The following is a 121,896-nucleotide window of genomic DNA, read 5'->3' as shown; positions in this document are numbered from 1 at the left end:
TTTGTTAAATTGGAACTTAATTTCCTATTTTATTTGTGTTAATTTCCTCCACAGAAAATTATTGTGAATCATGATGTTTTCTTAAGACGTGAGTCCAATTCACGTGATGTATTGGATTCTGTGATCATTATGCAATCTCACTACAGAATAATAGTTCAGTTTTTAGTATGGTAATGCAACAATAGAACAGATTCTTCTCAACTTATTTTAATAGGAAGTTGCAACATTTTGCTTTGCTCTCTGGTTATCTTCTGTGGAAGAAAAAATTGGAGTTGTCCTGTGTAGAACATAAGCGAAAATTATGTTATTGGTATAAGATCACATTTATTGACAATGTAGAAAGAAAAAGCTAATTTTCGTGGGAAAAAAACTTTAAGCCGTATATGTGTGTGTATATATATATATATTTTTTTTTTTTTTTCATGTGCGTGTGTCGTTCGTGTCTTCGAATTCAGTTATGGATAAAGTGAAGGATAAAGATTTCCAAGTAAGTGTTAGTGATGTATACGATTTGGCAGCTGACATTGGACACGAATTTCAAAAAATTATAGAAATTCATGGTATTGATTTAGTTCATGAATTAATGACTAAAGTTATTGAAACTCTAGAGTGTTTAGAATCCAGTGCCTTGTTAAATGAAAATCTTAATTTGGAAGTGTCTGATTTTCAACTACGTATATCACAGCTTGAGTATGAAAAAATTGAGAAAGCAGAATTCCGACAGAAGCTTGATCTTGTAAGTATTATATTAAAACGGATTTTTTAAAAATATATATTTTTAAATAGTGTTTTTTTTCCCCACCATGTGACGGTACTGGTACCATATGCGTGGCACAGTTATGTCTGGCTGTCATTATTGGTCAAGGACCCCTCTACAGGTGTTCAGGATCATGGCTTTCTGGAGTTGCTTATTATGGGATGCCTATTACCATGCTGGTGGTTGACATGTGATTGGAAATGACTGTTATTTATACCATGTGCTACAACACTGACTTCCTGTTTAAGATCCGTGTACTTCCTGATCTTATGCTTATAGGTTTTCTGAAGGTTGCTGGTATTGGATACCACTATGTTGATTGGGTAGGTATCCTTTTCCTTCTGTCTGAGTGGGTTATGTCCAGTCTGTTGTGCAGAATCATCGTGTCCGTTCTTATTGCATGGTCCTGGGTTCTCATACTCTTTTCCTTGTGAATATTAATGATCTTCTTCAATTGACTAGAAACAAACAGTTTTAACTTCTCAAATATCCACTACCCAATTCCTTAAACTGATTTTCATATAATTCTCTAGTGGGGCAAAGATAATGTAGATGATTTTAATCCTTCTAAAACTGAGGCTTGTCTTATATCTCACAAAATGGATTTTTCTGCTCCTATGCTTATCTTCGATGATACTCTGATTTCTAGGGAAGATCATATATCTCTATTGGGGATTATAACCTGACTTCTAATCTCTCTTGGCATATGCAAATTACAAATACTGCAATAATTAAAGACCAACACCAGCCAGGAATTAAAAATTTTACTATAAAAATAAAATATACAGAATATAATGAAATACCGTGATACACTATCAGAAGACTAAAATATTATAATAAAATAAACTACGATAAAATGTTAAAATGTAGTTAGCAATAAAATTATCTAAAATAAACTGGATTAAAAGCGATAAAACCTGAAGCTTTTGGAGACTACTGTCTCCTTCTTCAACAGTATTTGTAATTCCTGTATTTGTAATTTGCCCCTGGCAGACATACCCTGGTCCTGTTCCACCTATCCTTTTTACATAGCATGTTCCCCGTTTCCCTGACAATAGAGTCACCAACAACTAATAGTTCCTGTGGGACCAGCGCATTCTGCCTTGGGGGTTGCCGCTGTGTTGCGTGATGACCAAGTGCAAGCTCTGGCGTTGATGTGGGCAGCTGAGAGCTTGATGGGCCCCTCAATTTATTTCCTTACAGGAAACAGTATTTGTAATTCACTTCAGTATTTGGGATTTACTCAAAGAGGTAACTACCGTCAGGGGTAAAGGAAAGGGTTTTTGCTTCCGTAAAGGGGAGTACAGTGGTCTCAGACAGTTTTTAAATTCTGTACAGTGGGATCGACTGACGATGTTACAAACAGTAAATTCTAAGTGGGAAGTATTCAAGGAATTAATCGTGGAAGCTACTAGACTTTTCATACCGAACTTTTCATATTAGTTCATCTACTAGACTTTTCATACCGAACTTTTCATATTAGTTCATTTGATAATTTTCAATTATCAAATGAACTAATGAGACTCGTGACAGAGAAGAAAAATGCATGGGATGCATATAAATTATCAGGCGACGCAGAAGCCTGTAGCAGATATAAGCTAGTCTGTAATCAGGTCACAAAGGAGGTTTGGCAGGCAAAGGTGGATTACGAGAAATCTTTGGCAAAAGATGCTAAGAAAAACAGCAAGGATTTCTTTACTTATATAAACTCTAAAAGGAAGGGGCTGAATATGATTGGTCCACTTGACATCGATGGTTCGACTGTTGATGATCCTGCTCAGATAGCAAACAAACTGAATGAGTATTTTGCATCTACATTCACACGTGAGGAATCATTACAGTTTGAAAATGGAAGAAGGTTATCAAATTGTAGCAGTGTGCTTAATGATTTTGTAATAACTGAGAGCAAAGTGGAGGAGAAATTGTTGAAGTTAAACATAAGAAAGGCACCTGGGGCGGATGGGATCTATCCAGTTATATTAAAGGAGGCGGCAAAGCAACTAAGCAAACCCTTAGCCATAATTATGAGAGCATCCTTGGATTCAGGGGAGGTTCCCACGGACTGGAGATGTGCAAATGTATCCCCAATTCACAAAGGAGGTTCGAAGGGTGACACGAATAATTACAGACCAGTTAGTTTAACTTCTGTTCCGGGTAAAATAATGGAGTCACTGGTTAAAGATGCATTGCAGGATCATCTAGACAAGACTGCAGCAATAATTCAGACACAGCATGGGTTTGTTAAGGGAAAGTCTTGTCTGACAAATTTGATTGGTTATTATGATGTGGTCACAAAGGAACTGGATGCAAAAAATAATTTTGATATCATATACTTGGATTTCAGGAAAGCTTTTGACACTGTTGCGCATGGAAGACTACTGTACAAATTGGAGCAGAATGGTATTAAGGGTAAGTTGCTACAATGGATAAAAGGATGGTTAAGTGGGAGAAGACAGAGGGTGGTAATCAATGGGTGCTGCTCTTCGTGGACTAATGTTATTAGTGGGGTCCCACAGGGTTCGGTGTTGGGTCCACTGTTGTTTTGTATATTTATCAATGATATTGATGAAGGTATATCAGGCTTAATGTCGAAGTTTGCAGATGACACGAAGGTTGGCAGGGTTTTTAATGACAGTAATGGCAGTGTGCTACTGCAACAGGATCTAGATAATTTGGGCAGATGGGCTAAGAAGTGGCAACTGAAGTTTAACCTTGACAAATGCAAAGTACTGCATATGGGTAGACGTAACCCCAGAGAAACGTACCAACTATGTGGTACTACACTTAAGGTGGTAGAAAATGAAAAAGACCTGGGAGTAATTGTGCAGTCAGATATGAAGTTTTCTGAGCAATGTAGACAGGCTGCTAGGGCAGGTCATGGGGTTTTGTCAATGATATATAGGAATTTTGCTAGCAGGGAAAAGGAGGTGATTGTCCCTCTGTATAAGGCAATGGTCAGGCCACGCCTTGAGTACTGCGTACAGGTCTGGAGGCCTCATTTTAGGAAGGATGTAGATTTGCTTGAGCGTGTACAGAGAAGAGCAACACGATTGGTGAGGGGAATGAAGGGATCCTCTTACCAAGAGAGGCTTAAGTTCTGCAAATTGCAGTGGCTGGAGACTAGGCACCTGCGCGGTGATCTGATTGAGGTCTATAAGGCCTTGAATGGGTTGAGCACGCTGAATTCTGATGGGATCCTCCCACTTGTTCAGAATACGAACCTACGGGGACATAAGTTCAAATTAAGAAAGGATAGATGTAGAATAGATGTGCGGAAATTTGCCTTTAGCCAGCGGGTGGTTAATTGCTGGAACAAACTTCCATCTGTCGTTGTGGAAGTTGATAGGTTAAATAAATTTAAGGAGGAACTGGACAGGCAATTGGAGGGTACGGTGTGATTTTTTTTTTTTTTTTTTTTGGCTGATGCTGCATAAGCTCCTACACTTGCTTTCTTGCATCAAGTGCCACTACTACTACTACTACTACTACTACTGTTCATCTAAAAAACTAGGTTTTCTCTTTTGCTCTTGGCATTATTTTTCTTCCAAACAGCTGTTCACTCTGTACAAATTGCAAATTCACTTTACCATGGAATATCATCCTGACATCTGGGGTGGTGCCCCAAAACCTCTCTCAGGCTTTTAGGTTCCATTGAAAAGAGGGCAGTTAGGTTAATTAATGACTCATCTCTAACAGAGTCTCTCCACTCTCTGTCTCATTGACATTCTGCACCAGTATTGAGCCTGCTGATCCCATTCAACGGTTCAGCAGGCTCAATACTGGTGGGATTCTTCCTCTTGCTCAGATTCTGAACATGAGAGGGCATAAATTCAAATTCAGGAAAGACAGTTGTAGAACAAATGTGTGGATATTTTCCTGTAGCCAGCGGGCAGTTGATTGCTGGAACAAACTTACTTCTGCCATTGTGGAAGTTGATAATTTAAATAAATTCAAGGAAGGAGTGGACAAACTTTTAGAGCAAATGGATGTGAAATGGGATTTTTTTTTGGCTGATGGTGTATAAGCTTGTTTTCTTGCGTCATATGCTGTATTAATGCTAATGCTAACTTCAAATTCACAGAACCAACTTTTCTTCTTCCTCATTTATTCATTCAACTTCCATTTTCTGGAACAGTCTTTCTCTATATGTATCCCCTGAAAAGGGAAGTTAAAGTGTAATGTCAACAAGTATCTTCTTTCATCTTCTCAATCTTCAACCCATGCATGGTATGACCCTCTTGTCATAAAAAAGAGAGAATATTATCAGAATCTGACCATGCCCAGTTAGATGTAGAAGCAGTGTGGTGTGTATTCTGGTAATAATATAAAGTTTATAGTTGTGGGATATGCTATTAATTTTGATAAATATGATAAAATCATATTTTAAAAACCATCTAATGATTATAGGAAATATGATAATCTCTTTAGTCAACATGAATATCCCAGCAAGGATATATGCTGCATTATTAGTGACTTTAATTTATCCCTTATTGATTGGAATATGTGGTCAAGCCGTATACCATGTAAGATCGTTTTTTTTTTTAAACTGTGAATAAGGCTCTTGTTAGTTATTTGCTGGCATACCACTGTATTTTGTAGCAGCTGACCAATGAGTTTTTATTTGATAATGGGTATTTGTGTATTTCGGGATTAGATATTATCACAGCTTTAACAAGAACCATTAGCAGGTATTGACTGTTATGTCATGAAATGGGTAGTGTCCATGGAAATTTCGGTCGAGATTCAGTATCGGGTACCCCTTCCAGACTGCTAGTGATACAGCCGTGATTGATGGGTGCTGACTCCATCTAGTGTCACGTGAGCTCCTGAACATCTCTATCAAATCACCCAGTAGAAGAGACACCTGCACTTAACCAAGGCAAAGCAAAAAGTAAATCACAAGCAGTCGAAAATTGCCGATCACCTCATCAATCGAATTATATTTTCTAAACGACCCAACATTTTCAAACTAATAATTCGCAGGAACAAATCACTCAACCAAGGGAAACCAAAAAGTAAATCACAAGAAATTAAATACACAAGTAGGGGGAACCCCCACTTCTGTGGGGGCTCCTTCCCCCCCCCACATCTCTGATATACGTATTATTCAGCCTTTTCCAAAACCAAACGACTTTTCTTTTTTTGTTTTTAATTATGTATCCAAAAAATCAAAAAATCGACATTTCGAGCAGCCAGCAAATTCATAACTTGAACATACGGTAACATCTGGCATGGGTGGCAAGCAGTGCATGTCACCCATGTCAGATGTTTTCGTGTGTTCAGGAGATCACGTGACACTGGACAGAGTCAGCACCCGTCAATCACGGCTGTATCGCTAGCAGTCTGGAAGGGGTACTTGATACTGAATCTCGACCAGGGAATTATTCTGGAAGTCAAATGCATTTGTTTCTAGTAGTATTGTAAATGGAGAATGCTAAAATTGATGGGAAGGAATGGATTGGCACATCTTACACAGCTAAAGAAGGAAAATGGGATAGTTACAGATTATCTAGTTATCTGTTGTATGTGTACAACTGTAGTCCTAGGTAGCATAGCAGTTTAATCTCCATGCTGGAGGGAAAAAAGCCCATTTTTGAATTCTATCAATGTAACAAGGATTCTTATGGGCGTTTTTCATAATGCAGTGAGCTAATCAGTCTCAGGCAAGGGTTGCATGTTTTTTTTTTGTTTCCCTATAGCAAACTGACCAAAGAACACACAATTACAAACATGATGTACTGAAACCTTATAACCTTAGTTGCTTTGATTCTTAACACATACCTCATGTAATGAGAACTATAAGCAGCTATGTAACAACACTATAGATTGGGTAAGGAAAGTAAAAGCCGAGTATGAGAGTTTGCTAGAAAAAAGAGATCAGAGAAGGGCCATGTTGCTGTAAGGTTAGTGATATAATGATATCCAAGAATCACCTATCAGAAAAATATTTCTCAGCCTGAGAGAGGGTAAGGCTCCTGGCAGGGATTGGGTGAATCCATTTATATTACAGAAACTGGAGATAAAATAAATTGGAGCATGGGGGGGGGGGAGTTACTAGTATGGATAAAGGGATGATTAAGTGGTAGGAGACAGTGGTTATAAAAGGCCACTGCTGTTCATGGACTACTGTGATGAGTGGAGTTCCACAGGGGTGTTGGGGTAGTTACTGTTTTTAATATTTATTAATCTAGGCATTTCAAGTTTGATATCTAAGTTTGTTGATGATACAAAGGTAGACAGAGTGGCTAATAATAGTAATCAGGGTATGCTATTTCAAGAGGATATAAATAAACTAAGCAGATGGGCTCTAAAATGACGATAACATACCATTTAGGTGGTAATAAAGTAGTGGAGTATGAAGAGATTTAGGGATAATTATAGAATCTAGCATGAAATTCTCTTAGCAGTGCAAACAAGTTCTAGAACTGCTTATGGAGTTCTGTCAGTGATGTGCAGGAACTTTTTCAGCAGGGACAAAGATGTAATTATTCTATTGTATAAGGCAATGATTAGGCTGCATCTAGAATACTGCATACAGGTGTGAAAACTCATTTTAGGAAGGATATAGATGTTGATGGCATTTTTACTCTTTCTCTGACAAGCTACATAAAGGGTTTTAAATTTAAATTGGAAAGGGATGGCTGCAGAAATTTTCTTTCAGCCAAAGAGTAACCAGTTATTGAAATAAATTTCCTCCACTTAGTGCTGTGTAGGCAGAGTGAATAAGTTTAAGGAAGGTGTGGACAAATTAGTGGTAGGAATGTAGGGGAGGTACCCATGGACTGGAGATGTGCAAATGTGACCCCAATCCACAAAGGAGGTTCAAAGGGAGGCACACCGGCAATTACAGACTTGTTAGTTTAACTTCTGTTCCAAGGAAATTAATGGAGGCACTGGTTAAAGAAGCATTGCAGGATCATCTAGACAAGACTTCAGTTATAGCTTGGACACAGCATGGGATTGTTAAGGAGAAGTCTTGTGTGACCAGTTTGATTGGATACTATGATGTGGTCACAAAGGAAATGGATGCAAAGAATAATTTTGATATTATATATTTGGATCTTAGAAAGGCTTTTGATACTGTTGTGCCTGGAAGACTGCTGCACAAATTGGAGCAATGTGGAATTGGGGGCAAATTGCTGCTATGGATAAAGGGCTGGTTGAGTGGGAGAAGGCAGAGAGTGGTAATCAATGGACATTGCTCTTTGTGGACTAATATTATTAGTGGATCCCCCAGAGTTCATTGTTGGGTCCGTTGTTGTTTTCTGTATTTGTTTATGATATTGATGATGGTATATCAGGCTTAATGTCCTAGTTTGCAGGCGATGTGAAAGTCATCAGGGTTGTTAATGACACTAATGACAGTATTCTGCTGCAACAGGATCTAGAAAAGTTGAGCAGGTGGGCTGAGAGGTGGCAGTTGAAGTTTAACATTGACAAATGTAAAGTACTGCATATGGGAAGCAGTAACCAAAGAGTAATGTATCAACTGTGTCGTACTACACTGACAGTGATAGAGAGTGAAAAGGATCTGGGGATAATTGTGCAGGCAGATATGAAGTTTTCTCAGCAGTGCAGACAGTCTGCAAGAGTAACTTATGGTGTCTTGTCAATGGTATACAGTAATTTTTCTAGCAGGGATAAGGTGATTATCCCCTTGTATAAGGCAATGGTCAGGCCACACCTTGAGTACTGTATACAGGTCTGGAGGCCTCATTTTAAGAAGGATGTAGAGCTGTTGGAACGAGTACAGAGAAGGCAACAGTGAATGGAACAAAGGGTTGCTCTTACGAAGAAAGGCTTAAGTTTTGCAAATTACAGTGTCTGGAGACTAGGCACCTGCAAGGTGATCTGATTGAGGTGTATAAAGCCTTGAATGGTTTGAGCATGCTCAATGCTGATGGGATTCTTCCTCTTGCTCAGAATAATCGCCTGAGAGGGCATAAATTCAAATTGAGGAAAGACAGGTGTAGGATAGATATGTGGAAGTTTGCCTTTAGCCCAATGGGTGATTGATTGCTGGAACAGACTTCCATCTGTCTTTGTAGAAGTTGATAGCTTAAATAGATTAAAGGAAGAACTGGACAAATTTTTGAAGTGACTGGATGGGTGAAATGGGAAGATTTTTTTTTTTGGCTGATGCTGTATAAGCTTGATTTCTTGCATCATATGCCTCTTCTAATGTTAATGTGCAAAGGAAGGTTTTTTTTTTGCTGGTGTAAGCCTTGCTTTCTTGCATCATATTGTCAGCACTAACACTAAGTGGTAGAAGAGTATATCATACCATTAGGAATACTGTTGAGATCATCACCGGGTTTTGGATTAATTCCTGTCGACTGGAGAAATGTGAATGTTTTGCTCATTCATAAGAAGGGGCTAAGGTGGAGGAGTTGAATAACTATGGACTTTTAAGTTTGTAATAGTCAAGATAATGCAATCCAGGGTTATGGATATAATACAGTAACAAAATCAAATATATATATTTAGCATGTTCCATTTTGGGACATGCTACGTATGAGCATTTAGCTCATACATCCATCATTTATTATATCTGTAAATTGCATTTGTTTTCTTGTTGTTTTTGCATGTTTGCCAGATGGCAAAATCCAAGTTTCTGGGAAGAGTTGAATAAGCTTTACTAGCTAATATGTGAAAAAACCCCCATAAAATTTCCTGTCATTGATGGGATTTGAACCTGGGCTTTGTCCACATGCTGTGGGAGGATGGTGATTGTAGCCACTTTGCTACCTATGTGGGCTTCAGCACAGGAATATCTCAATAAGAATGAAATCCTAATAGGATTAGCGCTTGTTATTGAAGGAGGAAGTCTTGCCTGGCAAATCTGGTTAACACACTTACTGTGACTTAATGCACATATATCAGTTGAGCTTTCATACAGCTAGATAAAAAAGAAGTTTTTTATTGTCCAGCAACCCACGTCAGAGTATAACTAATTTGTATATGGTGGGAAAAGCCTGTGAAATTCCCATCTGAACAAAACCCAAACCCAGGCCTTTTCCAAATGGTGTTGAAATGAAGGCAATCATATGCGGCCACAAACATTTACTTAGTAGTGTGAAATGATGCAAGAAAGCAAGCTCATACAACATTAGCAAAGAAATGAGTCAATACTTCTCATATCACCTTTCCATCCCTTCTAACAGTTTGTCTAGTTCTTCCTTGAACTCATTCATACTACCCACCTCTACAACACCAAATGGGAGTTTGTTCCAGTGAATCCTCAAATCCTCAGTTTGAATTTATGCCCCTCATGTGGGTAGTCTGAGCAAGATGATGGATTCTATTAGCTTTAGCTTTCTCAACCCATTCAAAGCCTTAAACACCGTATCTCCTTGCAGTTGCCTACTCTCCAGGTGCTGTAGTTTTCAGGACTGAAGCCGTTCCTGGTAAGAATACCCTTTTGTTCCTCTCACTGATCTTGTTGCTCTTCTCTGCACCAATTTCAGCAGATCCACATCCTTCTTAAAATGAGGCCTTCAGACTTGTATGCATTTCTCAATGTGTGGCCTGACCATTGCCTTTTACAATGGGATAATCATCTCCTCATTAGCATTAGTAGAGGCATATCATGCAAGAAAGCAAGCTTATGCAGCATCAGCCAAAAAAAAAAAAAAAAAAACTTCCACTTCACCCCTCTGTTCGTTCGAAATACCTGTCCAGCTGAGCCTTAAATTTATTTAGGCTATCAACCTCCACAACAAGGGATGGAAGTCTGTTCCGCCAACCAACTACCCGCTGGCTAAAGGCAAATTTACACACATCTATCCTACATCTGTCTTTTCTCAATTTGAATTTATGCCCTCCCAGGTGATTATTCTGAGCAAGAGGAAGAATCCCATCAGCATTGAGCATGCTCAAACCATTCAAGGCTTTATACACCTCTATCAGATCACCTCGCCGGTGCCTAGTCTCCAGACACTGTAATTTGCAAAACTTAAGCCTTTCTTCGTAATAGCAACAATTTGTTCCATTCACTAACCTTGTTGCCCTTCTCTGTACTAGTTCCAGCAGCTCTACATCCTTCTTGAAATGAGGCCTCCAGACCTGTATACAGTACTCAAGATGTGGCCTAACCATTGCCTTATATAAGGGGATAATCACCTCCTTATCCCTGCTAGAAACATTCCTGTATATCATTGACAAGATACTATGAGCTACTCTTGCAGACCGTCTGCACTGCTCAGAAAACTTCATATCTGCCTGCACAATTACCCCCAGGTCCTTTTTATTCTCTACTACTGTTAGTGTAGTACCACAGAGTTGATACGTTGCTGTTTCCCATATGTAGTACTTTACATTTTTCAATGTTAAACTTCATTTGCCACCTCTCAGCCCATCTGCTCAACCTTTCCAGATCCTGTTGCAGCAGCAGCATAGCATCAGTATTGTCCTTAACAACCCTGCCAACCTTTGTATTGTCTGCAACTTGGACATTAAGCTTGATATACCATCATCAATATTATTTATAAATACAGAAAACAATAATGGACCCAACACTGAACGCTGAGGGGCTCCACTAATAACATTAGTCCATGATGAGCAGTGTCCATTGATTACCACTCTCTGTCTTCTCCCCCTCAACCACCCCTTTATCCATAGCAGCAATTTACCTCTAATGTAATGCCACACTGCTCCAATTTGTGCAGCAGTCTTCCATGTGCAACAGTATCAAAAAACCTTTCTAAGATCCAAGTATATAATATCAAAGTTATTCCCTGCATTCAGTTCTTTTGTGACTGCATCATAGTATCCAATCAAATTGTCAGGCAAGACGTCCTCTTAACAAAACCATGCTATGTCCGAGCTATAGCTGAAGTCTTGTGTAGATGATCCTGCAGTGCTTCTTTAACCAGTGCCTCCATTAATTTTCCTGGAACAGAAGTTAAGTTAAACTCACAGGTCTATAATTACTCGTGTCAGCTTTTGATCCTCCTTTGTGAATTGGGGTCTTTTTTTTTTTTTTTTTTTTGTTGTTGTTGTGTTTTTTTTTTTTTTTTTTTTTTTTTTATGTTAATTGTTGGTGCATCGGCTTCTGTGGCCATAATGCACCTCCCAAAGTTTTTGCATTTACTCTGATCCAAGCCTGAGGTGGGATTCGAACCCGCGACCTTTGGGTTGCCAGGCATACCCACCCGACTAGCCCGGTCGGCAAATTAGGGTCACACTTGCACATCTCCAGTCTATGGGTACCTCCCCTGAGTCCAAGGAAGCTCTCATAATTATGGCTAAGGGTTTGCTTACTTCCTTTGCTGCCTCCTTTAATATAACTGGGTAGATCCCATCCACCCCAGGTGCCTTTCTTGTGTTTATCTTCAACAATTTCTCTTCCACTTTACTCTCAGTTATTACAAGATTATCTAGCTTACTTCCAGAGTTGAATACACCTCTGGCATTCCCCTCGCTGAATAGCTCCTCATGGGTGAATGTCGATGCAAAATATTTATTTAGTTTGTTAGCTACCTGAGCAGGATCATCAACAGTTGAACCATCGATATCAAGTGGACCGATCTGATTCATCCCATTCCTTCTAGAGTTTACATGTTATTCATTTTTTCAGTCAGTAAACTCCTACAAAAACCACTTCAGTTATTATCTATGGATAACTTAAGTAATATGTATAAAAAAATTGTTGCTGTATTTTTGTGAAAGGAAATTTGGTAAGAATCAACAAATATTTTTAATAGATTCAAATATAAAATTTTGCAAAAAATTGTCCCCTGGGAGTTTGATTTATTTCCTCTGATTGTACAGACATGGGGATGACAATAGGCATTTTATGCATTTTGTGAACGTGCTGAGACAGGTTAAATTTAAAACCTTGTTAATTTCAATTTTATTTTTGTGAATAATATAAATGAAAAAGGTAAAAAAAAAAAAAGGTATCATAGTTGAATCATATTCACCATAGAGGATAACAAGCCTTCTGCTCCATTGACATGTCCAGCAGAAATGTTATTAATCTTTATTTCTTGCCTGTGACTTTTTGACTATGTTTTAAAACTTTTACATTTACGTGGTCTTAACAGGAGCTGGAAGAAATAGAAGAAAACTGGAGGGCAGAAACTAATCAGTTGAGAGAACTCATTAGCAGGCTGCAAGATGAGAATGTACGCCTTAATAATTCTCTTGCTGAGAAGGAAAGTTCCATAACGCAAAAGTGCCAAAGTATGTATATATGTTTTATGTAGAAGTATTTATACACATGTTTAGAAAAAAAAATTCAAAATTTGATAATGTATTGCGCACTTTTACTTCTGCATTAAATTGTTCCTATTTCAGAACTTAAAAATTTTATTTGTTTCAACATGCTTGAGATTTTTTAATTCTGTTACAAAAATATGACCTGCTTTTAAAATATCAGACCAATTAGATTCTTAGAACCTGTGGGACTGAGATCGTGCAATTTTTTTATGATGATTTTTGCTTTACATGCAATCAGATTTTTATTTTATGCAGTACTATTTTTTTTCCTGGCCAAATATACAGATGAATATAGTGTTAGTGTTGTTCATAAACATGAAAATCTAAACGGCATACATTATTTAGCTTATTGCTTTTCATTGAATGCGTTGAGCACGCTGAATTCTGATGAGATCCTTCCACTTGTTCAGATTATGAACCTGAGGGGGCATAAATTCAAATTAAGAAAAGACAGATGTAGAACAGATGTGCAGAAATTTGCCTTTAGCCAGTGTGTGGTTAATTTCTGGAGGAGCAGACTTCCATCTGTCATTGTGGAAGTTGATAGGTTAAATAAATTTAAGGAGGAACTGGACAGGCATTTGGAGGGAATGGTGTGATTTTTTTTTTTTTTTTTTGGCTGATGCTGCATAAGCTCATACACTTGCTTTCTTACATCACATGCCACTACTACTACTACTATTGCTAATTACCAATGACTCAATGATTAACCTTGCTTTCCAGCTGCAACAGACAATCCATCAACCTGAAAAACTTTGCCCCCGTGCCATAAATCCATCAGATCTGCCCAAAATAGATTTCTAAATTCTAATGCAACTTTATTATTATTTAATATGCACTCACTTCAAAATGGTTACAGTATGCTGAATATTTTTAGGGCTTTGAGGTGAACTCTCCACTCTACAGTCAGCAGAGGTGGAATATTTGTTGTTATCAGGTGTAGTGAATGAGTTGAAGCAGAGGTTTAAGTTTGGGAGAAAAATTTAGTGATATGCAAAAGAAAAGAAAAGGTTGCTGTTTGCTACAAGTTTTATTTGATCACCTCAGCAGCTCATACAGTTTTGAAAAATAGATACAGCTTGAGTTCATTGGGAAGATTATCTTTTTTGATTGAATAATCACTGAGTTACAGAATTTTTTTTATTAATTTAAGTTTTATTACAGAGTTTACATTTGTTGCTTATGCATCTTGTAAGTTACAATATTTGTATTGTTTCTATGGGAAATTGTGTCCCAAGATATGAACAGGTGTTTTAGGAACAACCCCCACATAAATTGCAATTCCAGTATATAGTAGTGTGGAAAGTTAATGATTTACTTGCACTTTTTTGGACTCATTTTTATTCTGCTTTCATTTTATATATATATATATATATATATATATATATATATATATATATATATATTATATAATTAATAAAAATAATAGGATATAGTGATAAAACAGAACGTTTAAAAGAACAAACAAATATATTATAATGGTTTATGGATCCAGGAAACTGCTAGTAATAGTAGAAATGCCCAGCAGCCATAATGAAATATAGACAAATAGGTTAGATTGGTGTATAGGTAGTGGTGCTGACCTGTCAGGTGTAGCTGCAATGGAAAAATTAAAAAGTGCCTGAAAAATAAAAGCAGATTATATAAAATTTAAATAAAGTTAAATGAAAATATATAAAAAAGAACAGTGTGTGTACCCTGTATGCACGAAAGATGTTTTATTTTATGTGAAAACAGCTATGGTGGCACTAGAGTAAAACCATTTAAATTTTTGAACGGTTTGATCAAAACTTGCTTACTTACACTACTTAGAAGGTTGATGTTGATCAAAATCTCGAGAAGCAGATTTTATTATTAAAGTCTGCATTTTATTCTTGCATAATATTATTACTCGCTGCTTACTCTAATGAATCAACTTTAGTGACTGAGTTGCAGTAATTTAGGAAGTGACGTCATTTCTATATTTTAGTATGAACTTACTCTATGGCACCGGTTCCCAACCTTTTTTGACTTGCTAACCCCTTTCAACGTAATATTTTTAATGCGAATCACTAAGCCTATATTCTCTGAAATCGTATCATATTTTTCAATTTTTATTATAAAATATTCCCAGTACTATGTTTTTATAAGCGACATTGTGTAATAATAAAAATTATTATTATTAAGTATTATTTATACTTTGTAAAGCAGTTATTAATCAGTCCAAACTAGATTTCGAACAGGCTAAGAATAGAAAACTTGCTTCTTCTCCAAATGATAGCTTAGCATTCTTGTCTCTTGCTGAAGCTATTGGCTGCAATTTTTGCCCATCTCTGTTCCCACCTCTGACAAAACCAGATGGTTCTGTTGCCACATCAGCAAAGATAAAGTTGACCTGCTAGAATCCTATTTTTCTTCCAACTCATGTATTGAAGATCTTGGTAAATCACCTTAAACCATTTCCATTCAATGCTTCCTGTGGTCTTCTCTCAAAAGGATGTCAGAAGGATTTTCATGAATATGATGCTAAGAAAGCTCCAGCTCCCGATGGTATTTGTTCTCCACTTGTTCTCAAAACCTGTGCCTCCTGAACTTGCTCCTGTTTTGTGTTGTCTTTTTTCACTTTCTTATTTCAAAGGTGTTTTTCTTTCAGCTTGGAAATTTGCTCACATCTAGACAGTTCATAAAAAGTGTGACAAATCCCTTACATCCAGTTATCGTCCCATTTCACCCCTCCATTTGTTCCAAATGCCAGTGCAGCCCAGCCTTAAATTTATTTAGGCTATCAACTTCCATAACAAAAGATGGAAGTCTGTTCCACCAATCAACTACCCACTGGCTAAAGGCATATTTCTGCACATCTATTCTACAATTGTCTTTCCTCAATTTGAATCTGTGCTCCCTCAGGTTCTTAATCTGAGCAAGACGAAGAATCCCATCAGCATTCAGTTTGCACAACCCATTCAAGGCCTTATACCCCTCAATCAGATCACAGCGCATATGCCTACTCTCCAGGTGCTGCAATTTGCAGAGCTTAAGCCTTTCTTGGTAAGAGCACCCCTTTGTTCCCCTCACCAATCTTGTTGCCCTTCTTTGTACTCATTCTAGCAACTCTACATCCTTCTTAAAATGATTCCTCCAGACCTGCATATAGTAGTCTAGGTGTGGCCTGACCATTACCATATATAACGGGATAATCACCTCCCTGTTCCTGCTAGCAAAATTCCTATATATCATTGACAAGACTCCATGACCTGCCCTGGAAGTCCCTCTGCACTGCTTATCGAACTTCATATTTGAATGCACAATTACCTCCAGGTCTTTTCCACTTCCCTGAGTGTAGTACCACACAGTTGGTAATTTTCTCTTGAGTTATTGCTACCCATATGCAGTACTATGCATTTGTCAATGTTAAACTTCAGTTGCCACTTTTCAGCCCATTTGCTCAACTTATCTAGATCCAGTTGGAGTAGCATACTGTCTTTACTGTCGTTAACAACCCTGCCAACCTTTGTATCATCTGCAAACTTGGACATTAAATGTGATATACCTTCATCAATGTAATTGATAAATACAGTATACAAAACAATGGGTCCAACACTGAACCCTGAGGAACTCCACTAATAACATTTGTCCACGAAGAGCAGTGTCCATTGATTACCACTCTCTGTCGTCTCCCACTCAATCATGCCTTTATCCATTGTAGCAACTTACCCTTAATGCCATACCTCTCCAATTTGTACAGCAGTCTTCCATGTGCAACAGTATCAAAAGCTTTCCTGAAATCCAAGTATATCATATCAAAATTATTTTTTGCATCCAGTTACTGTGTGACCACATTGTAGTATCCAATAAAATTGGTCAGACAAGACCTCCCTTTAGCAAACAACCGCTGTGTCTTAACTGTCACTGCAGACTTCTCTAGATGATCCTGCAATGCTTCTTTAACCAGTGATTTCATTATTTTCCCTGGAACACAAATTAAACTAACAGGTCTATAGTTTTCTGGGTCACCTTTTGAACCCCCCTTTGCTAATTGGTGATACATTTGCACACCTGCAGTCCATGGGGACCTTCCCTGAGTCCAAGGAAGCTCTCATAATTATGGCTAAGGGTTTGCTTACTTCCTTTGCTGCCTCCTTTAATATAACTGGATAGATCCCGTCCATCCCAGGTGCCTTTTTTATGTTTAACTTCAACAATTTCTCCTCCACTTTTCTCTCAGTTATTACCAAATCACTTTGCTCCCTATTAGAATTTGATAAATGTCTGGCACTTCCCTCATTGAATAACTCCTCATGTGTGAATGTTGATGCAAAATACTCATTCAGTTTATCAGCTATCTGAGCATGATTATTAATAGTCAGCCCATCTATGTTAAGTGGTCCTTTCTGATTCATCCCTTTCCTTCTAGAGTTTACATAAATAAACAACTCTTTGCTGTTTTTCTTTGCATCCTTTGCCAAGGATTTCTCGTAATCTGCCTTCACTTGCCCAACCTCCATCGGGACTTGATTACAGACTACCTTATATCTGCCATCGGATTTTGTGTCACCTGATACTTTATATGCATCCCATACATTTTTCTTCTCTGCCACGAGACTCATTAATTCATCTGATATCCATTGAGGCCTAAACCTTGAACATATTTCACCTTTCCAACCTTCAACCCATACACTGTACTAAGTACTATAGGTTCTAAAAAAAGGTACCTATACATAACAATGATCCTTGAGAATGAAAAAAAAATATAGTATGGAAAACATATTTAATATGATATACTGTAAGATAGTAAACTAATTATAAGGAATTGTGGGAGATGTGGGAAGGGTTTCTTTCTTTGGCAATTCTTCACTTTTTATTTAATTTTATTTTTCGTTATTGTTTATTATTAGTTATATTTTGTAGTTTACAAAAATATACCTATGTAAATCTAAGCAGAAGCCATTACAGAATTTTAGGGGGAACCCCCTGGAACACTTCTGCGAACTCCCAAGGGTTTGCGAACCACTGGTTGGGTACCGCTGCTCTACTGAATCAACTACTTACTCTGCTGATTCAATATTAGCGACTGAGTTGGCATCGTTAGTGCCATTTAGGAAGTGATGTAATTTGTGGCATTTAAAAATCTAACAGCCACCTAATAGGAAGTGACACCAATTGCGTCATTTCCGTAAAAAAATTTCGTGAACAATCAGTTGCATTATTTTTGTTACCAGTTGATTTTATTCTCGTGCTACCATAGATGTTTTCACATCAAAAATGGTACTTAATGCTGTAGGTCGTAAGATTTTAACTATGTCATCAAGGGCCAGTTGCCAAAACCAAAGGAAACACCTGCAATAAGCAAGGCCTCTGTTTCTGTTATGATGTATACGGAGCAGACAGCAAAGCGAGCGTACATATACATAACAGCTGACCTGACAGAGACCAAAAAGAAAAGGAATACAATATACTAAAATAAACAAAAAGTAAAATTAAAATTAAAACCAATTAATTCAGTTAAAGAAAAATTGAATGAATAACAAACAGACCTATTTGAATTTTTACAAAGAAAGTGTAATTTCAAGATGAAAGAATATAGTCAGGATATGACAGCTTACTGACGAGCTGGCAGGAGACGGTGAGGGAAACGAACACAAGGCTGTGACCTAGACCAAAGAAGTTAGCCGAAAGTTCCCAGAGAATTTATAACAGTTAAAGCAACTCTGCGTATGGGGGAGAAGGTGTGAATTAAACCATACCCATGTGACGAGGAAGACAGCAATTAAACAAATGAGGCAAATGGACCAGCAAAGGGGAGAAAACAAGATCTAACAAAGTAGCATTGAAAAGACTCTAAACTTTGTTGTAGAAGAAAAATGGTGGAATAGCAGAAAAATAGTATCTCGAATATTGCTTTTGGCCAGCCTAATCGTGCATGAGATATAAGGGGTAGTGTTTAAGAACAGCAAAAATTAATTGGAAGAAGGGGAATATAGCAGTGCTTGGGCAGTGCAGGGTTGGGTAACCCGTACCTAAAGTAGTTCTCTGGACATGTGCCCTATGTTTAAGTCAGTAATGGTATTGTTTTTACAAATATGAGAATGAACAATGTCAAAAAAGATAAAAATAAAGACGTCACAACAGTTAGCAAGATATGACAAGCAACACATAACAAAACATAATACCCCCAAAGTTAGCCAATCCGTGGGCACAGGCTTTCTACGCTGTAAGACACTATAGAGGCTAGGGAATATATGACTATACATTATGTACAAGCCTGAATTTAGATTGCCATCAGCCTAATTTCCAACCTTTTGTTGATACACACTTTGGTCATATCATATCATAACAGGCAATTTAAATATTATACCAAATGAAGAACTAAGAGGCATCTTGTCTTATGGCTTCGAATCACTTCTCACTTTTCAAAAAACAGTTATATTAAGATTTGCTTAACTTCTGTTTTAAGCTTTCTTACCATCATAACATCTCCATTGAAGTCTTCCAATTATGGATTAATTCTGTACTAGCTAATATATAACATCAATATATGACATCTATGCCACATGTGAAACCATCTAGTAGATTGAAATTCCATTTTTCCATATTAAAACAACAACTGGCAGATCCACACAAACATTTTGTCATCACTCCTGTGGATAAAACCTCCTGCAACTATGCCAGGCGCCTCCGTAGCCAGGTGGGAAGGAGTAGCAGCGTGTAGCACACGCTTCTTGATTAGACCGGGGTTCGAGCCCGTCACCACCAAATATGGAGGATGCGGAAAGGTCAGGGAATGACCGCCGCATATCCCGGAGCAATATGGCCTTAGTTGCTAATGCTCCTAAAATCCTAATAACAAACAACAAGCAACTATGCCATTATCTGTAAAGCTTTTTATTTCCAAACATTAAATGCAGAACTAAATTCCAATGCCACCTACAAGTCCATCACCAATAACAGCAATATAATTACTAAGATATTAATTGCTTTCAGCAAGTAATTAAAAATTAGTATTAATAAATTACTAATTTCCTTATACTTACTTCATATTTAAGTTCCACAAAAGCCCCACAGGTTTCAGGTTCAGCACTTCTTGTAAGTACACTTACACTCATAAGCCTGGCAAAACTTTAGAACTGTTACTTAAACCTATTATTTGTAAAATAATAAGAGAAGTTTACCTCAATATATTACGTAGAACACTTCCGTATGATACTCTAATTAATTTAATTAATTTTCTTATTTTTAATTGCGTTAAATTGAGTTTTGTGTTAAATTGATTTTTAATTATTTTTTAATTATTTGTTACTGTAATGTAAGTTTTTCGATTTTTTTTTCGTTTTAATTTCTGGAGAGTATCATACGGAAGTGTTCTACATACTATATTGAGGTAAATTTCTCTTATTATTTTACAAATATTGATATCAACGTAGAGCGTATTTAGCATTACAGCTCTGGTTTGTACTATTTAAACCCATTATGGACATCCTGACAGCAGAATAATTAATAAAAATATACCAGTTATTAATGCTCTAAATAATGGCAACATAACTCTTGTTCAAACATTTGACTTTAATGTCAAATGTTTGTCAAATTTTATTGTCATGAATGAATTTATAAAAAACTATAAATACATTATTAGTTGTCAGTGTATTGGAACAACTTCATAATACTTACAAACAAAAGGTATCCCCCTCCTTATGGATAGCTCTGCTAGCTGTTTTAGCTAACCTGTACTGGTCTGAGACCCCCCCTACCCTCAGACATAAAGATTTATAGATGACTTATTAGTATTCAACTACTCTACATTTATACAGGTCTGAGCTGGTATTTATCCTCCAGAACTTACTCTGGAGAGAACTAATAACAATTACTTTTCAGCTAATTAATTATACCTGGACATTAATATCAGCGGCCCTCAAACTGCAGTTAACATATACAATAAAAGAAATGCTTTTAACTTCAATGTAGTCAGCTTCACTCATTGGCAGTCCCACATTTACAACAAAAGGCATTCAAATATAATACTCTCTCAATGCATCAGAATTGCCACTACATGTAATAACAATCTATTTTTATACCAAATTACTCCATAATAAACTGCTTGATAATAGTTTCCCTTCAGCCTTCCTTTGCCATCATTTTAGGAAAGCACTGAATATTACGAAATTTAATAAACTTACTGACAACGATATTGATATTAACAATGTAATTGCCGGTTGATCTCTATCTAAATTCAGGCTTGTACATAATGTATAGTCATATATCCCCTAGCCTCTGTCATGTCTCAAGGTGTAGAAAGCCTGTGTTCACGGATTGGCTAACTTTGGGGGTATTATGTTTTATGGCCGACCGGGCTAGCCGAGTGGGTAAAGTACCTGCCCGGCAACCCAAAGGTCGCGGGTTCGAGTCCCGCCTCGGGCTTGGATCAAAGTACTGCAAAAACCTTGGGAGGTGCAATATGGCCACAGAAACCGATGCGCCAACAACTACCAAATCAAAAAAAAAAAAAAAAAAAAAAATTGTTTTATGTTTTGCTTATGTCTTGCTAACTGTTTTGATGTCTTTATTTTTAGTTTTATCCTTTTTGACATTGTTCATTTTCATATTTGTAAAAACAATACCATTACTGACTTAAAAATGTATTAGCATTAGTTGAGGCATATGATGCAAGAAAGCAAGCTTATATAGCATCAGCAAAAAAAAAAAAAAAAAAAACCTTTCCCATTTCACCTATTCATTTGCTCCAAAAGTTTGTCCAGTTCTTCCTTGAATTTATTTAAGCAATCAACTTCCAGTATGACAGATGGAAATTTGTTCCAGCAATCAGCCACCTGCTGGCTAAAGGCAAATTTCTGCACATCAATTTTACAGCTGTCTTTCCTCAATTTAAATTTATGTCCCCTCAAGCGCATAATCTGAGCAAGAGAAAGAATACTATCAGCATTGAACTTGCTCAAACCATTTAACACCTTATAAACCCAATCAGATCACCTTGCAGGTGCCTAGTCTCCAGACACTGCAATTTGCAGGTTAATTTTCTCTTGGTAAGAGCACCCCTTTGTTCCTCTCACTAATCTCGTTGCCCTTCTCTGTAATCATTCTAGCAACTCTACATCCTTCCTAAAATGAGGCCACCAGACCTTGTACAGCAGTATTCAAGCTGTGGCCGGACCTTTGCCTTATACAAAGGGATAATCACCTCCTTGTCTCTGCTAACAAAATTCCTATACAGGAACTCCCCGACTTATGTAATACTTGACTTATGGAAATTTGACTTTATGTAAGTTTTTGCAAGTACAAACTTAAAAAAATTGTGGAAACATATTTTGCATCCTGTAGGAATAAATGGTAAATAGATATAATAAATATAATATCTAGGAATAAATAGATATCCTGAAAATACCGTAATGTTGAACCTAATAACACATTGTGTTTTTTTTTTTTTTTTTTTGTAATTTGTTCTAAGTCCTTGGAAGTTAAATTTCGCTGCATTACTAAGCTGTTTATCTCTCTCTAAAAGGTTATGTTTATAATGGAAATTGCGCTACCCTTTATCATATGTTCCCATTATAAGAATCAATTTTGAATGCCTTTGTGATATTTTTCTAAAGCATGTTTCTGGAGGTCACAACCATAAAACAATAAAAACAATTTTCACTTTCCGGTTTATTCGGCTTTTCTGTTAGTGCATCTAATTATAAACGGTTAGTAAAATCGATCTTATTGCATTTGCGATAATACCGATAACTGCAATTGTGTGGGTTTTATTGCTATTATGGTGAAATGTGTTCCCCTTCACTGAAATCTTCAGTCATATAAAAAACAAATTTTCAGAAACTTCTCTTCATTCCTATTTACGTATTACAATGATGAAGGGAAAGCGACCAATGGAAAGTGCAAGTGGTAGTAGTGCCAGGAAACAAAACAAAATTGATTTAGAAATGAAGATGAAATTGATTAAGAAGTACGAAGCAGGACAAAATTTGTCATCTATTGCAAGGGAATTAGTTCTCGCTGCTTCAACAATGAATACTGTTTTAAAGGACAGTGTGCATATAAAAGAACATGTCAAAGGATCAACACACCTAAGATCAACAGTGATCACAAAACAGTGTTCAGGTGCTATATCAAAGATGGAATAGCTGTTAATAATATGGATGGAAAATCAGATTCAGGAGCTAGTGCCCCTGAGTCTAATGACCAAGCAAAAGCATCAAATATTTATAAAGATATTAAGGATAAGTACGACGCTCCCCCAACCCAGGTTCATGGAAAGCAACGGGTGGTTTAATAGGTTCAAGCATCGTGCTGGTTTCCACAACATTAAAGTATATGGTGAAGTCGTCAGTGCCGATTCTGCAGCTGCAGAGAAATTTTGTGATGTGTTGGAAAAAATTATTGATGAAGGCAGCTATTCAATGCAGCAAATTTTTAACGTTGATGAGACTGCTCTGTATTGGAAAAAAAATGCTGGATCGAACATACATTGCCAAAGATAAAAGTACAATGTCAGGTTTCAAGGTGTTGAAAGATAGGGCCACGCTTTGCTTGGGGCTAATGCAGCAGGAGATTACAGATTAAAACCACTGCTTGTATACCATTCTGGAAATCCTTGTGCATTTAAGGGCATCAATAAAGCCACCCCTACTCATGCATTTCTGATCGAACCAGAGAGCATGGATAACAATATCTCTCTTTGAGGATTGGTTTAAATGCTGCTTCATTCCCAAGGTTGAAAACTATTGTAAAGACAACGACATTCCTTTCAAGATTTTGCTTTTATTAGATAATGTTCCTGGACATCCTGCACATCTAGATGATTTCAATTCAAACGTGAGAGTCATATTTCTTCCGCCAAACACGACTTCACTCATCCAACCTATGGAACAGGGTGTTATTTTGAATTTAACAGCATGCTATTTACGCACAACATTTGCTCAGGCATTGTCTGCAGTAGACGATGAGAAAAATTTTATGTTAAGAGACTTTTGGAAATCTTACAATATTTACCATGCCATCTTAAACATTAATAAGGCCTGTGCGGAAATTACTAAAAGTTGTTTAAATGGCGCATGGAAGTAAGTATGCCCACGGCACGTAAAAGGCTTCGAAGGATTTGAAAAAGATGAATCATATGAACAGGTTACAGACAAGATTGCAAAGGTTGCAGAGCTACTCCAGTTGGAGGTTGATGCCAAAGACGTGGAGGAATTAATAGAGGAAGAAGAGAAGGAATTACCTAATGAAGAACTTATTGACTTGCAGGCAGCAATAGTGAAAGAAGAAAATGCTGATAAGTTCAAGATGAACCAAATCAGGAGCCGAGACACTTCATCACCCGAGAGATGGCATTTCGTGAAATTGCATCGGCAATGGCGAGGTTCGAGAAGATGGATCCTGACAACGAACGATTCTTAAAAGTTAACAGAGGGCGAATGATATGCTTGCTTGCTACAAAGAAATCTATGATGAAAAGAAAAAAGCCACCATCCAGTCATCCATTAATATGTTCTCTCATAAGGTTGAGCGGCCGACCCTGTCTAAATCTCCACAATCCCCCAACTTCTGCAGGGACATACTTATCAGTTGAAGACGTCGATTCTGGCAATGATGCTCGAGAGGTAAAACTTACTGACTTTGTGCCTGTCGCCTCTCTCTTTTTTTGTAATTTTATAATTTTGAAATTTTTTTAAATTGCATGCGTTTGCGATTTTTCCTGCGAATGAGATAAAAAAATTGAATAAATACAATAAATAATTCTATTCACGTGTTCGTCGAATATTTCTTTTTTGATTAAATAAATTCAGTGAGCACGTACTGCGCAAGCATAGGGGAAATCCGACTTACGTAGCGTTCTGCCCAACACAGCCCTTACGTAAGTTGGGGAGTTCTTATATATCATTGACAAAACACCATGACCTGCTCTGGCAGCCCATCTGCACAGTTCACAGAACTTCATATTTGAAAGCCTACTACAGGCCTACTTTAGCCTGTAGTAGGCTTTCAAGAGATAGTAGTAAACTACATGTGCTGTCTTCACTCTAACATTAATTCTGACATTAAAAAAAATTATGCCATTGAGCCATTCTTTGGCCAGTTTCTGAAGTATCACTACTGTTTGGCAACTGGCCAGTGAGAGCTTTACCCAATGGTGTATATTTGTTTTTGTAAGTATTAAAGTTTGTAAACAGAATTATAATAAAATAGTATCAGTTAAAGTAAAATAATATGAAAATTTAAAGGTCACTGTCACACTTTTTATCTAATCCAAATTAGTAATTTTGAATAAATCAGTTTTCATTTATCTTCCTTAGTTTCATATAATTTCCCAGAATTAGCTCTTTATGTAAACAGTTTTGAATTAATTTACAGTGAACATTGGGAAGGTAGTTTATTGAAGCTTGTTGTGTAATAATAATATTTATCCTGAAAAAGGCCTCTGAGGTCGGGTAAATTCATGTCCTGACGATAAATAAGCTCATACACCAACCATTAATTGAAATAGCTCTTTACTTTGACTAGAATTTACAAATTAAAATAACATATTTACAATAAAATTTAATGTATAACTACTATGATGCACTATACAAGCATTAAAACTGTAATAAAATCATTGTGATAAAATTAAAATTACCTAAAATAAACTGGATTAAAAGCAGCGATAAAACCTGTAGCGTTCGGAAGCATCAGCTTCCTTCCTCAACAGTAATAAATCTTCTGGCAACACATCCTTATATATAAAACAGGCTCACGGTATTTCACCACGTGGTTCCATCGGCGCATGGTCAGAACTGGAAGCGGAAATAGCTCGGGAACGTGCAAAGCAAAACCGTTCATCCGTACTTAGGACAATAGTTTCAAATAGGGGATGCAAACGCATACCCCTTTCCCTATTCATGGTATTGTTTTCGGATGAACAGATTTGCAGGCTCTCGAGCCATGGTGTTATGCTGTTAATTAAGAAAAACATAAAATCAAAGGAAGTGCACCCAGTTAATATAGATGAACAGTGCTCTGTTGAGTCAGTTTGGTGTGAGATAAGCACTGCGAAAGGAAAAATAAGAGTAGGAGTGTGTTATAGGCCTAATGACTTGAATGAGTACAAAGAACAATTGTACAGAGAAATAGAGTGGGCCAGTAAATCAGAATGTCTTATAATGGGGGATTTTAACTTCCCAGATATTGACTGGAACTTGTGGGTTGGTCACTCACACACTAGTCAGACTTTTGTGGAGTTATTGGATGATTGTTTTCTGCAGCAGCATGTTCGAGAGGCAACCAGAGAAAGTAACACTCTTGATCTGGTTATCAGCAGTGATCATTCGTGTATTAAGAATTTGCAGATAAAGGAACCACTAGGTGGCAGTGATCACAGTGTGCTGAAGTGGGATTTACTCAAAGAGGTAACTACCGTCAGGGGTAAAGGAAAGGGTTTTAGCTTCCGTAAAGGGGAGTACAGTGGTCTCAGACAGTTTTTAAATTCTGTACAGTGGGATCAACTGACGATGTTACAAACAGTAAATTCTAAGTGGGAAGCATTCAAAGAATTAATCGTGGAAGCTACTAGTCTTTATATACCGATTAAGAAATATCGTTCAAGGTTTAGGCCTAAATGGTTATCAAATGAACTAATGAGACTCGTGACAGAGAAGAAAAATGCATGGGATGCATATAAATTATCAGGTGACGCAGAAGCCTGTGGCAGATATAAGCTAGTCTGTAATCAGGTCACAAAGGAGATTCGGCAGGCGAAGGCGGATTACGAGAAATCTTTGGCAAAAGATGCTAAGAAAAACAGCAAGGATTTCTTTACTTATATAAACTCTAAAAGGAAGGGGATGAATATGATTGGTCCACTTGACATCGATGGTTCGACTGTTGATGATCCTGCTCAGATAGCAAACAAACTGAATGAGTATTTTGCATCTACATTCACACGTGAGGAATTATTACAATTTGAAAATGGAAGAAGGTTATCAAATTGTAGCAGTGTGCTTAATGATTTTGTAATAACTGAGAGCAAAGTGGAGGAGAAATTGTTGAAGTTAAACATAAGAAAGGCACCTGGGGTGGATGGGATCTATCCAGTTATTTTAAAGGAGGCGGCAAAGCAACTAAGCAAACCCTTAGCCATAATTATGAGAGCATCCTTGGACTCAGGGGAGGTTCCCACGGACTGGCGATGTGCAAATGTGTCCCCAATTCACAAAGGTGGATCGAAGGGTGACACGAGTAATTACAGACCAGTTAGTTTAACTTCTGTTCCGGGTAAAATAATGGAGTCGCTGGTTAAAGATGCATTGCAGGATCATCTAGACAAGACTGCAGCAATAATTCAAACACAGCACGGGTTTGTTAAGGGAAAGTCTTGTCTGACAAATTTGATTGGTTATTATGATGTGGTCACAAAGGAACTGGATGCAAAAATAATTTTGATATCATATACTTGGATTTCAGGAAAGCTTTTGACACTGTTGCGCATGGAAGACTACTGTACAAATTGGAGCAGAATGGTATTAAGGGTAAGTTGCTACAATGGATAAAAGGATGGTTAAGTGGGAGAAGACAGAGGGTGGTAATCAATGGGTGCTGCTCTTCGTGGACTAATGTTATTAGTGGAGTCCCACAGGGTTCGGTGTTGGGTCCACTATTGTTTTGTGTATTTATCAATGATATTGATGAAGGTATATCAGGCTTAATGTCGAAGTTTGCAGATGACACAAAGGTTGGCAGGGTTGTAAATGACAGTAATGGCAGTGTGCTACTGCAACAGGATCTAGATAATTTGGGCAGATGGGCTAAGAAGTGGCAACTGAAGTTCAACCTTGACAAATGCAAAGTACTGCATATGGGTAGAAGTAACCCCAGAGAAACGTACCAACTGTGTGGTACTACACTTAAGGTGGTAGAAAATGAAAAAGACCTGGGAGTAATTGTGCAGTCAGATATGAAGTTTTCTGAGCAGTGCAGACAGGCTGCTAGGGCGGGTCATGGGGTTTTGTCAATGATATATAGGAATTTTGCTAGCAGGGAAAAGGAGGTGATTGTCCCTCTGTATAAGGCAATGGTCAGGCCACGCCTTGAGTACTGCGTACAGGTCTGGAGGCCTCATTTTAGGAAGGATGTAGATTTGCTTGAGCTTGTGCAGAGAAGGGCAACAAGATTGGTGAGGGGAATGAAGGGATTCTCTTACAAGAGAGGCTTAAGTTCTGCAAATTGCAGTGGCTTGAGACTAGGCACCTGCGCGGTGATCTGATTGAGGTCTATAAGGCCTTGAATGGGTTGAGCACGCTGAATTCTGATGGGATCCTTCCACTTGTTCAGATTACCAACCTACGGGGACATAAGTTCAAATTAAGAAAGGACAGATGTAGAATAGATGTGCGGAAATTTGCCTTTAGCCAGCGGGTGGTTAATTGCTGGAACAAACTTCCATCTGTCGTTGTAGAAGTTGATAGGTTAAATAAATTTAAGGAGGAACTGGACAGGCATTTGGAGGGAATGGTGTGATTTTTTTTTTTTTTTTTTTGGCTGATGCTGCATAAGCTCCTACACTTGCTTTCTTGCATCATGTGCCATTACTACTACTACTACAATTTACGGCCCAGAATCGATGCACTCGATCCACAATAACTGCATCCTCTGGGGAGATTTGATGTTAATCCTTGTATAGTGTATCATAGTAGTTATACATTAAATTTTATTGTAAATATGTTATTTTAATTTGTAAATTCTAGTCACAGTATAGAGCTATTTCAATTAATGGTTGGTGTATGAGCTTATTTATCGTCAAGAAATAATAATATTCCTGTTTATACTCCAGCATGACCACCAGGTCAGTGGAGTTTACAATAAATCAATCAATACAAATGTTAACTGTATTTAGTGCTCACTGGCTTGAAACCTGGTCCATTTAAAGAGCGGGTGCTACTGCACTCATTCTCCTGACCACTCAGCTATGACAGTGTAGGAGGGTAGTATTGGATATTGATGGGAAGACATCACAGTAGTTACTTTCTGACATTGCAGGATGAGTGGATTAATGGTTTTTTCATATGTCAAAATTAAAGTTAGGTGTTCTACAAAAATTGCAGTGAGCATCTTGTTAAAAAAAAAATATATATATATATATACAATAACAAATAATTCCCGATGATAGCTAAGAAACTACATTAGACTCGATTTTCCGGAATAGATGGTAAAAATAAAATCCTGGATAATCGATTTTCTTTTTAATCCAAAAATATCGAAAAATGTTCAGCAGCATACTTAAAAAATATGGCGATTGATAAAAAAACTTACCATGCACTATCATGTGTCCAATACGATTCTTGCATAGGTATAAAAACATATCAAATTCAAAACTTGTGTCAGCTGCTAAAGGCTGCTGACTGAGGTACACAATAATTTTGACAATATATATATATATATATTTTTTATAAGTTTTGTTTTTACTTAAAAAGTTTATTGACATCTTTAAAACATTTTTTTTAACATATTTTATTTTTTTAATTTTATGAAAAATAGGAGAGAAAAAAGCGAAAATCAATTCACTTAGTGTCTTGGAACATAATAGCCTTAAACACTAATGGACTAATAAAATCAAATTCCAATTATTTCGTAAAAAATACAAAAGTATAGAAGATTGTTTTTTCCCTTTTTCAACTTTTTGATGAATGGTGCTTCGAATGTTTCTTAAAACCATTTTTTCTGACAGAACACTATTGTCTTGCTGCTCGAGGTAGTCTAGAAGTGCTTCTATGTGGTTTAAAGCAACACTGGCTAATTTTTTGTGACATTATCAACTCTTTTTCAGGTTCACCAACATTATTTAGTGGTGGCATAGTAATTGTTACCTGATGTAAAATTTCTTTATCATATAGTACTTTATGGCCAGCTATATCTTTGTCACATTTAAGCCAATCATGAATTGATTGCTCATCGACATCCATGTAAACCCAATTTGTTGCAAATTTCCTAACATTTCTGGTACCAGACCTTCGCAATTTTCTTCAAATCCTAGGAATCCATCATTTTTCTGTAAAATTTTTTGCCAAGATCTGTTTATGGTTATGCTTTTTTATTGATTTCCATGCTGCTGAAACTTCTTAAATCGTATTCAGTACAGTCAGGTTTTTCCAAAATGTCAATAAATCACCACCATTTTCTTCTGCTAACTTGAGAGATAAATTTCTGTGATAAATTGCTTTCATTTGTTGGATGACATTTTGATCCATAGGTTGTATTAATCACAGCTGTCACATTAGGGAGTAAATATTTCCACCTTCTGAATTTTGAATTTCCTCATTAGGATGACTTGATGCATTGTCTAATAGCAGGACAGCTTTCTATGGCTAGTCCAGTGACGGCAGATGTTGGCGCACTGAAGGCACAAATTTGGTTCTAAACCAACTGGAAAATATCTCCATGTCTATCCAGGCTGACTTATTATTGTAATAATCAACAGGTAAATTTGATATTGAACTACTCGAGAAAGTCCATGGTTTTTTTGTCGTTCCAATTATGCAGAGTTTCAAAGAATGAGACCTGGCAGAATTAGCACAGTAAATAACTGTCAATCTTTGCTTTTGCATTTTATGTACTGGAGCTTGTACCCCGGTTTCATAAGCCAAAGCTTTTGACAGACGACATTTCCAGTACAATCTTGTTTCATTGGCATTGTAAATTTGCTCCAGCACAAGTTCATTGGTTTCAATAATTTTTTTGAAACTCACTGGTGAATTCTGGGCAGCTGGTGCATCACTACTTAGTTTTTCACCTTGAATGGCAATCTGATGAATGCCGTGCTTCTGTTTAACCCTGTCAACTACCCATAATGTGCGTTAAAATCACCCTGCAATTTTAATTCATTGAAAAAATATTTTGCCTTGGCAAAACTGTCCCAGAGACTGGAATGCCTTCTGTTCTTTTTTGGCTAAACCACAACACCATTGCCTTGTTGAGGTCTTCGTATGTAGACCGTTTCATTTTTTTTTTTGATAGTCGTCATGCCTTTAATGCTATCAGATAGGCGTCTCCGTAGCCAGGTGGGAAGGAGCAGCAGTGCATAGCACACGCTTCGTGATTAGACCGGGGTTCGAGCCCGTCACCACCAAATACGGAATATGCGGAAAGGTCAGGGAATGACCACCGCATATCCCAGAGCAATATGGCCTTAGTTGCTAATGCTCCTAAAAACCAAATAACAAACAAACAAGCTATCAGATATATCTGCAAAATCTAATATCTTCCCTTTATTTTTTATGATGTCATGTATGGTTTGGTCACCAAAATTATAAATGAGACAACTGCAACATGCCATTGACTACCTGAGCTCATGGGCAATGAATAATGGCTTCAGGTTCTCTTTCTCTGCAAAAGACCATTTGCGTCCACTTTTACCACAAGTGTAATCTTCATTCTGAACTGAGACTAGGGAAAAATGCTGTTCCAGTAGTACCTGAGGCCAGATTTTTGAAGCTCTTATTTAACACAAAGTTGACCTGTCAACTATGTGCAAAATGTATGAGAGGCTTAAACCTCCTACGTGCTATCTCATGTATCTCCTGGGGTGCTGACCGATCCACTTTATTATGCCTCCATCGTGCATTCATGCAATCTAAGTTGGACTATGGGTCCCAGGTATATGCATCTGCTAGACTCAGATGGTTGGATTCCATACACCATCATGCGATTCATATTGCCACTGGAGCATTTTGAACATCTCCAGTCCATGGTCTCTATGGCGAAGCATATGAGCCACCACTATCACTTCTTATAAAACAATTTTCAAACTAAAATCCCTGCCAGACCATTCCACGTGGACATCCGTTTTTGAGTCACGTTGGGAAAATCTCTATAACACCCATCGGACTGCCAACTGTCCCTTTGGTATTTGTGTCCAGGAGCTACTCAGAGAGATTAACATAACCATAGAGAATGTTGCCATATCCGCAAGGCAACCAACTCCACCCTGGCATGCTCGAACACCACCGTGCAATTTCTCTATTAATAAGTGGGGAAAGGCCACCACTTCAAACTTTGTCTATCAAAATCTCTATGCTGCTCACTGAGCCAAATACTCTGACTTCTTGCCTGTCTTCACTGATGGCTCAAGGTCAGAGTTATCTGGTGGGTCTGCCGCCATCTTCCCAAATAACATTATATCTGAGAAAATACCAACGAATGCAGCATATACTCAGCAGAGTTGAGTTAGCTTTGGGCCACATTAAAACCCACAGTTACCAAAGGTGTATGGTATACACAGACTCTTTAAGTGTACTACAGGTTTTATCAGGGATGAAATATAATCTTCATCCATTTGTGACCCCAGTTCAGCAGGTGTTACATTCTCTCTTTGAACGTTCTTTTGACATCCGTTTCTGTTGGATCCCTAGCCACACTGGGATCAGGGTAATGAACTGGCTAATGTCACAGCTAGGTTACCACAACCCCAGAACAACCATAGCCTGTTAGTCCTCTGTACAGACTACAGGCAATTAATACGCAAAAGATTACTCTCCCAGTGGCAACAAACTTGGCATGGACAGGTCACGAACAAGCTCTATCAGATAAAGCCAGTAATTAAACCATGGCAGTCGAGTCTGCACAGGAACCGCCCCGAGGAAGTTATTCTAATTTGCCTCTGTATAGGACACAGTCATCGTACTCATTCATTCCTGCTGAGGGTGGATGACCATATGACATATTTTATCCGAGTGCCCACTTTAAAAGCACGAATGTCGTTTATATTTTACTTCTTTTAGCCATCTGACTAAGCTTTATACGCTCAGTAAGATGTTATCCAACAACGTTAATTTGTTAGCTGTTTTTAGTTATTTAAAATGTTTAAATATTTTTACACATACAGGCAACCCCCACATAACACGGTACTTCTACAATACAGTTTCACTCTAACACTATTGATAAATTGTGGCAATCCTCCCAACATGGTACTTAATATAATATGGTTTTGCTCTAACGTGGTTAGAGAATTGCAGAAAACCTCGCATAACATGGTATTTTTGAGCTTTTGTGTGAGCTAAACCGTGCTGTTATGTTGGATGTAATTTTTCAACATTTCAATTCTTTTTGTGAATCCCCACTGTTGATTCGCTAGTCGTTATATAAAAAAGAAAAGAAGAGGGAAGTCCCTGTATTTTATTTTGTTGGAAAATCCTCGTGTTAGGTTCTGTGCTATTCAACTTGTGCTTGTTTGAGACCATAAAAATTTGACTTTTAAGGTTTTTGTAAGGTTATTTTGGTTTTTATTTGATCGTTTATAAAATTTTCCGGGTATGTATTACTAACTTTGTTCTTAAGAACCGTATTGGAATAATTTCTTTATTGTGAATTAAATTGCAGCCCTTAATTATTCCTAAGGAAAGTAAAAAAGCACCGCTTAAAAGAAACCTAAAAAAAAACTAAACATTTGTTCTCTTTCTATTGGTTATAACATCACTTCTTGTTGCTTATTTACTTTGGAGTCTGGAAGTGTCCCGGTAAATCAAGGGTCTACTGTATTATTTAATATAATCGGTGCCATTTTCTTCAGTATTCATTATACTGTATTTCTTACTTGGCTTGGGAAATTGAGGAAACAATAAAAATGAGGATCAAAGTGGAAAAGAATTCTGTGGCCATTGTTCAGTGATGCCATTGATATAAAAATGACATAACTGCTGTTTATTATTCTTTTATATAATTCTGTCGGAGTGAGTTTAACCGTATAAAGGGGCACACACAGCGATAATGTGCTATGGCATTCACTAAATGTAAATAAAACTATCTGCCAGAATGACATTAATGTCAGTTTTAGTATTCCTCAGTTATTGCAATTCCTTTTGATCTACATCATTAATTTTTTTGTTAATGAAGTGGTTTGGCCACAAACTAATAAAATAACATGTTTTCATTAGACCTGATGTATGTGGTCATTAAAAATATGAACTTAAAATTAGCATGGTCTTCTGTTCAGTTCTGACAGTGCATCATGACTTTAGGAGCAGCTTGAATAGTTGATGTGTTCCAACTAATGTAAAAATTTTGAATGGCAATAACAACAATATAGGGGTTTCGTCCTCACCTTTGTAGAAATGAAATCTACTATTCTTAGCAGGGCAACAATTAGCAATGCATACTAATTCCCCATAGCAACAAATTATGTCATGCTTAAAGAAGGGTGGTCAATTTGAACATGAACAAATGTATGTGTCCCAGTGAAAAATATATATTTTTTAATGAAATTCCCAAACATGAAAGGTTTTGGAATCTATAGTACTTAGTACTGTGTATGGGTTGATGCTTGAGAAGACAGAAGATGCTTATTAACATTAGAATTGAATTTATGTTAATTGTAATTTTCAGGAAATACATGAGAGGGGAGATTGTTCTAGAAAACTGAAGTACAAACAATAAATGAGAAAAAAGAAAAGTTGGTTCTCTGAGTTTGAATTTGGAGAGTAAATGGATGCTGACTGGTTGTGACACATGTTCAGATTGGCTTGGAAGAGATAGTGTGTGTGTGTGTGGGGGGGGGGGGTTATAGAAGTCAATTCAGAAGAGCAGTGCCATGGAAATATCTCTAGAAAAGGCATGCAGCAGAAACAGAATGTCTGTGAGAGAGTACAGAGAATTTGTAAGAGGTGGGTCATTAATTAATCTGACTACCCTCTTTTGAATGGGGTTTGGAAGACTGAGAGAGGTTTTGGATGCATCTCACCAGATGGAACAATATTCCATCGTAGGATGGATTTGAGATTTGTACAAATTGATTAGTTGCTTAGAAGAAATGTAATATCAAGAGCAAAAAGAGAAACCCAGTTTTGTAGATGCAGAGGAAGTAATATTTGTGATGTGCTTTTGCCGAGAGAGAGAGAGAGAGAGAGAGAGAGAGAGAGAGAGAAAATAGGATTCAGGGTAATCCCTAATAGAGATAAGCGTAGCTACCCAAATGTTCCCAAAATTTGAATGTTCGTGGGAACTATACCTAGTACGGACTTGTGGCACCAGGTAACACTGCATGCATCCTTTGTGAATCAGTGGGCCCTGTGGCATCGGGTTGGATAGAGTCATTGAATATTTATGTGCAGTTCTTTGGTGGTGTAGTTTGCGATTGTTGCGATGGCTGATGTGAGAGAGCAATGTGCTTACATCAAGTTTTGTTTCCTTCTTAACAATACAGCAGCAGAAACCCATAAAAAATTGAAATAGACTTTTGGTGACAATGCTTTAGGCTAAATGCAGACCTGCTACTGGTTTAACCATTTTAAAAACATTAGAATTTCAGTTGATGACGACAATTGCTCTGGGCGTCCATCATTGAGCACCACTCCAGAAAATGTCACAGAAGTTTGAGCGGTGATCCATAAAGACCGCAGGCAGACCATCCATGACATTTGTGACATTGTAGGACTATCGTATGGCATGTGTCAGCAGATTTTGTCAGACGAGTTGAACATGAGAAGGATTGCGGCCAAGTTCATGCCACGGTTACTGAGTGAAGACCAAAAGCAGCATCGCATGAAAGTTAGCAGAGATCTTCAAGAATGGGCCAGGGGTGATCAAAACTTCCTTTCTACTGTCATCACTGGTGATGAGAGTTGGATATTACCCAGAAATCAAACAACAATTATCCCAGTGGAAGAGCTCATCTTCGCCCCTACTGAAGAACACCTGACAAGTGAGGAGCAATGTGAAGTCCATGCTGATCTGTTTTTTGGACATTGATGGGATTATCCATAAAGAATTCGTTGCTCCTGGCCAGACCCTCAACGCAAAGTTCTACTGCACCATCTTGAGGTGGTTATGGGAAGCCATCAGGAGGAAATGTCCAGAGATGTGGCACACAAAGAACTGGGTCCTTCATCATGGCAATATGCTGGCCCACACATCTCTCACTGTGGTGCAGTTTTTGGCATCCAACAACGTGACAATCGACCCCGGTCCCTGTGACTTCTTCCTCTTCCCAAGAATGGTGTAGCTTACCCAATACACACACACACAAATTTGAAAATATTTGCATTTGGACTTCTCTCAGTTTTCGGTTCGATGAATTTCTGCTGGCAAATGTTTTCGAACATGAACTATATTAAAAATAAATCAAGACACCGTCTGAACAATGCCAGTCTCTCAGCATGCTTAAAGATGAAAATTACAGCATACTTCCGTGATGTTGAGAGACTCGATCAAGAAATTCAGTAGCAAAAGTCATTAATTAGAAATATTATTAATAAATAATATTTCAAAAAATATATATTTTTTTTATAAAACACCTTCCCACTCTATTCCATTTCTTAAAAAACTCCCCCTCCCCTCCCCCCAGCTTGAGCTGAAGTGCAGCTCTTTGGATTCTCTCTTTTTTTTTTTATTAGATCAAAAATGGCTCTTCACTCAAAAAGGTTGCCAATCCCTGACCTATTCAGTCCACTGTGGGATTTGTAACAGAGATGTACTGTGCACCTGTAGTGCTGTCTTCTCTCCACATGGGGGTACTCTGAACCTGACTTTAATCCCTTTTTGGAACCTGTTTCCCCTACCCCATCTCCCATGTAAACCTTTTCTCCTGGTGGACTCTACCACCACAAAACTTTTTGTGACAGTTTTTATGTTATTTGTAATGTGGGAAATACTTCATGTTAATTTTTATTCGCATTATTAAAATTTTAACACGAAAAAAATGTATCCATTATATTTCCCTAGTTTCCCTTCTCTTAACAGTCACCCATCTTCCCCTCTTCAGGATGGGCTCCTACCACAGAGGTGCCCCTTTTTCCATTTAACTTTTTTTCCAAGTGGAAGCATTCCTGCCATCTGCCTTCATCTGTACTCTCCTACTCATACTGTTTCTCCCATTAGCTTTTTTTTAAGGAATCATCCCCTCCCTTGCAAGCTTTACTGACTGCAGGGATTGCTCCATCCAGAGAACCTTACACTCTCTATGACCTGGCCTCCTCCTTGCAGTGATGGACAAGTCCCCAGTTTCCAGGAGCCACTAAGCTAAGTATGCCAGAGGAACAACATCCCAACACTATGCAGTCTACACAATAACTCACACTATCTCTGGCCTTTATACAGAGTATACTTGCAGAGTTTGGTTGTCCCTCCAGTCAGGGCCAGCCCGAGCTATGGCCAGGTGATCACCCTGGCTGCTGACACTTTGGGGGCACGTGACATTGGGTGTGTTGAAGTTTTGAGAGGGTGCATATGCTTCGTGAAAGGGGGAAATGATTTAATATGAAAATTAAAACATTATAAATATTCTGGTTGTCTTCTTTTTTTGTTTACATTTGTCTTTTTAACTTTTCTCTAGCAAAAATAAAAGTACAGTAGATTCCGATTATTTGGGCCACCGGTTAATTCGGGCAGCCGTTTATTTGGGGCAAATCTTAAAAAACAGAACCCACTCGAGAAAATAGCCAGGGTTTACTTCGCTTAATTGGGACAACATGCTGTTTAATCTGGGCAGGAGACCGCAGCACTGGAGATTACTCTACGATTGTCTCTGACCGTACCACGTGGTTCGGTCGGATTTCTGGAGGTCACAACCATAAAACATTAAAAACAATTAGCAGTCACCTGTTTATTGGGCTTTTCTGTTAGTGCAATCTATCATAAACGGATAGTAAACTCGATCTTATTGAATTTGCAATAATACCAACAGCTGGAATTCTGTGGGTTATTATGGTGAATTGTGTTTACACTTCCATGAAATCTTCAATCATATAAAAAAAATTAATTTTCAGAATCTTCTCTTTATTCCTCTTTTTAAAGCTTCATAACTTGTTACTCTGTTCTGACTTGCGTGTATTGTTACTTGCAATTTGTGTGCGCCATGTTCTTTGTTATTGATTGCTTATCTTTTTACTGTTTTAAATTTTTTAACCCCCACTCACAAATGTCAATGAACAGAAATGTCAACTAGTTAGTATGTACACATTACAGTATGTATTAATTATTCCTATTATCACATATATATATTCTTCCGATTTTCATGTACCATTTAATTTGTTAATTGGAATAAAGGGTAAATTTGTGCTTAATATACTTTACTTTTATAGCCTGTGGATAATATTCCTCCTATTTTTGCTAATCAGATCCGCTGTTTAATAGAATTAAAATTCAGTTCAGAAACGTGATCACAATGACCAGCGCTTACTACACATTGTATAGTGAACGGTACTTTACTATGGTGAGTCCATCGAAATGTGATTTGATTGTACAGTGAATCAGTGGTCCATTGTATTTTTAACTATTTACATGAAACTTTGGATAATTGGGCCAAAATGCCGATGTGTCCCAAATAACCGGAATCAACTGTATTAACTCAATAAAAACACCTGCTTAAATTTTTTCTATTTGGAAGGGGCGCACGAATGCCTCCCCACCCCAGGGTGCAAATATACCTCGGGCCAACCCTACCTCCAGTGCTGCAAGACAAGTAGCACTATACGCTATGTCCCCCATATTCAAATTCTGGATCCCTTATGTCTGAGTGACTCCATGTTCCTGATGTCCCCACCATGTGTGCATTTGACGACTTAATCAACACTTCAAATTCATCAAATTTATGTACTTGCACTCATGGTTACCAGCTCATATATTTACTTGTTCCATTATATTTTTGCACCATAAAAACCAAACATCATCAGCATCTTCTTCCATGATGACTGACAGCAGGCTTGAAATCTTCACAACGAGATACCAGGTATTTCACTACTTGGCGCCTCCGTAGCCAGGTGGGAAGGAGCAGCAGTGCGTAGCACATGCTTCTTGATTAGACCAGGGTTCGAGCCCATCACCACCAAATACGGCGGATACGGAAAGGTCAGGGAATGACCACCGCATATCCCGGAGCAATATGGCCTTAGTTGCTAATGCTCCTAAAAACCAAATAACAAACATTTCACTACTTCAGATAAATAACGCTTCTCTAGTAGAAGAGACTACTGTTATTTATTCTCAGTGGGCACCACTACCGAGATGGCACTGTTTTGAAACTTGTTGGCTTGCTCATCGGTGGACGGGCAGGTACCCCGATAATGCAAACATGGAAACTATGGTGTATCTACACCGATATTATATAGTTAATTTAAACCCATATCATATTATGCCTTGTGCATGTAGTCTTCGATTGCAGTATAATTCTGTTCACCATTTGACATCTCTCATATTGTGGAATTAACTTTGCAACTGTGATGGCTATTTGCATTATCAGGATACCTGCCCGCCCGCCAATGAGTAAGCCAATAAGTTTCGAAACGGTGCCATCTGGGTGGCGGTGCCCACTGCGAATAAATAACAGTAGTCTCCTCTACTAGAGAAGCGTTATTTATTTGAAGTAGTGCAGTACCTGGTATCTTGTTGTTAAGGTAGCCACAATATGACATAAAATTAAACGATGCCTTTATGATATGTATGTAGTTAAATTTATGGGTAAACTATGGTGTATCTACACCGATATTATATAGTAAATTGAAGTTATATTTCAGACTTCAGTAGAATGAATATCTTACCTTAGTAATGGCTTGGAATAGTAATAATGCATTGTATAAAGCTATGATTTGCAAATCATAACTGCTTCTTCTGCAAATCATGACATTTATACAGTGCTCTTTCTTGTTTATTTGTAAAGCTCTCTATAATGGGACATGATATAGCCAAAGTGGGAACCTTTGTGTGTTTTTGTTGCAAACTTAAGTGCAAGTTCGGCCTTTTTATGGGCGAATATGAGAGAAAAAGCAGGACTTATGCCCTCAAAGTAATTAAAATGAAGCACTCAGCTGCCAGGCTCAATGCTCGAGTTCACACTTGTGCAACAGATAACACCAAGGCAGAAAGTACTGGTCTTATTTCTGGTCATTCTTTTTTATGGAAAATGGCAGATATATTGTGCAAAAGGAGATAGGTGGAATAAGACCATGGTATGTCTGCCAGTGACAAAAGTTATGATGTTGTAGTGCAGCTGTCAACCTTTTTATGGCCATGTTTTGGGATAGAGAAGGCCCAATTTTGGTTGTTTATCAAGGAAAGGTCACTATAAACAAGGAAAGATATTGCCAAATACTTGATAAGCTTATTAGATATATATATATATATATATATATATATATAAAAAAAAAAAAAAAAAGAAAGGAAGACTGACAGGACACCAAATTACATTACATCATGATAATGCCAAGCCACACACACTCTCCATGTGATCAGATGAAAATTGCAGACCTAAATTGCTGAGTTTTGCCTCATCCTGTATATAGCCTTGATTTGGCTCAATATAATTTTTTTTTGTCTGCACATATAACTTGTCTTTGTGGAAAATACTTTTTTGAGTGATGAGGAGCTGAAAAAGACAGTGACAGGCTGGCTTCAACATTAGGATCCATTCTTTTACCGTAGTGCATGTATGGTGGAAATAATGATGGCTAAAAAGTATGGCGCCTCCGTAGCCAGGTGGGAAGGAGCAGCAGTGCTAGTACACGCTTCTTGATTAGACCGGGGTTTGAGCCCGTCACCACCAAATACGGAGGATGCAGAAAGGTCAGGGAATGACCACCGCATATTCCCGGAGCAATATGGCCTTAGTTGCTAATTCTCCTAAAAACTAAAATAATAACAACAACATAACAGCTAAAAAGTATTGATAAACAAGGTGGATACATGGAATAATATACTTTCTTCCCACTGTTTGTTTGATAAATGATGTAAATTTCAACTTTCTATCTATTGTTTTGTTACTTCTATGGCCAAAGAAGTACTACTTATGGACTGACCCATGCAGGTATACTATATAAAGCCATGAATAATCAAAATTTCCTATACAAAGAGAGTATTTCAAAACCTTATCACATATGTAACTGACCCAACACTAATTTAAGTGGTGTAACTTTTAATGTGCAAATGGGAGTATTTTTTTTTACTAATTGACATTCATTCATATGATATGGCTTATTATAAAGTGTTATACTTTATTGCGACCAGTGCAGTGTAAAGTGTGGCGTAGCAGCAATTGACCTTTCAGTGTCAGCTAGACCAGGGATTCATACTGCTTTATCCTATGTGGTGTTTATAATAGGTTTTATTTTAATTCTAGGTTGTTTGTCGGAACAAGATTTAAAAGTAATACAGAGGTTAAAGGAAATCATCAAGAATCAGAATGATCAGTTACAGTCCAGGGATAAAGAATTATTGCAGAAAACCACTGATGTAGAAATGGTAACCATTTAATTTCTTTCAGGATAGTTCCATCATATTGATCTAAAAGAATTACATTGAACAAAATCTTATGTGAAATCAGTAGACTAAAGCATATATAAAACACATTGAATTAGTTATAATTATATGGTATTTTTATTGTTTAAATACTGTCACTAATATGTTATTGAAAATTATGCATTATATAATTAGTGTTGTGAAAATGATGTGCTTCAGAATTAGTATTGTAAAACCACAAAAGCTTTTTAATATTAGCTGATTAAAAAGGCCTCATTTAATTACTGTTATGAGACAAAGAGCAACCTTTGTTAATACTAGGCCAAAATGGTACATGATTAATACTAAATGCTGAGCGCATGGAACCTTGTTATTTAATTGGTGCACTGTGTATTTCCTAATTTAGAATATCAACATTTATTCTCAGTATCATATTGATCATATTTACTCATATGATATTAAATTTCTCAACTTTTAACTTCTTTGGCCCTGATAGGGCCAAAGGAGCTACCAGAACATTTTCTGGAAAATTATAACACTCTGATCCTATAAACAAAATTGGATGTGAAGGATATCATGGATATTGTGGTCCTTCTTTTAGCTGCCGGTTATTTTTACTCTAAGAATTCATTTTATAAGCAGATTGTTGGGTTTTTCTATGGGTGAGCGATTTTGGGTCAAATAGTCAAATTCTAACTCTTGAGCATTCAGAGATGACTTTCCCTAAATTTTTTTTAACGATGTTATTAAAATTTATGAAGGTTTGTTGATGACATAATAAGTATCTCCAACAGCCACACTAAAAGAGACATTTTTCAGACCTCAACTGTAACTGGGTGTGCCAGTTACAGTTGAAGTTTTTTGAGATATCACTTGGGCACTAAATGGAGTGAAAGAAAGTTAACCTATTTATAATTTTAAAAATTGGCAAGAAATAATTCAGGATTGTTCACTTTTTGATACTACCTTTATTTTCAGTTTGTTGTAAACACAACTGTGAAAAATCAAAACATATTTTAAATTGTTTTTTGAAAATAAAACGCCCTCTGCAGTGCTTAGCTTTGAAATTTATCTCCCTTATTATCTCGACTGAGTGAGCAAAGTGTCAGTCGGAAAATCCACGTGCTTGAACAGTTGCATGCCATCCAGACTTTTCCATGCCATAAAGCCGGAGATGTAACATTTGGATACGCTGCCATAAACATAATGAACACATGCTTCAACGATTGCACACAAGAGATGCTAATTTTAAATTCGCTTTTCTTATCATATGCATATAATCATAAAGAATAGGCTTAATTTGATCTTTCATTTTTCTTGTTTGACAAAAGAATTTTCAGTGAAAAAAAAATAATAATAAAATAAAAAAAACACCTGTTGAAAAGTATTGGGAATTTTAGCTGCATGGACTGAAGTTGCTAAAAATGAAAATAATATGGACAAAGTTTTTTATCTATATTATTTAGCCAAGTTGTGCTAGTTAAGGGTTAAATAATATGGATGAAAGAGTTAAATTTACTTTACTTTGGAAGGAGAATGTGGTGGAAAAATTAAATTTTCCTAATTGGAGACAGTACTACAGTTTTTAGTTATCTGTCATAAACCTGCAAAATAAAAGAAATAATCTTCATTTCAGTAGTTATAACTCAGTGTCATATTAGAAATCAGTTTTAATTGCTCAGTTTTTTTGAATCACTTTGAGTTTGACTCCCTTATAAAATTCACATAAATGCAGTGTTCTCCCCAGAAAAATTTGCCAGCTGGGTGGCATTATGACGTAGCTGGCAGGGAAATGTAATACTTCACAATATTATAAAATTTTCTGTTTATAAATGTGACTTAGGTGATACAGAGAAAAAAATTAATTGCATAATTTAACACTATATACTCCTGTTGCATTGACCTCGATCACGTAGTATGTTCAAATTAATATTGATTGAAATCGGTAAGCAGTACCATACGGTACCACAAGAATTGCTTAAATTTTATTCGAGCAGTGCGCCCATTTGATAGGTGCTGGGGAGAATACTAAAATGGACGGCTTGAGGCTCTCTAACCAGGAGGAGACCCTCCCTTTCTCCCACTCCTCCTCAGCTTTGGCCTGTGAGGAACCAAGGATCCAAACCTATTGTTCACTTGTTTATTCCTCACCTTCTTATGGTGTAACCTGTGAGTAGGGTGTCAGGTGATATGGTTGCCATATGAATGAGGATGTGCTTTCATCCCATAGGTTGAAAACTCCAGCCAAAAAAAAAAAAAAAAAAAAAACCACCTTTAAATTTATTTAACTACCTATTTTTGCAACCCCAGATGGCAATTTGTTCCAACAATCAATTACCCTCTGGCTAAAAGCAGATTTTCACACATCTATCCTTAAGCCATTATTTATCAGTTTATAAATAAATAGAACAAATAAGCAGTTCTTTATTATACAGGTAATGTAGTAGTAGTGGCATGTGATGCAAGAAAGCAAGTGTATGAGCTTATGCAGCATCAGCCAAAAAAAAAAAAAAAAAAAAAAAATCACACTATTCCCTCCAAATGCCTGTCCAGTTCCTCCTTGAATTTATTTAACCTATCAACTTCCACAGTGACAGATGGAAGTTTGTTCCAGCAATTAACCACCCGCTGGCTAAAGGCAAATTTCCACACATCTGTTCTGCATCTGTCTTTTCTTAATTTGAATTTATGCCCCCTTAGGATCGTAATCTGAACAAGTGGAAGGATCCCATCAGAATTCAGCGTGTTTAACCCATTCAAGGCCGTATACACCTCAATCAGATCACTGCACAGGTGCCTAGTCTCCAGCCACTGCAATTTGCAGAACTTAAGCCTCTCTTGGTAAGAGGATCCATTCATTCCCCTCACCAATCTTGTTGCCCTTCTCTGCACAAGCTCAAGCAAATCTACATCCTTCCTAAAATGAGGCGTCCAGAACTGTACACAGTACTCAAGGCACGGCCTGACATTGCCTTATACAGAAGGACAATCACCTCCTTTTCCCTGCTAGTAAAATTCCTATATATCATTGACAAAACCCCATGACCTGCCCTGGCAGCCTGTCTGCATTGCTCAGAAAACTTCATATCTGACTGCACAATTACTCCCAGGTCTTTTTCATTTTCTAGCACGTAAGTGTAGTACCACACAGTTGGTACGTTTCTCTGGGGTTACATCTACCCATATGCAGTACTTCGCATTTGTCAAGGTTAAACTTCAGTTGCCACTTCTTAGCCCATTTGCCCAAATTATCTAGATCCTGTTGCAGTAGCACACTGCCATTACTGTGATTAACAACCCTGACAACCTTTGTATCATCTGCAAACTTCGACATTAAGCCTGATATACCTTCATCAATATCATTGATAACTATACAAATCAACAGTGGACCCAACACCGAACCCTGTGGGACTTCACTAATAACATTAGTCCACGAAGAGCAGCATCCATTGATTACCACCCTCTGTCTTCTCCCACTTAACCATCCTTTTATCCATTATAGCAATTTACCCTTAATACCATTCTGCTCCAATTTGTACAATAGTCTTCCATGCGCAACAGCGTCAAAAGCTTTCCTGAAATCCGAATATATGATATCAAAATTATTTTTTGCATCCAGTTCCTTTGTAACCACATCATAATATTCTATCAAATTTGTCAGACGAGACTTTCCCTTAACAAACCCATGCTGTGTCTGAATTATTGTTGCAGTCTTGTCTAGATGATCCTGCAATGCATCTTTAACCAGTGACTCCATTATTTTACCCGGAACAGAAGTTAAACTAACGGGTCTGTAATTACTCGTGTCACCCTTCGATCCCCCTTTGTGAATTGGGTATACATTTGCACATCTCCAGTCCGTGGGAAGCTCCCCTGAGTCCAAGGATGCTCTCATAATTATGGCTAAGGGTTTACTTAGTTGCTCTGCCGCCTCCTTTAATATAACTGGATAGACCCCATCCACCACAGGTGCTTTTCTTAAGTTTAACTTCAACAATTTCTCCTCCACTTTGCTTTCAGTTATTACAAAATCATTAAGTATCCTGCTACAATTTGATAACCTTCTGCCATTTTCAAACCTTAATAATTCCTCATGGGTGAATGTAGATGCAAAATACTCTTTCAGTTTGTTTGCTATCTGAGCAGGATCATCAACAGTCGAACCATCGATGTCAAGTGGGCCAATCAAATTCATCTCCTTCCTTTTAGAGTTTATATAAGTAAAGAAATCCTTGCTGTTTTTCTTAGCATCTTTTGCCAAGGATTTCTCGTAATCTGCCTTCGCCTGCCTAACCTCCTTTGTGACCTGATTACAGACTAGCTTATATCTGCCATTGGCTTCTGAGTCGCTTGATAATTTATGTGCATCCCATGCATTTTTCTACCTACTAAATTTTCGTAGTAGGGGCACCTACTACATTTTCAGACTGAAATAAAACCAGTTGGTAACGAAATTTTCTTATGGAAATGACGTCACATCTTATTACGTTGCTGTTATATTTTAAATGTTGCTAGTGACATCACTTCCTAAATCTTGTTAATGATGCTAACTCACTCAGTAACGTTGATTCGGTAAAGTAAGTAGCGAGCGTGAGAATAAAATGTCGCATCATTCATACTAATAGATGGAAATGATGCCATTTCCTAAAATAAATTTAATTCAGTCACTAACGTAAGAAGCGGCTAGTAATATTATGGAAGAATAAAAGCTTCAAAGCCAACGAAGAAGCCTTGTGTCCACAAAAGAAAAAGTTAAAAAAAACATAGGGAATGAAAAAAAATGCAGAGTTTTATAAAAAAAACTGCTTATCAAGATTTTGATCAATATCATCCTTCTACATCAACTTCTCATCAAGATGCTGTACTGTCGACATCACAAAATTATATTCAAGAACTTCCAGAAGATTTGAGAAGATTTTCAATTGATTACGTAGAGTATACTGCAACAACCAGTTTCGATTGCATTATCCAAAACGAAACAAAATCATATTTCAGCCCAATTTGCCTGTTTTAGACACTCCACAGTAGCTGAGCATGAAATCATTTACAAGAACATTGACCATGACCATAAGTCCTATAAGAATTTGATTGGCAATTTCTGAGAAATACATCTGTACCTGTTTGTGATATCTGTGATTGATTATGTTATGAAAATGATGTAGAATTGCACACTCCAGGAAGTTACCTGTTACTTCTCCTAGAATTTACAACACCAAGCGTAACGATTAAGAATGATGATAATACTTGTCGAGCATCTCTCAAAAATCATTCCATTCCAACATTTTCAAAGAGAAATGTTTTGTTTATCCTGCTGTTTCACCTCATTTGCCTTGATTGGATTTAGTGACTGAGCAATTCATTTTTCTTCGTAAACCATTCATACAAATTAGAAGACTAAGATATGGTTTCAGCCAATACGGAATTTTGGACCAAATTATAAATGTTCCTGTAAATGTTAATCGATGGTCAATCATTTGCCTTGCTTGAATAGATGACGATTATTGTGTTAACTTTCATATCAAACATGAAAAAATACAAAAATCAAGTTATTTAATGGGCTTGATTTGTAAACGAGATAAAATGCTTGATTAAAGTATCTACTTAAGACTCCTTTGTATCATCTATGATATCAAGATTGATGATGCATTATTGATGAAGCTGTGGAACGCGATGATACTCATACCCGTGATGAAATGAGTGAAGCTATACCTGTCGAAGAAAGTTTCGTTGCTCAGCAACAAACTCTTTTGTGGAGCAATGACAAATATTTATGAATAGCTCCTGGTGAACGAAATGTTCCACAAAGTTTACTTTTCGACGAACATGCCAAAGAATTTCCTTCCCTGGCATTTACATTGGTCAGTATCGAGAGTTTATAGGTAATTGAAAAGTTACACCTTGGAGAACGAAATGTTCCACAAATTTTTACTTTTTGACGAACATGCCGAAGAATTGTCCTCTGGATACTCAATCAAAACCTTTGATTTCTTAGAAAATAAATTTGGACAAATTTTAAATACTTCTAGATCTGTTTCGACTACTAATCATGGAACTATAATTGATGCTGACATTTACACTCTTTACAATCTCAAGTGTACAAATTATATATATGCAGTATCATATTTTAGCTATCACAAACCCATTGTAAGTAAATTACCTATAGAACATGTATTGCAACCTCAAATTGATGAAACTGTTGAAAAAAATAAGTGTTTTAAAAAGTTAAATGTGTTCGGATTCTTTTCATTCCTAAAACCCTTTAGCCTCATCCAAGTCAAGGATGTATTCACATAAAAACATCTTTCGGATGTACATACTGCTTTTTTTTTGGTTTGTTTTCTTGTTCTACAATTCAGCTACAATAACAGGTAAGCACTTGTATTGTATATCTAGTGCAGTGGTTTTAATAACGGCACCCATAAGTAATTTACGAAAATCTTATCAAACAGGAATGAGCTATGTGAGTTTATGCAAAATATATAAAATGTACATAAGACAGGGTTATGGATCCAGGTACTATGGTAAATGCAGAAAGGACTGGCAACCATAATGAATAATAGACAAAAAGGTAAAAATCAGTATATTTGTGTATATGGTAAGTGAGTTGAACTGTCAGGTGTAATAACCATGGAAGAATAGGGAGAACCTGTAAGTAAAAAATCAATTTACGTGAAATAAAAATAAAATGCAATTAATAAGCACATAATTATTGTAAGAACCTAAAGCTGCAGGTCCTAGGACTTTAACTACTTCTTCAAAAGGGTCGGCAGTGAAAATCGTAGGAGCCACGACAATAGGCTAGGTCTCTGTTACTGTTGTCGTAGCTCCTACGATTTTCGTTGCTGACCCTTTTGAAGAAGTAGTTAAAGTCCTAGGACCTGCAGCCTTAGGTTCTTACAATAATTATGCGCTTATTAATTGCATTTTATTTTTATTTCAGGTAAATTGATTTTTTACTTGCAGGTTCTCTGTATTCTTCCATGGTTATTACAATAGCTCAACTCCCCTACCTTATACACAAGTATACTGATTTTTACCTTTTTGTCTGTATGTGTGTGTGTGTGTGTGTGTGTGTGTGTGTGTGTGTGTGTGTGTGTGTGTGTGTGTATATATATATATATATATATATATAAAATATTAAAAAAATATATATGTTATATGATATTTATTACAATAATATAATTATAAAAATTACATTTCATGATACAAATTATATATATATGCAATACATAATTTTATTCTTTATATAGAGGTACTAAGTAAACATCAATTATAGATCACCACAAAATTAAAAAGATACAGTACACCTTTTTATAATGAAATAAATATATAAATAGAAAAAATAATAACTTTAAGTAACTTAAACCCAAATTACATGGCACCCCTGAAATGTTGTTGCAGCACCCTGGTTGAAAACCATTGACCCAGTGTATTTATTTCTCACTTAATTTAGCTTTTCCTTCAGCCATTTGTTTAAATGTCTCAGTGGCTACATGAACATATTATTACTCTGTAGCTGTACTATAGCAGTACAGCTACAGAGAACACATCAGTGTTCTCTGTAGTGATCATGCAGTGTTGAACTATATTATTTGTATATAATAAATGTGAAAGTCACATTTCATATTTCAGTTTATTTATTTTTTTCATTTTTTTGGGCCATGCTGAAGTCTGAAGCATTTTATGCATTATTTCTAAGGATGTCTATTATATTTAAAACAATATCATCGGGAGGTTTCTAGTAAATTGCCAGATTGAATTTATTTAATAATAAGCATGAATGTAAGTTTTAAAAACTTTAATGTAAAATGATATAATTTTTTATTAAGCCAAGATACTGCCAATTTTGCTAACGTATTAGGAAAGAATGCTCATTTCACATTATATGTTTTATTTAGAGTCAGTTTTTTTTGGGAATCTTAATACAATATTTTTAAATATTGAGTAGTCTTCTGTGAAAACAGTGATATATATATTTGGTTTTTTTATTTATTTTCTTCTTCAATACAAATTCAGCTTCAACAACAAATGGAACAACAGGCCCAAGCAAACAGAGAAATAAGCCACAGGCTTCGTCATTTGAAGGCACAGGTACGTGTATTACTAGAAGAAAAATCGGATCTTCAAGCACAAATACAAAACCAAGAGAGCGAGCTGGTTTCTTTGCAAAAATTGTTGACGGATACAGTAAAAGAAAATATGGAACTAGTAAAAGCCGAGGTAATTATTAAATGTGATTAGTAGTTTTGGAGTTATTAGCATTAGTAGAGACATATTGTGAGACCACATTTGGAATATTGTGTTCAAGTATGTAGATCTCACTGAAAAAAGACATCTAACTTCTTGAAAGGATTCAAGGATGGGCAACTTGAATGGTGAGATTGACAGGATGATGACCATATGAGGAAAGACTGATTATGTGGGTTGTAGAACTTGGCAACCAGGCACCAGAGGTGACTTGATTGAGGTTTATAAGACTGAGAGGGGTTAGTAAAATGAATGAAGGTGGAATTCTCACCGTTCTAAACAATTCCAGAACTAGGCATCATAAATTCAAATTACAGGGCTTGAGGTTTACATTACATTGTAGGAAATTTTCTTTTAGCCAGCAAGTCATTGATAGCTGGAACAAGTTGCTACTGCAGGTAGTTGAGGCTGACAGTTTGAATAAATTCAAAGGTCTACTGGATACCTGTGTGAGGGAGGGAAGCAAGCAAATAATTTTTTTTTATTATCTACTTGGTTGTTTTTTTTTTTTTTTCGCCGGTGCAGCAAAAACCTATGGCTTCTTTGCACTATGATGCAAGAAAGCAAGCTTATATGGCATCAGCAAAAAAAAAAAAAAAAAAACCCCTTTCCCATTTCACCTATTCAATTGCTACAAAAGTTTGTCCAGTTTTTCCTTGAATTTATTTAAGCTATCAACTTGCACAATGACATGGAAGTTTGTTACAGCAGTCAACCACCTGCTGGCTAAAGGCAAATTTCTACACATCAATTTTGCAGCTGTCTTTCCTCAATTTAAATTTATGTCCCCTCAAGTGCATAATCTGAGCAAGAGAAAGAATTCTATCAGCATTGAGCTTGCTCAAACCATTTAACGCCTTATACACCTCAATCAGATCACCTCATGCCTAGTCTCAGAACACTGCAATTTGAGGAACTTAAACCTATTTTGGTATCAGCAACCCTTTGTTCCACTCACTAATCTCATTGCCCTTCTCTGTACTTGGTGCCCCCCGTAGCCAGGTGGGAAGGAGCAACAGTGCGTAGCACACACTTCTTGATTATGACCGGGGTTCGAGCCCATCACCACCAAATACGGAGGATGCAGAAAGGTCAGAGAATGACCACTGCATATTCCTGGAGCAATATGGCCTTAGTTGCTAATGCTCCTAAAAACCAATAACAACAACAACACTCTCTGTACTTGTTCTGATAGCTCAACATTTTTCCTAAAATTAGTCTTCCAGACCTGTATGCAGTACTCAAGGTGTTACCTGACCATTGCCTTATATAAAGGCATAATCACCTCTTTATCCCTGCCACCAAAATTGCTATATATATCATGGACAATACCCCATTAGCTATTCTTGCAGCCATTCTGCACTGCTCAGAAAATTTCATATCTGACTGCACAATTACCCCCAGATCGTTTTCATTCTCCACTATTCTGAGTGTAGTACTGCAGAGTTGGTACGTTACTCAGGGGTTACTTCTACCCAACCGTCATATTGCCTGCAAAGGTTGGCTGGATTGTTAATGACAGTAATGATAATTGCTGCAACAGGATCTAGAAAAGTTGGGCAAATGGGCTGAGAGGTGGCAACTGTATTTTAACGTTGACAAATGCAAAGTACTGCATATGGGTACCATAACCCCGGAGTAACATGCTAACTGTGCGGTATTATTTTCAAATGTTTCTGGAGATATGCTTATTAAATGATATAAGCGTTCAAGGAGTTGAAGAATTCTAATTCTAGGTATAATGAATTGTGTTACCATATAAATTTCATTTCATGATTTATTTGATCGTACCTTTCAAGTTTAGTTTATGTTGTACCCAGAATAGTTAACTATTAGTAGTATAGTCCGTAGTGAATTAAGTATTGGCAATGTAGTCTTGGTACTTACTCAGTATTAAAATGATATAGCCACGATTGTTATAATATTTTTATAAAATGATATAAGCACGAATTAGTAGTCTTCTATACAATTCTCTATAAATGTAGTATATTAGAAATTTTATTAGTCCACAAACTACAAATACAGTCAGACCTTTCTTTAAGGAACTTCCATATAGCAAATTTTTGTTTGATTTTGTTTGATTTGGTCATTACATTGAAAATAGTTTCCTTATAATGAAGAAAATTTCATTTCCATATAACTAACTCATTTCGAGAGACCTGGGTACGCAGTGTTCTCGCCTGGCCTTTAGGCAATAGAGCTGCTGTTGTAGAAAGCAAGAATTAAGAGCTAAAAGGATTAAGAATTAATCCCTTTAACTTTTAAGAGCTAAAGGGATTAATTCTTAAGGCACAAGTTAAGAGCTAAAACATTCAACAATTTAGTGGTGCCCATAAAACCTATACAACTGCCTCTGCTGGTCATCTGTCTGTGTATTGAAAAAAAAAATTAAGGCATATTTCTGATGTGGGCATTGGCTCTGGTCAATGTAAGCACCCTATTAGGGAATTAGGAGAGAGTGATTTTCTTTTATCCATGAAATTCATCTGTTGTTTCACAGAAATGAGTCATCCACAATTTCACGTTTCTGTTTACATGGTGGGTACATGTGGTGCCTAAATTAGTTTTGTTTTCACTTCTGTGTGAGTAATCTTACATTGTCTGTGAGGAAATTCTTGACTGTAATGGAAAAAGTGGAAGTGTTTAATAGTGTAGATTGGGGCAATAAAAAAATAAAGAAATTGTGGCTAAGGTAAAGAAAGCCAACACAAGAGCCATGGGAAATTTCAGCAAACTTTTAGTGGTCAAAAGCATTTCCCAGTACCACAGCTTCTCGCTGCATCCTTGGTAAACAGATGGTGCATGTTATCGATAGTGGCAGTAGAAGTCGATAATGTATTGATTAGTTTTTATTTATTATTAAAAGTATATTATCGGATTAATGAGTGGGCTGAAATTTACCTATGGGTACACCCTCAGACTACATCAGTCTTAAGGTGTTTATTTCCCCTTCCCACTGTTTTAACCTGATATGAAAATGACTTCTACAGACGGTGGGTGCTATCGGTAGTTGCAGTAGAAGTCGCTTTCCTATTGGATTAAAACAGCGGGAAGGGGGATAAACACCCTAAGACTGAAGTAGTCTGTGGAGGGTGTACCCATAAGTAAATTTCAGCCATGAAGGCATTACACTCATGAACTCCAATAATCTGCTTTTAATAATGAGAAAAAACTAATCAATACATCATTATCGACTTCTATTGCCACCACCAATAATATGCACCCTCTGTTTACCGAGAAGGCAGAGAGAAGCTGCGGTACCAGAAAATGCATTTCACCGCTAAAAGTTTCCCGTGGCTCTCGTGTTGGCTTTCTTTACCTTCACCGAAATTGCTTTAAAATTTAGTATTCCTGCCAGTAGTGTGTCAACCATTCTGAAAAACCATGTTTCGGTTCTCAAACTGTTTGAGGAAATGCAACCCAGTCAGAAGCATGCAAAATTATGCCTGTATGAAGATGTAGATGAAGCTGTTTTCATATGGGTGAAGTTGATTCAAGACCAAAACATGCCGATATCAGGGCCATTAATAAAAGAAAAGGCTATGGAGTAAGCATCTTTTCTGGGGCATAAAACATTCCAAGCCTGTTCTGGTTATCTGGATAAATTTAAAAGGCATCCATGACTTACTCAAAAAAGTTATTTCTGGTGAAAGTGAAGTCTTAATCAAAGAAGACTGTACCCATTAGAAAGGAAAAAGAACAGTTGAAAAACATTATGGAACTCAAAGACATCCAATGTTGATGAAACAGGTCTGTTTTTTAAATATTTGCTGAAGAAGACAATGATTTTTAAAGGTGATAAATGTTTAGGTGGTAAAAAAAAGTAAGGAGAGAATTACAGTCTTGGTTTGCGCAAATATGGCTGGTAGTGAAAAACTGAAGCTTTTGGTAATAGGCAAAAGTCCTTGAGGTTTTCCCAGACATTCTCTCAGATATGCCAGACAAGCTGTACTTGCTACCTGGAAGTCTGAAACGCTGATGGAACTGATATTCGAGTGACACTCAAGTCAAGTGGACCCAATTTTGGCGAAGTCCGGACGGTCTGTGACAGCCAAATCCTCTGCTTGCACCATCACGATGGTGAGACTGTTAGTAATCCTGGGTATAACCTCCATGCACAAGTACAAGGTGGGTAACCACCCAGGTGTAAACCAACGTAAGCAGGGGTCGAGGTGTGGTGCCCACACCACATGGAGGAACGCCGCCCCCTCTACGTTACCAGGCAGTACTAGGTGGTAGATGACTCTCATCAACCGGTGCAATACCACCACTTTGCTTATTGTAGGCTTGAAGTGGTGGAACCCATGTTTAGTCTCAAGAGCTAAGTTCCGGTCAACCCTTCCCTATCTCTTCCATCATGCAGTATGATTGATGACTTTTGAGGTTATGATGAACGTCGTGGCGAGATCCAATATTCCTTACATTTCGAGGGTACAGCTCTAAACGGTGTTTGCAGGCCGGCCGCTAATTAGTACACCGGACGGAACCTATTGGTAACTCTCTAGGAGGCTTCTGGATCAGCTAGTGTATAATCTTGCTACCTCTACTTTCCCAGATAATGACTGGAGGGAGTCTGAGTAGTGTGTATGCGGGAGCATTGTCGAGGCCACGTTATGTCAAGGATCTGGGTATATTCTTACCATGTGTACGCCATATCCAAAAATTTCATTATTTCATACAGCATGTCCCACCCACTTTTCCTTACCATTGAATACACCATGAATTGTCAAACTAATAGAGCAAGCTTATCTGCGAAAAGATCTAAACCTCCCAAGTACTTCCTAATTCATTTCACAAATATACGTGGTCTCAGTTCTAATCTCAACGATGTCTATTTCCACTTGCAGTCTGCCAAACCCCATGTACTTTTTCTGACAGAATCTCAGTTATCGGTTGATTCAACTACTGCTCATCTCAGATGCCCAAATTATTTGCTGTATGATTCCTTTCGCCTCAAACGTGGTACTTGTGCATATGTCCGTTCTGATATTCCCTGTCAGAGACTCGGCAGTTTGGAATCTCCTCTCTTTGATCTTCTCTGGCTTAAAATCTCTCTACCTTATTGTGTCAAATTCATCTGTTGTCTCTACCGTTCTCCGAACTCCACTAATCACTTGGAGCTCTTTGACTTCCTCTCTTTGCAACTTGACTTTCTCCAATCCAACTTTCCTAACAGTGAGGTAATTTTCCTTGGTGATTTTAATGTTCACAATTCCAGCTGGCTTCCATTTTCTAGTCACACCGACCCAGCTGGTCGAGATACTGAGGCTTTTGCAATTACTAATGACCTTGCACAGGTTGTTCATTTACCTACAAGAATACCGGACAATCCTAATCATACAGCCAATACGCTTGATCTTTTTCTCACAAACAACCCTTCTAAGTACATGGTCGAAGTAAGAGGTCCTTTAGGCACTTCAGATCACAACTTGGTGATTGTCTCTTCTCCAATGGAACCTTTATCTCATGGCTATTCCCAACCTCGTGTTGTTTGGCAATACAAGAATGCAAAATGGGATGACCTGCGAGATTTCTTTTCTTCTTTTCCTTGGTCGGATTACTGTTTCAAAACTTCTGATGTCAACGTTTGCTCAGATCGTGTGAGTGAAATTATTCTTGCAGGAATGGAATCCTTTATCCCACACTCCACTTTTAAATCTCGTCCTTTATCTAAACCTTGGTTTTCCAATAAATGTGCTAAGGCTGTTCAAGAGAAGAATGTTGCATATCGTAATTGGCTTGTTTCTAATTCTTCAGTTTCATTTTCTGCCTACACCAAAGCTCGCAACAATTGTAAAGCAGTTATTAATCAGTCCAAACTAGAGTTTAAACAGGCTAAGAGTAGAAAACTTGCTTCTTGCCCTAATGGTAGCCGAGCATTCTGGTCTTTTGCCAAAGCTATTGGCTGCAACTTTTGCCCATCTCTGCTCCCACCTCTGTCTAAACCAGATGGTACTGTTGTCACTTCGGCCAAAAATAAAGCTGACCTGCTAGCATCCCATTTTTCTTCCAAATCATGTATTAACGATCTTGGTAAAACACCTCCCACCATTCGTAACACGTTCCATTCAATGCCTCCTGTGGTCTTCCGTCAAAAGGAAGTCAGAGGGATTTTGACGAATCTAAATGCTAAGAAAGCTCCAGGTCCCGATGGTATTTCTCCACTTGTTCTCAAAACCTGTGCTCCTGAACTTATTCCTATTCTTTGCCGCTTTTTTCACTTTCTTATTCCAAAGGTGTTTTTCCTTCTGCTTGGAAATTTGCTCATATCCAGCCAGTTCCTAAAAAGGGTGACAAATCCCTCCCATCCAATTATTGTCCCATTGCAATTACTTCTACTCTTTCTAAATTAATGGAGAAATCAATTAACCGCCAACTCTTAAACTACCTAGAAACCTTCCGTCTGATCAACGATCACCGGTATGGATTCCGTCAGTGTCGATCCACTGGAGATATTCTGGCTTATGTTACCCATTTATGGACTAATTCAATGGAAAGGTTCGGCGAAACACAAGTAGTTGCTCTTGACATCTCAAAGGCTTTTGATCGTGTTTGGCATAAAGGTCTTCTAAACAAACTTCCATCTTATGGTTTGCCAACTGTTTTTAGTAATTGATTATCCAGTTTTCTCTCTGATCGCTCACTGAGGGTGATGGTAGATGGCTCTCTGTCTTCTAACTTCTCCACTAATGCCGGTGTCCCCAAGGTTCAGTTCTTTCCCCCCCTCTCTTTTTCTCTTGTATATTTATGACCTTCTTCCATTGACTGGAAATCCTATCCATAGTTTTGCCAATGATAGCACATTGCATTCCACTTTCCATTTTGATAAACCTTGTCCTGCTCGATCAGCTTCAACTTCTCAAAAATCTGCTACTAATTCCTTAAATACCAATCTTCAGATAAATCTCCAGTAGGGCAAAGACAACTTAGTTGATTTCAACCCTTCTGAAACTCAGTCTTGTCTTATATCTCGCAAAAAGGAGTCTTCTGCTCCTGTGCTTATCTTTAGTGAACTCCGATTTCTAGGCAAAAGGATATCTCTTTTGGGGATTACCCTGACTTCTAATCTCTCTTGGCAAAATATTGCTTCCTCTGTATCTAAAAAACTTGGTTTTCTCTTTCGCTCTCGGCGTTATTTTTCTTCCAAACAGCTGCTCACTCTGTATAAATCGCGAATCCGCCCTGCCATGGAATATTGTTCCCACATCTGGGGTGGTTCCCCCAAAACCTCTCTCAGGCTTCTTGATTCCATTCAGAATAGGGCAGTTGGGTTAATTAATGATTCATCTCTAACAGAGTCTCTCCGCTCGCTGTCTCATAGACGTACTGTTTCTGCTGCATGCCTCTTCTACAGATATTTCCATGGGAATTGTTCTTGTGAATTGGCTTCTATAATTCCCGCTCTCTCTTTCAAAACAGTCTGAACACGTGCCGCCACCAGCCAACATCCATTTACTGTCCAACTTCAAACTCACAGTACCAACTTTTCATATTCCTCGTTTATTCATTCAACTGCCGTTTTCTAGAACAACCTTCCTTCATACGTATTTCCTGAAAATTACAGTCTACAGAAGTTCAAGTCCAGTGTCAACAAATATCTTCTTTCGTCTTCTCAAACTCCAACCCGAACACGGTACTAAGTACTATAGGTTCTAAAACCTCTCATGTTTGGTGTTTACATATATAAAAAAAAAAAAAAAAAGTAAACAACCCCGATGTTTCAAAGGAATAAAGTTGTTAGAGTTGGAGTACAACTAAAGCAAAAAATCTTGGAAGAGAAGTGAAATTTTTGAACAGTAGATTTTAAATTTAAATATGATGAAAGAAAACAGAAAAATCATGTTGATGGTCGACAACTGCCCTGCCCACCTTGGATCATTAGTAAAATTCTTAAATGTAATGCAGAGTGGTTGCAGGACAGGAGGAAGGGGGTTTGACTAATGATTACTGTTCAAATTGGGCTAATGTTAAGTGGGGTCCTGAACGATACAATCAGTTCTGGAACTACTGTTTTTTGATTTTCTTGAATGACTTTGAAACAGGGTGTTGGCATCAACACCCTGTTTCAACACCCTTTGAAACAGGGTGTTGATGCCAAAATCTGCAGATAGTGTGAAGATATGGAGAGTGGTTAATGATCAGCACCAAACAGTGCTCCTTTGGGGTGACTTGGATTTGCTTCAAGGACGGTCATAAAAGCTGTATTTTAATTCGGCAAAATATAAGGTCTTATACTTGGGAATAGCAACCCCAAAATAAATAATGTACACTTTGGTGAAGTTGATTTTTTAAAAAAAAGTAAATGATGAAAGGAATCTGGGGATTATAATATAAGCAGAGATGAAGTTCTCTGAGCAGTATAGATGGGTGGCAAGGAGAGTCCTTTGTGCCCTCTTGATCTGTGCCATCTCGATCTTCAGATATTTGCTTGCAGAGATAGGTAGGTCATAATCCCACTGCATAAGGTAGTTGTAAAACCATGATTGAAATACTGTGGCCAAGTATAGAGACCTTGTCTAAAAAAGTCATTGAGCTTCTTGAAAGGTTTCAGAGACAAGCAACCTGGTGAGATCTGTGCCTATGAGAAAAGGCTTTGAATGTGTGGGATACAGAAAGGTCACTGTTGCACCGTAGAGGAAACTTGATTTGGATCTGTAAGGCTCAGAGAGGAGATAGTAAAATGAGTGAAAGCAAAATTTTCATGTTGTAAATAACTTCAGGAGGAATAATTTTTAATTATAAGGAAAGTGGAGATCGTAGAAAGTTTTCATTTTGCCAGCTTGTTGTTGGAATAAGTTTTCTCTGTGGATAGTTGAGGCCAAAATTCAATGGTCATCTAGATTATTGTCTGTGTGAGGAGGAAACCTGGGTAGTTTTTATTTATTTTTTATTTTTTTGGCTGGTGTAGCAAAAGCCCAAGGCATCCTTGCACCTTATGGCTAATCCTAATACAATAAACTCTGTAAAATAGGGCACTCTATTGGAATTCTTTAAAAATCTAGCACATTTTACAAAAAAAAAAAAAAAAAAAAATCACCATTCTGAAAATATTAAGAAATCATGCAAAAAAAAGGACATTTCTGTATAAGATGCTTGCAGGACTGTCTTGACCTTTAATCTGTTTTTACAGCCACCAGGATTTAAATTTTTTTTGTAATGAGTTATCCTGGTACTGCACTACTTTCAAACAGATAACCGCTCGAAAAGGATAATTGACCATTCGTTTAAAAGATGTGAATGCTATGGCAGCCTTTTTCAGGACTGGTTGGTCCCTCATTAGATCACAGGTGGTCCCTAGTGGCAAACAAAACAAAACAGTGTAAAGAAGCTTTCCAATCTTTGCTGCCATATGGTGTATGAAATCAGTTACCAGGACAACTCATTACAAAGGCAAGTTCTTTGAGAATTAAGATGTTGCATTATCTATGTAGTTTAAAATCTTCTGTCTGCAAAAACAAATAAAAAGGCAAAATAGAAACATTTATTGATATGTGCCTCTCAAAATCTGCTCAATCTAAATCGGCACCTTTCAGTCCCGGAGGATGCTGTATTTAAAAGAGTTTACTGTAGTAAAGCAGTCGCAAAAGAGAGGTGACCATTTCAAAATACAGTAGAAGCTCCCTTGTCCAATGTAATTGGAACCAGTAATTGGTCAGTTAATTGAAAGGTCTATTAAAGCAGAGAATCATAAAAAAGATCATATGGAACATCACATTTTTTTTATAAACTTGGGAAAATCTTTAAAATCTAATGAAATGCTTAAACAGTGTTTTTTGATGATGCTGTGGATAGAACACAAACTTTTCAATGGTATTCTTTTCCAAGGTAGCCAAACTTTGGTTGAGAATTTTGAGCACTCAGGTCATCTATTGTCAAGTTGGGCTGCTGAAAATGTTGAAAAAGTGCATCAAGTCATCCGTGAGGACAGATGGTGTATGATTAATGAAATCTGCCACATTCTAGGCCTATTGGACAGTATACACCGACACATATTAACTGAAAATTTAAACATGAGGCAGATAGCTGCAAAATTTGTGCCTCATTTCCTGAGTGATGAATTGCAATAGACCCAGCTTTTGGTCTTCAGGTAACTGCACACACAGTCTGGAAAAGCTAGAAACTTCCTTTCTGAGGTCATAATTGGTATGAAAGTTGGGTTTATGGTTATGACCCAGAAAAAAAAAAAGCTGTTCTCCCAGTGGAAAAAGTCCATTTTCATATTCAAAAAAGGCAAGGCAGGTCAGACCAAACAGCAAGAGTATGCTGATTGTTTTCTTCAACACTGAGGGAATAATTCATCAGAACTTCCTTCTGCAAGGCCAAACTATACATTACCAGCTCTATATCAGGATCCTGAGACATTTGAGGGAGGATGTCAAAAAAAAAAAAATGCCCAGACATGTGGTACACTCAGGATTGGCTTGTGCATCTTAACAGTGTTTTAGTTCACATTGCTTTGTCAGTTCAGCAGGTTTTAGCCAAGAACAAAATGATGTCCCCAGTGACTTTTTCCTGTTTCTCAAAATGAAAATCCAATTAAAAGGATGAAGATTAGAAGACATCACAGAGATTCAATCTGAATTGCTGAAAGCATTAGACAGCATTACAAAACAGGAGTTCCAGAGATTTCAGTGGTTCAAGAAGTGATCCAGTGACTCCATTATTTTCTGTGGAATAAAAGTCAAGCTAACAGGTCTGTAATTGTTTATGTAATTACAGACCTTTTGTTTCCCCTTACCTTTTATAATTACCTTTTATTTCACCTTTGTGAATTGGAAATGCATTTGCACATCTCCTGTCCATAGAGACTTCCCCTGAATCCAAGAATACTTTTGTAATTATGGCTAAAGGTTTTTTACCTCATTTGTGGCCTTCCTTAATATAATTGGATAAATCCTGTCCATCCCAGGTGCCTCTTTTTATGTTTAGCTTCAATAGTTTCTTTTCACTTTATTCTCTCAGTTATCACAAAATCATTTATTTAGAAGGTAGGGGGATGCATGATAATGGTCCACTAAACATGAATGGTTTAACTGTTGATTATTCAGTTCACCAGTAACCTGTGCTGGATCATCAACAGTTAAACTATTCATGTTTAGTGGACCATTATCATGCATCCCCCTACCTTCTAGTGCTTAAGTAAAAATGGCTTTGTTTTGCTTTTCTGTATTTTTTGTCAGTCTTCTCTTACTCTGTCTTAGCTTGCCTAACCTCCTTTGTGACTTGATTTCAGTTTATATACTATAGGCATCTCTATCACCTGATAATTTATATGCATTCCATGCATTTTTATTCTCTGCCATAAGTCTCATAATCTGACATCCATTTAGGTCTCAGCCTTGAACGATATCTCTTAGTTGGTATAAAAAGTCTAATAGTTTCTATAATTACTTCCCTGAATGCTTCCCATGAAGAATTTTCTGTTTGTAACATCATCAAAATAGGCTCACTGCATAGAAAGTAATAACTGTCTGAGACAATTATAACTTTCATGAAAGCTTTACCAAATTGAATAGGTACTTTGCACCAATCTTTATATATTAAAGGCTCTTTAGAGTGAGGAGAGTCTGTGCAAGTGAGGCTTAGCTGCTTGAAATTAGTTAGTGATATTCAAATTGAAAATGATTGTATGTTAAGAAAATTTGCATACCTTTTAGGCAATTAAGGCCTTAGGTTTATGGAATATACCCATTCATTTTGAGGGAGGTAGTGAGAGAGTGCATGGGAGCATTAAGATTATTTATGAGGGCATCATTGGACTTAAGAGAGTTTCCTTGAATTGTTGATATATTGCTATTACATATAGGCAGTTCTAAATGGATGACTAAAGAATGGTTAGTCTGACTTCTGTGGTTCTCTGGAGGCATTGATAAAGAATGCACTAAGGGACATTGAGATAAAAATTAATTCTGAAGGACAACATGGTTTTGTTAAGGGAAAATCATGTTTAACTAAATCTGCTCAGTTATTTGGAGACATATCTTGAACTGGTGTGGGAAATAATTTCTGTGTTGCTTAAGTGGCATGGTACATAGTAATGTAAAACTTGTCAGAAGAGGAATAAAGCACTTTAATCTATGTTAGAATATCTATTTATTTCCATGTTGGAATTTACACACAGATAGGAATCATTTGGAAAAATAAATAGATATTGTAACTTGGTTGGAGTGTTTTATTCCTCCCTTGAAAAATAATTTCCACATTGTTTATTTGGATTTTAGCAAAGCATTTGACTCTTGCCTGAGAAGTTACTGTGTAAGCTGGAACATGTTGGATTGTAGGTAAGATTCTCAGAGGGATTGCAGGGTGGCAGGAGCCTGAGGATTGTGATTAATGGTTACTCTTCAGATTAGTCTAATGCAGCGTTTCCCAAACTGTGTTCCGCGAAAAATCGTAATTAATAATTAAAAAAATAAAATAAATAAATTTTGCATATTTGTAGCGTACACCACTTTTGTATCATTATAATATTTAACATAATTTTTTTTTCAGTTATTAATATACTGGCATGGACTAATAATCAAATAGACCACACAATATGCCATTTGTATGCGATTAGCTGGGAGTACACGGGTTAAGGAAAGGGGGAAGTGAACCGATATCATAACTAAACTCACTTCCTTTTATTTTATTTTTTTGATAATTATTAGTATTTTGAAATATTATTATTAAAATATGTGACCATGGATTTGTGGTTGAAAAAAGGAACCTGAAAATGAGAAGCAAAGTACTTCTAGTAGTGTAACTGTGGTCGATGAAAACGAACACAATATTGTCACACTTCAAAGTGAGGATGAACAATCACAGCCTTTTGTCCCCCAAAAATCTGAAGTGAAAAAACAGGAGCAAACTAATAAGACCAAAACGAAAGTATGATTTTTTGAGTTATTTGAATCTCGGCTCTACATGTATTGGAAATAAAGATGCTCCTGGTGCACAGTGCATCATATGTAATAAAATATTAGCAAACAGTTCTTTGGCTCCCGCAAAACTTGTTTCGTAAGTGTTCCATGAATATGTTGTGAGATGAAAAGTGTTCAGTGACTAAAAAGGTTTGGGAAATGCTGGTCTAATGTTTGAAGTGGGGTTCACTAAAGGATTAGTTCTGGAACTATAATTTTCTGATTTTCTTACATGATATCAATGAAGGGATAGAGGATATAATAACAAAATTTGCAGATAATGTGAATATTTGAGGAGTGTCTAGTGATCAGCACCAAGCAGCACTTCAGGATGACTTGAATAGATTTCAAGAATGTCAGAAAAGTGTCAGCTGTATTTTAATGCAGCAGAATTTCAGTCTTACACTTGAGGAATATCAACCCCATAATAACTTATACACTTTGTGTGGGGCTGAATTAAAAACAATAGAGAAAGAAAATATTTGGGAGTTATGATTCAGACAGGCATGAAGTTCTAGAGACTGGTGACCAGAAAAGCCCATGGCATCCTATTGATGATTTATTGAATATTTGTTTGTAGAGACAGGGAGGTGTAATGCAATTGTATAACAGCACTTGGGAATTGTTTGGAACTGTTTTCAAGTGTAGAGACTACTCCTAAAAAAATATCAAGTTTCTTGAAAGGGTCCAGAAATGGGGCAACCCATTTTATGAGATTTGAGAAAGGTCACCGATATGACCAGTAGTGGGATTCAAATAATTTAACAACCGGTTCACTGCCCTAATGACCGCAAGAACAATAAAAGAGATCTTTTATTGTGATTTTTTTTTTTTTTTTTGGCTGATGTTGCATAAGCTCATACACTTGCTTTCTTGCATCACATGCCACTACTACTGCTAGGTCCACAAAACTAGATTATGTTATAAGAAAGAGTTTTAAAATATTAATGAAAAAATATTAAATAATACCTGACAAAAAAACAATAAAACTGTTATTTAAGATATTTCCATATTGCTTCTTGATTGGCATCCTCACTTGCAATTTTCTTCGCTTTTATCTGACCACCATTGGCTGAGTGATTTATCCTTAACCATCTTCACTGTAGGAGTAGGATCCCTTCCTTTAGAGATAGGCCGATTAGACTAATAGTCATTGTGTTTGGAATATTAGAAACAGTTAGGCGACTTCTATGAACATATTATGTTCACCTTTGAAAAACCCCTTTCTGCTTCTGCTGAACTTACAGCAACTGTTCTGACAGTATTTTTAGCTCTTTGAACACTTTCAGGAATTGCATAATTCTGGGAATTTTTTAAAATGTTTTCCACAAAATCTCGATAATCATTAATATCAATTTGGTAAATAAAAATGTCATTAAATACGAGCAATTGTTCTTCAACTGCTTTCCATGGAATTAGTACTTCTTCAATATTCCAGTAATCTGGCTCCAAAAAAATTGAGAAATTGTAATTTATTCCTATCTTGAAATTGGTTACAACTTGCTTTTAAACATTCACAATCCATTAGTCTTTTTTTAAATTTTGTTACGATGTTTTCTAAAAGTCTTTCCTGAGGAAGCTCGAGAAATCGATGTTTTTCTACAAATTTTATATTTTTGAAGGTTTCTGAAGTAATTAATTCATCAACTTTTTTTTTCGTATGGACCTTTTTCCTTTCCAAACATTTGAAATGCTTTAATAGATCTTATCACAAGTTTTTCAGCATTTATTATGTCTATATTTCTTGCTTGCAGTGCATTTGAAAGAAAAGAAGAGAAATTTCGTTTAAAATATCAATCATCAATGCCAAATCAGTTATAAAATATATATTTTCAAGATGAGCAGCCATACCTAAGTATTTTTTATTTGAATAAAAATAGTGCTGTGGCACTGGATAAGCACGCCACACAGCTAGGGTTGACCTTAAACTACAGGCAGCCCATCTTGGTCTGTTTATTTTTTGTTTGTTTGTTATTTGGTTTTTAGGAGCATTAGCAGCTAAGGCCATATTGCTCCGGGGATATGCAGTGGTCATTCCCTGACCTTTCCGCATCCTCCGTATATGGTGGTCACGGATTCGAACCCCGGTCTCATCAAGAAGCGTGTGCTATGCACTGCTGTTCCTGCCCACCTGGCTTCGGAGACGCCACCCCATCTTGGTCCCAAAACTCTACCAATCTTTTTAAAATTTCAATTTCAAGTTGTTCGGATATTTTGGAAAGTTCAATTTGGTTCCTATTGGATTGATGAAAAATAGTATATATCTTATCAATAAATATTTTAAAATGATTTACTTGCTTTATTTCCTTTATCGTATCATCTAAAACAAGATGGAGGCAATGATTTAAACAGTGCCATATTATTATGTTTGGAAACTTTTGCAATCCTATTGCTCACTCCAGATTTTCTCTCAAGCATAATGCTGGCACCATCGTAGCAAAATCCTATTAAATTTTTTTATAGGTAGTTCTTAGTAAGCCCAACATTATTTAAACTTTCCAAAACTGAAGAACATATTGTCTCTGCATCTTGTTTTTCCAATTCAACTAGTTCAATGAAAATTGTTGGTGATGTAACTGAATCCTCAACTTTTAAGAAAAGTATAATAACTAGTTTGCAGAATATCGCTGAAGCTTCGTCAATAATCAAACATATTTTCAGATTATTTTCAATAATTTTATTAAATATTTCTTTTTTAATTTCTTTTGCAATGAAATCAACTGCTTTCACAGCAGTTTTACGAGAATGTAATTCTATTCCCATATCTAATCCATTTTTAATTTGCACTTCTGTCTCATCTTCTATGTCTGAAAATGGGTTACATCTTTTTGCCAGGCTGTAAACTGTATTAAATACTCTACAAGTAGCACTTAAATATTTTTCATTCATCGTATCTCTTACTTTTGTTATTGAATCCTGCTCACATTGTTTTAAGTTCTCTTTACAAATGTTATGAGCTTTTGATGAAAAATGTTCTTTCATTTTTTTCCCTTAGAGAAGTTTGTTGTACCTCTTTATTTTTTCCCTGATGCCTCAATCTGAAAACATTTCCATTCTTTTGACACATGAACACTTTTCTCTTTTATAAAGTCATATTTTGCACAATACCTGCAACCTAACTTTTTGTTAAAAATTACCAGTCCGTCGTATTTTTCTGTGTTATATTGTTGCACTGTCCGGCATTCAGGAAGATTATTTTCAATTTTGGAGTTGTTATCGTTTTTTATTTCAATAATTGACATGCTGCTTTCTTCAAGTTGGAGTGGTTGTGCTTGTGACTGTTTTGCACCATCCAAGGCCAATTCTGATACAACGAATTCTGATTTTGGTTTCTTATTGAAAAAATCTGTCAAACTCTGTTGCCTTTTCATCCTTTTAAGGGCTACTGCAAAAAATTTTTAAAATATTAAATTTTAATATATTATAGAGCAGGAGCGGATATGTGCCTATATATTTGAATATTTTTACTGGTTCTGTCCACGTGTGGTCATATCATAAACTTTTATAAACAAAGCACTGTGCTTATGCCATTGATAAACATCAGTCAGAACATACAATTTTCTTCATTTTATCGATACTAAACTAAAATTTCTTGCTGAATTAATAAATGGCATAGGCCATTCCAATTAAATACGATAGAATAATGTGTACGACAAACCTGTTTGTCACGGGAAAGTTGTGATAAAAACGTCTTAATTACCATGTGCGCACTGGCATAAGGATTCCAACATGGAAGAACATTCTTCCACGGCTTCCGAAATGAGCAATAAGATAATCCTTGAAATCTGTATTTCTATTGGTTCGTTGTGTCCTAGCCTCCTATTGTTTTTATTGATCAGGGAACGGCAACGCACTCATATCTCGTGTGAATTTAGGGCGTAACACAAAGCTGAAACAAATGACAGTGTGTCACCCCTGGTTGTTTGGCACTCTCTTTACGTTATATGTTTGTTTACTTAAGTAATAAATGCGAGGGAACAAAAATGTAGCATTTCATCAAAGGTATAATGAGTTTTATGAAATGAATAAATAAATATTACAAGCATAGTTCCGTCTAATTTTTTTTCACCTATGGACGAAATGAACATTACTATGGGCACTTGGAATACGCTGTTGTGTATGTAGATGAACGTTAAAAAAGAGTAAGGAATGTAAATTTGTGATTTCCACATTGGGTGGCTGCCCAGACGCCCACCTTAGAGAGAATCGTGATCACAAGTGCCATTTTAACAACCGGTGCGAACCGGCTGAATCCCACCACTGGATATGACAAAAGATTTCGAATATTTTCTATAGAGCTTGGCAACTAGGCACCTTAGAGGAGTCCTACTGAGGTCTCTAAGGGTCCTACAGGGGAAAATAAAATGAATGAAAATGAAATTTTCACTCTTATAAGTGATTCCAGAACTGGGAGCCATAAATTCAAACTATTAGGAAAGATATTTAGATTGGATTGTTGGAAGTTTAGTTTTAGTTAGTTGTTTATACTGGAATAGTTAATAATTAGTTAATAAAATTAAAAGATGACAATAATTAGTTAATATAGTTAATCCCCAAGTTGCTGAGTAATTACTTATTCTAGTAATTAACAATTAATAGAATAAGTAATTACTCAGCAACTTTGAGAAATTCGGTGAATTAACTAGAATTAATAAGTGAATAGTTAGAGACACACTTATTTATTTAAACAAGTATTTATGAAATAAACACTTGTTTATTTTATTTATTGTTACTATTATTATTTTTGTGTTGCTGTTTATGTTCTGGCAAATTTAAACAGGGTTTTCATTCATGAATCGAACCATAAGTTATAATATTGATATGGAAAATGTGTAATAAATTCTGTGTAATACTATTTTGCATTAATATTTTTCTTCTGTGCATTTAGTGATATTATACAAGGAATGCTACTGTATATTTAGATATTTCAATATTAAGAATCTTGACTAAATGCCTACATTTTCTTTCAGAATACTGTAACTCCAGATCTGAGAGGAAAGTTGATTATAGACCTTGATGACCCTAACAGACCAAGATTTACTCTAGATGAACTCAGGCATATTTTATTTGAGCGTAATGATCTGAAAGCAAGACTGAGTGATTTAGAAGATGAAATCAATATTTACAAGGTGAAGCCACTTACAAAGTAAGTTTATCTTATATTTATATTTGTTTTCAAAGAGTACTTTTTGAAGTCTTATGGCATTTTCAGACACTTTTTTACAAATTTTTAACAAGTCATTAATGCATATTATATGCTGCAGAGAGTAGTTTCACATATAATTATGAAATGCGGTAAAATTATATTTTAAAGTTCTTTGTTCATTTTTTTTTTTTTTTTGTCCTGTTCAATTACATAATACTGGTAATGCAAAATTGTTACATTTCATGACCTGATAGAAGTTGACTAGCGTGCTGTGCTAACTTGTGCAAATTGATTACCAGAGCACAGTCACATTGCTTGGCAAATTCTTTTACGTGCAGATTCTCTTAAAAAACCCTTGCATATTTAAAGTAATGTAAACTTCTTTTAACAATAAACACAACTACAACACAAAACAAACAACCACTAACAATAATGATACACCAAATGCCCTGAGTTATTAATGATAATTACAAAAAATCAATTATCTAAATACACCTATTAAAACAAAAATTGCTAATATGAACTACACACACACACACACACACACACACTGAGTGATCACTGAATTATGACCACCCCTATGAAAACTGAATATGACCCGTTGACCACGTGAGGTACGACATCGTGCAGTTACTCAACATATGTAACATAGACAAGGTGTCATTGGTTCAGTAGGTAGTAAAATTCCAAGTATGATGGGTAAAAGGAAGGATTTATTGGACTTTGATAAAGGACAGATTGTGGGAGCTCAACGAGCTGGTGCCTCGATTTCCCAAATGGCTGAACTGGTGGGGGGTTCGAGAGCCGCCGTTGTTAAAGTGTACCAGGACTGGTATCAAAGTCTCGACGGCAAAACTGCAAAGGTCAGCGAAAAGGTTGATATTGGAAGTGAGTGCCGGGTCCGACGACTCATATAGACGAACAGGTGCAGCACTGTTGAAGAGTTGACTACCGAATACAACACAGGCCAACTTGGAACAATATCTGGCATGACCATGCATCACACGTATGGGCTATACCAGCAGACGACTCCTATGGCATCCTCTCCTAACCAAGGTTCATTGGCGTAAAAAGACTTGCCTGGTGCAAAGGAAGGATTTATCGGACTTTGATAAAGGACAGATTGTGGGAGCTCAACGAGCTGGTGCCTCGATTTCCCAAATGGCTGAACTGGTGGGGGGTTCGAGAGCCGCCGTTGTTAAAGTGTACCAGGACTGGTATCAAAGTCTCGACGGCAAAACTGCAAAGGTCAGCGAAAAGGTTGATATTGGAAGTGAGTGCCGGGTCCGACGACTCATATAGACGAACAGGTGCAGCACTGTTGAAGAGTTGACTACCGAATACAACACAGGCCAACTTGGAACAATATCTGGCATGACCATGCATCACACGTATGGGCTATACCAGCAGACGACTCCTATGGCATCCTCTCCTAACCAAGGTTCATTGGCGTAAAAAGACTTGCCTGGTGCAAAGGAAGGATTTATCGGACTTTGATAAAGGACAGATTGTGAGAGCTTGATGAGCTGGTGCCTCGATTTCCCAAATGGCTGAACTGGTGTGGAGTTCGAGAGCTGCCATTCTTAAAGTGTACCAGGACTGGTGTCAAAATGGTCAATAACCTGACGGCAAAACTGCAAAGATCAGAGACGACCCCTATGGCATCCTCTCCTAACCAAGGTTCATTGGCGTAAAAGACTTGCCTATTTCAAAGAGCACGCAAGTCAGACATTAAAAGACTGGAAGAAGGTGTGCTGGTCGGATGAGTCACGTTATTTACTCCACACTGTGGATGGTCGTGTATGGATTTGGTGTCAACAACACGAGGCTCTTCATCCATCATGCATGGTATCAAAAGTGCAGGCCAGTGGAGGCGGTTGTATGGCGTGGGGCATGTTTCACTTGCAGAACCTTGGACCCCTGGTGCATGTGGAACAACATATCACTGGTCTCTGCTATCATCAACTGCCGACGCCCCACTATGTTACACTTTTTCCCTAATGGCGATAGTGTCTTCCAAGATGACAATGTACCGAGCCATTGGGCACTTGATATGCAAGAATGGTTTGAGGAACACAGTTCTGACTTCCAGCATATGGATTGCCTCTGAATTCCCCCGATATCAATCCCATAGAGCACTTGTAGGACACTATGGAAAGGCATATCAGCCGTCTGCATACACCAGTCACCTCCATACCTGCATTGCTAGCCTCATTACACACAGCTTGGTTGGCCCTATCTCCCGAACGCTTCCGACATCTTGTTGAATCAGTGTCATGTCGGATAGCTGCTGTCTGTACTGAGGGTAAAAGGAGGACCTTTCCCGAATGATCATAATTCAGTGATCACTGTGTGTGTGTGTCAAATATAGTACTAATGAGTTAAAAACAGTGGAAATAAAGGGAAAAATAAACTGAATGTGTCAAATGCACCAAACCGTGCAAAGCATCAGCAAAGGATGCAGATGTATATATATGCATTTTATAATAAATATAAATGTAGATGAGTTACACAGAAAACCAAAAAGAAGTAATAGCCGAAACATAAAAGAAATATTTTAAGGGAAGTGACCTGTAAAATAAAATAAAATAAAATAATAGTAGCCTGGCAGCAGATAGTGGTGGATAAATTTAGCTATAGTTCAAAAAGGGGTTTATGTTCTACTATTTTTAGTCTTATTTTTACTTATTTGTTGGCAGAATTCATTTACATATAGTGATATTTCACATAATTCGGAAACTGGTGCCATCAAAGGGGGCACCATTAAATTTCTTTTAGATTTGGACTTCACTTTCTAAATTATTATTTATGAATGTTTCTCCAACAGTACTTTATTCTTGTGTTTAGTGCTGTTTTATATGTTAAATTCTTTTTCACTTGTAGGTTTCCCATACATTTAATTTAATTTTATTTTCACCCTACATGTGCAAAAACCACAACACAACATGTTGTGGTTTTTGCACATTTGCTGCCACTGATGTCTGCTTTACTACTTTGATTTTTTACTTTCATTTAATTTTATATTTATTTTTGCTGTCTATTCTTTGATTCATTTGGATATAATTTGAATTATATATATATATATATTGAGGTATTGCTCAAAACATCAAAGGCAGATATTGTTGGGATATCAGACGTGGTGTCACACAGATATAAGGGATGCAGAACTGCAATTTGGGGAGTACAACGTCTACAGAAAGGATAGACAGGATAGGAAGGGGGGGGGTTATGCTATTAGTTAAGAAACACATAAAAACCAAGGAAGTGAAGCCAGTCGACATCGCTGGACAGTGCAGTGTTGAGTCAGTTTGGTGTGACATAAGCATTGGGAGATCAAAATTGAGAGTAGGAGTGTGCAATAGGCCTAATGACTCTGATGAGTATAATAAGGAACTGTACAGGGAAATAGAGTGGGCCAGTAAATCAGAGAGTCTTATAATTGGAGATTTTAATTTCCCAGATATTGACTGGAATTTGGGGGCTGGTTACTCACACACTAGCAGGGCTTTTGTGGATTTATTGGATGATTGTTTCTACATCAGCATGTTCGGGAGGCAACTAGAGGGAGTAATACTCTTGATTTGATTATCAGCAGTGATTCTTCATGCATTAAGAATCTGCAGATAAATGAACCACTAGGTGGCAGTGATCACAGCGTGCTGAAGTGGGATTTACTGAAAGAGGTAACTACCATTAGGGGTAAAGGGAAGGGTTATTGCTTCCGTAAAGGCGACTACGATGGACTGAGACAGTATTTAAATTCTATACAGTGGGACCAACTGATGATGTTACCAACAGCAAATTCAAAATGGGAAGCATTCAAAGAACTTATCTTGGAAGCTACTAGGCTTTACATACCAACTAAGAAATATTGTTCAAGGTTTAGGCCAAAATGGATGTCAGATGAACTAATGAGGCATATGGCAGAGAAGAAAAATGCATGGGATACTTACAAATTAACACATGACACAGAAGCCTATGATAGATACAAGTTGATATGCAACCAAGTTACAAAGGAGGTTAGGCAGGCGAAGGCAGATTACGAGAAATCCTTGGCAAGGGATGCAAAGAAAAACAGCAAAGTGTTCTTTACTTATGTAAACTCTAGAAGGAAGGGGATGAATCAGATTGGTCCACTTGATATTGATGGGTCAACCGTTGATGATCCTGCTCAGGTAGCTAACAAACTAAATGAATATTTTGCATCGACATTCACACATGAGGAGTTATTCAGCGAGGGGAATGCCAGAGGTGTATTCAACTCTAGCAGTAAGCTACAGAATCTTGAAATAACTGGGAGTAAAGTGGAGGAGAAACTGTTGAAGATAAACACAAGAAAGGCACCCGGGGTGGATGGGATCTATCCAGTTATATTAAAGGAGGCAGCAAAGGAAGTAAGCAAAACCTTAGCCATAATTATGAGAGCTTCCTTGGACTCAGGGGAGGTACCCATAGACTGGAAATGTGCAAATGTGACCCCAATTCACAAAGGAGGATCAAAGGCTGACACAAGTAATTATAGACCTATGAGCTTAACTTCTGTTCCAGGAAAATTAATGGAGGCACTGGTTAAAGAAGCACTGCAGGATCATTTAGACAAGACTTCAGTTATAGCTCAGACACAGCATGGTTTTGTTAAGGGGAAGTCTTGCCTGACCAACTTGATTGGATACTATGATGCAGTCACAAAAGAACTGGATGCAGGGAATAACTTTGATATTATATACTTGGATCTTAGAAAGGCTTTTGATACTGTTGCACATGGAAGACTGACCACAAATTGGAGCAGTGTGACATTGGAGGCAAATTGCTGCTATGGATAAAGAGGTGGTTGAGGGGGAGAAGACAGAGGGTGGTAATCAATGGACACTGCTCATCGTGGACTAATGTTATTAGTGGAGTCCCTCAGGGCTCAGTGTTGGGTCCATTATTGTTTTCTGTATTTATAAATGTTCATAGCAGGGCAGGTTTGACATCTCTTATTGCTGCAAGTATTGAATTTTAAGTATTGATCGAATGTATAAGTATACGTGTTATTAGGCAAATTAGTGGTTTGATTAACATGGCGGCTAGCTGGTAAGCCTAACGCATTAGATGCTATAGGGCTAGTTAGGTTACTTATCGGATCACCCAGAGCCACAGTGGAATCCACGGTACAGTTTAGCCTACGCGACCGACGTAGTATCTTATGACTTACTTAGTTCTCCTTTTAATGTTATTATCCGTCATTATGGACTCTTTTTGGTCTTAGTTATACAGGCAGATGACAACAGAAACTGATAGCTCAGCCTAACTAGGGTTGGATATTTTGTAGGGGTTTAGCCCTTGAAAAAGTCCCTTGCAAAATACCTTTTCCCACGTAAGGCTTATTATATTAATTAACCTATTATATATGTTTTTTCATTTTTACCGGGAGTACGGTTGGCCGGGGACTGCCTCAATTTTCAAAATATGGAGGGTTCTTGCACTATAACTTATCTAATTATGATATATATATAATCTATTATGAAATATAAGAATAGATGTAAAATGTATATCAGATCAAATTAATGCTATCAATTGTATATTAAACATTACATCAGTCTGTAATCTAATTATTACTGTAGGAGTATAATTGGTACTATATAGGTACTCAAAGTGTATTAAAACATTGGCATAAAAGTACTAAGTGGGCCATAAGGCCAAAAGATTTGCTATACCCTATAAATAAACATATAATTATTTTATTGCTAATTATATATTCATTTATAGAGTATAGCAATGTAAACCAACACAGGCTATATTAGTCTTTATAGGTTCTTTTGGCTTTATGGCCCACTTAGTACTTTTATGCTAATTTTTTAATACTCTTTGAGTACCTATATAGTACCAATTATACTCCTACAGTAATAATTTTATATAATAAGATATATAATTTTATATAATATAGTGCTAATAAGTTAAAAATAGTGGAAATAAAGGGAAAATAAAAATAGACTGAATATGTCAAATGCACCAAAGCAGCAGATGTAGATATATGTATATTGATATACAGATGTAAGTATGAATTACACGGAAAACCAAAAGCCAAAAAGGAATAATAGCCGAAACATAAAAGAAATATTTTAATGGAAGTGGCCTGTAAAATAAAATAACAGTAGTGGCATCAGATAATGGTGGATAAATTTAGCCGTAGTTCAAAAAAAAAAGGGAAAATAGAACAAAAATACAATTAAATCCAATGTCGGCGAAAATAAAAGTTAATACATGATCAGGTTTTTCGTCAGGGGACTACACCTGACCATGTATCAAAGGACTGTTTCCATACTTGTCCAAAACTGTGTAAGAGTAGAAACTTGAAAATAAAGTAAAAATAATCAAAAAAAAGAAAAGCAAAACAACTCCTAAGTATGGATAAGGTAGTCCCTATGCAGCGCTTATAATGAAAGTTACAGTAAAAATTTAATACCCAAGTTACGGTAAATTTAATACAAAAAATTAAAGTAAACAAATACCGATAAGTCAAAAACTTAAAAGCATAAGACATTTTAGAAAATCTGTACCTGAAATACAAAACCAAATGGGCAGGAAATGACAGTGTGAAAACACAAATAGTCAATCCGATGGCTGCAACCAAAGCGTTAACAAACAGGGACCGTACGTAATATATAATAACAAAACCAATGTGAGAGAGAGCTGTAAAATAAATAGTGACCTCTATAATGCATTTTACCCTAAATTATGGACAGAAAGAAATATGAAGAAATGCGGCAGGAAGTACAACGAACATGACTATCTAAAGCAATAAAGAAATCACGCAGAAGGCTAAGACTTAAATTGAGGATAGATAAACATATATTAAATATAGATTGAATATAACAAATGCCCCATAGCATTTGTTACACAAAGCAACAGCATTGGAAGCAGATGTATACACATATAATAACTATGAAAGTTAATGCAAAGATAGAACTGCAAGTCATACAAAATGCCATGAGGGAAGGGCAGAAAGCAAATGGCCGAAGGTGGAACCAAGACTATCTAGAGAAAGCAAACAGAAGTGGCTGTAATTTAAAGAATAGCATTGCGCAAAGCAGCAGATAGCTAATTCTTAAATAGATATAAGATTAGCTATCTGCTGCTTTGTGCAATGCTATTCTTTAAATTACAGCCACTTCTGTTTGCTTTCTCTAGATAGTCTTGGTTCCACCTTCGGCCATTTGCTTTCTACCCTTTCCTCATGGCATTTTGTATGACTTGTACAGTCTGTCCTCGTATAGCACGATAGTTGCGTTCCTAGAAACCCTCGTGCAATGCAAAATCGTGCAATATAAACAACAGCCCCTATGGGAAAAGTAGGGTTAGGTGCCGACCACCCAAGATTGAACACACATTTGGAACCAAAACATTACCAAACACAATAAATAATCGGATAATTTTAATCGTTATAAAATACTTACGTATTTTATAACGATTAAAATACGTAATAAAAATAATATTATATTATAATATTATTATATTGGAAGCAGATGTATACACATATAATAACTATGAAAGTTAATGCAAAGATAGAACTGCAAGTCATACAAAATGCCATGAGGGAAGGGCAGAAAGCAAATGGCCGAAGGCCATTTTTGGCCTTCGGCCATTTGCATTAGTATTTTTTAATACTAAAAAAGTATTTTTTACGGATAAAATACGTATTTTATTCGTAAAAAATTTATTATATTAAATAAAATAGTCGTAATAAAATACTTACGTATTTTATAACACGTAAGTATAAATTATAATACGTAAGTCGTAATAAAATATTGCTAATGCTTTTGCTTCTATCGTAAGCAAACTTGCTTTTTGTTTGATTTTCTATCCAAAGAGATGACAGCCGTTCCATCTCTTCCAATTCTTGTGTCTTAATCTAATGGATTTTAATTACACTTTGAGTTGTTCCCGCTATGAAAGTTGTTTTTATTTTCTCTGCATTCTTTGTAATTCTCCGCGTTGCCTCATTTAGGTCTGTAGCACGTGCAATATCACATGGTCTTTCATTTCGCTCAAAGCGTTTCACAATTTCATATTTTTTCTCTATCGACAGAAGCGGACTGGCCATAAGCCTTACAGGGGAAACCACGGTGGGCCGGAGGCCGGTGTGATTTTGGCCATAAACCGTAGTATGAGGCCACTACAAATTTTCCCGGGTAAGAATTTTTGACCTAGTCCGCCTCTGTTTATCGATATTGCTTCTTTTTTTTTTCCTCTCTGAATCTGCAGTGTCTTAGCCAGGACGCTTCCTTTTCACACCTTTTAAGTATTTTACTCGTTTTTAGGGAATAAAGCACAATTACAAAACGAGGAGGCATGCTTGATACACATAAACAAAGCTGCGCGCGTATAGCAACTGAATAAACAACACCGTAAAGGCCGAGATACACTATTAACACCTCACATTTTACTAAAGCACATTTCTGGGGGTTACTACCATAAAACAATAAAAACAATTTCCAGTTGTGTTTCTGCTAGTGGAATCTGTTATAAACTGGTAGTAAACTCCATCTAATTGCATTTGCGATTATATCGATAGCTGGAATTGTGTTGGTTTTTACGTTATTATGGTGAAATGTGTTTCCCCTTCACTGATATAAAACACATAAATACATTTTCAGAATCTTCTTCGTTCCTATCGTGTTGCGTTCAGTTGGGGTGATTCCGCATTCGACTGCCATTTCGTGTAAACACAAAGGCGAATCGTGTATAAGCGAATAGTTATTATACGTACATCTGCATCCTATGCTGCTGCATTTTGCGCTATGGTGCATTTGTTATAGTCAATATGTATTAACTTTCATAGTTATATATACATCTGCTTTCACGCTGCTGCTGCTTTGTGCGCTATGGGGCATTTGTTATATTCAATCTATATTTAATACGAGGAGTTTCCGAAAAGTAAGGTAATACATTTTTTCCCTCAATGATGTTTAATAATACGAAGTTGAAATTACACACCAAGAAATAAGTGAACATGCACTACTTCTCCACAAAGTCTCCAGTTTTATTGATGCACTTGTTCCAACAATGGACAGTTTATCAATACCAGTACTGAAGAAGTCCATGCCCATATGCAGTAGCCAACATCACACCGCCTGATGAACTTCCCCATCCTTAGTGAAATGCTTTCCTGAAAGGTGTTTTTTCAGAGGGCTGAACAAATGGAAGTCTGGGCTGTAGGGGGGGATGTGACAGAATTTCCCCACGATGACAGCGTAACCACTCACAATTGGTGTGGGCAGTGTGTTGAGTTGCATTGTTGTGCAACAAAATCACGCCGCTTGTCAGGAGTCCTGGTCATTTGCGTTGAATGTTGGCTTTCAGTTTTTCCAACGTTGCACAGTAAAGCTGTGCATTGATTGTTCCTCCTCCCTTCGCCACAGTGTTTTGGGATCGCCAAGGCGATCCCAGAACACTGTGGCCATGACATCAGGCCTGCCTGCCCGATGTTGATCTTCAATGTCAACATGGCCCGCTTTAAATTCATTGCACGAAAAACACACCTGCTTCTTTGCCATTACCTTTTCCCCATACACAGCAACTAGTTCATGGTGAATGTCACTTGGTGAAGAACCTTTTGCTTGAATAAAGCGAATAACTTCACGAACACCTGTTTTGGACCACACTTGCATGGTAGCTGCCATTTTGCAACTGGAATCTGCTGTGAGGCTACATTACTGCAACCCTGCACTGGTGGTCTTTTTGAATGTTATTAACGGCTGCCGACCGGGCTAGCCAGGTGGGTAAAGTGCCTGCCTGGCAACCCAAAGGTCGCGGGTTCGAATCCCGCCTCTGGCTTGGATCAAAGTACTGCAAAAACCTTTGGAGGTGCACTATGGCCACAGAAGCCGATGTGCCAACAACTACCAAAAAAAAAAAAAAAAAAATTAACGGGTCTATCTGTCCACCGCTTTTCATTCATTCCCTTTCACCATTATTAAGAACAAAAAATGTGTTACCTTACTTTTCAGAAACCTCTCATATATGTTTATCTATCCTCAATTTAAGTCTTAGCCTTCTGCTGCTTTGCATGAAGCCAGTCTTAAAACACAACCACTTCTGCTTAATTTCTTTATTGCTTTAGATAGTCATGTTCGTTGTACTTCCTGCTGCATTTTTTCATATTTCTTTCTGTCCATAATTTAGGGTAAAATGCATTATAGAGGTCACTATTTATTTTACAGCTCTCTCTCACGTTGGTTTTGTTATTATATATTACGTACGGTCCCTGTTTGTTAACGCTTTGGGTGCAGCCATCGGATTGACTATTTGTGTTTTCACACTGTCATTTCCTGCCCATTTGGTTTTGTATTTCAGGTATAGATTTTCTAAAATGTCTTATGCTTTTAAGTTTTTGACTTATTGGTATTTGTTTACTTTAATTTTTTGTATTAAATTTTTACTGTAACTTTCATTATAAGAACTGCATAGGGACTACCTTGTCCATACTTTGTAGGAGTTGTTTTGCTTTTCTTTTTTGATTATTTTTACTTTATTTTCAAATTTCTACTCCTACACAGTTTTGGACAAGTATGGAAACACAATCCTTTGATACATGGTCAGGTGTAGTCCCCTGATGAAAAACCTGATCATGTATCAACTTATTTTTGCCGACATTGGATTTAATTGTATTTTTGTTCTATTTCCCTCCTTTTTTTTTGAACTATGGCTAAATTTATCCACCATTATCTGATGCCAGCTACCGTTATTTTATTTTATTTTAAAGGTCAATTTATTTTATTTATTTATTTTAGAGGTCACTTCCTTTAAAATATTTCTTTTATGTTTCGGCTATTATTGCTTTTGGCTTTCCATTTAACTCATATTTACATCTTTGTATATATATATATATATATATATATATATATATATATATATATATATATATATATAGTGCATTAAAACCAATGGAGATAACAGAATGATAAAAATCGTTTAGACAAAAATACTGTTTTAAAAACTGATTATAGAGGTCACTAGTCATCTATTTTTTCGTTAGTAGCTGTTTCATTTGTTTTGTTTGCAGCTATCGTATTGACCTCATGTAGTTTTGCATCGCCATTTTCAGGTATAATATTTTTAATCGTCTACTTTTTATAATATTCACCCTTTTATCTTAATTATATTTTCATTATAATACTGCGTAGGGACTACCTTGTCCATACTTTGTAAGAGATACTTTTCCAGTTTTTTTTTTTTTTAATATTTATTTATTTACATTTATAAATTTTCTCTTGCATAACTATGGGCAAGTATGGAAACGCAGTCCGTTGATGCTATGTCAGGTGTAGTCCCCCGTTGAAATACCTGATTTAGCATCAATATTTACTTTGCTGACATCAGATTTCATTATTTATTATTTTCGGAGTACTGTATTTAGCAAATTTTTCCCACCTTTATCTGATGTAGGCTATCGTAACTTTCTTTTGACATTTTGATGTAATTTTTTAAACTTTCCGGATGTTTCGAACTGCCATCTTTTACTTTTATTTATCATATTAATTATAATATACATATATTTACATTTGCATCCATTGCTGCTGCTTTGCGTGCTTCGGTGCATTTGCCATATCCAGTTTATTTAACTCTCTGATGTTTTCTGTTTTTACTCTTTAATACAATCTTTTATATATTATATTATTATATCAATTTAAGAATTAGTTATCTGCTGCTTTGCGCGATACTGTTCTTTAAATTACACCCATCTCTGTTATTCAGTCTGTAGATGGTCTTGTTTTTAACTCCGGTTTGCCATTTGCTGGCTTTAATCTTTATTCTATAGTTAATCTATTTTTTCCTTGTGGCCTTTAGTGTTGCTTGCATTGGCATTTTTATTATTTTATTTTATATATATATATATATATATATATCTGTGGCACCCTAACATTGGTTTTTAAGTATATACAGTTGGACCTCTCTGTAATGAACTTCTATATAGTGAATTTTTTTGATTTCCCCCTGGTCATTACATTGAGAATAGTTTCCATATAATGAAGAAAATTTCCATATAATGAAGAAAATTTCCATATAACAAACTAATTTCAAGGGACCTGGGTACTCATTTTTCGCACCTCTGGCCTTTTAGGCAATAGAGCTGATGCTGTAGAAAGCACAAATTAAGAGCTAAAAGGAGTAGGGATTAAGAGTTAAAACATTCCACAATTTAGTGGTGCCCATAAAAGCTATACCACTGTCTCTACTGTACCGAGAAGTCGCACTGGTCAACTGCTATCTATTCTATTCACAGCCCTTAGCAAAGATTGTGGCATATTCCTGACACGGACATTGGTTCTGGTCAACCTGTTTTCTACTGTAAGCACTCTGTAAGAGAATTAGGAGAAAGTGATTTTCCTTTATCCAGGAAATTCATCTGTTGTTTCACAGAAAAGAGTCATCCACACTTTCACTAAATTTCATCTATCTCTGTTTACTTGGAGGCGCCTCCGTAGCCAGGTGGGAAGGAGCAGTAGTGCGTAGCACACGCTTCTTGATTAGACCGGGGTTCGAGCCCGTCACCACCAAATACGGAGGATGCGGAAAGGTCAGGGAATGACCACCGCATATTCTCGGAGCAATATGGCCTTAGTTGCTAATGTTCCTAAAAACCAAATAACAAATCTGTTTACTTGGTAGGTACATGTGGTCCATAATCAGTTTTGTTTTAGCTGTTGTGCAAGTAACCTTACAATGTGTAAGAGGAACTCCTTGAGTGTAGTGGAAAAAGTAGAAGTGCTTAATAATGTAGATCGGGGTGTTAAAAAAAAGAGAAATTGCTTTAAAATTTGGTATCCCTGCCAGTAGTGTGTCAACCATTCTGAAAAACCGTGTTTCAGTTCTCAAACTGTTTGAGGAAACAGGGCCCAGTCGGAAGCATACGAAATGATGACTGTATGAAGTTGTAGATGAAGCCGTTTTTAAGTGGATGAAATGGTTTCAGGACAAAAACATGCCAATTATCAGGGCCATTAATAAAGGAAAAGGCTATGGAGTACACATCTTTTCTGGGACATAAAACATTCCAAGCCAGTTCTGGTTGGTTGGACAAATTTAAAAAGTGCCATGGCTTACTCAAAAAAAGTTATTTCTGGTAAAAGTGGAGTTGTAATTGAAGAAGACTGTCCCTTTTGAAAGAAACAGTTTTGAAAAAAATTATGGAGGACTATGAGCCCAAACATATATTCAGTGTTGATGAAACAGGTTTATTTTTTTAATTGTTTGTCGAGCAAGAAATTGATTTTTAAAGGTGATAAATATTTAGGCGCTAAAAATAGTAAGGAGAGAATTAGTCTTGGTTGGTGCAAATATGGCTTGTAATGAAAAACTGAAGCATTTTTTAATAGGAAAAAGTAAACAAACTACGATGTTTTAAAGGAGTAAAGTTGTTAGAGTTGGAGTACAACTACAACAAAAAATCTTGATTGACAAGTGAAATTTTTCAAGAGTGGATTTTAAATTTCAATAGAAAGATGACAAAAGAAAACAAAAAAATCACATTGATTGTCGACAACTGCCCTGCTCACCTTCATTCGGTAATTTTGAAACTTAATAGTGTGAAGATTGTTTTTTCTCTCTCCCCATGAATACTTCATCTAAACTGCAGCCAATGGACCAAGGTATTATTAATAATTTGAAAATACGCTATCGAAGGTGCATAATGAAAAAAAATTATACTGAGAATAGAAACCAACCAACCAACCTATAGATTTGCGCATGTGCATATCAGAGTTGGTGAAATTATGGAGACAAAATGTGATAGAAACCACGATTAATAATTGTTTTGCAAAAGCATGTTTTGCTAAAATGCCAGTTAACAGCAGTTAACTACTACAAGATATTGAGCAATCTTGAAGAACTCCAGGCGAGAGGTTTGATCAGTAGAGAAATTGTTCTTGATGAATTTTTAGAAGTTAGCATTAGTTGAGGTATATGATGCAAGAAAGCAAGCTTATATAGCATCAGTGACAAAAAAATATATATATATAAATGAAAAGTTCCCATTTCACCCATCTGGTCACTCCAAATGTTTGTCTAGTTCAGTCTTAAATTTATTTAAGCTGTCAACTTTCACAACAACAGATGTCTGTTCCAACAATCAATTACCCACTGGCTAAAGGCAAACTTCTGCACATCTATTCTACAACTGTCTTTCCTCAATTTGAATCTATGCCCCCTCAGGTCTTAATCTGAGCAAGTGGAAGTATCCCATCAGCATTGAGCCTGCTCACACCATTCAATGCCTTATACACCTCAATCAGATCACCTCGTAGGTGCCTAGTCTCCATATGCTGCAACTTGCAGGACTTAAGCCTCTCTTGGTAAGGGCACCCCTTTGTTCCTCTCACCAATCTTGTTGCCCTTCTCTGTACTCATTCTAGCAACTCTACATCTTTCCTAAAATGAGGCATCCAGACCATGTATGCAGTACTCAAGGTGTGGCCTGGCCATTGCCTTATACAAAGGAATAATCACCTCCTACATCCTTCCTAAAATGAGGCATCCAGACCATGTATGCAGTACTCAAGGTGTGGCCTGGCCATTGCCTTATACAAAGGAATAATCACCTCCTTGTCTCTGCTAGAAAAATTCCTATATATCATTGACAAAACTCCATGACCTGCTCTGGCAGCCTGTCTGCACTACTCAGAGAACTTCATATCTTACTGCACAATTACTCCCCAGGTCTTTTTCATTCTCCAACTCCCTGAGTATAGTACCACACAGTTGATACGTTTCTCTTGGGTTATTACTACCCATATGCAGTACTTTGCATTTGTCAATGTTAAATTTCAGTTGCCACTTCTCAGCCCATCTACAGTCAGTCCTCGTATAACACGTGTTTACACTACATGAACTCGATAATACACGATTTATAAATAGGAGAACGATATCTTATATAACACGAACCGAATTCGCTTATGCACGATTCGCCTTTGTGTTTACAAGAAATGGCAGTCGAACGCGGAATCACCCCAACTGAACGCAACACGATAGGAATGAAGAGAAGATTCTGAAAATGTATTTATGTGTTTTATATCAGTGAAGGGGAAACACATTTCACCATAATAACGTAAAAACCAACACAATTCCAGCTATTGGTATAATCGCAAATGCAATTAGATCGAGTTTATAACAGATTCCATTAGCAGAAACGCAACTGGAAATTGTTTTTATTGTTTTATGGTAGTAACCCCCAGAAATGTGCTTTAGTAAAATGTGAGGTGTTAATAGTGTATCTCGGCCTTTACGGTGTTGTTTATTCAGTTGCTACACGCGGGCAGTTTTGTTTATGTGTATCAAGCGTGCCTCCTCGTTTTGTAATTGTGCTTTATTCCCTAAAAATGAGTAAAGTACTTAAAAGGTGTGAAAGGAAGCGTCCTGGTGAAGACACTGCAGATTCAGAGAGAAAAAGAAAATCAATATCGATAAACAGAGGTGGACTGGGTAAAAAATCTTACCCAGGAAAATTTGTAGTGACCTCATACTAGCGTTTATGGCCAAAATCACACCGGCCTCTGGCCCACCGGTAAGGCTTATGGCCAGTCCGCCTCTGTCGATAGAGAAAAAATATGAAATTGTGAAACGCTTCGAGCAAAATGAAAGGCCATGTGATATTGCACGTGCTACAGGCCTAAATGAGGCAACACCGAGAATTACAAAGAATGAAGAGAAAATAACAACAACTTTCATAGCAGGAATAACTCAAAAGTTTAATTAAAATCCATTAGATTAAGACACAAAGAATTGGAAGAGATGGAACAGCTGTCATCTGTTTGAATAGAAAATCAAACAAAAAACAAGTTTGCGTACGATAGAAGCAAAAGCAGTAGCAATATTTTATTATGATTATTTATTGTGTTTGGTAATGTTTTGGTTACAAATGAGTGTTCAATCTTGGTGGTCGGCACCTAACCCTATTTTTCCCATAGGGCCTGTTGTTTATATTGCACGATTTTGCATTGCACGAGGGTTTCTAGGAACATAACTATCGTGCTATACGAGGACTGACTGTACCTAACTTTTCTAGATCCTGTTGCAGTATACTGTCTTTACTGTTGTTAACAATCTTGTCAACCTTTTTATCATCTGCAAACTTGGACATTAAGCCTGATACACCCTCATCGATATCATTGATAAATATACAAAACAACAATGGACCCAGCACCGAATCCTGGGGGGACTTCACTAATAACATTAGTCCATATATAGCAGTGTCCATTTATTACCACTCTCTGCCATCTCCCACTCAACCATTCCTTTTATCTATTGCAGCAACTTGCCCTTAATGCCATACTGCTCAAATTTGTACGGCAGCCTTCCATGTGTTACAGTAACAAAAGCTTTCCTGAAATCCAATTATATGATATCAAAATTATTTTTGATATCGTATAATTGGTCTATAATTGACAGGTCTATAATTATCTGTGTCACCCTTTGCACCCCCTTTGTGAATTGGGGATTCATTTGGACATCTGCATTCCGTGGGGACCTCTGCTGAATCTAAGCATGCACTCATAATTTTGGCTAAGGGATTGCTTACTTCCCTCGCTGCCTCCTTCAATATAACTGGAAAGATTCCATCTGCCCCAGATCTCTTTTTTACATTTAACTTCAACAATTTCTCCTCCACTTTGCTCTCTGTTATTACAAAATCATTTAGCTCTCTGTTAGAGTTTAGTAAACTTCTGTCCTTCCCTTCCTAACAGAATTTCTTATGTGTGAATGTAGATGCAAAATACTCATTCAGTTTGTCAGCTATCTGAGCAGGATCATCAACAGTCGAACCACCAACATCAAGTGGACCAATCTGATTCATCTCCTTCCTTCTAGAGTTTACATAAGTTAAGAAGTCTGTTTTTCTTTGCACCTATTGCCAAGAATTTCTCGTAATCAGCCTTCGCTTGCCTAACCTCCTTTGTGATTTGATTACAGACTGGCTTATATCTGCCCTAGGCTTCTGTGTCACCTGATAATTTATATGCATCCCACACATTTTTCTTCTCTGCCATGAACCTCATTAATTCATCTGACATCCATTTAGGTATCTATCTTGAATAGTATTTCTTAGTTGGTATGAAAAGTCTAGTGGCTTCCAAGGTTAATTCCTTGAAGGCTTCCCATTTAGAATTCGCTGTTTTTAACATCATCAATTGATCCCACTGTATAGAATTTAAAAACTGTCTGAGACCACTGTAGTCACCTTTACAAAAACCATTCCCTTTACCCTTGATGGTAGTTACATCCTTAAGTAAATCCCACATCAGTACACTGGGATCACTGTCACCTAGTGGCTCCTTTATCTGCAAATTCTCGGTGCATGAATAATCACCACTGATAATCAGATTGAGTATTACTCCCTCTGGTTGCCTCTCGAACATGTTGCTGTAGAAAACAATCCTCCAATGAATCCACAAAAGTCTTGCTAGCGTGCAATGACCAAAACATAAATTACAGTTAATATCTTCAAAGTTAAACTTCCCCATTACAAGGCATTCTTATTTACTAGCCCATTCTATTTCTCTGCAGAATTGTTCGTTGTACTCATCAGAGTCATTAGGCCAATGACACACTTCTACTCTCATTTTCCCTTGCTCAGTGTTTATGTCACACCAAACTGACTCAACATTGCACTTGTCCACTCATGTCAACTGGATGCACTTCCTTAGATTTTGTGTTTCTTAACTAATAGCAACACCTCTCCTCCCCTCCTCTTTTACCCTGTCTACCCTTCCTGTACACATTGGACTCCCCAAATTCCAATTCTGCACTGCTTATATCCGTGTGGCACCGTGTCTCTGATATCCCAGCATTATCCACTTTTGATGTCTTGACCAGCACTTCAAATTCATCAAATTTATTTTCTATACTCCTAGCATTGGTGTACATGCAAGTATACATACACCTATTCTTACTTTTATTTACCCTAACACAACCCACATATTTACTTGTTCCATGATGACTCCCAGTAGCCCTCAAAACTCCACAGTACCTTGTTTTCCAAGCTGCTGCTTATTCCTATAGAAGCAGTTTAAGTTTCAGTGTGGTCTCTACTTGCTAACAGAAAAGACTGCTTCTACAGGTATGGGATATACTTAAATAGAAAGGATGCAAGAATATTTCCTGATGCTATTGAGCCTGTGTTAGGTGGGTCAGAAAACTGTTAGCTTGGGGGGATTCACAGACTAAAAGATTAACAGTAGCCACAGGCAGAGGACAAAGTGATTCTTCCCCCATGAGCCTTGCACAGTCTCTCCAATGCCCGGCAACCCAAAGGTTGCGGGTTCGATTCCTGCCTCGGGCTTGGATCAAAGTACTGCAAAAACCTTGGGAGGTGCATTATGGCCACAGAAGCCGATGCGCCAACAACTACCAAATCAAAAAAAAAAAAAAAAAAAGTCTCTCCAATCAATCTCTGTTGCTCCCTAGTCATGGAGCATTATCTTCTTCCAGCTGGAAGATGGTCCATGACAGTACCCTGGATGCTATCTACATCAACATGATTATGAACTTTACCACTGCATGAGCACCAATGATCATATCTCTTATGAGGTTGCTGACATTTGTTTTTTCTGTGGGTAAACCTTTAATGATTTCACCAAGGTATAGCAGCTGTTCTTGTACATTTGTCATACTGTGTGACTGAGTATGCTACATACTATTTCATGTCTCTCTTGTGGGAGTCATTTGGATATCAGAATGCTGAATAACTTAACTCGTTCACCTCCACCTACAGTGGCGGACAAAAAAACTGCATCACTTGTGAATTTTGCAAATAATGTGTTTTGCGTTGCGTTGTGGGTTGCAGAAATGTTCGAAATGCATTTGTTAGATGGGATATATATCTCTGAATGAAATCCAATAAAAAGGCTCCTGATATCCCTAATTGCCATAAATATCTTCCCACAGGGTAAAATGTGTAATTAATCGAAATATGAGAAATCTTGCAAATGTCAATCATGACAACCAAACATACATTTTTTTGCATTTACATGTACAAACTGAAATGACAAGTTAACGTAATAGTATTATGTACTGTAAATCAGCAAAAAGTCCTCAATATTTTGTTGTTCCTCCTCGAGCTGCAATTACAGCCTTGCAATGATCTGGTATAGAGTTAATCAGCTTCTGGATATACGGTTGCCCAATTTCGTGGTACTGCACACTTACAATGCTCTCCTGCAGCTCTCCTTGTTGGATTCTTCTGAACAATTTTAGACCACATTCAAATCTGGACTGTTGCCGGCCAGTCCAACACTAATGCCAGCATTTCTGAAGTATGACTGCACCTTAAAAGAGAAAAATGAGGGAAAACATTGGTGTAAGATGTTTTAAGCCTTGTGAGGACAGGAAGACAAACTGATCATTTAATCTAAATAGCATAAAACTTACCGATTTTGCTGTGTGGCAAGGTGCTGAGTCCTGTTGAAAAATGCAGTTTTAAACGTCTGTGTCATGATCCCTAATAACAGGTTTCAGGCACTCCTCCAAGATAGCAGTGTAGGTTTCTGCATTCACCGTTCCATTAATAAACGTAATTCACCCCACCCCTTTGCTTGTTATGCATCCCCAGACCATCTGACCGGCAGGGAACTTTACAGTCAGTGTTATGCAGTCAGGATGGTATGCCTCCAATTTTCGTCTTCTGACATATCGCTTCCCATCTGAGCCATGTAGGTTGAATTTCGATTCATCAGAAAAGATGACAGTGTCCCAATGCTCTTTTGTCCATGAAACATACGTTTTAGCCCAAGCAAGTCACTTCTTCCTCATTTGTTGGGTCAACAAAGGCTTCTTCTTGGGCCGATAAGCATGCAGATCACATTCCGAAAGCCGTCTGGTGTTGAAACAAGCATGAACTATTGTGCACTTGTTTCAACACCTGAGGTTATGTCAAAGTCCGGTGCCTAAACGAAGGCATAGCTGTTTCAAATATCGATTTTGGGAAGGCATGGTCACTCTCTTATGGCGTGATCCAGGTCTTCTCTTCGTATCACTGTTTCACACTTTAATTTCAGCACCCAGGATACTGTTGACTGGTGGCAGCCTATTTTATCAGCGATAGCACGCGTAGAAAGCCCTTCCTGGGACAGAGCAACAGCTACACTTTTTGTTCTTGGTGTCAACTGAATATATGGAGCCATGCTTACACCTCCGAAAACAGGATACTAATGAGCGTGTATACCCTTCCAATGCCATATTTATAGAAACAGCTGATGCAGTACCTTGCAATTACTGTCTGATGCAATAGAAGCGTTATCTGACGCAATACCTTTGCTTTGCGACAAAGAAAATGACTGTAATCAAACAATATCTTATATGTTTCATTACAAATGTTACTTGTTTTAAGGTGATACAGTTTTTTGTCTGTCACTGTATATTTGAGAGAGAGAGTACATTCAATCTGCTGTAATTTTTGGAATATTAAGAAATAACAGCTTTTCAAAACTTTGAAAATGAAAAGTCTGAAATTCATAGCTAAAAAGTGAACACTTACTTTTGGGTTAAGCTACAAATTAGAAAAAAACCTAAAATTTTATTGGAAGTTTATTCCATATACATAAACATTTTAACCTCAACACAATCAAAAAACAAATAAAAATGTGCACCAGCTATAAACAAAAACATTGTTGCTGCTAATATCTCTGAGTTCAGTTCAGTGTGCCAACAGAATCGAGAAGTTAATTTCATGTGCCTTTACTTTTACACCGCTCATATACTGACTGCTTAAGAATGACTGCCTATATGCATTACGGCAGATCTCTTGGCTTTTTGAACATTTATGTCCATAACGACACATCACTTCTAGTATTGTTTATGAATGGAAAATAACAATGAATATAGCTTGGGGACAGATTTGTACAAATCATATTAATGTGAAACATGAGCGTCATAAATGAATCATCACTTCAAATGGGAATCTGGTGAACAAGATTCAATTTTGGAGGACGACTGCATTGCTTTATTCATAATGCAAGACATTGAATACAAAATTGTATTCTTGCATTGAATACAATGTCTTGCTTTTTATTCAATGCAAGACAATACAGGGTTTTTTAGATAGTAATTTTTGTTTTCTGTATATTACTTTATTAAAAGTTCAAGGAACAAGAATTCCTTGTTCAGTAATATAATATTTTATCATTATTATTACTTAATATAAAATTTTTATTAAATAACAAAACATTAGTACAGTAGTGTGTATATTTCTTTTTTTTATTAGGTGTGAATCTCTCTATCATGCAGAAAATGAGCCACCTGTTCAAGGTCCAATTAACAGAGAACCTGAAGACAAGCTCTATCCTGGTAGAAAATTAGGTATTCGCAGATTGTAAGTCAGTTTTCTAAGTTTTAACTTTTTTTGACAGTTCATATTTGGACTTCTTTGAGATATATTACTGAGTAGTTTTTCATAAATAAATTTCTGCTTACACTGTCTATAGTTCAGATAAGAGAAATATACAGCTTGATTGTAAGTGCTTCATTGCAATCAATATGCCAGGGCTGCAACAAAAACAGTGGGCCTTGCATTTTTTGTAGCAGTGCATGGGTTTGAAATATGTGTGCCCATATCCTCTCTGTAAATTGCCCCAGTAAAAGGTAAGGTAAACTGCAGCCATTATCAACCCACTGCAGAATGGAAGCCTCCTCAACAATTCATGCTGAGGGAAATGGACCATAATCTGCCACGCTGGTCCAGTGCAAGTTGGCAGATCGGCTGTATTTAGCAGTCAGGGGCTTGAACCCCGGTCTACTCAAAGAGCGTGTGCTACTGCACTCCCGCTCCTGACCACTCGGCTACGGAGGTCCCAGTGCTGCACTACAAATAAAAAGTACTTCCTAACAAGGAACATAATGCTATTTATTTGTAATGCTGTGATAGCACCCAGAAGTCCATTTTGAGGATTACTGCGCTCTACTGTTCCACAAATATGTGGGCAACTATCAGCATTTATACGTGCTTAAGCAGGGGTACTATTTTGACATTATATCAGCATTAGGTGAAGGGAGATGGTGAATATAGTTTATGATAGCCAATATTCATCATGATACAAAAATATTTAAGTATATTAGGAAGTTTGGCTACTGTTGACTGTACTCTGAATTAGATAGTAAGGTAAATACTATAAATATTGAAATTTAAAAGTAGTTGGCCATCTTAATGTGCTCATTTGATTGAAGAGTTTCTATAATGCGAAAATATCCAGAGAGTGGAGTGGCCTGCAGATCTACAGACTCCCACCTCATAGAATATAACTGGCTTAATGCACATTAAGATGACTTTAAGTCAGTTATATTCTGTGAGGTGGGAGTCTGTAGATCTGTAGGGTACTCCACTCTCTGGATATTTTCACATTTTAGAAACTCTTCAATCAAATGAGCACTGTAGAGAAGTGCGTTATCCATAAAAATGAATTAAGGACCAATTGCAATGAAGGGCTCAAGATTTCATCTTTTGTATCTTCAAGTAATAAGGTTTCTGCCCTGGGAGATAAAGGAGCATGCAGCCATTAATGGTGATACTGCTTCAGCCATTATTCTTCCAACACTAAAATGGTCTTTTTTTTTCTGATATGTTGAAGGGCTGATATTATACACTGCTTCCCCTCTAGATTTAATACCAACAAGTCAGTATCCCAGTTGAAGTGTATTCTGTATTCCATGATAATTTCTTGTGGGATTGGGTTTGAAGAATGCAAATAACAGTTTTCTAACATAGAGCCCTCTTTATTACAGCCTGAGACAGTGTATATCTTGGTACAAAATGACCTGTGGTCACTGAGGACTGCAGTGCAAGTTGACATATAGCCATTTTTCTTCTAAGGCCGTATATTCAGTTGGCTTCTGATGTTGTTGCTACCCGTGGATAGCCTTCACATTTTCTGGTGTTTTTCTTTTTTGTTTTTGTGTCCTTAAATTGTTTCCATAGCCTTCAATTGCATTTCCAGTCACATTGAAGAACCTTCTGATCTCTATATGTGATCAGCCTATTCCTCTCCTTCCAATGGCTTTTCCATGTCATCTAGCCCCCTAAAAAATCCTATTGTCCAGAAGGAGCAAAATATAGCATTTAAGCATATTTCTAGAAGTGATGAGAAATATGCAGGTCAACTTGCACTGGTTTTTGCCCATAACCTGCTAATGTTCACAACTTCAGAGTATAGTTTATACCAGCAATTCCCAACCTTTTTTGACCCATGCAGCCCTTTTTAGAATCAATTTCTATGGAGAAGCCACTGTGCCGGTGCCCCGCTCTGCCTCGTCGTCTGTCCGTCTCGTACCACAATAATTTTGAAGCTAATGGCAGCAAAATGACTGAACGTCGTCTGCTAGAGAATGCGCAAAATTCAACTTGGCAAATTTTTATTCAGAATGTGATTTTTAGTTTTCTAATTTATGTTTCTAATTCTTTTAATTTCATTCAATTTTTAGTTTCCTGGAGCAGCTGTGGAGCCCTAAGGGCTCCGCAGAGCACAGGTTGGGAACCACTGGTTTATACTGTCTTGTCCTTATTATTGAGTTAAGGATGCTTATTTTCATTGTTTTGCCAAAACAACCATCCTCTGAGCTGCTGATCATGCAGGTGCATTGTTCAGATACACGTTTCTTGATAGTGAAATAGTAAAAAATGGATGTGAAAGTGCAAAAACAGCAGGCATTAATGAAATTAGACAGAGTGAAAGAAGAGATAGTTAAGGCTTTGAAAAATATGCCATTTTCACTTGCTGCAGATGGCAGTAATCAAGGTTATTCCAAACTGTATTCTTGTGGCCATCTTTCTAACAAAAAAATCCTTGAAAGCATATTAATCTCAGTGGCAATGTTGTAAGTTGACTCTAGGAGTACAATACTGGACATATAACAAAACTGAAAGCATGCAGGATTCCTTTAGAAAATTCTCTGATGCTTATTATTGATAATGAACCTGTTATGGTAGGCCAAAATGTTAAAGTAACAATGGTATCAAAAGAGGAGTTAAGCCCTTGGTTGTAATAGACTGTCCATGTCATCTGAATAATTTTTGCACTGAAAAGGGACCTACATGCCTTCCACTGAAAGTGGCTAAATATTTTAGCGAAAATTTAAAAATTAAAAAGAGAGACCGAAACTGTTTTAATTAATGCATGCTGCTGCCGTGAAAGGTAAATGTTTAACTAGATTGGCAGAACAGTAGCAATTTCTGATAGGTTATTTAAAAGTGCTGAGAAAAGCCATATGAGTGCTTTTCAAAGTTTTTATATTGAAAAATCCAACAAGCAATCACTGCAGTGAGTGGAATTTACTGATTTCAAATTCAGTTCATGTTCCAGGAAAAAGACAGGCTTTAGTGAACTTCTCAAAGAAAAGAACTTCTGAATCTTATACTTCTGGTGTAAGCAATTTAAAACAGCTGAAGAAAGTTAATAACTTTAGACAGGTTTTCCTCATACTTACAGAAAGGCTGTTCTTGTCCCTTTCTTCTGGCTTGAATAAAGCATTTTGTTTGTTTATTTTAAGTACCATGCCAACATTTGAAATATCCAGATCTTCTGCAATCAAAAGTACCCTGCATCTATTTATTGAGATCGTTGCATCCTTTATAATGAAGACTGTGGTGCATAAATTTGTTAGCTCAACAGTTATTAAATCTTCTATTTAGTATTAGTAGTAGCAAAACAACCCTTCTCCCCCAATTACTCTCTGGCCAAAAAATAGTTTTTGATAAGATTTTGTATCCTGATTAATTTTGTTGCTTCTCTCTGCACCATTTCCATCCGAGCTCTGTCTTTCATAAAATGGGGTTTCCAAACTTTATGCAGTATTCCAGGTGCGGCCTGACCTTATTCAGTGGAATTAATTACCTCTTTGTCTCTGCTGGCAAAGTTCCTGGATGTTATCAAAGACTGACAGAACTCTATAGGCTTTTCTAGGAGCTTGTTTGTGTTACTCAGAGAATTTCGTGTTGGACTGTAGAGTTGACCCTGAGTCTTTTTTATACTCCACAACTTTGAGTTTGGTACCACCCAAATGGTATGTTATTCTGGAATTATTGCTACCCAAATGCATAATTGCATTTATCACTGTTAGATCTCAATTGCCATTTTTCAGCAAGTGTGGTAATTGTTCTTGATCCTCTTGAAATAGCATACCCTGACTACTGCCATTAACCACTATGCCCGCCTTTGTATCATCAGCAAACTTCAAAACAAACATCAAACTTGAAGTACCTACATCAATATTATTAATAAATAATAAAAACATTAAGGGATCCAACATTGACCCCCGGTGGAACCTTATTCTTCACATTAGTCCATGAAGGGCAATGGCTATTTATAACCACTCTTTGTCTCTTACGACTTATCTATCCCTTTTTCAATAGTAACTTGTCCCTAATGTCATATTGCTCTGATTTATATGAAAATCATGCATATCAGTAAATAAAAGCATTTGATACTGTACAGTATCAAATGCTTTTATTTACTGAAATCTTAAGTATATGATTTCAAAACAAACTCATACCAGCTTATCATATTTGTTATACATAGTCTCTCTTTAACAAAGTGATGCTTTGATTGCTTTTATGCCTCCACTCCTATCAAGATGATCTTGCATTACTTATTTAACTATTGATTCCATTGCTTTCTCTGGTACAGAGGTTAAAATTACAGGTGTGTAGTTGTTCACTTCACTCTTTTCAACCAATGTTGTGAATAGGTGATAGAGTTGCACATCTCAAGTTCAAAACCTCTAAAACCTAAAAACCTCCTTGAAACCTCTGCAGGTCTTAACCTAAGAATGCTCTTCTGAATAAAACAATGGCTAAAGGTTTAACTTTTGCAGCTTCTTTTAATATAATTAGATATATTCCATCAGCTGCAGGCACTTTGTTCACTTTTAGCTACAGCAACTTCCTTTCAACCTTACTTTGCTTTTATAAAATCATTTAACTCCAAATTGGTATTAGAAACTTCTGATAACTCTATCTATGAAACTTCTTATGTGACTGTAGATAGAAAATATTTATTCAGTTGATCAGCAGTCTGTACAGGATCAATCATCGACAGTTATATATATCGTTCATATCCAGTGGACCGATTTGATATGCCCCTTTCCTTCTTATTATTAATATATGCAAAGAATTCCTTGCTGCTTTTCTTTGCATTCTTAGCCAAAGATTTCTTAGCTTGCCTAACTTCCTCGTCACCACCAAATATGGAGGATGCGGAAAGGTCAGGGGATGACCACCGCATATTCCCGGAGAAATATGGCCTTAGTTGCTAATGCTCTTAAAAAAAAAAAAAACCTAACTTCCTGAGTAACTTTATTTCACACTAGTTTATACATCTGTATGGCTCTCTCCACTGAAAATTTATAATCAACTCATGTCTTTTACTTCTTTCCAGCTTCTGATAATTTTAGTCTAAATCTTGGATATCTCTTGGTATTAAATACTTAGTGGCTTCTTTAAGCACTTCCCATTTGCTGTTTACATTTTTCAACAACTGATGTTGAAAAATGCAAGAATCAATGATGCAATGCAAGAATCAATTTCACCTCTGCTTTGGTTGCCATTAACCTGTATATCACTCCCCCTCCCCATGTCAAAATAGCAATTTTACGACTCACCTAACAGTCTTGATAGCACCAGAAAATATTTTTGCAACTCTCTTCTGTTATTTAAAGTGTGTTCTATTCCTGTAAAAACAGTCACATCTGTTAAGAAGCACTGACCATGCTAGGAAAAATTCTACCCTATGCATCTTGCACAGTCTCTCCAGAGCCAAATTAATTGACTCATCATAAACTCCTTCCTATCATGTCATGGCAAAATCAAGACACTTAAATTCAGCCTTAACAACACATGGTACTTTCTCAGTGTCACTTCACACTAGTAAAATCCAAGAATGCCTTTGCCTAACATCATAAATACCAACTTGTACATTAATATCACCTTTTTGTGCCTTTTAAAAATGAAAATTCTTCTACAATGTTGCTAACTTTTGATCCTGATAGACATATTCTGGACCTATTTCACCTATTCTTATTGCATAAAATGTTCCTTGTTTCCTCACAGTTGTCACCAAGAATAACTGCCTGCTGTGGGACCAGTGCATCCTGCTCATCATCATCATCCAGCCAGATGCATAAAGTGTGCTCAATGTTAAGGAGGGCAGCTGAGTTCCTGATGAGTTCCCTGATTTAATTCCTTCAAGAGCAGCAACTTTTTTCTTCTAAACTTCTGCATAATTTCCTCACTTTCTGTGCACCTAGCATAAACACAGGAATATCCTGTGGAATTGGTCTGCATACATACTACGCACAATGCATGCAAATAAGACTTTGCTTCATAGGAGAACTGCTACTGATAATTCCATCTCTCACAACAACGTTACAATTTTAAATCATAATCAAGGGATTTGAAAATTCATGAAACTCAATATAAAAGAGCTAATGTCTCTCTCTCTCTCTGTTTTTTTTTTTTAACCATTTGCAATTTTCACAAAACCATGTTGTGGCAGTGCTATATTTCTACATCTAGAACAGTGTTATTAGATTACAGTAACACAAACTCATCCATACTGGTTTGTTTATATAAATCCATTGTAGTATATTCCTTTCTGAACAGGTGTTTATTATCATTAAATTCAAATTCATATGTGAACATCAAGACCAAATTATTATCATCATCATTATAGTAATTATAATAAATTTTAATTACTAATATTTGGATTGTGCAAATTTTAAATCTCCCTGTATTTTGGGTGGTCATTCTGTATCTGTGGAATGGGCAAAACATTTACCACTTATAAGCCTTTGAGCCTGATTAGAAAATATTAAAGATATGAGTATAATTAACTAAAAAATAAATAAATAAATAATTCCAAGAGTTTCCTTCCTCCTTCCCATCACTGGATAAGACCAAAATTTCTAGAAACCAAAATAAGCTTACATATAAAAGAATTCATGACATCATACTCATAATATTCTTGTTAGATTGTTTTGCCTTTCTTGTAATCAAGGGATTTGGCAGTTAGCTTGTCAGTTTCATTTACTAGAATAACTGAAATTATTTTGTTGTGACCTTAAAAATTGGAAAAAACCTTGGTTATATGAACAGTACCTATGCAGACTGGTGTGTTACATTAAATACAGTTAACAGTTACTTAGATCACAAAGACAGAGCAGTAGTTTCTATTTAAACATGAATATAATTCAATAAAGTATATATCAGGGACTTTAATTTTCATAACGTATTTCATAACTTCTCTCTATATCTGCTTGGGTTTAAATTCATAATTAAAAGAAGTTGGTTGCAGGCAGGAATTAAAAAATGGAAAATAAAATATTAAGATATTGTTCATTTAAGATGTGCATGTCTCAAAAGGACCTTCATGCAAAATTACCAGCATAAGACAAAGACTTACCATGAACAGAAAGTTAAAAATTAAAATAGTTACAGAAGCATGATGTTAAGTGAAGGTCAGCAAAACGTGTATAGTTTTTGGTGCTGTTAATAACATCTTCGGTTTCCATTAATCTGCAGGTGCAGAGGAAACAGATTTAAAAATTTGAAGATCCAGTTTGTTGAATCAGCTTAAACCTGATTAGTTGATGAGAATTCTACATTATTTAAATTCTGTATTGTTAGAAATTTCTACTGGTAACCTGATACTTCTATAACTTGTAGTCAGTAGGAAATTTTGGGCATTATTCACATCCAGTTTATGGAAAAGTTGGCAACAAGTAAAGCTAATATGGCTTTACTAACACTGTTGGGAAAGCTGTAGTTATAGCAGAAAGCACATGTATTTGGGATGTTGGAAAGTTCATATCTGATGGAGATAAATTGTCAAGGTTGTTCAATGAAGAACATTGGTTTTTAACACTGTCACATATGATCTTTCTGATGTTTCAAATACATGTGCCTTCTACCATAATTGTACAATTTACAATCTCAGTAAAATTGGATTAGCTTTTCAGTTGACCACCTTTGCGACAAACTGGATGTAGAGTGTGCAGATATTTATTAAATTTTTTTAATAATTACAAGTTGTGCATTATGGAAGCTAAAGAGTGAACATGAAATATTCTTAATAGAATATTTAACTAATTTCCAATCGGTTACCAATAGAACTTTCTAACATGGCAAGGAGCAGCAGTGCATAGCACACGCTTCTTGATTAGACCGGGGTTCGAGCCCGTCACCACCAAATACGGAAGATGCGGAAAGGTCAGGAAATGACCACCGCATATCCCGGAGCAATATGGCCTTAGTTGCTAATGCTCCTAAAAACCAAATAACAAACAATCTAACATGGAATTTGAATAATGTTCTGTTCTCATTACAAATTAGGTTTAAGCTCCTTCAATACGTGTTCTTCCAATTTTTAAATTCCAGTTTCCTTTGTGTGTGCATGTTAATAGCACTGAAAAGCCAGCTTTTTGCTGACCTTCGCTTGCTACAGTGTTTCTGCTGAATTTTAACTTTCTGTTCAAAGTGAATCTTTGTTGTATATTGGTTTTCCATAAAGATCTTTTGAGATGTGCACATCTTAAAATATGATGTCATAATATTTTATTTTATTTTTATTTTATGTTTTTTTAATTTTTTCCCAAAACCAGCTTCCTTTAATTATGCATATATAACCAAGCAGATATAGCGGTAACTATAATAAGAGGTAAGTAAGAGGAATATTAAAGCTTTTGCTGTATACTTTATTTAATTAGACTTCATTTAATAAATTTAAGCAGATAAGAAATATTTTATGTACCATATCTTTCATTTTTATTTCTTGAATGAGTCAATTTCCTCTTACAGCTTTCCATCCATCAGCTGGTCTCGTGTGAAGAATTAGAAGAATTAATGCCTTAAGGTGCAGTCATTAAAGTGATATCAGAAGATAGTTTCTGTTGAAGAAACTGTTCTAAGTCTGTGATCTAGTATAATACTAGTGTAGTATACTATAAAGTTATTTTTTCTATACTATTTATTTGAAGTTTTAAGTCTTCCAGGTGCTTATATTTAACAGAGGTGAATAATTTTTAATGTGATATTGAATTACTAATGCCAAAACTAATGCATATGTTTTTAAACTGAGCATGGTTAAAAACATAATTTTGACTCAGATTCACAAAACAAAATGTACCTCAAGACAGTATTTCATAAAAATTTCCAATTATTTGTATAAAGGGTTTTTTTTTCCTCTCTCTTCTTCTCTCTTCTCAGTTGGCAAACAGTTATAAATATATACAGTGTTAATAGATTATTATTTTTTTTTTAAATGTATGATACATGATAGTTTATTTTGAATGAATGTGTAATTTTGTAATTATGAGTTTGGTGTTAATAGACATTATACATAAGTTATATGCCCAGGAAATGCACCTTTGATGCACATATATATTTAGAAAAAGGGAATATAGATTTCAGTCTGGCTTTTTAAGAATTATACCTACAGGAATAAGTACGTTTAAAAAATAAAAAAAGAATTGGACAAGATAAATAACTGACTGCACATTAATACAAATGGTTGTTTTGTCATTATTATTGTACTCTTATTTTGTAATTAATAAAGAAGAGCAATACATAATAGAAAGCAAGTAAGCATAGATTCTCAGAAACAGGCATTTTAAAGCTCCTTAACCTTTGCCATTGAGCTAATTATCATAACAACAGAAAAATTGCATGTTATATTCCAAGGCACTTATGATGTCCACGGTTAATAAAGTTATTAAAAGTGTATAGTGACAGATTTAAAGATAAAATTAATTTAAAACAAGGCTGCATGTAGGTTGAATTATGTATTAAGGCAGGAACTATTGGTCCTAGACACCAATTAAAAACTATCAAAAATTATGTTAATTATAATTTTAGATCAGATTTTATTTACTTTAATAGCTGCAGTATTATACCCCTTGTATAATTTTTATACCCCTTGTTTACTCTTGATTTTTAAGGACCTCTTGTTTATAAATTACATTTTTATTTTTGTGACAATCAGATATTGTCTTGGCAAGAAAAAAAAATCAAAAGATGACATGAAGCAAACAAGTGAACTTTATTAATAAAATAATTCAACAAAATGTCAGTACTACTTGTATGTGGTATGTTTTTTTTTTCTCTGCAATAAAGCACTAATTTCAAATATGCTTACAAGTTAAAAATGTTCAAGCACATGTGCAGAATATTGATTACAAATCACTTATGTAGATTCAATATCTTTCTAATGCAACATATACATCTTAAAAGAAATTTAGCACTGCTACCATGAGACAGGCTCAGTGGACTAGAAGTTTCCGTATTTATGTTTAATATCCACTTCACAGATTCCCACTTTTGGGAGCTAAAGTGGGAAATTGAATATGGCAGAAAAGAAAAGACTTGTTACTTTCCTCTCAGGAGGCAAGTAACAAGTTTGTCCTCAGTGTGTCTCCAGGCAATTTGTAATAATCCAGACAGTTCGTAGCCAGGTGGGAAGGAGCAGCAGTGTGTAGCACAAGCTTCTTGATTAGACCGGGGGTTCGAGCCCGTCACCACCAAATATGGAGCGTGCAGAAAGGTCAGGGAATGACCACCGCACCGGAGCAATATGGCCTTAGTTGCTAATGCTCCTAAAAAAAAAAAAAGCCAGACAGTTTAACTGAAGACTAAACAGTACAAATTGCTGTTTAGTCTTCAGTTAAGATGCCATGAATGTCTGTCAGTTGTGGCATCTTGGGATCACAGGATGCCAACAGAAAATTCTTAAGTTCACAAGAACAGATTGACACGGTTGAGTAGGTGCAGCCTTTTGGCAGAAGGAATTTTCCTTGCAAAATTCACTGTGCAAGAATAGCTCACTGTTAAACTTTCATACTAAGCCCAGCAACCTTTCTGAAAAAACAACAATCAGCACTCGATCACCAATATACTGTCTAGATCAGGGGTGTCCAACCTTTTAGCTTCCCTGGGCCACATTGGAAGAAGATGAGTTGTTTTGGGCCACACATAAAATACACTAACACTAACGATAGCTGATGAACAAAAAAACATAGAATATATAGTTAACATATTTAAGTAATTTAAACTTTATTAATTCATGAATTTTTTATTATAAAAGTAAAAGACAAGACAGCAACATAAAATTAGTGAGATGTTTGACATTGTTTTTGAGACACTAATGCTTTGATATTTGGTTCGATGGAAGTAGTTGCAATTCTGAGTGAGTTCTCAAGGTGCTCATCAGATATTTTGGTTCTAGTTTTATTCTTCGTGTGCTTCATCCTTGAAAATAGCTGCTCACAAATGTAGGTGCTTCCAAATAGTGATGACATGAATAAGGCATGATTGTGAAGTGAGGGATATTTTTCTCTGGGAAGATATATCTTATAGAAGTCCAGTAAAGAGACATGATCAAATTTTTCTTTAAGTTGAATGTCAGATTGTAGCTCTGTGCATTCCATTTGAAAATTGGCAGGTAATATGTTTATGTCAACTGAAAATGGAGTTGCAAATATACCGAAAGATTGATGATTTTTCCGGAAATCTTGAAACCTGTTCTCAAATTCCTGTATCTTTTAGCATTTAGCATTAGTAGAGGCATTTGATGCAAGAAAGCAAGCTTATGCAGCATCAGCCAAAAAAAAAAAACCCACTTCCACTTCACCCCTCTGTTCGTTCAAAATACCTGTCCAGCTGAGCCTTAAACTTATTTAGGCTATCAACCTCCACCACAAGGGATGGAAGTCTGTTCCACCAACCAACCACCCGCTGGCTAAAGGCAAATTTCCGCACGTCTATCCTACATCTGTCTTTCCTCAATTTGAATTTATGCCCTCTCGGGTGATTTTTCTGAGCTAGAGGAAGAATCCCATCAGCATCAAATCAGTATCAAATCGAAAAGCAAGGCTGCATATTTTTTGTTGTTCACAGGACCATGTTTAGCCAACGTGTCGAAATGCATAAAATTGTTTGCTTTAATTTGAGATTGCCATAGTTTCGGTTTCATTTCAAACACTGTTATAGTTTGAAACATTGTATTAATCAGTTGGTTTTCACCTTGAAGATGCATGTTTAACTCATTTAAATGAGTGGTCAAGTCTACTAACAATGCCAAATCTATGAGCCAGTTTTCATCGTCAAGTTCTGGCACAAATTTTCTTTTTGATTCCATACACGACTTGATTTCATTTCGCAAATCATAAAATCTTTTCAACATTTTACCTCGACTTAACCATCTTACTTCTGAAAAGTGAATGATGTTTCCATAGTCAGCATCCATAAATTTAAGGAATTCCTGGAATTGGCGTGATTCAATCCCTTGGTCCTTATGAAATTTACAGCCTTGATGACAGTCTGCATGACGTTATCCATCTTTAAAGCTTTTGTGCATAAATTTTCTTGGTGTACTATGCAGTGATATTTCATCATACGTAAATTTTGGGAGGCAATTGCATCGTCTTCTATTAATTTTACAAGTCCATCTCTTTTACCTGTCATTGCTGAGGTCACCATCAGTAGCTATACCAGATATGTTCACAGTGGACAAAGAAAATCGCTTTAACGTATTTTTCACTGCTTCATATAAATCTCTTGATTTAGTTGTGTCTTTTAATGGCACTAAAGAAGCCATTTCTTCAGTGATATTATATTCATCATCAATACCTCTAATAAAAAAATTGCCAATTGAGCTGTATTAGTAGCATCAATACTTTCGTCTATTGCCAAAGCATAAAATTTAAAATTAGCAGCTCTACTCTCCAAACCTTTTTTGATAGATTTTCCTATTTCATCAATTTGCCTGGCTATAGTCTGGTGAGACAAACTGAGTTTAGAAAAATCTCCTTTTTTATCAGGGCAAATTATATCTGTCATGCTTTCCATACATTGCTTAATAAACTCACCCTCAGCATGCGGTTTTGATTTTTTTGTTATCAGGTTTGCAACCACATAACTAGCTTTTACAATAGAATCCGTTTGAGTTGTTATTTTTTTAAAAAAAACTTTGTTGAGATGATAGACTTTTTTTCAGTTGTGCTATTTTGTCTTTACGACACATTCCTTGATACGCACTAAATTTCGCAGCACGGTTTTGCATGTGCCTTTTTGAATTGTAGTCTTTGAAAACTGGCACAAATTCCCTACAAATTAAGCAGATTGCCTTAGTATTTGCCTCGACAGAAATGTAGTCATCTGTCCACTTTTCGTTGAACAATCTTCCTTCTATAATTTTTCTTTTTTTTGGTTCGGTTTTCTTTTGAGATGCTGTGGAAGCCATGCTGGAATTTAAAAAAAAAAAAATAGATTGAAAATTAGAAAGTAAGGTTTAATAATCAAATAAAAATACTTACATGTCTTCTAAATAACCAAAAATGTCTGTCGTTTACAAAGGCAGGTAGGAAGAAATATTATCAATAATCACTGCCTTTTACTCGCCACAAACACTCGTAACGTTTAATGTCTGCACCTTTCTTTGGTGTCAACTCGACTGTTTACAATTACACATTGAAAGCCGTACCAGCGTACTCATGGTGCACATAGAGAGACATCTATTGTGTGGTAAAAGTAGGAAGCAAGAGCGCTAGTGCACCATTTATTATGTCGAGAAGTAACTACTCGCTTGGGCGGCAATTTTGAATAAATACAATTATTTGAGAATGATTTTATGAATCTCTCATTGCTAAAGAACGTGTTAAATTCAAAAATTCATTGCTTATAAATTAATAGCATGTTAAAATTGTATTTGTAGTATTATTAATGGTATTTTTAGTCGCAGTCTCATAAAGTTTAAGTTTACAATTTTTTGTTGGGCCGTGGGTTGGACAAACCTGGTCCAGATGATCTTTTCTTCTCAGTGTCTAATTTGACACTCCTCCAGAAATACCCATATGTTATAACAACCCTCAAGGATGGAGCTTGTTGTTATTTGGTTTTTAGGAGCATTAGCAACTAAGGCCATATTGCTCCGGGGATATGCGGTGGTCATTTCCTGACCTTTCCATATCCTCCGTATTTGGTGGTCACGGGCTCGAACCCCGGTCTGATCAAGAAGCGTGTGCTACGCACTGCTGCTCCTGCTCACCTGGCTACAGAGGTGCCAAGGATGGAGCATAGTTTGAATTTTGGCAGTTCTGTTTGAAATTTACATATTTATTTTATTTCATTTATTATTATTTTTTTGGGGTTTTCAATTTTATTAATTTCTGCCATTTATCTATCTGTTTTTTCCTCTCTTCCCTCCCATTGCCTTCTTTAAAGCATTGGCAACTACATACTTGTTATATGGTGTAGGCAGTCTGTATGAGTGTCTAGTACATAATTATACATGCTGGTATTTATTTTCATTTGTGAGTGTGTAAGAATGATACATTGACATCAGCTGTGTTAGTTTTCAGTGGTTGAAAATAGTCATAAAAAATTTATAATGCTGTTGCTCCCTGACAAAATCAGCATTGCTTCCGGTTTTTTAAGGGCAATGTTTTAATTCTGTTTCTGTGATTCATGTTTGTTTTGAATATTTATCTACCCACACACACACACACAGTAGAACTTCATGACTACATCAACTTTGGAACATAACTCTTGGTAGTCAGCTGGTAGTCCAGTGCACTGGTCATTAACTACTGTGGAAAGATTATGAAATGTTCCAATGGGGTTGTGAAGAAATGTTGCCACTACAGCAGTTATAATGTATCATTAGCTTCAGAAAAAATTTCCTAAGCATCAGATTCTAAGGTTTAACTCTTTCATGAGAGATTTTCCAGAATATGCATGGGTGGCTTGTGTCAGTAAGTTATGGAATACATGCAAACCCTTGGTAGTCACTATTCTGAACATATGCAGGCTTGTGGTGGCAAATTTACCAATTGGGCATGGCTTATAGGTAACAAGTTTCTGATAATAGTGGGCTTTTGGAATTTTGAAGTCATCTAAAATTGAATACTTTGTACATAAAACACTTCAAATATAAAATTTTTCTTATATCAATTTGATTGTCCAGCAATAGTGTAAAAATATCGGCAAAAATGAAATCAGAATTTAAAAGTAAATAGTTACAAAACTCATTGTTATTTTATTTATTTATTTTTTTTTTGCACAATAATAGCCTCTACATCTATTTATGATTTCCATGGTTCAGTTTCATCAGTTTATAGAATAGAATTATGGAGAATTTATTCAATTTTAGCTTTTGTACGGCCAGATTGGACAACTGATGCTAACAGACATGCATTTTTTCTTATGATTTTCAAAGTCATTATCTTACTATCATCAATTATAAACTTTCTGCAATTACTTAGAAACGTAGATAAGATATGGCAGCAGCAGCTTTTTGAAGATTTTTAGATAATTCATGCACAAATGTTGCTGTAGTGGCAACATATGATTTTTATGGGTGAGCTCCCTGTGGTACATATATATATGTTTCAAGGTTGTAAATATAAACATATATATATGTACCACAGGGAGCTCACCCATAAAAATAATATGTGTGTGATACCTACTATCAATATTCAGATACTTGCATATCTGCAAATAAACTTTATTTACAGAAAAACTGTTAAAGTGTGTTGAAACCTTTAGCTTTTATAACAGCTCTACCTCAGTGATCCAATTCATTCCAGAAGTTCTCTGTAGAATTGAGGTTAGGGTTCTGGGCTGGCTAGTCCAACTTTTCAACACTCGTGTCCTCAGACCATTCCATCACAACATGAGCAGTATGACCTGGAGTGTTCCTGCTGATACAGGTATGGGAACTTCCCTGAAGTGTTACCACAACATAGGTAATGCATTATTGTCCAGGACATTTAAATAGACATCATTCATTGTTTTATCCAAAACGACCAATGGTTCTTGGCTAAACCGTGAAAAACATCCCCAGATGCCTCCTCCAAATTTCATTGTTGGAATGATATAGTCTGGCAGGTGGCTTTCTCTAGACATCTGTCACAACCAGGCATGACAATTAGACTGGTAGGCCATATACATTGACTTGTCACTCCAAAGCACAGCTTCCCATTGGTCTCTGGTCCAAGAACAGCATGCCTTACACCAATCTAGACAGAGTCTGGCAAAAGTTAGCATGATTAATGGCTTGTAGACAGCTGCATGACCATTATAACCCATATCAGCATTCTGTGCACTGTACTAGTACCATGTCCTAATTGTCTCACTGAAGCCTTTTTTATTGCTGTGACAATGTCAAATTGCATTCCAAGCAGACAGGCTTTGTATTGCTCTCCTGCCAAATTCCATCAATTTTGGAGTTTCTCTGGGTCATTTCATGATGGTTTTCAACACCATTTGGCTTCCATTTGTAGATCATCACCAGTTGTCAACTTCATGTCATGTTCAGACCATTTGCTTCTGTGGCACCCTTTTATCATTCTGTGCTGGAAGCCTGGAACACAAGATGAAATGACTGTCAGTTGTGGCATCTTGTGTTCACAGTCATACTGCTGCCTCCTCTAGGTGCCTCAGTAGCGAGGTGGGCAGGAGCAGCAGTGCGTAGCACACGCTTCTTGATTAGACAGGGGTTCGAGCCCGTGACCACCAAATATCCCCAGAACAATATGGCCTTAGTTGCTAATGCTCCTAAAAACCAAATAACAACAACAGCTGCCTCTTCAAAAGTTATGAGCATGTTTATAGTTGTCTACACATGGTTTTCGGGTAGAACACGACCAGCTATAAGTTGAGAGGTGTCTGATGTTACAGCCCACACATTAAAATCCTTATATATACACACAGTGAGTCCTTGTATAACACGATAGTTGTGTTCCTAGAAACCATTGTGCAATGCAAAATCATACAATATAAATAACAAGCCTTATGGGGAAAAATAGGGTTAGGTGCCGACCACTCAAGATTGAACATACACTTGTAACCAAAACATTACCAAACACAATAAATAATATAATAAAATATTGCTAATGCTTTTGCTTCTATCGTAATCAAACTTGTTCTGTGTTTGATCTTCTATCCAGACAGATGACAGACGTTCCATCACTTCTAATTCTCTGAGTCTTAATCTAATGGATTTTGTTACACTTTGAGTTGTTCCTGCTATGAAATTTATTTTTATTTTTTTTCTCTCTGCATTCTTTCTAATTGTTCTCGGTGTTTCGTTATTTAGGCTTGCAATATCATATGTTCTTTCATTTCCTCAAAGCGTTTCACAATTTTGTATTTTTTCTCAATTGGACTGGCCATAAGCCTTGCCAAGGGAAACACCGGTCAGCCGGAGGCCGGTGTGATTTTGGCCATAAAAACACTTGTATGAGACCGCTACAAGTTTTCTCCGTTAAGAATTTTTGACCCAGTCTGCCTCTATCTATTGATATTGCTTTTCTTTTTTTCTCTGAATCTTTAGTATTTTCATCAGGATGCTTCCTTTTCATACTTTTTTCAAGTATTTTACTAATTTTTAGGGAATAAAGCACAATTACAGTATGAAAAAGGACAAAAATGAGGGGGCACACTTGATACACATAAACAAAGTTGTGTGTGTGTGTAGCAACTGAATAAACTACTCTGTAAAGGCAGAAACACACTATTATCACCTCACACTAGCTCACAATTTACTAAAGCACATTTCTGGAGGTCACTACCATAAAACAATAAAAACAATTTTCAGCTGCATTCCTGCTAGTGGAATCTATTATAAACTGGTAGTAAATTCAAACTAATTGCATTTGCGATACTGCTGATAGCTGGAATTGTGGGTTTTAACATTATTATGGTGAAATATGTTTCCCCTTCCATGAAATCTTTAATCATATAAAAACATAAATACATTTTCAGAATCTTCTCTTCATTCCTATTGTATTGCATTCAGTTGGAGTGATTCCTACGTTCGACTGCCATTTCTTGTAATTTGGTTCGTGTTATTTACGACATCGTTCCCCTATTTATAAATCATGTATGATTAAATTCATGTAGTGTAAACATGAGTTATACGAGGATTGACTGTACCTGCAAAAAGGTTACATTGGGGGGTTTTTGGGAGGAGAGGAACTGCCATAGCGACAATTGTAAACTAAATGATGATCATGAGAAGTTTTGCTATAGATTCTCAAAGGAGCATGTTTCCTGATGTCAGTCAGACTTACATTCCAACATGATTAAATAGGTTGTTGATAAATTAGACCAAGCTTTTAAAGCAAGAAGAATTTTTTTTTTTTTTTTTTTTTAAATTTCTTTGTTATTTTTATTGTTTTAAATTCTTAACATTATGTTGGGAAATTCTTATGGTAGGAGAGGACTATAATTACCAAACCCACTGTTTGAGAGAAGACACATAAGTTAAAACAATTTCCAGCATCATGCTTTGTAAGCCTTAAATATTAATACAAAAGAAAGAAAGAAAAGTAAAGTGTGAATAATACACTGGTGTGCAAAATTTAAGGACCAGTCAGGTTTTTACCTGTAGCTTCTCATAGGAGTGGCCTGGTTATGGGAAAAGCATACCAAAGGAACCTTGTGAGGTACAAAAATGATGAAGGAAACAATAACGGAAACAAAACAGTACAGAGGGACTTTATTCAAAAATGGCAACTTAGCACTGACTGCCATGATACAGATGCATCACTGCCAAAGATGGAACAAAGGGAAGAGGTGGTCCTCAGTAGGAGATATGGCTACTCCTAATGTCGATGCAGACTTTTCACCGCCTATCCATACTTAGAACAATGATGTTGATAAGTTCTTGCAGTAACATCGTCCATCCCTCTGTCAGCGCCATCTTCAGCTGGTGAACATTTTCTTGTGGGTGTGGACATACCGTTAGGCATCGTCCCATATGTGTTCGATGGGATTTAGATCGGAGGAACGGACAGACCAATCCATACGAACAATGCCCTCACTTTCCAAAAGCATATCAATAACTGCATTGTGATGGGGTGTGGCATTATCATCCATAAACATAAATCTGGATTATCATGCAGACTTTTCAAGCAAGTACCAGTGCATGCTACTGTACAACCTTAGTACAGTAGCATGCACCGGTTATAGTACCGCCTTCCAGTATCTGGAGTTGTGTACATCCATCCAAGATAATGCCTTTCCAGACGAGAACATCTCGACCGCCATATCGATCCCTTTCAGTGATGTTTGCAGGGTGATACCGTGTGCCAACCTCTCGCCAGATTAGCTGACGTTCAGAATTGCTGCTGAGACTGAATCTACTCATTAGTAAAGAGTACCTTAAGTAAAGATTTTGTGGTTTTAACCTTTAGAAATAGTGTTGGTCCTTAAGTTTTGCACACCAGTATAGTAGTTAGTTGTCATTCAATTAAAAGCAATCAGGGAAAAGTATCATGGAGTTTGATTTTCACCGAACAATGCAGTCGTACTTTGAGTTTGAGTGGCATTGAAAAATGAGAAATTGTAGAAGCCCCAGTGAAGTTTTTCATGGTTTTCCATGGTTGGTATATAATTTACAATAGCCAAAGCAATAACATGTTTCACTGCAATGGACTTGCAGAATACTTTTTTTTTTTGGAAAATTTTTAAAAAGTGCTGAATTTATGAAATTAGATTTTACTGTGTAGTAAGCAGAATTATATTTCTGTCTAGCTTTGTATGTACAGAACATCCTGCTATAATGTGATTTAAAAGGGGGAAAAAAAAAAAAGCATAGTAGAAATGTGTACTACGGCATGCTCATGTTCATACACCACTGAAGGGTACGTTCCACAAAGGCTAAATTGTCCACTTATCCCATTTTCTGACATTTTTATCAATACTTTTGACACTGATTAGTAAATTGCACATTAAAATGCAAAGGTTATTAAAAAATTTATTGACATAATACATATAAGGTGGCACCTCCGTAGCCAGGTGGGAAGGAGCAGCAGTGCGTAGCACACGCTTCTTGATTAGACCGGGGTTCGAGCCCGTCACCACCAAATACGGAGGATGCGGAGAGGACAGGGAATGACCACCGCATATCCCGGAGCAATATGGCCTTAGTTGCTAATGCTCCTAAAAAAAACCAAATAACAATAACATATAAGGTATTGCAAATAGTAATGGCAAACTCAACATTTGCATGTTTTGAGGAAACAATTTGTAAAAGTGCTAAATAAACATAGGTGTGAACTGGCATTATGCAGTTGTAATTTATTGTGTATAACAGTAAAAGTAACGCTGGGTTTGAATTTTATAATTATATATATATATATATATTATAATAATAGATAAATATAATTAACTATACAGGAATACCTCGCATAGCACGGTTAATTCGTGCCAAAAAAATACCGTGCTATGCGAAACTGCACTGATCGAGGTATTATTAGTATGTATTTTAATGTAATGCGTTCTGGCAATTTGATTATATGGGTCGAGTTGCAAAAATATATAGGTGTTTGTTTACTATAAATTGATGGACACGAAGTTCTTGCAAAAAAAGAAACTAAAAGGATAAAAATGAAAACTACTAGTAAGTACAGTAGAAATGATTTTTATTGCTGTATGTACATACCAAAAGAATATAAGTGAAGTATGTACTGTATTTTTATTTTGAAAAATAACTGATCAGCTTAGTTTGCACAGTTTTTTTCTTTTTATCTGCATACGTTTCTTTATAACATCGAATGTCATTTTGCAATGCCTGCCTTACTTTCATACCTCGTGCGATGTTTGGATCTAGAAGAACACTCAGCGGCATTACATTTCTTCTTTCCACTCATATTTGTTATATAATATCGGTGTAAATACACCATAGTTAACCCATATATTTGAGCTACGATTGTAGCTTAGAAGGCATCGTTTAAATTGTATCTCATAATGTGGTTGCCTTCACAACAAGATAGCTACTATTGAATTACTTCAAATAAATAACGCTTCTCTAGTAGAGAAGCGTTATTTATTAAGCATCAGTTGCCAACTGAGATGGCATATTGTATTACCTACCCGCCCACTGATGACGAAGCCAAAAAGCTTCGAAACGATCGTCTGGGTGGTGGTACGCTGAAAATAAATAACAGTAGTCTTCTCTACTAGAGAAGCGTTATTTATTTGAAGTAATTCAATAGTAGCTATCTTGTTGTGAAGGCAACCACATTATGAGATACAATTTAAACGATGCCTTCTACGCTACAATCGTAGCTCAAATATATGGGTTAACTATGGTGTATTTACACAACTGAGATGGCATATTGTATTACCTACCCGCCCACTGATGACGAAGCCAAAAAGCTTCGAAACGATCGTCTGGGTGGTGGTACGCTGAAAATAAATAACAGTAGTCTTCTCTACTAGAGAAGCGTTATTTATTTGAAGTAATTCAATAGTAGCTATCTTGTTGTGAAGGCAACCACATTATGAGATACAATTTAAACGATGCCTTCTACGCTACAATCGTAGCTCAAATATATGGGTTAACTATGGTGTATTTACACCGATATTATATAGTTAATTATCAAAACCCATAAGGATTATGCCTAGTGCATTTAATTTTCAAACTCATATTTGTGTATAAAGGTGTAATGTTTTTAAAAAATAATCTTTAATAAAAATATAGAGCGAAAAATAGTTGTACAACTTACGCACAATCAACGATATCACCGCTCGGAATCTAGTGTGTTTACTAATGTATGAATGCTAGCAGAGTCCGTATATAATGGGAGTTTCGACAACAGTCAGAATGGCCTCGAATCCATAACGCATTGGCCTACGCGCTGGCATTATAATACATACATACATATCAAATGTATTGGTGCGTAACGCAGTTAATTTTTTTTCAATTTGTAAACCGTGCTATAGTGAAACCATGCTATGCGAGGTATTCCTGTATTATAAATACATAAACAATATATATTATAAATTATAAATAAATAGATACAGTAGAGCGTCAGTTATCTGGAATAGTTGATGTCAGACCTCTTCTGGATAGCTAAATTTTCCAGATAATCGAACGTAAGGTAAGATTAAATAAATTTAATCTTACCTTAGGATTAAATTAAATAATTAAGATTAATTAAATTAAAAAAAATTATAAACCAATCTTGGAAAACAGAAACATCCATCCAGGCATTTTTATGATTTTTTATACAAAACAGGAAAATTAGAAAGATTTTTAAAATGCTCTCGGTTTTTTTGACTTTACTAATAACGAGCACAGACAATCTGTGCATTCCGGTAGCATTTGCTCACGAAAATTGTATCTTGCTCTTTTTTTATTTTAAAACCTGATGCAGGCATTTCTCTTTTAGTGGCTAGAGTTTTTCTCAGTAATGCTTTTCATAATAAGCCTGTCTCATCAACATTATAAACGTTTTCTTTCTCTTAATTTGCTATAACTGAAGCAAACTTAAGGATGCCACTATCCTTAAGTTTGCATCTTTCATCTGCAGAAAGGTTCTCTTCTTGAATATCTAGTTCATGTATACCATGTCTGAGTTTAAACTTTTTCAGCCAACCTGTGCTTGCCTTAAAATCTTCATTACCTCTAATTTTTGATTAAAATCTGATGCTTTTTTTCACACAACATTGAGCCAGACACTGGTTCACCTCAACTTTGCTTCTGAAGAAACCACAAATAAAGTGCACTCTTTAAAGCAGCATTTTCAAGTTTCGACATAGTCTTTTTTTTCTGCCAGATCCTCCTTCACTATCCAAAATCAACACAAATTCTGTTATAGCCTTGGAATTTTTCTTGATATCATAAATTGTTGAAGTCCCCACATTAAACTCTTTGGAGAGATTTCCTAAATTTTCACCTTTTCTAATTCTATTAATAATTTCCATTTTTTGTTGCAATGTTAAAACTACGTGTTTTCATTTCATTCACATTTTATTGTAAAAAAAAATTGAAAAAAATAAATTGCACAGTTTCGGGCCAATATTATTCTTACCGAATCTGGAGATAAAATAATCTGAAATTCACTCATGGTTTCTGAGGAAACCCAATAGTCTCTGTGATATTTTTCTAAAGCACATTTCTGAAGGTCACATAGAATTCTAGAGGTCACAACCATAGAACAATAAAAGCAATTTGCAGTTTTCAGTTTATTGGGCATTTTGTTTGTACAATCTGTTATTAACAGATTGTACAAACAAAAAACAAAACAAACTCGATCTTTTGCTTATTAGAATAAAAATTCAATTTGCAAACGTGATCACTATAACCGGCACTTACTTTACTATCATTAATATAAAAAAAAAAAAAGAAAAGAAAAATCAGCCTTTCAAATTATTGTGGATAACCAACGTTCTACTGTAAATATTATTTATTATCTATCAATATAATTGATAAGTTGTGACTTATAATTACATTTAAAAAATAAAAAAATTGGGGTCAACTTCAAAAATACTCTTAATGACTTTTAATTAACAAAAATATAATACAGTAAAATCTTTTACTTAATTAGTAAAATTCTTGATGTTGGTCATCAAGTCAAGAATGTCATCTTTGCTGTCTTGATTAATGGGAATCTTCTGCTGGGCAGTGATAATAGTTTCAAAATATTATTCCCATGGCAAAAGTATAAATGGTAACAAATCTTTGATATTATGCAGTGTTTCAGATGAAATTTTCACTGGTGACATATATTTAGGTTGTAGTATTGGCTGAGCCAGATCAAAGGCATTACTTTTATAAGTATTCAATCTCCCCTTTTGAAGTGAAATCTTGTTGGTTGCACTGTAATTGTAAAAGGGATGAATTGCAAAGCCTCGTTTGCAGGATTGTGAAAATTCATAAATCTCTCCATCCTTGAAATTTGCTCCAGCCATACTTCTTTTTGTCGTTAATTTTTGTAGCATGTTGAAGTCGAAAACCATAATTTGTTCATTTCAATTGCTTAAAGGATTTTTGGTGCATCTCTTTTGATGAAGTACGTATAGTGATGTTTGGTGTAAACTTCAGAGTGCTTAACTTTCTTTTCAATATGGCCAAAATCCCTGTCACAGGGCAGATAAAAGTGAACAGGTACCTTAAAGACATTTTCAATATTAGTAAATCTACCTTCATGTATGAGCTGTAGACATAACAATACCATCTTAAAATTTTTTATTTTAGCTTGAATGGTTGTCACTAAAAATAACCAGCTCTTTAGCAGCTCTGTCTAGAGTAGAAATGGAGTGTTTTATGCAGTTGGCTATCTCACATGATCTGTGTTTGGTAACAGTTTCATCCCATATGTACATTGTTGCAGTTACTCTTTATGTTGGGCACTCAAAATTTATATATCCATAATTTCTGTTTGTAATACCGGATGCCACTTGAAAGTTTAGGAGTTGGCAAAGCTTGTTGTAGATCGACTGCAGTAGTTGCAACAGAGTCATTTTCATTGTATTTGCATATTTTAAGTAAAGCATGTGCACTTTTCGCTTGTAGTTTCTTTTGGGTCTTAAGTTTTGCCAATGTGCACAGCAAAACATTCTTTATAAAAGTGATTAATATAAATATAAATAAATACATTAATATAAATTTCTTTATTGAGTTTGTCACACTTGTTGCATGTGTCACTTTTTGGTGGTTCAAAGCTGATGTTAGTCTCCATTGAACACATCACAATAGTAATGTTTTGTAACTGGTTCGCTGTCTGGATATTTTTCTTTCAGCCATTCTCCATAGAGTGTATGCAAATTATTAATGTTAAATCCTACAGGGAGGTATTTCCTGTGTGGACTTTTAGACTGACCTCATGTGGTAGGTAGTGAGGTTATGTGTGCTATAATTCTAGATCTATCCTACCACCTATCTGGATAGTGAGCACCACATTGATGAGTCCATGGACTCATGTTGCTTGTGTCACACACAAAGACATCTGTCGGTACGTTGCACCAGGTATTTTGACTTATCTGACCAGCACACTCGTTTCCAGTCCTGCAGTGTCCAACCAGCATGTTGTTTACACCACGGAATTCACCATTGACGATGATCAGTGGCAAGGAGAGAGTGTTACTTTGGTCATCTGCTGTAGAATCCTGGATGTCTGAGTGTGCATTGCATCATCATTTGGGATATTGTTCTTGCATTCCTCATATTGTATTGCACAGTGACTTTCTGTTCAATCTGTAAAACACTCTTGATTTGCTATGAATGTACCTTGCATAATCTTTTACAGTTGTGTCAGTTGGAGATGGTTTGACCCATTTGACACCATTCTTTGTACATCTTAACCACAGTGAGCTGTAAGCAACCAACAAACGTGCTGCATCTGATACCCGACACATGAGCTCCCACAATCATGCCTTTTTGAAACTCTGTGATATCTTTACTATGTCCCATAACTGCTACTTTGCTTTTAATGCTGTGAGCTATGCAGCATAGTCCATTACAGATGCGGCGATCATAATTCACTGATCACTGTGTGTGTGTGTGTGTGTAAAACTAAACAATAAGAGTGCTTGCTGGGTGTTTTAACATAATCATTGCTTAGGTACATTCTCTCTGAATTTTATGGGTTTACTTATCAAGTGGTAAACTTACCAGTGTAACTAATATTTCCATAATGTATATATCTGAATCACGATCTGTATCAGTGATTCCTAACTGTATTGCTGTGACACTTGTGGTGATGCAAGCTTTTAGGATTAATGGCAGTGACTCTTTATGATCGTTGAGCTAGATTTTTAAAATCACTAAGCTAGGATGCCCCCAGTGACAACAGGTTGAAATCACTGCTCTCTTCAGTTTACCAAAGTTCATTAAAGGTTCCTGCACAATGTCATTCAGTGTATTCAGCAGCTTCCACTAATGCTTTACATCAAACAGATGAGTGAAACTGAACCTATTCATTAAACTTAACCTATTTAATTCATTTGTCAGATATTAACAGAACTTAAAATAAGTAAATTGGATGTACATTTATTTTGGAGGCTGGCACACTCAGGAGTAAACAAATATGAAAAAGCAAGTAAAGCAGCAGAAATGGCCACATCCTTTCTAAGACAGCAGTGCATAATTCCAATTACCAACTATCGATCAATAACCTGTTGTCATTTCCAAGTAAAATGAAAAAAAATCTTGCAAGAGTAAACATCTAACCTTTATCAATTTGAGTCAATAATAGGGAGAGCCTATCTTCAAGCACATGAAAATCATTGAGAGTATTAATTATCCTGGTCATATATGGTGACATATATATAATCCTGGTCAGGATAACATCTGTCAAGCACACTTTCCTATTTGGAGCAGCGAACCTTCCCCATTCCTCCCAAGGTTCCAGACATGTTATACGGTACAAACAATTTGGCACATATGTACTTGTGGAATATCTGGTGCATGAAGACGAGTGACAGCATGCTTTTGCAATCTTTTATAACTCGAAACATCTTGGTGAGAGAGGCAGCATTATGGATAAGCCTTTCCATTTTTTCAGGCAGTTCACTTGTATTTTCCAAATGTATAAACAAACATCTGGAAAGTATGGATATCAGGCCACCTAGTTATAAGAAACACCTAACTAATGATCCTATCTCCTTTTATATAGGCATGGATAACATAAATTGCCATATAGCTGGATACACTGTAACCTTTGCAGTTGTTATGCCAAAAAACTGCAATCAGCCAGCTGATCATCTTTATTGAACACAATTTATTACATAACTTATTATTTTGCAGCTTTTGGTGTATCATTGATGTGATTATAAACTCTATTATAGCATAGTGCTGAGTTAAGAACTGTAACATCCTCAATACTATATCATCTTCAAAGAAGTCTCATTGCCAGGTTTCATTTTCCTAAAGCAGTCCCATTGAATTACATGCTTGTTTTTATTACTACTTTTAGTTTTGTATTATGTACATATATAATGAGTGCATTATGTTAAAACAACAAATAAAGCATTGTGCTGTGTGGTAGTCATTGATTATATTCGAGATGGGGAATAACACAAGAAATTATATCCTAGAGACACATTGCACAGTAGTATAGTATATAAAATAAAATGTGTTAATAACAAATGAGCCATGCTTTAGGTGATAATTGATCTCTTTAAGTTAATGTGGAAATTTCTAGCTTTTTTTTGTTTCCTTTCATTTTTTAATGAAAAGAATATAAATTGACATTTCTCACTTTGCCTTAATATGTTATGATCAATTTATGTGAATTAATTGTCTGACTAAACTGTATTAGTTCTTAATTTTATTATAATTAAATTTTATATTTGATTGTCTTAATTGGATGTTTAAATAGATTTTAAATAGAGCTATTATAGTGTAGAATTTTTTAGTGCAAGTTGACTCAATTTCAATAAGATATTTAATAAAACAACTTTACTGTTTTTCTTTCTTGTGGTGAGGAGGACAGAGAAGCTTCAATTATATTAACGTATATTTTTAACTTTTGTTGCTGTCATCCAGTGATGCAGTTCAAAGAATTGAATATTCTATCAGTTTTTTCACTGACGTTATTATAATTTATGTAGCTGTGCCACTTGAGGTTTCTATTTGTGTTATGTATTTACCAGGATTTTTTTTTTTTTAAGATGAAGGTGCTACCTTAGTTAATAATTGATGAGTTATGTAATTGTTATAGCTGTAAGCTTTGTAACAGAAAAAATCAAATCTTAATTCAGCAAATACTGCATATACTTTACAACACTTGCTTCTGTAAAGTATATAAGCGTAGTATATAAAGTATATTATTATATGCAGTGTTGGCTGAGCTACAATTTGATTAGCATTGTTACAAAACAGTGATCAAATTGTATGATTACCGTTATGTGTAAACTAACACCTCGATTTAAAAGGTGAGTTTTGTAAAGTGTGCATAGCATTGTCTGAACTAAACAGCTGTTTAATTAAAATTTTGTTAATGCTATTTCTCAAATAAAAAATTTAAAATCAAGTTATTCATCTTTTACCAAGAATATGAAATATTGATAGTATTTGACCCTCCTTTTTTTTTTTTTTTTTGATTTGGTAGTTGTTGGCGCATTGGCTTCTGTGGCCATATTGCACCTCCCAAGGTTTTTGCAGTACTTTGATCCAAGCCCGAGGCGGGAATCGAACCCGCGACCTTTGGGTTGCCGGGCCGGTACTTTACCCACTCGGCTAGCCCGGTCGGCTGATTGACCCTCCTGTGAAGCATTTTGTGAATAGTTTGTACCTTGAGAAAAGGATGAGGTTTGCAAAATTCACAATAATGATATTCAGTAATTCAGGATAGTTTTTGGTTGAACTTTCAAGAGTAAAGAGTTTCATTAGACAATCCAAAATCATTAATAATTGTTTTCAAATATTCAGTTCTTAATGAATCATTTTTTAAAACAGATACTGATATTTGGAAAAAATAATTAATATTAACTGTTCAAAAAACTTGACTTTCTTACTGCATTGAAAATAAGTGAAAAAGTGTAAACTCATTAGACAGAATGCAGTACTGTATTTGCAAATTTAAGCCGAATGGTTAATAATGAATAAAAGGTAATCTTAAGAGTTGAATATATATGTTGTTGAATTAAAGGAGACATTACATTTAATTATGAAGGTTAAATTTATTTGTGTATCCTATGAGGATACAGCAAATACATATTGCAAAGCCCTTGCATCAGATCACTATATACTCATATGCAAATGAACCCTGTACAAGCCTGTCTTCAGTCCAACTTAATGGGAAAATTACATTAAATTTAGATTGTGTTAATTCCTCTGATCTTACATTGCCTTGGAGAATAACCAGAGGATTTATTTATTTTATTAATTGGTGAATATAACTGCCAATTTCTCAGATTTATTTTGGGGACTGTTTCCTCCCCATTCCATTGTCTTGCTCACCACCTGAACATTTTTATCCATCTTTTTCATAAAAAACCACAAAGCTACAACTTTAAATTCACAATTTTTTAAAAAAAATCTCTTAATTTGTGCATGAAATTTTATTTCTTTCTATTTACAAATTAGTCACTAGTTATGCTAGTCACCAGGGGAGCTGTGAAACTAAATTTGGTTTAACAGTATCTTTTGGTAAGATGGCAAAAAAAATACAAACTGTTTAGAAGATATATAACCATCTTTGTATTATAAAATGTAATAAGTAATAAATAATAAAATGTATTTCTTAAAATATATTAAGAAAATATATATATTTTCTCTGTATTATAAAATGGTAAAGGTAGCACATTTTTTTTAATATTTTTCAGTTTCAACTGGCAGAAAATATGATATAATCATATATTTGCAAACAAATATGCAAAATGAACAGTCTGCAGTGCATAGAATGAAATGTGAAAAATAGCATTTCAAAGTGAAGATGTCATACCTTTTTAATACTTATTCACATCATTTATCATAAAACAATCTTTCTCTGAACTGTGCTGCTAATGTAGGTGCATTGTTTGGAAACATTTTCATTTAGTGAAAGGTAGCAAAAAATTATGGGGAAGAGCAAAAACAGCAAGCATTATTAGTGAAGTCAGACAGTTAGCGATGGCTTTGAAAAACGTGCCATTTTCAATTGTTGCAGATGGGAGCAATCAAAATTATTCCAAGCTAAATCTCACTGTAGTGAATTTTATAACAAAAGAAAAAAAAAAAAGTTAATTCAAAAGAAGCTTGTCCTCGTGGCCAGTGTTTCTTCCTGTCTGCTCAGCCACGAGATGAACTGCAGGTTGAAGATTCTAAGTTCAGGTTCAGAGTCTGTGTTCACTTGTCCTGTCTCATAATTTTTTTTGTTTTTGTTGCCTTTTCACTTTTGATATTTTTATTTACTGGCTATCTTAAGGTGTAAATCAGTGTTCAATCTTCCTAATTGTATCAAAAGTTCATGTACAAATTATCTCCCTTGTCTTTATGATTCTAAATTCTCTATACTTCGCATGTGGGAGCTACCAACCGATTCAGTACTGTAGTGTATGCATCACTATCATATCACAAAATGTGAACTGAAACAGTACTGTCTACACTTCCTACAACTAGTTTTTCTTCTTAACTAAATCGACTTCAGCGCTAAAATCAGCTCATAAGGAAACGGCATGAAAAGAATGCTCTGTTATAAACGTGGAGCCCTTGTGGGTAGCACAGTAAGTTCATCCTCTCCCACACCAGTTGGAAAAAGACCTGAGTTTGAGTCTTGTCGATGACTGGAGGAATTTTTATGGGTGATTTTCACAATGTGGCTGAGTTAGTTGGTCTCAGGCAAGGATATATGTTTTTTTTCTTCTGGAAGCACTGGGTTTTCATCCAGCAAACAGAAAATCGACCTCGGAACACAATTTAAGACAATATACAAGGAGCAATATGACATTAGTCACTGATGTGCCTAAAACCCTACTACAACAAACAAAGCAGAGAACTTCTATGTAGCAACAATGGCTGCCAGCAAACAGCCTCATTGTAGCTATGTGGTTTAAAAAGCCCTTATCTCAGGAACTAAATGAAGTAATCACCTACCTTCCTACATGTTTGGATCCATGTTATCAAATTAAGTTGTTAAAAGATGAGTGCAATTCTTCGAATCAGCAATAACATCAGTCCTCAGAACACCGTATGTAGCAAGTTCCCTTTGTTCTCCCTAGAAACCATTCTGCCATCTACATAAAGTGGTGTGATCAGGTGCATGTCCTCACTCTACCATGTCTGCAGCAGTGCCCTCCAGAGTAATAGTGTACGGTGTTTATTATCCAGCGGCACTCGGTTTTTCCCTACAATCCACGAGGTATACTCTGTGATGCAGAATAAACAGTAAAAAGTATGTTGATCTGTTCCTGTGGCATTAACTGCCAGCGTCCCTAGTGGGACATTGAGTTTCTGCCCTCTGCCTCGGGTAGAGAGCCAGATAGAGTAGGAGAGAATTCTCTGGCAGGGGAGAACCCTCAGCTGTCCTGAGCTTGCCATGGATAAGCTAGTTGAAGAAAAAACAGCTAGAGGAGGAAGACATAAAGGGGGTGACAGTGAAGAGGGAACAGCAAAAAGATTATGGTGTGCGATAGGAAGGTACTCCCACCTAGAAATAGGAAGTTAAAGGGATAGAAAGGCTTCCTCTGTGGAAGGAGACCATCCTCCACTGGAGAACTCAGGAGAGGCGAAGGGTTTGTGGTAGTAGAGCACTGGGCAAAGGGTGGGTTGGTGTTCGGGGAGATTAAAAGGGCCTGGGTGAGAGATTGCACGGACAGTGGTTCTCTGTGTATATTCCCATACTGGCCAGACCAGTTGTAGCCAGTATCAGCATATCCGATGCCATGCCACAATAGGAGGCATGACAGCAGGGTATGGGGTTCCATGCATGTTTCTCCCACTGCAATACGTTTGGGAGGAGAGGTCTTCCAAAACAACATACAAATTATACACTCCCCAACTATACGACTATCATACTAACAATTACATTTAGGGGCTGCTGTTGAAGCACATATCACAACTATCTCACCCACACTCACCATCTTTCATAAGATGGTGAGTGTGGGTTTCATAGATGCTCATGTATGGGACACAGTTGCCACGTAAATGAACAGTTCCTTGGCAATTACCTCTTTTTTTTTTTTTTTCATCTCAAATCAAAATACATTCACTTGGTCACTGCGTAGTTTATTCAAGTGACTGCTACTTTCATTCATGTTTGTAGAACTAAACCTGGGGAAATTTGGCATAATTTTTTTTTATAGTATAGTTATTCAGGGTACAACAGTTGGCACATATTGGACATTTTCAGTCAGTCATCATTCACGTGCAGTTATCCCTTTTATAACAGTATCCTGAATAGGACGTAGCACACACTAATTACCAGGATTAGACATATGCTGCAGGACGAGTTATATCTAGACACGGAGGAGGAATACAGCACTTTTGCAATTTGCCCAGGACTTGTTCTCTAGAAGAACACTGCTTGCAATTCATGAACCAGACTAATTAAAACAAGATAATGAACACGTAACTTAGATGCTAGGTTGACTTCATCCTTAGACCTCCCACGACTTGACTAAGACTGCAGCCCTGCTGTCACCACCAAAGAACCAAGAACATCATCTGGACACAAGATGAGCATACATCATTCAGCCGATATGCACAAAATGCCTACAGCTGAAGAAGAACTGAACTTGCCTTCCACAATGACTGACAAACCAGGACATTGACTTTACCTGACCAAAACTGAAAGGAACAGGAGAAAACCCAAATTGATGAGGAAAACATACCCACTTAAATGGACCAAGAATGAGAGTGAAAATCCACTAGGACAAGAGTGAACGGAGGTATCCACAAATGATGCTGGACGGAGTGCAAACTCCAACCTTCCGATTGCACCCTGGGACACAGGGTTCGACTCGGGCTCATATCTAGAACAGATAACCATACTTGATCCTGAAACTGACTGAAATAACCTTTGAGAAAACAAAACATAAGCCAACCAAGTGGACTGGAAACCCAACATCACAACTGAACTGAACAGCAGCAATTGCTGCCACATGCCCTATTGGCGACCTGTACTGGGCTCTTGCCCTACACACTTTCAGTCTTTTCTCTGGCGGGGGGAGGGAGGTGTCAGTGCTCCTCTCCTGGTGGGGTGCAGTTATGCCCCTCTGTTCTGCTTTGGGGGTCTGCACGGTAGCACAGTGGTATTGTCACTGTCCTCCCCACACTGAGTGGAAAAGGCCTTGGTTTGAATCCCGTCAATGACGCAAGGAACTTTAATGGGCCTTTTTCACTCCGTGGCAGAGTTAGTCGGTCTCAGGCATAGATAGCAAAGTTTTTCCCCCAGAAACCGGTTTTTCGTCTAGCAAAACCGGCAATCGACCAGAGAACACAGGCAATTTACAGACACAAGACACATGGGTAGACAATCAATTACAGGTGACCCTAATGAACAATTTGATTTTTTTTTTTTTTTTTTTTTGTTCTGCTTTGGGGTTGCCTTCTATATCGTCCCCGCACTTCTGTCTTTCTCCCCCAATCTTCCGTGTCCCTCCCTACTCTGCCTATATCACCAGTGCAGGCCCCACACAATAAAAATTTTTAAAAGTGTCCAAATTCTCACTGCATCCGTGAACCCCTTTCGGCCTAACTAGATTCTAGCGTCCATCACCCCCTATTTTTTTTTTTTTTTCCATAGGCCCTAGCCACTGAAATCTCAGGAAACTAGGTGGCATGGCCTGCTGAGTCAATAATTTCTCAATACTGGTGTACCTGGTCTGCCTACACGGGGCCAAGTGTGGGCAACATTGAGCTCCAGCAGAGGTCTAGCGGCTAAATGGCCAGAAGAACAACGATATACAACACTACACTCATACAATATCCATCCACTTTTAAATCTCTGGCCTTCCCAGTGAACTGTTACACATACAATGAGAACAATGCGGAGATCAGGGGAAACTCCCAGTGCCGTTTGACACTAAAATACACTTTACAAATGCCAATGGATATCTGGCTATATTGGAAGGAAAATTGCGGCCAACCATTAGAGACCATTTCAACCTGCCAAGTAACTGCATCTTTCAGGACGACTCTGTTCCTTGTCATCGAGCGAAAAGTTTAAGTCGGTACTTCTGTATGTACTTTAGCTTCATTTCTGCATTAGAGGTTCGACAG

The 121,896-nt window shown here is 36.6% G+C and overlaps 1 protein-coding gene across 1 annotated transcript; it reads left to right on the top strand.

The window, feature by feature from the left end:
- The first annotated feature begins 457 nt into the window (after window positions 1–457).
- On the top strand, window positions 458–97,363 carry LOC150081809 (RILP-like protein 1). The gene is made up of 7 exons (XM_090380325.1): window positions 458–736; window positions 12,805–12,943; window positions 41,037–41,158; window positions 49,172–49,375; window positions 67,275–67,450; window positions 88,689–88,796; window positions 97,266–97,363. The coding sequence occupies exons 1-7, from the start codon at window positions 458–460 to the stop codon at window positions 97,300–97,302; spliced, it is 1,065 nt and encodes a 354-aa protein (XP_090236451.1). The 3' UTR covers window positions 97,303–97,363.
- The last annotated feature ends 24,533 nt before the right edge of the window (window positions 97,364–121,896 follow it).

Source organism: Mastigoproctus giganteus, chromosome 8 (assembly GCF_048544385.1).
Source record: "Mastigoproctus giganteus isolate SK-2022 chromosome 8, ASM4854438v1, whole genome shotgun sequence".
Classification (NCBI taxonomy): domain Eukaryota; kingdom Metazoa; phylum Arthropoda; class Arachnida; order Uropygi; family Thelyphonidae; genus Mastigoproctus; species Mastigoproctus giganteus.
The sequence above is the reverse complement of the archived record's forward strand: the minus strand, read 5'-3'. Positions and strand labels throughout refer to the sequence as shown.

Coding starts and splice junctions, on each gene's coding strand:
- LOC150081809 (XM_090380325.1), top strand. CDS start 458: ATGGATAAAGTGAAGGATAAAGATTTCCAAGTAAGTGTTAGTGATGTA. Junction 41,159..49,171: donor AAACCACTGATGTAGAAATG/GTAACCATTTAA, acceptor ATACAAATTCAG/CTTCAACAACAAATGGAACA. Junction 67,451..88,688: donor AAGGTGAAGCCACTTACAAA/GTAAGTTTATCT, acceptor TTTTTTTATTAG/GTGTGAATCTCTCTATCATG.